Genomic DNA, 144,179 nt, shown 5'->3' with positions numbered 1-144,179 from the left:
ATTGTTTAGGTTGGGAAAGATCTTTAAGATGCTAGTTAAGACACAGAGACACTGATTCTGAGATGCAGTGTTTTCTTTTTAAATGTATGTTTCTGGTTATTAACAATGGGTAAATTATATGGCACCTTAAACAGTGCCTCCAGTACCATTCTATTGAAAGCAATTGCTATAGTACATCCAGCACATCAGCTCCCAAGCCACCACAGCGAGACTTGAGGACAATGTCACAAAGGTTTATTACATTATTGCTCTCTCTCCTTGCCAGGTGCTAATGAAGAGTGATGGGCTTTGCTGGTTTTATTGTGCGTGAGAGATTATATGTCAAGGATGATCTGAGATGTGACAAGTCCCTGACTGTCAGAAGGGAAAGAGTCTTCAAGCCAGTACTTTCTACTAGTGTCAGAAAGGAGCCCGGGAGCGCTGCAGCCCCTTGAACTGAAGAGCCCAGCAGAGCTGGAATGCTCCAAAGAAACTAGAGTGTGGCAGTTCAATTTTAAAGGACTAAAAATATGGATAGTGGACTTCTTAATACAGTGCTCCTTGCATTTGAGATCTCCAGTTCAATAATATCTCCATGTAGACAGAGGAAAAAAATCTGAAAAACAAGTCTCCCTGCTGATTTAAGAAAAAAACTGGAAGCAGGGTTAGGATTTCAGGAGATGCATTTCAGTGTATCTGCACTTTTATGAACCAGCAAAATAAACATATGCAGAGACTGCATTAAGAAGTGCTTCAACACCATCTACAGGAACCAGAAATTAAAAAGAAAATAATTTATCTGCAGCTAATTCTGATTAATTGAACAGACTGACTAAAACAATTTTGGATTACTCAGGTAGTCCTGACAACTCTTATTTTTCTGACCTGGTCAATAAGTGTGTTATATCCTAGTAGCTATTACATGTTTGATTTTTGTCTCAGAAAAGATACTGACTTGAAGAATACAAACCTTCCACACCTTTCCAATTGTCACTGCATATTTCTTCTTTCTCAGTTTTAAGAGTGAATTGTTACCATCACACAGTTTCTGAGGAAACTTCTAATGTCAGTGTTTGAACGTAAATTTGGTTCAAGCTGTCCGTGCTATCTCTAAAAGTGAAGTTTGCCTCTTTGTCCAGCACCTACTAACACCATCGACAAAAAGTAGGTACAGATGCCGAGTAGAATTCTAATCCCTAACTTATTTTGGAAGTGCTGGGAAGGGCTTACTCCATTCCCATTAACTCATATCATGCCTCAGCACATGAGATCATTGTTTTCACTGATGATCCTGTCTTCCTCCTGTCACAGAAGAAGATGGAAAATGAGCCGCTGGCCATGAGATAATGCAGACCTCACCGCCAAATGACCAGCACACTGAGGACTTCTTCTGGATGGAGAAAAGGCCTGAATGCCTCCTGCCTTCTTCCACAGAAGACGCTTACAAGCCTCAGACAACAGCAGCACATCTTGAGAGCACCCACAGACACCAGAGACCACTCACCTAGGCTACGGGAGAGGGGGAATGACTGTCCTCTGGGTAGATCCCATTTTGGGTGTGAGGAAGGAACAGCACAGGATTTAGGAGCTCTAATGCAATGAGTGAGGATGCAAGGCACACAGAGTCAAGCAAAACACATTTTATTTCCGCTTCTGGTGCCAGGCTTAACACCTCTGCACTTGGTATTCAGAGACACTGTGGGCAAAGCCAGGGCTCTCACAGGCATCCTCAGACACCAAGCGCACGAGGGAAGCCTGCCCAGGGCAATTCAGCAGGAGACAGATAATATCAAGAGAAGCTTTGATGGCCCCACAGACCTCACTGTGCCCTTAGCCCGTGGCACAATGAGGCTCCTGAAAGAGAGACAGACACTTCCCTGCATGCCCAGGTGGGACATGCAGAAGTCAGACACCCGTACAACCAACCCACACTCCAGTGGAAATCACTAGGGCAAAATCAGGGTTTCCTAAGACTGCTTGTTTGGGTTTTCTACCTCCATGTGTCCTCTAAATCTGACTGTGTGCTGCAACACACGGTGCCCCAAAGGCCCATCTATCTGGGCTGCTCATGCTAAGACTTAGGGAGGGTGATGACAAACTTTCAAGCCAGGACAGGCTGTGGCTGGGAACAGCAGCTACTCAAGCATAAAATCTCTGCAGGCACATACCTGTTGTGAGGTAAATTTGAGTCCCTTGGCACTAAACTTAAACAGGGGAAGTTTAGATTAGATATAAGGAGGAAGTTCTTTACAGTGAGGGTGGTGAAGCACTGGAATGGGTTGCCCAGGGAGGTTGTGGATGCTCCATCCCTGGCGGTGTTCAAGGCCAGGTTGGACAGAGCCTTGGGCCACATGGTTTAGTGCGAGGTGTCCCTGCCCATGGCAGGGGGGTTGGAACTAGATCATCTTAAGGTCCTTTCCAACCCTTACTATTCTATGATTCTATGATAAAGCAGCACTGAGGCAGAAGATGCTCTGGCAGGGTAGTGCAAGGTCTGAGCAAGGCCAGATGTGCCAGCTGTGTCCTGCCCAGGAAAGCCTGTCCTTGCCAGCAGCAGCACGGACCTCAGCCATCCTGGTGTGCAGCAGCACTGGGACAGCAGGGATGGCACAGGGTTTGGTCTGGGGTACTGCCAGCAGCACGGTACCAGTGTAAATACAGCCAGAGTGCCTGCACATGCAGCCACAATGCCCACAGGCTTAAATGCCCCACATAAAATTGGATAATTCATTAGCTACAAACCTGCTCCCCCTTCTTGTAGCTGGCTTCAATAGCTTTTCTTAACAGATTTCGTGTAATGCAAGCCACAGGTTGGCAAAGCCTCTATTAGACAGACCTGTTTGTAGTGAAGCTTCAGTTCGTCTTTGAAAAGGTCAGACTTCTCCCTTGTATGTTTGGAAGAAGGAGTGATCATGTTATAAAAATACCAAAAATACCTAAAAACTGACTTGGAACTACTTCTCCAAGAGGTGTCAATCTGCTCGCAAAGTGAATTTGTCTCGCGTGAATAGGGAGAGCATAATTTCAGGCATGCTCCTTCTTGCACTCTCTCTTAATGAGTACTTTGGATGCCCATCTGTCATATAATTTTGCCATTTGCTATTTGATTAAGGGGTTTTTAACCTTTCCAGTAATCTACTGAATTCTGTGTGAGCATTCTTTGATCTCCATTTATATGTACAGAGTTTGCCAAAGTCCCTGCCGGTTCCTGTTAAAGGCAGAAAGCAAGTTGTTACCTGAGAGTGGTTCATGTGACACTTTGCAGTCATCTGGATTAAAACAGTACCTATTGTTTACTGAAGTGGCTTCAGGAATAAAGTCTCTTAATGAAGGTGTTTTCAGTCTGAACTCAAAACTTCCTTTTATATACACAGGTATTCTCTACATGTATAATACATGTCAAAAGAGAGACCAGGGACTCTCATTATGTTATGCGATTTAAGCATGTGGGCTATTTTTAGGGACACCTCAATGTCACTGCAGGGTGGTAGAAGACTATATTTGTTTTCCCTGTGGCACAAAGGATGTTCAGAGAGGTGCACATGCAGTTTTACTTGCAGGGTCTGCAGCTGATGGCTTATACCTACTCTAATGCTGACAGTTACTTTTGGAAGAAAATAAAAATAAAAATCCCAGAGAAGAGAAAAGGGGGAAAGTGAAAACTCTCCAATGACCAGCCAGGAAAAGCAGTGATTTGGACCCAGGTGAGCATCCCTCTCAGGGTCTTCTATCCAGTGGCTGGCACCAATGGTGACTGTATTATTTCCCTACAGGTACACAGACTTCGTTGTACTTGAACACCCTACTACTTGTTCCTGTTCATGAGGCTCTTAGTGCTGATGGGAATATGCCCATTAGGTGAAAGCATTGCATGTACATTATTGGACAATATTTATGGAGTATTAAAATGATTTCTATTTATTTACTTTATTACAAACTATATTTTAGTTTTCTCTAACACAAACTAAAAATCTAGAAAATGAGAGGTAAGAAAGAGGGGAAATGCGGTGTCAGTCCCATGATAGTGGTAGCTGTTTTCTGTGAAAACCCATCATAACAGTATCTGGGTTTGCAGTTGCAAAGCCATGAAAAGAGCATGAAAAATGACAGGAGCATGAGGCCAACAAGGAAAACCACTGCTTTAGAAGCTCTGAAATGTGCTGCCACAGTAGCTTTAGTGAGAGGTTGCAGAGCTGTGAATGAAAAGCAGGCTGCAGGGCTGCAAATAGCAGAGCCTTGACATTACCAAGACTGTGGTATTGAGGCATTGCAGGTGCAAAGCAACACCCATCTTAGAATTTGGGCAAAAAGCATCAGGGCCAGAGCACTACAGCAATACCACTTCCTCCCTGCACCACCCAAGCAACTGCTTGCTGCTAAAACAAATCTCAGCATCAGAACAGCAAGTCACAGACAGATGTTTTCAGTTCAAGGTTGCCGATGGGGAATTAGATTCTGAAGGAAATCAAAATGATAAAAACTGTGATTAACCTTCAAGTATGCTGCAAAATCCTCCTTTTTTCAGCATTCCTACTTGAAAGGCCAGAAAATCCCATTTCTACCGAGGGCACTTGTTTTTTTGGATGACACATGCTGTAGAAAACATTGTGACAGATATGGATTTTAAATAGCAGAGCAATATAATAAAATATGTTAGCCAGGGTGGGTAGACCAATCGAAAAGTTAGTCTAGACTTCGCAAAGCAATATCAGCCTAGGAACAAAAAAGTTAGTTAAAAAAATAGCTCTTTTCAACTAACAGCTCCTTTTCTTGGGTTTTTGCATGATGTATCTGAAAGTAAAAGCCATCAGCTCTTCTTGAAACAGCTGGAGTGTGGGAAAACTCATTTCTTTGTAACCAAAGACATCCGTCCTGCAGGAAGAACTGACATTAGGCGGTAAAGAGTTTTAAAACTACAGTGGTATATAGAAGACAAACTGAACTGCACCAGCTACAAGTGAAAGGGCACCACAAAACCTTTTTTGTAGGAAGCTGACCAAGCAACATCCCTGATTTCTTCCTTACTCATGAACTGGGATGTCTCAGTACACACAGGCTCCATTCTGTTCTCCTGAGGGCCCAGGAGTGCAGAAAAATTAGAGTAATATTATTGATCTTCTTTCAGATTTCATGTAAAGTGGCATTTTCCATATAACAATAATAAAGTATAAAACAGGTGTAAAAGAAATACTAAAATTTAACATCTGTAGAAAGCATACATTCCATAAAGACAAGACTGTATGAAAAATAATAGCAGCTGGCAAGAGTTAGCAGAAAGGAATGCAAACCTGGGTCTTGACAAATACCTATTTCAGTGGTTTACACAAGCAGTCATTACATAAAATTGTGAAAATAAGATCCATAAAGAGAAAGGAGTCGTCTCAGTAATGAGACACTGGCGCCATCTAGAAGAGGAATAAAATACACACCATAGAAGTTAAGTCGAGCATAAAACGCAGCTCAGCCTCGTTTGCAAACTGTAAAAGGGCATTTCTCATGCACAGGATTTTTATGAATTACAAGGACACCTTTCAGTGAAGAGTGTTCTCCACTTTTCCAAGCCTCGGTGATACTACAGATAATTTAAAGTGGTTTTGTCCTCTTCTTATTCACATTTTTTATATGATTTACTCCCTGAATGAGATCTCTTCATGAAGCAGGAATTCTCAGAGCTGACTTAGGCAGATGCTGCTCACCTTTTCCTTGTCTCTGGGAGACCCACAGTGAGGCACTGTGTGTGGTTGACAGAACTGCCCCACATTATAATGGGGTGTGTGACTGTGGCTTGCTGCTGGGTAGGCTTTGGGGTGGGGAGGTGGGAATCATGGGGTTTTTTTTCCTTTGCCACCTGCTGTAGACCATTTAGGGCAGATGAGGAACCATTTCCAGATGAGAGAGAAAAAGTGGGAGAACTGTATTGATTTTCCTGGCATGTTGAGAAGTAACTTTTCGTGATGCCTTTACTGCAGTCTGGGATTCATCAATATTTTGGACACTGTGAAACCTTGTATTTTAACTCAACAGTCACCACTCAGGTGTGTACTGGACACGTGGAGTCTCTCCCCATTACTTAGGAGGGAGATGTTGCATGACATTCATGCAACAAGGAGGTAACAGCGGCTGCAGCTTGTCCTGTCTGCTAATAGAGCGATATAGGAGAAAGACCAGACCCAGACAAGCCATAGCACAGCTCAGAACAACCTGATCATCAGGACCATAAGATCAGCTATCCATGATATCCCATTAGCTGGGAATTGCCATTTGCAACTGCCACATCTTGAAAGTAGCTACCTGAGCTGTGTTTCTACACACACCCCTTATTTTGCAGTCCTCTCTTCTCCTTCCAGTGTTGTTCTCATAAAGACAGAAGAACTGGCTGCTCTTCTTAGCTCTCCCTCAGTAAAAAAACTATCCTGTCCCTCCACTATAAAGGACTACTCAAGGGCATGAGACTTCAGCAGATGGATCAGGAAAGGATCTTCACTAAGGTTTAAACTCCATCCGACATCTGCTTGGGTTCAAATGACTCTTGGTTTGATTCTGTTTGGTTTTGTGCTTGAGACAACAATTTTCATGCCTTTGGTAGAAAGTCTTTAGCATGTTTCCATAGGAGTAGACAGGCCATGATTTCTGAGCTCAAAACCTACCTGCACATCCATGTTGTTCTGAAAGTATTTGTTCCACCAAAATTTACTCAAAAATGGAAAAGAAAGCATAAGACATTAAAGTTTTATAATCTATAGACACAGGGGTTCCAGTACAGAACATCCAAACAAGATAGTCCTAAACAGAGAGAGTTTTCAATACCTATTTAAAAGAGGGCTTATGTGTGATTTGGGTGCCTGATTCATTCATGGGGGGAGCCAGCTAAACCCAAGGCAGAAGCCTTGAACAAGGTCATTACAGGTTCATAAAGTTAACTAGAAAAACATCAGAGCCAGTTTTACCAGCAATATGGGAGAAACACTGAAAGTATGAGATGCTTTGGCCTCTGTGGTTGCCAGATTTCTCACTTAATGAGGCTGTGGTTTTGAGCTGCATGCTGCTGACCATGTCAGCTGGTCGTTGCTGTGGTGCAAACAGTGCAGCTTGAGAGGCCAAGGTGGCTGAGCTTACTTCAGTTGTTGTAAAGGAAGTACTAGCGATCTATCTTAGAAACAGAGGAAGGCATCTGTCGGATAAAAGTCAAGAAAGTTTTGTAATGTATTGATTTCTCAGTGTGGATGGATTTAGAGAGAGATCACAATATCTGACACTGAGTGAAACAGAGGCTGTGATAAGGCATTTGAGAGTTGGGGTGGCTGCTGCGTGCAGCTCTGATGAGAAAGTGAAGGTCACTGGGACCTTTCAAGAGCTTGGTTTAGCAATGCTCTAGTAACCTAGATATAAATGAACTGATGCTTGACCAGTGGGACAGAAAAACAAAATGTACTGTGAATTAGATGACTGAAGAATGCTTTTGGAAATGCCCCCATGCTCATTGCCTCTACATCTGTTCTTTCTTCTAGCCAGAAAAACAAGTCGTGGACACAAAAAACCATAATAAGCTAATACAAAGTTGCTCCTTGTGATTTTTTTTTAATATATATATGTATATATATATTTTAGCAATTATAAACATTAACTCTACCTTCTGATTTTTGTTTAACTAAGCTTATGACTTCAGTGTTACACTCTTAGGGAGAGCGATCCAAATCATTCTCAGCTAAAAGAAAATAACCAGTGTTTATTGGGACCATGTCCAAACTCAGCCTAATCAGAGGAAACCTGTGTCTTTGATCCCAAGAGCAATGGATTAAACTAAAATCCAAAAGTGGACTCCAGACTTTCTGGCCTCTGCATTTTAAAAACATTCAGACTTAAGCCACAATGTTGATATGGAAAACCTGAAATATAGGAAAGTTGGCAGTCATGTCTGATTCTACCTCTGAACTGAAAGCTGGCATGCTTTTTTCCCTGGGGTAAGCGTAAGTAATAGCGCTCATGGCATGACACAAAGCCCATAGGGCCAATATTTTAATGAGGTCAGACTTTTCTTTGGATGAGAAACCTACAAACAAAGCCAAAATAGTGCAAGAAAAACTACTGCAATTGAAAGCTAATTTATCTGAACCAGAGTCCCACTATAGTGCTGGAGCTGACCTGTGTGCTGCTGGACGGCCTTTCAACTGTAGCTTCAAACAGGAGCCAAGATGGCTACTTCCAAAACATCTTCCTTAAGGATATTCTTGTAAAGAGCTATTCCTGGGAGACCCTTTCACTGCACTGAGGTAGCTGAGCAAGCGAAGGTCCCTGATGTGGCTCAGGGGAATGAAAGCTCAGACTGAGGTAGCTGGGGAAGTGAAGGGGGGCAAGAGAAAGGGACCTGGAGCAGGAGCACCTGGACTAACAGAACTTCTAGGCTGGGCTGATGAATGAGGCAAGGGAAGGAGAAGATAGCTCTGCAGTTCAGCTCACTGAATGCCGCTGTGGAGAAGTAAACTCTGCCCTTTACAGGAGAGAGCATTGGTGAGGTCCTGGGGTGGTCACCTACACCAAACCCCTCACAGAGGTTCACAAACTTCATTTTTCTGGCCTTGTCCTGAACACTTTGAGCTGATCTGGAGATCATGTATCTGCACAGAGCTACAGCCAAAGGGAGTGAGAGCTCCCTCTTCATCCATATATAATGCAAAGTGCACCAAAATCTAAATTAGCAGATTTTTTTTTAATGCTACTGAGGGTTTCAGCTTTCAACAGAAAAAATGGAGTTGTGTTATCTCCTCATTTTAGAGGATCTCGGAAAAAGTTATAATTTGTGAAGCAGTCAGACAGTGAAGTAACGTATCATGGCAAATCACATAGGAAAATTAAGCATTGTTTTGAGAAGAGGAGCAGAACAAGGTACCATAAACAAGCCTTATGGACCAGCTTTATTTCACCTTAACAAATACTCACATAAAGTGCATGATACAAGCACTTATTCACCTGCTGCAGAAAGGAGAGAAAGAAACACTTCCAGAAAGTAACTCATGGTTTACACTGAACTGAAAATCTCTGAGGAAGCACTAATGTCTCTCCACTGACTCCAGAGGGAACTTTGGACAGCTGTCCCCTAATTTCAGTGTCAGTAAACCAGGCCAAAGGCTGAAGACTAAAGCAAGCTAAAACAAACAGCTGAGGAGCAGCTCTTGAACAATCAGCACTCTTCCTCTTTGTGCAGATTAAGGCAGAAATGATTTGGAGCAAAAATAGCCAGGGAACCGACAGCTAAAGACTATTATAACATGTCTGTACAAAGGGGAAAAATTAAGGTTGTCTGTGTAATTTTTTCCTGGCATTTCCTAACTTTTGAGAGCTTGGGTCCAAAGCCTTCATGTTCTTTTAGCACAGCTTGGTGTGCAAAATGTGCGGATAGCTCTCATTTATTCAGGGCATCTCTGTTGTTAGATCTAAATACATCAGTCTCAGCTTCTTGGCCAAAATGGTAATCAAAGACTGTAACAGTGCTTTGCTATTTTAATTTTTGTTACCTTTCCATTTTCAGTGGGTAAAAGATTTCTTCAAACTTCAGAACTGCTCAATGAACCTGTGAGTTAGGTTTCGGATTATGCCCCACCTTCTTGCTCAAAGTCCTCCACGATCATGCAATCACTTATTTAAAACAGAATAAGTGATATTCCATAAGCCACCTTCCCCCCTTTTCTGCACCTGTGTCAAAGGCAACCAGGCATTCCTTGTGTACGGCTGAAAAAGGGGCTACAGACAAGCCCCCTAACTCAAATATGGACTGTTTCTGGAGAGGATGTAGAGTGCATCTCTAAAAACTGATATTGAGCAGCTTCAAAGGGAGCTTTCCCAGGAGCCACAGAAAAGTCCAGCCTGAAGCAGTACCCCACAGCAAAATGCCTTTGGCCAGAGCTGCCGATGAGGTACCACTTCTCATCTTTCCCTTTTCCTGCAGCTCTGGGTGGAAAAGCCACATTACAGCATATCTGGAACATACAAAATTATATATGGAAACGTTATTTATAGAATATAATTATGTAAGTATCACTGTCTTGGCATGAATTGCATACAGCTTCATTCTTCCTATATTTCTCTCTACTAAGAGAATTAGCTGCTGCAATAATTTGCACACTTGAGTATGAATATTTGAGTCAAACCTTTGAATTATTAATGTTATTTTAGGAAAACAGCCATGTTATACTAAGCTATTCTGGTGAAGCTTCACTAGAATAAAACATGCTTTAGGAAAGATGATTTTGCTCCCATTGCCAACATCTCCCATCATATGTAAGTGAACAGAGTTGCAAGTTACAGCTATTGACACCTGACAGCACCCAGAGATTGGTATAGCATAGAGTGCCTTGTTTCACAAAACAAGTAGTACATGCACAGTGCCATGCAACAAACCTGTCTTGTGCTCTCTCTTGTGTCCTTTGGGGAACACAATGGGAATTATCAAATTACATTCTTCACCACCACTACTGTGCCTCTTTTACAAACTACAGGTAATTAATTGCAGGCAATCTAGAATATGATCTAGAATCAATTATACACTTGAAGCTCTAGTAAAATTAAGGCTGCCTTCTTCCTTCACTGATTTTCTAAATCTACATCCTTCCATGATCTGTCAAAATTTGTCTTCACAGACTAATTACTGGCCAGTTTGTGGCCAGAAGTCAAAATTTGAAACTATTTTGCGCCAAGTCAGTAATTTCTTCCTCTGCAGTAGCTCTAATTCTGGGCACTGCTCTCTTGTTTTCAGTCATTTCAGAATGAATATCTTACTACATCCATAATCTGATTCTATTTATATAGCATTGGCTAAGGTCACAGGAAATGTTCAATGTGCCTTTTGATTCCAAGTGGTAGTTCCTATCTAAACAGTATCTTGCTGTGAATTCCAAGAAAATGGCAAGACACTATTACAGTAATATTAAATATTATAGTTTGGTAGTAAGATAGCACTATTACTAAAACAGAATTTCTGCTAGTGCCAAATTGTACATAACTTACAGTCTGTGTAGTTTTACTTACTCACATGCTTTTTATAGTAAAAGGAGGCAAGCAGGCATGTCTAAGCCAGTGTATCTGACCTACTTCAGACGTTTAAAAAAGAATCATGTCACAACACCACCGTCCCTCTCTATTGGCTCTGTATCACAAGTAGCTCAGACATAGACATTGATATGACACTGTCCAATTTGATCAGAAGGATCTTACCCAAAAGGTAAACTTAAAAAGTCAGTATATCAAAAGCTTATACCTAAATATCTATAACAGCTTGATTCTACGCAGCCTGCTGAGAGCAAAGGTAGAGCATGGCTGCAGAAGCCAAGGGACTGGCTGCTGTCAACAGAACTGATCCTGATCGCAAGGACACAATGAGCTCCATCTTTTCTCCTAGGTGCCACAGCTGCTTAGATGTGTGATCCCATGGCATGTGCCTTTCTATCCGTCCCTGCCTGTTTGTTCTGCAGCATAAACAGCTTTATCACTCACAGATCATGGCCTAAAATCCAGAAAAGCCAGAAAGGCTACTACAGCCATGGTCTTGTATCTTCTTTATATCGGTTCATGATCTTGCAGGAAGAAACCCTTACCTTTCTTGGGTTATCTGGAGGAGTTCAACAGTGAAAAATTAACTCCATATTCTTACACCGTATATTGCTAAATTCAAACCAGGTGTTGGTTTCAGAGCTCTCGAGAACCATCACCACTTCGAAACAAAGCAAATGTATCTAGTCTGAACTGAGGAAAAATTTAAAATTTAAAGAGGAAAGCTGTCAGCAGCAGCCAAAATAAATCTTTCCTGCCCTAGTCAGGATTTGTTCCTAATCATATTTTCACACATTGCAGTATCTCTTCCTCTGGAGAAACATACGGAAACAGTGTCTAGTAACACTTTCCAACAACCCATATTTTTCCTGCATGATGGCACATACAGTTTAATGCAAGAATCTCTGGCAGGCAAAGGGCCTGTCAGTGAAATTGCTCACAGTAGTAGTATGCCCTGCAAGTGTGGTTATAGCTGCTGCTGTTTGACTTGCAGGTAGGCGTTTAGAGCTGATATGTGTTGACAAAGGAAAACAGAGGCAGAAGGTGGACAGCCACAGGGCAGATTCCCAACACACCCCACCTGCTTTTCTACTTTCAGTCATCCAACACAATCAGAAACCAATCCTTATTGCACTGATAAACTGGCTTAATAACTAATTTTTTTCACTGGGATGAAAAAGAGCATGAAGTGTCCTGGGTATTGACAGCATATATCAATTACATTTGAAGTGACTAGGCTTAGCATCTTGGGCATAAATGACATCAAAAACAATCTCTCTAATTATTTTTCACTGTTAGGGGGGCCTGTGAGACCACAGATGATGAAATACAATGTATCTGATATACTTCACTATAAACAAATCAATTAATAAGTACTGTGTGATTCTCTTTCCTTCCAAGCCTGATGTCCCTAAGAGAGAACAGGTTCACAACAAAATTGAAAGCAACAACTTCCTAATTCTTTGGTTCACTCTCAACACATCTAAAATTAGTCTGCAGACTGCTTTAATTTGCAGTAATACGCCGATGTCGGCTATACGCTTCAGGAGTGGGACACAATTCTTCCACTCCCTGAAATAAAACTGCCAGCACAACAAGGTGTTGAATTAGGAAGTTTGCCCCAAAATCTTTCCACTATTTTAAACAGAATAATCCACACTGGCTCTTTCTTCTAATTTTGCTTTAGGCTCTCTTTTCTAACCCAAAACCCGTAAGTTTTCAGATGTGAAACCCATTCAGCAAGAGGGAGCCAGCACACTGTCTCCTTCAGTTCACTGCAATTTTGGGCGTTCATCAGTCCAAACACAACTATCTGCCTTACAATTTCTGGTTCAAAACATAAAAGACTGTGATGACTGAAGTAATTACAATATATGAAACTGTCTGAAAAAAACAGCTTACTTCCATTTATGGGAAAAAAAAAGCCCAAGCTTTTGTGTTTAAAAATATTGTAAGTGCTCACAGAAAAGATCAACAGGAAAAAAGGTAGTTAACCTTCAAAGTTCAGCAGGACTTCATTGAAAGATTGTGTTGATGCTACTCAGCAAGTAACAGTCCACCCTAATACCAGATTATGAATTTTTAAGAAACAAATTTCATTGCTGTATATAAGTCAAGGATTAACAAATACTCTTTTAGAATATTATTTGTCTCTTCCAATCGCCTCAAGGTGTTACAAAGTGGGAATTTCAAAATACCTCATTTTCACAGCCAAGATGGAGTAAAGAATGTTCTATAGCGGTGCTTTAATAACTTAAGTTGTACCTAAGCTCAGGGTTTACCCAGTGGTTAGTATAAAATCATAAGAGTGCCAGATGCATCATGATTTTCTCCTTACAAAGCAGAAAATCTCCCTCACAGTAAGATCCCAGTTTGAGTTAGAGCCCGAGCCCCAGGGCAGAAGTGCCAGTGTGCCTGTTGGAGAAGCTGTGGGTAGCTCAGCCCATGCTTTGCCAAGCAGCAGCTCCCATGGCCAGGCTCACATGGATCATTCCACAAGCAGGACACCTGGGCAGGGGGTTGTGATAAGACTTTCAGGATTGACCATAAGAGCTTCAGCGCTGTATTTGAATTTCCATAGAAGTTTTTACCCTGCATACATATGTGTGTCTGTGCCTGGTGCTTCTCCAGACAGCAACAGGTTTCTGCACAGGGCAGACCAAGCCTGGGACTTCTTCCTATCATCTCACACAAAAAATGTAGCTGAAATGAATGCATTTGTGCAAAAGGAGTTTTCATTTCAAATAACTGGCATTTTGTGATAAGAATCGCTTTGGTGAAAAGTTCTTGGCCATCTCTAGTCTTCATAGAAAACTTTATTGAATGTTTTTTCTTTTTGTTTGTGTTTCATTCTCTCTCTTGTGCTTATGCACTTGTAAACATCAAGCTCAAAGATGCCACAATCCCACTTGAGGCTTCTACATGTGAATAAATGTAGCACTAATTGTGGTGCATACAAAGTGTGTGTCACTATCTGGCTCAGAAATAGCAGCCCTGCTTCAAAGTTCAAGGAGTTCAGATTAAAACTCTGTGACTGCAGATCACTTTTCCTGGAATTTTACATACTTTTCTTAAAAATGCCCCAAAATGTTTATTCTGAGGCAGTGAATCAAGGTCAAATGAACTCTGTTTTGAGTCTGTTTGCATATTTGGACAAGTTTAGAAAGCTCTTATCAGTTCATTCCAAGAGGGTAAAGTGAAGGCAAATGAACCAGGGAAGAAGGGGGGAAAGGCAGACAGACACAACTAAAAGGTAAATCAGACTTCTTGCTTTGGGTCCCCTCCGTTCATCTGCATCCATGTACTCATCCTACAATAACACAAATCCCCCCCTGCCAAGCCCCTTTGGGCTCCTCCAAGGACCAAAAAAAAGTGCACACTGGGGTAGAATCAATGTGTCATGTCCTAGGTCTGCTTGTCTGTCCATCAGCAAAGGCTTTTATTCAGCCACCTCCTCTATCTAGGTATCAGTCTCCACAAATCTGGTAGGAGTGCAATTATTTTGGAAACCTCTATCCCTTTTTTGTTTGGTTAAAACAGTACAAGCAGTCTAAAAGTCATTTGCTGAGGGGATGGGAGGGGGAGAGGTCTGTGAATGCAGTGACCATATGGACCTCTTTATTATTATTATTATTATTATTATTATTATTTAGAAAGGCTGGTTTAAAACCCCAGGAAAATATAGCCAGTAAGGAACTCCCACAAAATAGGAACAGAGTGAAATAGCACCAGGATTATTATTAGCATAACCAGGAAAGAGAAAGCTAGTCAGTAACAAGAATAGATACCAATAATTAGACCTTCAGGATTAAGGTTTCAGAAAGCAATTTGCATTTTAAGTAACCCAGTACATATTGAAACTAATAATATCCAATGTCTTTTTTTATTTTTTATGTCACTGTTCTAAAGAGAGACCAAGATTTTTTTTACCTATGTTGATTAATACTGTAATTGTAATTTAAATGTCCAGAAAAGTTAATGATTTCAATTTAAACCTAAGTGTTCAAAGACTGTGTTCAGCTTTTCCTGATGGAGCCAGAGAACAGTCATTTCTAATTCTTTCTACAAGTCAGAGTAAAAAAAAAGCATTGTCAATGAAAGCAATTTGCTCTGATGAAAACCACCTGAAACCATCAGGTATCATATAGAGTTCACTACAGTATAATGGTATTTCTACACACACCTCCAAATAAACAACTTCAAGTTATAATTATCAAAAAATGATCCAAGAGCATGCTACATTTCAGTAGGTGATCATGCTGTTGCTTTGTAAGGCTTTGGGCAGCCATGTGCCCATGAAGCCCACTAGCCAATGATGATTCACTCCATTCAACAATGTCTGTGCCAATCACCATCCTAAATTCCTACTATAATCAGCAGAAAGAAAGAGACATTGCCAGGATTTAATTCATCTTGTCCTACAGCAGACATCTGAAATAAAGTAAACCACCCCTCAAAATGATGGTTATCCTTCACTGTTTATAAAGGATACATGGGTGATTGTAGAGATCTACCCTGTAGATACCTAAAGGTAGGAAAGATGCTCCCACCTGTGATGCCTGCTTGTGTGGGGACTGGATCTGGCCTCACTAAGGAACACAGACATTTCTCTCAGCTCACATCACTATAAACTCCAGTTCCTGCTTAAGAGGTCATGGCTTTTCATAACATGAAAGAAGGAATATTTTAGATTCATTAAAAAAGGAAAATACCTGTACCTCTGTGAAGCCCCTTGCTTCTGGGGAATCAAACCACATTCCTCTTGATATCCCACATTATGAAAAGATTCACTTTTAGCCTGGTGTTCTTCATATAGGTTTACTTTTATTCATATTTATTTGATTGTGTGATTTTTGTCTGTCTCTGAAATGTTTTCCCATAGAGTAGACGGCAAAGCATGCATGTGCAGGGAAGATTAAGGTACAATTTGAACAGTACTTTTTGGTTCATAATTTAATTCTTAATTATCTTGCTTTATAGAACTCCATTCTATCAAGGTTCCTGTTGCTTAACAAGAGCAATGAGCAAATTGAAGCTTCACATATAATTTAAAACTCCCTTAATTTAGGCTGTGATACTGAAGTTCAGCTGCATCCCTAATTCATTCTCTCCGAGGGAAAACCAATATTAGTTTGGGATTTTGCTTCACTGTAACTGGTATTTTTTTTTTCAGTTAACTTACAGGTTTGATTAGCCCTTTGGATTAAAAGAACCAGGAGGAAGAAGTAAAAAAAGCTTGAAGTTTTCTTTTTGTAGGCTGAGTAGAAGATAGAAGAGAGCTGGGTTAGGTAGGATTGTAACCATAGCTCTTCATAAAGAAATAAATTCCACTCAGAAGGAATAAAAGCCACAGAAAGAGCTTCTGAAGAACAACGCTCTATACATGAAGCTCTTGCAGGGGACAAAAACACACAAAGGAAATACTTTTGGTAAACTGGAGCTGGGAGAAACTCCTCTTGAAATTTCGAATGGTTCCATCCCAGCATTGGCAGAAGGAATCTTGCACCCAGAAGCCCAGATGGCTTCCAGATAAATAAATATCTATTTTGGCCACACCCATTTAGCTCTATTTTGTTTATTTTTCTGTTCACTGAACTGTGCTAGTCTGTACCCTTATCCCCACTGCGTGTTCTGTCACTTGTCAGGCAATGCACTTAGAAGTCGCAAGGCTTGCTTCAGTCCCCTGGCAGCAAGTCAGCCAGTCAGCAGGCAAAGCTGGATAATTACTGCTTAGCCCTAAAGAGCTTAATATTTGTTTGCACAGATTTGTGTCCTGGCAACACCAAGGCACTGAACCTGAGAGCAAACTTTCTTTTCCTGAACATTTTCCGTAAGGGAAAGGACACAATGGACTTTAAGACAGACACAAAATGGTGGTTACCAAGAAGGATTACCAGGGACTGAGATATGTTGACTATTCTCTATGGTTGACTTGCTGTCATTACAATGTAGAAGAAACAGCTGGGCTTCATTCTTCCTTCTTTTATGCTTTTATAGAAAACTGTACATGACTCCAGTGGCCTAAAGGTTTTTTGGGGGGAACTGCGTTTGCTGAGATGCTTAGAGGAAGAGCTGAAAAGTAGGCTGTGATAGAGACAAAAGAAAATGCCAGCAAGGAGACATCAAGTTACACCTTCTAAATGAAGCTGAAGTTTTCTTCGTTTATTCAGTAAAATTTGCTTATGACTACTTCTGGGTTTTGACTTTCTCTTGATCGCTACTGTTGTTTTTCATGGCCAAGCATCCTAACTGTCACCTTCAAGAAATAACACTGGTCAGGATGCTAAAGAAGGTGCTTAAATAAGACTGAGCTACATTCAGTGCTATTCCTCTACTGAGCTGGCTGCAGCCTTTCCATGACTTTGGTGTTCAGTGTGTAGGATGCTACATAGGAGCAATGACAGCAGCTGCAGAATGGCCATCCTACATGTCACAGTCACGCGTGAAGTATGGTGATTCTACAACCATAGAATGGAAGTCTTGAAGGACTTCCTCAGTCAGCTTGAAAATACTGGCAATCAGGTTACACAATCCTGTTCATAGTCTGAAAGCCAAAGTATCAAAAAAAGCCTCAGTACTCAACCTAAGTATCTTCATTCTTCGGTTTTGTTGCTTGTACTCCCATTTAGCTCCAGTAGCACTTATGCAATTACATTCGCATTGCAACCTGATAAGCACTGAGGTGATTTAACGCTCTGTTAAACATGATGGATGCAGAGAGACAGAAGTGGTAGGACACTTTAGAGTCCATTGCAAGCAGAGTCAAAATAGTGAGGGAAGCTCCATCCTACTCCATTGGTCAGCACTGCTCTGCAACAGCAAACTTTAACCCAACTTGGGGCTGGATTTACTGCCTGTTCATAATAACCTGTGGAAGTCTTCAGAGGCAGCCTGGATTGTATCTCCAGGGAAAACCATACCTACTTTCTCAGGGTGTTCTCAAGGTGTTTAACAGCCCTATGAACCAGCCACACTGTGCCTGACCTCTCCAAACTGTCTCAGTTAGAACACATGGACAAGACACAAAACAGTCCTAAATCCTTCCTGGAGGAATGCTGACCCTGCTATCAACCAGGGCAGATAGATAGGAAGCATAAGCAGCCTTAAATTGGGATAGGAGAAATGTGGATGTTCAGGAAGAGATTTCAGAAGTGCTTTAAGCTTCAGCATTGCAGCAGAAATCTAAAGAGATCTTTAATGGTTTTTTTAAGGCTTTGAGAGACTGGTTGGTGTGCTCCCTGAACCTTGAGACTTAGGTACCATAAATACATTGTGCCTAACCCTTTTAAAGCAAATTTATTCTTCAAGAATATTCTATCTGTGTCCCCTAAAGTGCCAGAGGGGCCACAACTGTGAGGTGATCAGAACTTGATACCTGGCAACTGGTGATACTCAGCATCTCATAGATTGGATTCATGACTTAAACACACTTTTTACTTCACATTTTTATGTGGCTGTAACGTGCACAATACTTGCATGATATTCTAGTGCAAGCTTCTATTACAGCAACAATACCAATCACAGCCTGCAGTGTTACTGAATTTCTTCATTAACAATATGTCCCTTATTTCTATTTCAGACGAAGGCTTTTTTTTGAAAGGTATGTGAGGGGCAGTTGTTGCATTTTTATAGATAAGCAGTACACAAATCAGTCTTCCAAAGCATAAAAAACCATCTTTTGAAAATGTGCTAAGGGTGGTTCTATTCTCTAATTACTGATGTAATCTGTATTCTAAATCTGTCTGGAAGAATAGATGGCATCTTGATATTTTTTTCTTCACAAAGCAAATCCTGCAGTGCTGATATAATCTTGTTTTATTCTCTTGGCTAGTTAAAGTATCGCAGGAAGAAACATAAAACCATAATGCTTCCATTAATGACGCATGGGAAAGAGTAACAAGCATGTAACTTTGAGAACCTCAGAGGACTTAGGTACTGAAACTGGGACCTGGGTAGAATGTAGGTTCCTGATTCCACGTTGTTATGAAAACTGGCACAAAGCCACTGCCCAGCCTCAGACATGAGTGTCCTGGTGAATGAGCTCAGCTACATACATGCCCAGTTGGAAGTCCTGGTCTTATTTGTTTTTTCATTCTGACCAGCTCTCACAGGGACAAGGACAGGCTGGTGTGTTGTGCACACTTCCAGATGGTCATTTTAGGGGTTCTTTGGGTTTCGTTAGTCCATCTCATCCCAAAAAGAGAAGTAGCAACTGACATGAAAGATGGACAAAGTCTGGCTCCCTGACTTCAGGAAAGAGGTCTCCAGACTGTACTGCCCTATGCTGCTCACAAGCAGACCCCCTTCTGTCAGTTGCAAGCACAAAGCTTAGGTCTGGGATCTGCTTTGGCCCAGGTGTTAGTGTACTGAGAGCCATTAGACCCACAGGCATACAGATCTGGAAATGGCATTTGGTACAGGTCTGGAAATACAGTCAAGCCCTTGAGAAACTAGGCCTTTGTGTACTTTGAGAAGTTATTGAGATGCAAAAAGCATTCTTCCCTTTGCCTGGGGAGAGAGGAGGCTCTTTAGGGAGGAACTGATGAGAGAGTTTTTCTAGCTGAATTTGCAAAGAAGCCCCAGCATTTCTTGGGTAGTGGCCATTGTCCAAGTGAGCCTTTCTCCTCACACCCTTTCCATTCTCTACAAGGATGGAGCTGAGAAGAGCCTGATGGCAATGGCTAGAGAACAACAGCTGGAGTGAGGCACAGCTCTGTTGCTTATCACCTTTCCTCCAAATGAGAATTTTGGATTTCTTTTCCACTTGATCCTGTGGCATGTCATCCACCCCACCCTGAGACTACACAGGAAGCAGCAAATCAAGATGTGCTCCAGCTGTGTCCTGATGTTCCTGGAGGGAGCTGTTCCTACCTGATGTGGTTAAGTAATTTCAGGGCTAACACAAAGCTGTGATGTTGCACTCAGTTGCCTAGCAGCTGGAGTCTTACCAGCTGGTTGCACATGGTAGCTTTTATACACATATTTTTTTAGTTTGGTTTGGGGTTTTTTTTGGTCTTTTGGGTTTTTTTAATCTGTCCCCCTTAAAATTATTTAATGAGCTATGGGCTAAATAGTTGTTCTGTTTTTAAGCCCTCCTTCACATAAACAAAATACCTTCAGTGATAGTACACCTGATTTACAGATAAGAAGGTCTGGGGCAAGTGACCAAGTTTGCCCTTTGAACATGGAGTCAGTGGAATGCATATCTATGAGGTGAACACCTGAACCTCATACAGGCAGGAGATCTTAAGGATTTCTGTGCTAAGCTGATTGGACCCATTACCTAAAACTGTACTATTTTCCTAGCCTTCTTTTCAAATTAATATGTAGATCCAACATTCACATATCCAAGCAATGTGCCAGACATTAGTAATTCTTTTCTGAAGTTAGATAACAAAGGAAAGACTGAAGAGTCTGTATTTCAGGCACTGAACTCTTCCTCAGGAGGCCTTTTTACATTCTTGGCTGTATCTGAAATCCTTTGTGATTTTTTCTAATGTATTTCACACTTGAGTCTCTGTATCAGTTTTAAAAAGGAAAGGAAAAGAAATATTTCACAGTAAGGATGTGTACATTGTACGATCTAAATGTTTTAGATAACAAGAACTACTAATCCACTGACGGAAAATCAGTTATTTAACTTAGGGTGATTAGACTTCTTCCAGAGGATCCCAATTTGGATACATTACTTGAACAGTCAGGACCAGTTGGGACCCTTCTGCCTTTATCTCAAAACCATTAAAGAGAGACAACTGATAACCACCAGAAAAGCTGTAAGGTGCACAAAACTGTGTGACCTCTGATACTGAAAGAAGTGGAATTTACCATCATTTGGAAGTTATCTGTATTCCCTGAACATTGACTTAGGAGAGTTGTGTGCCACCAACTTCAGGTTTTTACCATGCGGCATGCTTATGCATGATGCTCAGACCAAAAGGAAGTAGCAAAGAGGAATAACACCTGAGATGGTAACTCTGTCTTGGTGCTTAATTACAGGACTGGGCTAGGGACTCTACTGAAGAATGTGATTTACATACCAAAAGTGCTTCCTGGACTTCTGCATCTATTGTTTTTATGAAGTGGTTTTTGTATTACAGTAGAGCAGTCAGAGCCCTGCTTTGAGCAATTAATGTCTAGACTGCAGGCAAGATAGGATGGAAGCAATTTCACCCCATTTGTGGGATTTTCACACATAGGCATACAACATTTAAGAGGAAAGAGGAAAAGAGAAGGAAAGGAATACTGTAGAACATGTGTGTATAAAATGTGCAGCAGCAATGAAAGAGAAAAAACATAGCACTGCAAGACAAACAAGTTAAAAGTGGAGTAAAAAAAAAAAGATGGAATTCACACTTTTCATGCAAATCAGGAACTTCCAGATGAACTATTCTGCTCCACTGCTAATCTTTAAAGCACAATTAGTATCTACAATGCCAATAAAATAGTTTTTCTTAAATTAAAGGCTTTTGACATTAGGACAAAATAAGCATTTTGGCAGGGCTTCTTTATTCTTCCAACTTCTCTCCTGATAGCAATTGCTCCCCTGAATGTCAGAACTTCCATCACACTTTTAGAGTCATCTTCATTTTTCCATTCAAAGAGAAGCTGACAGTGTGACTGATGAACTGCCACAAACCATGACTTGCAATTACAGAATCATATGAAAAAGCTGTGAAGTGCAATGTGAACTATTCCCCAGTCTACTAAAAAGAACATTGAAAACCTTGTGGTGGTCCAGAGATCCTTGTCACTGGAAAAGATTGAGGGTTTCAGGAATATTTCAAATGATGCTGAGAACTCAAATTGTATGTGGCTGGTCTGAGCAACTCCAGTTTATAGTTCCAGCTTTTTCCCCTGAGCAACTTGCTTATTTTCCTTTCCCCATGTATTGTGAGAACTAATGGTCACACACCACTTTGAGGAAAACAGGAGTTTAAAAGCAAATAATAAATTCTATTTCTATATCACATTTCTTCCAAAGAGTGCCAGGTACTGTCCAGAGACACTGACTTAACTGCTATCTGCTGACACTGGACTAATTTAATTAACTAAATATTTTAAAGTCATTGATGGACAGGATGAAAAGATTTTAACATAAGTACACACTAGATGTATTAAGATCCTGAAGCATAAGCAGAAGGTGCGTAACAAGGCACATGGTTAAGTTATACAAAAGCAGAGCAGTTATAGAGCAGGTAAGTCGTCTTTGCGTGTTCACTTGTTCTCAAAATGCAGGTTAATAAGGCTATGAAGAAACTGAAAAAAAAATCCTACAACATTAAGGTTGAAAATAAAGAGAGATACTTAGGAATGTTCGATTCCTCAAGTAGACCCAGACTTGTTGCTTAATTGATTCACCTTCATTTCAAGTTCTTGCTTTATTTTTGACATTGCTTTTTAATAAAAATGATCATCTCATGTACGGCACTCTGTAAGTCAACTTTAGAGCTGATATATCAGGGATTAGTGTAGCATTTTAAGCGTATCAATACCTATGTATGTTGTACATATACATGTACGTAATACTATGTTTCTAATGGCAATATAATAATTTATATTTAGACAGAATATATTATATGCTTCCTTTTTTAAGGTACTAATTTCTGTATGGTTTAGAATAGTATATATTCAATGTTAGATTCAGTGTGGGTTTGGACATGTCCAGCTTCCCAGCTAGTCTTGCATCACATTTCCTAGACTAGTCCAAAATCTCCAATCTCTCTGACCCTAATAGAGAAGAGTCCTCATATCAACAAACAGCAGCAACGCTTCCGTTAAAAACAAAATACAAAAAAAACCCCAATCCCAGAAAGCATTGAGCATTTCCTCACAGGAAGTAAAAAGTGCATATCAGTGTTATCTCAAAAGCTAGACACATAATTAAACATCCTCTGCATAAGGACACAGAATGGAAAAAGGGTCATAAGAGGTCAGGCCAAAGTTTTACCAAAGCGAGTGCTTTCTCCCCAGTACTAACAAAATCTGTTCCCTGGCAGAGAGTGTTAGAAAAGGACAGGGTAAGTAAATATGAAACTTCCTTTAAATATTATCCTAGCCTTCGAGCATTCACAGCTCAGAGGCTTCCTCAGCTGGAGACTCTGTTGAGCAATCTCAGTTGATCGCTCTCCCTTCACTTGTTCATGCAAACTTTTAGCATTACCAGAATCTTGTAACAGGAAGTTCTGTGGTTGAATTGTTTGAGCTCTTTTTGTTTGAGCTCTCAGGACTAATGCTGTGAATTTAAAAAAAAAAAAAAAAAAAAAGTTTTCTCTTCTCCTGACAATTTTTTTTTCAAGTTCTTATTTTGATAGGAATTATAAATAACATAATATTGCTCTTGGCTTCTGATAAAATGGCATGCTTCTATCATCTATATTGTTCTTTTTAACATGTATTCAAAAAGTAATTGCTTGATTTTATTTAGTTTTTCAACAGCCCATAGAGTGACTTCCAAATTACCGCCAGTGAAAAGAACGCATACTGTTTTTAAGACATTTGTGTTAAGCAATATCAATCCCACAAAACCCAAGATATCTATTACAAGGTTACTGTATATATTCCTTGCCAGAAAGCTAAGACCAATGCTAAAGCATTTGCTTTGTCCTTTAATAACACAGTTACAGAACTACAGGCAATTTAGTGAAAATTTTACACCTCATCACATATATGCTACCATAATTTTTACGTTTTTAGTCTAGAGTGTTAAAACTGGTTTATTCATTACGGTCAAAGGAAATGTCTCTAAGATGTCTGCTCTGTAGAAAGCAGATGATAATGGATACACTATCCATACATAGGTTTCACACTGCCTTACTTATTTATTGCTAGAGTCCAATAACGGAAAATCGATCTACTTCATCCATTAGTGGATTCAGTGTAGCCAATTCTGCTTTGGAATTATAAATCAAGGATGCGAGTTCATTTTCCTGTTCCACAAACACTTCAATTTTTTACACACATCCTCAGCAAGTGACACAGATGATTACATCAATGTCACCTTTCAGATGCCTGAATAGGTTATGCAGTCAGCACTGGGTTGCATGATTTGGATCAACTCTTTGCAGGAATATATTCACCCTGTTCCAACCTAATTAAAAACAAACAAGCAAACAAACAAACAAACAAACATACAAACTTACTTTCATCTGTTTCAGATGCTGTTTCCTTGGATATTTTTCTGAGGATACCTTCAGGATGTGTATGAAAAATATACCTACCCACAACACACCAATAATCAAAATTTTTTCCAAATTCAGTCCTCTGCATGCAGGCCTTTACCTAAAGTCTTGACTTACAGTTTTTTTTCCTCAGGCCCTTCCGACAGAAACAAAACTTAAGGCAAAGCCTTAGTTAGACTCCATAAAGTCATCATACCTGGACACACTGCCTGAACACTTGACCTCTGAACATCCAGACTGTTTTTTAGCTGATTTCCTGCTAGACGTGGCCTGTGCCAACTAGCACAGTTCAGGTATAGTGCACACCAAGCACCATTTCAAGTGGGCTCTATAGACAACACTGCTCTGCTCCAAGCCTACTCCCTACAAACTTCCTCAATGCTATCTCAGCAGGCTTTGCACCCTCAAATATTACATGCTTTCTTTCAGTAATGTGCCTTAAATTTTACTTTTCTTGAAAATTGTGGTAAAGAAAACAGAGGAGTTGAAACTTTTAAACAAAAGGTAATAAACAGTCACTTTCAAACACAATGAACTGGAAAAAACAAATAAACAAACAAAACCCCACAGACATAAATAAGTATTATGTCTGAAGGCCACAGGATGTTAAACAGCACAGAGGAGCTCCAGGGCCAAGAGCTATGTAGTGTTGATTGTCTAGTCTGATCTTAACGGAAACACAGCCCTAAATAACATGGAGGTGAGCTAGGCTATGCCTCTAGGCTTCAAGGCCAGAGGCTGTGTCATGGTCATCTGCTGCTTCAGTAAAGGCATAGTCAAATATGCCTCTGATCTTTGTGTGAATAAGAACCAGAACCAGCTGTGAGTGATACTGCCTGCCTCTTACCACTAAAGCAGGCAGGTAACTCCAAAGATGGTAAAAGTGCCATTATTGACTGAAAACATGACATTTTGACAGAGTAAAATTCTTGAGTATAGTCCCATTTCAATGAGTAATTTGCAAGTACAATGCTTTAGAAAGCCCCAGATTTCTTCTAATACCCCTCCAGGACAATTCAAGTCAATGTTTGCATTGAACAATTAGATCCTACATGAACTCTGACCTTCCCATCTAAAACTATTTTAGAAGATTACTGAAATCACTGACAGCACAGCAGACAATGCTCTATCTGAAATACTGAGGAACCTCCACCCTTCTGGGAATTCCCAGTTCCAAGAATGCTGCACGTGTATTGCTACTTCATTTATTGCTCCAGGCAAAGTTTAAATGAAGGGAAATGGACAATACAAAATCTTGCATCACATTATAACTAAGTGTCTGACTTGCCGAAACCTTTGTTTGTCAGGATAAGCACACTTAGCCCCACCACATATGTGTTAATTATAGCAAGAAAAACAACAAAATGACAATAGTTAAAACAAATTCTAGCAACAGGAAATGGTTATCAAGCTGTGATAAAATGTTTATCAGGAAATGTTGTTACACTATCCAAAACATTTCCTGTCTGTAACATTTTTTGTTGAAAAAATAATGTCTGCAGTGCTAGAAATAGCATCTTTGCAGCAAACTAAGTAACATTACTTACAGAAAATAGTAATAGTCGCAGTTCTGGTTTCTGTCTTTGTTTTTCTTCTTTGTACACAGTATGAAGCAACTTTAAAAGAAAACTGCTTTCAGAAGTTATATCAGCATTCATTAAAATTTGAACTTCAAATATTGAAAAATAATTTAAAGCAAATTTTTCATATGTAGCTTCTAAGTGATGTAATCATGCAGGTAGTGAAGCCCTGCTCCTTCTCTCACTGAGACTGATAATGAAACATTATTTCTTTTAGTATATCTTGAACAGATCAAAAAGGATTAATTAGAGTGAAAACCAGTACTATTGAAGATGTCAAAAAAAGCTATACTCAAGCTGAAGAGGAGCAAGGGACTATCTAGTAAAATGTTTACTCTAAACAAAAATCACAAAGAATTTTATTTCCATAACCATGACTTTTCAAAACTAGGAAAATCCTGACTTGTTGTAAACATAATGGGTAGTGTCACAAAATCACAGCAAAACTGACATTTTGATATAAACAAAGATTTGACAGGCCCAACCTATGAGACATTACTGAATATGGAAGCAAAATACATGATTATTTCTAGACTTGTTGCTCTTTCAGCTGTGTGAAGATTAACTTGTAATCTACTACTCCATTCTTAAAACATTCCTTCCCCCAAAAAACCATGAACTTCCATGGATTTTTAAAGGGAATTCAGTTATTAACCAACATTTACATGAAAGACATTTTACTTTGATTAAAATCTGCCACTTGTTCCCATTTTAGCTACAGGTTGTACCACTCTTATTGCAAATATTTTGTAATTTCCTGTACAGTAAATGGAACTAATGATAGAATCCCAAAAATGGAAAGGACCTCAGCTTGACTTCCATGACCTGAATTAGGATCAACAAAAGTTATTTTATTTCTGATATACAATCTCAAATGATGGAAACTACAACCTCACTGGGCAATCTATTCCCAACTTCCTTATTATTTCTGTGAGAGCAGCTTTCCTTATGGCCAAAGCTGAATCTCCTTTACCTCAGTTTTTCTCCTGATTCATGCAGGGAAAACAAAATCACTTTCCTCTTTGCAGTAGCATTTTAAGTTCTTCAGAATGTTCTTTTCCTTCAGTCCTTTCTTCTTCTGTCTAAAAATCCCTATTCCTCCAGTTCTTCCCCAGCTCTGTTTTAATTGTTTCTTAAGTTTAGCTTTCCTTGAACTGCTTACTTGCTTTACAGCTTTCTTGAAACACAACTTTTTGCAAGTGTTTCACAACTTTCTAGAGCTCCCATAGCAGCAAATAATATTCCTTTGAAACTTTGTCAGAACCAAGAAAAGGACAAGTTTCTTTTCTACCTTCAGATACTCTTTTTAAACATCCTAGTATGATGTTTACCTCTTTCACAATGACATGATCCTACTGTACTAGCTAAAATTAGACTTATGGTAGCAGGCTATTAATAAATAGATTAATGAGGCAAGTAGCCAGGAATGAAGCAGGGCAGTACTAAGATAATGTAATTAGAATTTTAAGGATGGCTTGGATCTTGGCCAACCTGAGATGGAAAAAAAATATTAAACGGCAAAATGGTCAAGATAAAGCTACTTAACCACAGTGAACCATTTTGTTACAGCAAAATTACTTGATGCACTGATCCACAGTGACTATAAGGTACTTCATGCCCAAGTCTTCCCTTGAAATGAAGTAGGGATGTAGTCAGAACACAAAACCAGACTTCATGAGTCTGAAAATTCATGGACCCACCAGCATAACTGAAGCTTCTTAGCCTCTATCTGCCAAGACGCTTTTTACTTTCAGGAATGCAACCAACCCGAACATAAAAATGTTTAATTGCTTTTTTGGACCTTTGTTCAACACAACAACTCTTTTTAAGTATTTGCTCCTTAACAACTTCCTCCTTTAACTTGCTCTGTCTGCGTTAGTTCTAACAACTTCATATAAACCCAGCCCTAAATCTCTTACACTTCCTCCCATCTCACACCCTTTGGCAGAACCTACCAGCCTACAGTTGCCTTCCACTTCCATTATTTTGCTTCCACAAGGGTCAAAATGGTCCTCTTGTGCTGTCTACTACCTCTGCAGACAACAGCATTTTCCCCTGATGTTCATAACTGAAATGTCATTACCCAAAACCACAACATAGGTAATGGGAACCCTGCTAAGGTCAGAAGCTTTCTCACTGCCTTCCTGCTGACGGATTCTCGAAGAAACAACACAACAAAAGGTTTACTTATCAACTTTATTTTGCAACTGAGTTTAGCAAATAAGTCTGTACCTCTGCCGACTCTGCTTAGTGGTACAGTAGTAGGGCTCAAGTACAAATTGTACAAGTAGCAGGGCTCAAGTACAAGTTGTAACTACAGAATCAGAACTACAAAAGTCCATGTTTTTGTAGCAAGCCCCAAAATAATACGTCTGTCAAAAACATTCTTGTCATCTAGGAAGCACAGAAACCCTTCCCAGTGCTTCAAATACTTCAGGGAGATCTGCTCACGAATGCGAGCGAGTTCAGTCTGTTGATGGTGCTGGATGGATGGCTGGGGCAGTATTCAAGACAATATGTTTTGACGTGCTCCAGCCAGAATTCTGTTGCTGATTTTGAGTTTAAGATGACAGAGGCAGGTCATGGCTCTGGATGCTACTGTGGGAGGACAGTTTGCATGTGAGAAGAGATGATGCTTCAAAAAAATACATATAATAATTATATATATATAAAATAATAATTTCATGAAATTATTTGGGGGAAGATAAATATTACTACCTCCAAGTATCTCCACTTTTACCAAGTGGCTCTCTAAAAAGATCTGTTCCACTCTCTGTTTCCTTTCTTTCGCTTCCTCTTTTCCTTAGTGGTAATCCTTGCATACTTCCCCTTGTAGTATCATGATTATATCAAGGTGTAGCAGATTGACAACTATAAACCAAGTGTTTGGATGCAAAATCTCTCCCTGACTGAACCACACAGGCTAAGCCCTTCCTTTCCTCTGTAGTCCTGGAGAAGAACATGGCCATGCTCTATGCTGCTTCCAGTTTTGTAGACACAGAAGAGCATGATCTCCAAAAGCACCTGGCTCCCACGTGGGAGGCTCCAGACCATTGCACTGTTGTGCTCCGGATGGCCTACAGATCTGCCCAGCAACTGCTGGAAGGCTTGCAGAATGGACCTTCTGTGAAGGCAAGCAGGCCTTTCGTGGAGAACTTGCAGCCTGAAACAGCACTGGTGCGCTGAACTGATGCTTAGATATTGAAAAAATAAACAGCTTCATACTGAAGATACAGTACTGAAGAGAAACAACTGAAATCCTGTGCAGAGTATTTTGGTGCTTGGATTGGTAAGTCAGTTTGCTGATTTGCAACTGCTTATGATTCCTGCTGCATTCTCATTTAATGTCTAATTATATTTTTCTATTTTTATTTTTTTATATTTTTACAGTGTACAAAATAATCCTGATGAATTCAAGCAAAATTAACATCAGTTAACCAGAAAAGAAAATTAGATCAACTTCAGTCAAGGTATTCTAAAGATCAAGGACAAAATCAGAAATTCATATGAAAAATAAATCAAGAAAGAGAGACAATGCTCAAACTCCACAGGCCAGCAATACATTGCAAGTGGGAAAAGAGGAAAATACAATCCTGGTATATATGCACGAGAGTGTTTGTGACATGAGAGAGGCACATATTCCCTTCCATTCAGTGCTGGTGAGTTCTAAATCCAGCCTTACACTTAGGAAAGAAGAAAAACAAACTGGAGACAGCTCAAACGAAAGAAAATGAGACAGGCGTAGAACAACCAGCTTGAAAGGAAGAGCAGAAGTAACTGGATCAGGATTTTATTTGAAGGCATAAAAATGGAGACCACTCTCCACTTTTACTCTCAGAAATTCATGCTCCATTTAGGATTTGAATTCCTGTGGCTTTAATTTCTCTCCACTGCTTCTTGCTATGACTTTTTTCATTAAAAATGCCACTCAGTACCTAATGTTTTCTCACTGTAAGGGACCTATAAACTGCAATCACCTTTAAATGTTTTTAATAGACTAGTCTCTTTAACTATCTCTTATTTTCAAACCATTGATTATCTTCATGCCTCCTATCCTATTTTCAACTTGTCTAAGTGCATAGTAGCATTATATGCAGAGTCACACTGGTTGGCTTAAAATACTAATTACTGGAGGCAAATTACCTTTAACTACTGTTGACTCCTCTTTTTGTACATTTGGGTATGACATCAGCCTTCTTCACTTTTATATCCTCTGGCATTATACTTCTTCTTGTTTTTCACTGACCTCAATCCTTTACCTAAATGTTCCAGAATGCTGTTTCTCTGCTTGTAGATTTACATCTTTCACTGTATTAAACTGCATTTTGTTTCAGTGGGTCAAATATACCCTCTGTTCCACCGATTCTAAGTGTGACCTTCAGCTTAACACAGTAAACAGCACTTCTTTGAGTTAAATAGAGCCTAACTTTAAGGAAAATACCCAATACTGTTTTAAAATGTGCACTGTAGAATCAATAAACAGCTCACAGCCCAAGACGGAACTTGTTTTAGGGGACACTCTTTACTGACAGTCTGAAAATTAATAGTGGCAACTTCCAGGGGTCTTGTTACCACTGTGTGCTTGACTTGGATAACAATATCAGGGATATTATTATATTTATATATGCATCTGAGACCCAGCAATTTTTTCCCCCCCAAGAACTGCGTTCACAAAAACAGAAAACTGAGAAGAGAACATGGTAACACTCAAGAAGTTGCTTTGTGTTACAGAGTGATCATTTTATTCTATATAAAGAGAAAATAAACCTGTTGGGCACCACATATAGCCTGTACTGAGCCCAGTGTCCAAAAAATTTGCTGCCTTCCATCCCACAGTCTACACAAATCATTATGGGTATCTCTTTTGAATGAAGAAACCACTCCTAGCAAAAAGTACTCTTGATTTTTATCTTCGAAGTACCAAAGTGACTGAACCAACAGAACAGAAAATATACGTGCTTTGCAGGTTAGGATGCCTGCATAGGAAGTTGTAGAAAAGTGTAAGAAATAGTTGACAAACTAAAAGGAGATAGTGACAGCAGGGAATGCCACAGTCAGTGGCAGAGAACATGCATGCATTAAGGGAGTGCATTGGAAAAGAGCATTGGTAGTTAATACAGCAATGCAGGCTGTTCATGCATGATATATGCGAACAACAGGATGCAAGCTACATGTATCATTATCACATGAGATTGTCATACAATACAGCAAGTATGGAGAACATATTGTCTCTACTCCCTTGGTAACTATAAGGACAAGTTCTTGCCACTTGAGGTACAAACCCCATTTTTGGACATCCAAAGTCTTGTATCCAAGTACATCAGTCTTTAAAATATAAAAACATTCTTATGAGGCTCTGATTTCCACAAGAAAACCCAAGACCTTCCCTAGGTGATGACGGAATTTAATTTTTTATAGAAAGTTAGTTCCCTAGCCCCAGAGCAAACCTTCTCCTTTTGAATAAGGTTTCCACAGCAATAACCTAACCATTGGATACCACAGCAAAGGTCTCAAGCTCAACATGACCTGGCAGCATGAGCTTGCAGCCCAGGCGGCCAATTGTACCTTGGGTTACATCCAAAGGAGTGCAACCGGCAGGTTGAGGGAGGGGATTCTACTCCTCTACTCTGGTGAAACCTCACCTGCAGTACTGCATCCACATCTGGGGACTCCACACAAGAAGGATGTGGATCTTCTCAAGTGAGTCCAGAGGAGGCCACGAAGATGATCAGAGGGCTGGTACACCTCTCCTATGCAGACACACTGAGAGAGTTGGGGTTGTTCAGCCTGGAGAAGGGTCAAGGGAGACTTTATAACTGCCTTCTGGTACCTAAAGTGAACCTATAAAAAAGCTGGAGACGGACTTTTTACAAGGGCAACCAGTCTATGATTCTGTGATTCTATGAACATATACCACAGTAAGACATCAGGGCATTATCACACCCAAGGTAAGAGACATAAGCAAGCAAAACAGCCAGGTTGCTGCTTTTAGGGAAATTTTTCTAGTCTATCCTCTTTGGAAGCGCTTAATTTTAAACACAATTTTAAACATAAATCTAAGGAGAAACAGAGAAATACCTATACCCTCTCACCTCTCTTGGGAAAAAAAAATGATCGCACAATGGAACAGCACATCAATGCTTGACATTCCCCTAACAGTTGCCTTTGACCATGTGTCTCTCTGTATGTGTTGTCATCATGCATATTTAGGCTCAGGCAACAGCCTGAGACTTGGCAGAATGTGGTTATCTCCCTCAATGCCGTGCACGCCCTGAGCCTCTAAGTCTCCCAAGGCAGCCACACCATCAAAAGAGACAGGCCTTGGCAGAGCAGTTACAGAAGGGCTTCTCTCTTCGCCTCGGCTCACTAGGAGAGCAGCACTCTGGTAGAAAGACAGCCACTGCAGCTCCGGCCAGGCCCCGTGGGGCCGCCTTATCCACAGCCGTAACCCCGCTGTGCCCGGCGGACAGCGCCCGCCGCTTTCCAGGCTCCCGCTGCAGTAGGTGGATCCCTGGGAGGCGCTAACCCCCTTCCCTCCTCCTTCCCTCCCTTCGCGGTTGAGGAGGCGCCTGAGCGCGGCGGCATCCTCCCTTGTCTCATTGGAGGGAGGAGCCGCCGCCACTTGCGAGGAAGGTAAGCTACGGAGGGGGGGGCCCTGCCGCTGTCACTGCACCCCCAGCCCCTCCGTTCCGCGGCAGGGCCCTGCGCGCCCCGCGGCCGGGAGCAGCGGAGGCACGGCTGCCGCGGGTCAGACCGTTACGCCACGCTCCGGCGGACGTGCCCGCCCCGCCCCGCCCAGCGCCGCCACGTCGGCTGTGGGTGTGGCGGGCCCGGGGCCTGCGGCGGCCGCGTTTGAAGCCGGGCTGTGGGTGGTGGTCGCTCCGCGTCCCCGAGCTGCCCTGCAGCCACCCCGCCGTGGCCGGGCGTGCGGAGGGAGCGGTGCTGAGGCCTGTTCTGTGTGCGGTGTGTTCCCCTGGGTTATGTTTACCAGGCACCCGGTTTATAAATGGCTGGTAGCAGAGAAAGACTGCTTGGGAAAACAAGGGCTGTTAACATCAGGGAGATGGGAGGGTTGCATTGTGTTTCCTTGTGGAGATGAGATTTCTAACAGTGGTGAGCACAGTTGGCTGTAGAACCGTGTTTGTGCACCATCAGAAACCATTTAGGTTGAACTAATGTTGAAGGATGTGGGAGCAGATGTGGGGAAAGGGAAACACGGAGAAATAATGATCCTGCTGAATGTGGGGCGGGAGAGCTGATCCTGTCCAATATAAGAAATGAATGTGATAGAATGACAGGGAATGTGAATGAGGTGATGGACTGTAAAGTAACAGGAAGATTGGGTAAAAAAGGAGTCAAGTGTATTGTTCCTTTGAGAAAAGAAAATTATAAGAGCTTTTGATGGTGTCTGCCATAGAATACAAGAGTTGGATTTGGATGAGGATATTGATTACTGAGAGGAGTTACATCACAAGTGGATTTCTTTCTTAGATACAGATAACGGCATCATTTGGGAAGGGCATGGAGCAATCCAGTTGTTCTTACACAAGTTGCTGTTTACCAAATAAGCATTGAATTGGTTTAGACTTGCCCTCAGTAAGTAGTGTGAAAAATTCTGAGATGACCTGGTATATTAGTCAGCTTGTGATCTTGAATCACATTTTTAATGAGATTAAATAAATAGAAATAAAATAGAGACTAAATGGAGACAGGATTGAGATTCTCAATTTTACAAGGGCAGACTTTAAAAAATCAAGAGGATTAATTAGTGATACATGTTTGTACGGGAGTCCTGAGGGCCTTAGAAGGAAAGAAGGAATGGAGTTGTTTTATGGCAAAGCTAGAATCTATTTTGAATTTATATTGAAAAAATGAGAAAACATCTATTGAAAAGAACTTTTACCCATCTGAAAAAGGATTTTAGGAATAAAGGCTAGAAAAGGGATGGAAAAGCAAAGAAAAATATAAAAAATAAAGCAAAGTTCTAAAGTGGGAATTGACAAAAGTAATTCTGTGTTAGTTATAGGCAGTTGGTTTTTAAAGCTTCTTTGATCATGTAAGTGAAGAGTAGAAGTAAGACCGCTGAGTGATAAGGTTGCGGTAAAATAACCTTGGCAGCATTATGCATATGCTCTGTTGCAGTTTGGAGGAGAATGTTGCGGTGGGTAGATTTAATATTGGATGCTTAAACTTATACCGCAAAGAATAACATTTTGTCTCTTAATTGTTTTTTAAGAGTTGGGAAACCTCTATGTGTTACATCTAATCCAGTGCTCTTGCTGCTTATCGTTAGGCAGTTCCAGTATCAGAAGACTGTTAAAGAAATCCCTGAACAGAGTTACACACATTTGCTCATAGAGGAAGTGGGCTAACTTCTCTTTCGCATCCTATTTACTATTGTATCTCTTGCTTCTATAACATAAAGTATCTTTTTATACCGACACCTGTAACTATAAAAGTTTAAACTGCCATATTTCTCAGTCCAGGTATAGAATACATGCATTGTGTGTGTGATTGTTTGGTTTATAGATCCGTATTGATGTATATGTTTGATGTATATACCTAGGCAAATTCTGGCTTGTGTCAGGGAAAGATTGGACCATCCTCCCACCTGCGCAAACATTGCATGCTGGCTTCGTGGGAAGTGCTCTGGCAGGCGCCTGATGTTACGGGGAAGCGTAGCTACAGCCAAATTCATGCTGGAACCATGCTAGACATCATCTTGAAAAACCTCTTCTCTTAGTGACCCAGCATGTAGTGCTCTCAGCTATAGGCAGGAGCCCTTATCATGGACCAAGTCTCCTACGTGCTGGAAAGCTGGGCTAAACTGAAGTAAGCAAGGAATGTAGAAAAGAAAATTGGGTGTACTTTAGTAATGCTTACGTTTAATTCTTTTACTTAGGCGTAGAATGTTTTAGAAGATACATTTTATAAACTAAGGATTTAGTCCAGATGAGGCTATAATGACCTTCCTTGGACATCTAAGGAAGTGATTAAAGGTTAGAACTTGTAGAAGCTGTGAATATTTCTTTCCAGCTAGAGCAGACTGAGGTCAAAGATCCAACAAATAGACCTGATACATGGCTCAGTGTTTGCTTGGATCAAGTAACTGCAGACTGCTAGCAATTTGGGCTAGGTCACATCGACTTAGAGGAGGCATAACAAAATGAGTGCATTTGCAAGCTGGTTATCTGCAGTATAGTATTTAGGATTACACAGTAACAGAAGGGTTCTTCGCAGACATGCTGTTCCTATGGCATTGAACTGATGTCCAGACAGGCTCCCACATGCAGGTGGGATTCTTTAAATTTAGAAAAATATAATAGCGCTTTCTTTCACATATTTATTGCATTATTTGAACTTTTTTTTCTCTATTACATGGTTAATATTTTTAATAAAGTTCTTTTAAGGCCAGATCTTTACAATACTTTTGTCTCCCTAAAGCTGGTTCCTTGAATTCTCATGTCAGGAGGTCAAATTAAGAATGAGTATAGGTTTCAATTCTACCAAATAAATTTTATGGTAAATTAAATTTTATGTAGCATTTAAAATCATCAAGAGCTAACAATTACATCAGTTGTATTTTATTATGTTTGTGTGTATGCAGGGATTACAGGAACTGGAGTGTGTTCAGAGTTTGGCTAACAATTCAGCAAAGAGAAAGAGCTTTTCAAGTTAATTTTCTGAAGATCTGGGATCAGCCACATTAAAAAATGCAAAAAATGTTTTTCTTCAGCAGCTCAGGTTAGATTTGGGTTACATTAGATTACATTAGCTTAGATTTAGATACAGGAATGACATCCTGTTCCCAAGAGATTGTCTAAGAAAGTGTTTGATTATTTTAATACCCTTCAAGGTCTGGAGATAATGCTCATTATATTTTTTTTCTTTTACTGCAGAAGTAAACCACTAATTATGTGCAAATGACTCCAGCTTCCTCCTATAATGCTTTGCAGCACTAAAGGTAGTTGTTGCTTTGTTTCTGTGATCTGAAACACTTGATTGCCTTCCCAAGGTATTTTTGTATTTGTGTGTAAGAAGTGTAAATATTTTTAAGTAAAAATATTTTTTTAGCAACATCTTATCAGGCTTTTGTAGCTGCTGACCTTGACATTTCAGTAAGTCTATTAGAGGTATAATTTTAGTATAAACTTGATTACTATTTTCTAGTCTTTGTATTTCTGGCTTTCATTAGTTTGTTATATAGTTTCTCTTGATAGTTGTAAGTAGTTTTATTCAAATCTACTGGTTTGGATCAGTCAGGTAAATGGACAGCCAAAGCTTTGAAATTATTTTTTCAGGGTGACTGTAGGGTTTGCAGAATGAGAAAAGACTTTGAGATTTATTTTTTTTTCTTCTGCTATAAACATTTTCCCTGTGATGATGCATTTTTTCAGTCATTTCCACTTATTGCTTGCTGGTAAACCATACACTGTTCTACATCAGTGATGATGATAGACAGCAGTTCGAAAGGGAAAAAAAGAAGTAATAGGAATAGGAGAAATAAAGAAAGTTAGTATGAGCAGTGTGTCTTACCATTACTTTTAAAAACCAAATCAGTCAAATTGTCTTGCTAGCCCAAAACCCCACAGTGGGTTTTTTGGAGGTGAGGGGAAGGTGTTCCGGGAATCTATATATGATTTTTCAAAGCAGTTTTGTCACTTAGGGCAGAAATTTCACACCAGACCTTAACACTTATTTTAAACCATTGAAGAATTGAAAAATCATGCCCTCTGTTTTCTTTCCTGCCTTCTCACCTCTTTCAGAAAGTTTTTGCCTGATGTATTTGCTCTTTATCACAGTGGTATTGAAGCATGGTGCTAAGCATGGGTAAGAGAACAATATTCCCACTATCTTCCTTGCTTTTCATGTGCCTATGTTTTCTTCTGTGTGTTGCTTGCATCTTAGCTTTCACTGCTTTCATTCTTGACAACGCATTTCTTTTTGGGGGGGGATGATTTCTTTTTGCTGAAATGAAGGCCTTTGCAAATAGGTTTCAAGCATCTAGCTCCAATACATCAAACTGTATGTAGATGAGCCTCTGAAAACTTCAGTGGGGTTATGCTGGAGGTCCATCCATAGAGCCAACAGGTGGAGTTGGCTGTCATGCCAAGAGAGAGGTGGTGTCTGACAAAATGTTTTTGGCTGAAGTTTTGTCTCTGTGGAGATTGAGACAATAAAGCCATCTTATCTCAGATAATTTCAATTAGAAATTTCTGTAGCAGTTTCCTACCTTGCAAGGTCAAGGATGTCAGTCTTTCAGACTGTAAATACTCAGTCTTTCAGAATTTCTTTGATCTAACCTTTAAATTGCATGCGGATTTGCTCTTGCAATTAGTAGGCAGCCAGTAGAGCTTGTATCAGGAGCTGAGAAGTCACAGTGTAATGTCAAGAAGCAAGAAGGGGAAAGGGCTATACTTGAGTTGGAGTTGGCAGTTTTTCAAACAACCACTTACTGTTTCTCAAGGTCTGAAGTTTGTTGATAATGGGAAATGCTGCATCAATGGAATAATGAATAATGAGCTGAGTTCTGTCAATTAATCGTCAGCACTGGATGGAGTATTGACATTTCACTGTACATGAAGAAGGAAGATAATTTTGAAACCAGTCTTCCTAGTAAGGGAATGTGACCTGTTCAATAGGAGTAACTGTTGACAATATTACTGGTCTGTCCTCCTGTGCAAGATCACTTTGAGAAGTTAGCATCATTTAATGACTACTCTTGTGGGAAACTGCTGGCAAATCATGAATATCAGAGAAGGCTAGATTCCTTTCCTAAAGGTGTCAGCAAGTCCCTCTTTTCTGTGACTTTTTCCTCTTAATCTTTGCTAACCCTGTGGTTAGAGTCCTTGGGGAAGAAGCTCCAGACAGACCTTTGATTCAGCAGATGAAATTCATAAATGCTGAAATTAAGTGGGAGGAAGTACTAAGTGGAGTTCTGAAAATTTTTGTTTGCCTGCCAAGTTCCTAGAGAGAGATTCTACAAGAATGTTTATATTCAAATGAATCAGCAAACCTGTTTAAATATTTAGGATTAAATGGTTTTAGACTGCTAATAGAACTTGGTTATTACAACTAGTATTTGTGCTCTTTAGCTCAGTCTTATCTGACCATAGAAATATATGTGCCTTACACAAAGACCGGCCATAGTTAGACCAAAACCAGGATCAGAACTTTCAGATTCCAAGACCTAAACTCAGACTGCTAGAATATGCTGTCCAGATTCTTAGTAGTACATCTGATCTCAAATATCTGTTTCTGTTGATAATGCACATCATAGAAATTATTCAAGTAATTTACAAGGTTGGCAGTATTTTCTGAAGCAGAGTGACTATTTTAACAATTCTCAGAAAACCTGAAAAGACCCAAGTATTTTTCTAGCATTAGTTTTCAGTATGAAACTGCAAGATGAGCATTTGAAGGTTTAAGGCAGAAATAGAAAGCTTCAACCAATGTGCCTTTTCTTTTTCCTGAAAGAAATGTCTTTAAAAATTACATCAGCAAGGTTCTAAATTTATTTTTACTGCAACAAAAAGACATCGGAATATTGTGTTTAATGAAACTTCTTTCCTTCCAATCACAGTCTGGTTAATTTTACTTGTTTAAAAAAAAAGTTTTGCCCAAGCATTATTGTTTTAGGTAAGAATACAGAAGAGCAGAGTCTAACTGATCACTGTACAGTTGAATACAAAACCAAAATTGAGTGAGCTTTGTGTTTATTGTTTTCTCACCCCACAGAAGCAGCTAGTTCTGACTTAGTATTAAGTGTGTATAGGTCCATAAAGTATTGTTGCATCAGTATGATACGGTGATTTTAACCACAGTGTTCTCTCTGCAGGGGGACACGAGCACAAATCCATATGGAGGATGAGTCTCCTCCTTCTCGAGGAATCAGTGCCAAGGTCAGAGTGTGATTTTTGTATGGAGAATTCTGTAGTGCTCTATTCAAAAGAAAGAAGCCTGGTTCCATTTGGCGGTAGCTTAGTACGTGCTAGTAGCTTTCAAAATAAACAGAAAACCAAAGCCATAGGTAGAAAAATTATACTAGCAAAAGTAATGTTGCTTATGCGATCCACATAATACTAGAAGAACAATATATTCATTTTAATTGGATTGAATTACTCCTTTGGTTTATAAGGCTGATTTAATTTAGTATTAAGTTGTAAATTTAGGTGTTGCAGCCTAATATTCAACAACATAAACTTGTTAGAATTAACTTTTGTAGCATAATTTGAGGCAAGAACTTCCTCTCATTTTTCTCTTTTCTTTGAACACTTTGCATGTAAAACTTAATGAAACATCATTCAGATTTTAAGCTTAATAATGATGATGCCTTTTAAGGGTGATCTGTATGACAAATAAAACTGAATGACCAGCTTTCAAACTGATTGCTGAGGTCAAATGAAGTAAAGAAGTTTCATGATGTATACCTTGTTGGGTAGCTGGACCAGATGAAATCTCAAATTCTGGTCTAACTCTGTCTTTAATGACTTTGTGCAATATAATGAGGGAACTGATCACTTACGGGACATAAATATTGGCAGGCTGAGAGTCCAACCTCTTTTTTTTTAATGTTTTTGGGACAAAATATAATGGAGAAATGTAAGAGGATAAAATCTTGAAAGGTAAGAGAGTACCTCTGACTGAGTTGAATGTAACTAATAATGCCAGAGACTGGATGTAAGTTACAGATATTTTTTAGTCTGCTAAAGTTTGTGGTTATTTCTTTCGTTTAAAAAAAAAAAAAAAAACAAACACAAATTTCCTAGGTTGCTTTTTATGATGTTAGTTCATTTTTTTCTTTCAATGTATTATTTTAGTATTGAAAAATGCTATAGTTTGGGGTTTTTTTTAACCTGTTAATTACGAGAGTAGAACATGAATGCTTTGTAGAAGGAGGTTACAGAAAAAACCTTTTCTGTTCAAGATGAATGGGTTCTGACCCACTGTGCACTTGGAATTTAAAGCCCACATTTTAGAACCAGTATGTTATTCCACTAAGGGAATCTGTACAACTGAAGGGCACCCTGACTGTCCTTTTGAACCTCGGGCTTCATGAGACTTGAGCAAAAGTGGGATATAGTTTAGTTGATGCAATTGGAAGAGTAGTCTGTGATGCTTTCAGTATGCATTATCATGATTTAGAAGTACCTAAGATCCTCCATAAAATTCATGCTAACCTATTGACATAAAACAAATTGTTCTGCAAACACCAGATGAATGAAGCCTGATTCCATATGGATTCATATCCTTTGTCTCTTATAACCCTGCTATGTGTCATGGAAGACGGCATGTGCTACGACTAGCTTTGACCTACTTGCTTCCTGACATATTTCATAACATACATGTCTGATTGTCCAGCTGCCTACTGCCAAATGGATTGTGTCAGCAGAATCTTACTTCCCTTTCACTTGCAAATTTGGCTGAAATTGGTCAGTTACTTGGTGCGTGGATGATGGGGAAAGAACTGGTGTGATCAAAACCACAACTCTTTTTTTAGTGATGGCCAACCCTCCTTTCTCTTCCTCAGAAGTATATATAAAGAAATGTGTAATACATTAACTGCTATTTGTGAAAAGATTTTAATGCAGGATTACTTTAGGGTTTATTTCTGTAGTTTCAAATGTTTTCTATTATTTTTTCATAGTAAGTGGTACTAATCAAAAAAGCGGTATCCTTATTACTGACATAACATGCTTCAGACTCCAAGCTAGAATTTATTCACATCTTTGTTTCAAAGGTAGAAAAAATTACATTCTGTAGCAGATCATTTTGTAAGTCTGGTACTTGCTAGAAATAAACTAATGATGCAATCCTCACTGTTACACGGTGAACTGTGTAATGCCTGTGATAGGCAGCATCTATTCTTACTGTCCTGCCCTTACGTTCTGATCTGGCAAGTAATGCTGCTATTTCCTTTTCTCACTTTCAGAGCCTGTTTTAATTTCAGTAAAGAAAATTGGATGCATGCTCCATGCAAATTTTGCTATTAAATTTTGATACTGCAACATTTTTCTGATTTATGCTATACTAAAGGAGTAGAAATGTTGCATGAGATTCAGACACTAGCTTGACTAATTTTAATAACTGAAGAGACCCGTTATTCTTTTCCTTTAATTATAAACTTGTCATTGGTCCTTGGATGAGCTGGGAAATGTATAATTATCTTTTTTCTCTTATTATATGTCTACTTACATAAAATGCAGATATTCTTAGGAAGTTTCCAAAGATGCAGTAATTGTTGAAATGCAGTTTCAAAAGTAAAGGAGAAAGGAAAAATTGTCTCAAGTTTCCATTTTCAATGTGTGAAAAAAAGTGTATATTTTTCAAAAATAAGTATATTCTTTTTTTATGGTTTCTTCTTTTAACAGTAAATTTTAGCACTTGGGGAAGAAGACACACATTAATTTCAAGTTTTCAATGTGTACTTTACACTCTATATTAGAATCGTGTACATTGAATTCTATAAGCTATCAGTCATGTTGTATGAATATAGTGAAAATATGACTTCATCATTTAACTTCTTATGTGGTACTTTTCTCCATGCATATAGATCCTTTCTTTCTGGATCACAATATATTTCATTTGTTTATTTTAATGGCTTCCCTCCAAGTATAGTTCTAGAATTAAAACACTGGTTTGTGGTTGAAAAAGGGGATGGTGTTTCTCTTTTGTTTCTTTTTTTTTCCTTTTTTTTTTTTTTTTTATTTTTACTGTGCAAACATACACATTTATCTCTGTCTAGGTATTTGATGTAATTTTGTATAATATCAGGTCTTGGAAGCAACATTATTGTCAGCCCTGAAGATGCTGGATGTTGGGAAATGGCCGATTTTTTCTCTCTGTTCTCAAGAAGAGCTCAAGTTAATTCGTCAAGCCTGTGTATTTGGCAGTGCTGGTAACGAAGTGTTGTATGCAACTGAAAATGATGAGGTAATCATCCAAGAGTATATATGAACATGACATACTTAGTCAGTTATGCATAAAGTTACTCTGAAAGCCAGTGCTATGATAGTATAACTGGAAAAAGTTGCATGCAGAAATGTCTGATTGCTAGTAAAACATTTTCAAGTCAAATTAATGGCTTCCTACCACAATCAGAGGGTAAAGAGAAGATGGAGTCAGATGTTTCTTGAAGGTGCATAGTGACAGGATGAGAGGCAGTGGAAAAAAGAATTCACCATGTGAGCAGTTAAATCCTGGTGGGATTGTGAGATCTTTTCCTTGGAGACTTGGTTGACTGGACATGGTCTTGAGTCATCTGATCTATTTAAACCTTTGTTGAGCAAGGAGTTGGACTAGATGTCCTTTGGAGGACATCCTCCATTCCAACCTAAATTATGATTCTGTGATTCTTTTATAACAGGTTTTTGTGCTTGGCATGAACTGCAGTGGGTGTTTGGGAACAGGTGACATGCAGAGCACTATTGAACCAAGGAGGTTAGATTCTCTGTGTGGCAAAAAGATAGCCTGTCTGAGTTACGGAAGTGGCCCTCATGTAGTTCTTGCTACAGAAGGTAAAGTATGATCCAAATATATGTTTCTGTATTTCAGATAGTCCACTTTTATTAGTCCAGCAGATGGGGAAGGACTGTGCTGGTAACATAAGAGAGAGAATTGGAATAGACATTCCAGGCTGCCAAGTCCAACATATTTGCATTGGTGAATATGACATGTCAGATAGCTCTGTTCGTAGCTAGTTCTTTTCAAAAGTTTTTCAAGCTCTGCTTTGTTGTTGTTGCTAATTTTGGAAATTTTCTTTACTTTGCAGTTAAGTTTGAAACTTCTGATTGCTTTTGAAATGCATTAGTGGCTACATTATACCCTTACGTGCCAACAGCGTCCTTTAGCTAGAATGCATTTTTTCCCTCCTGTGCCTACTTTTGGATGTGAGACCAGTTATATTGCCTCTCAACCTTTAGTTTTGTGTTGTCTCATTGACACTCTATTATCCACATCATGCTAGTGGCCCTTCTGTTCGTAATTAAGTACATTATTCTGGAAGACAAAGAACTAATATTGTGTTCCCAGTGAGGTTCTATTAGAGCCTGACTGATGATGATAACATTCGTCTCTCTTTCTCTGTTAATGAGAAGAAATCTTTTTTGAGTAATCCAGATTAGATGACCAAAGCTAGGTGAGGGGAATTGTGTTGTACATGTGTGACTGTTCTTTATATTCAATTACATTCCACTATTTTTTGCAGTCTTAAGACCATTCTGCATGCTTTTTATAGATGTATCTGTATTCTTCTGAGCTTTGTTGCTGGCAGATCTACTGACACACTCATAGTCCTTACCCAGATGATGAAGTATTGCAAAAGAACACATCCAGAACTGATCCTTGATGATTTGTACTCGTAAATCCATCCCATGAATAACTTCGATTCAGCCTCTTTTAACCTACCTTTTAGACAGCCATTACCTATTTCACAATCGTTATGTTAATTACTTGTGTTAATAAATCTCCAGTTTATGTTGTATGTTTCTATGTGGCTGTTTCACCTGTTTACTGGAATTTGTATTCTCATGTTGGAGAAGGTTGTTTGCTTTTGACAGGACAAAGTAATTAGATTTAACCTATTATTGCAAAGAAATATTGGTTTAGTGTAGCACATTTTGCCTTTGTAGTAGGGAACTCTAGTAGGTGATACTGTCCTATTAGATTTGTGGTCAACACTATGTGAAGGTAGTATTGGTATGTCTGTGGGATTAAGAGCTCCAGAGGGCATATATATACATACATATATATATATACACACACTGTTAAATGTGCATATTGTTATTGAATTCAACTTTTCAGTTTGTAATTTTATGTTGTGTATGCGTTGGAAAAACAGATTTTAAAACATCTTTTTACATTTTTTATTACAGATGGAGAAGTGTATACATGGGGTCATAATGCTTATAGTCAGTTGGGCAATGGTACAACAAATCATGGTTTCATTCCCTGTCAAGTCTCTACTAACTTGGTGAACAAGAAAGTCATCGAAGTTGCCTGTGGCTCTCATCATTCTATGGTGTTAACATCTGATGGAGAGGTGAGAATAGCTGGAATAAATCTCTCTTAATGAAATTCACGTATGTGAGAAACAGGAAAATATTCTGCACTTAGAGCATTACACCTTGCTTCTTGCTGCCCTCACAATGCTAATGCATTGCTAATGCAACAGGAAGGTTTGGTAAAAATAATAGAAAACCTGTTAGGGTCTAGCTGCTTTAAGTGCATGTAGAACATCATTGATTTTTATGCCACATCCGCTTGTAATAACAAATTATAATGTGTTTGTAGAGGGCAGCCAGTTCCTTCCTATGCTATACTCAACTGTAAATGCTTAGTGGAGTTAAAGCTGACAGTAATATAAATCACATTCATGTAAGGAGTTCTACCCACCGAAGTAAAAAGTTTTCTGCCATTTACTTCAAGATGCCATTTGTGTCCAGTTAGCCATTTTACTTTGGGTTCTGGAAAGCTAGCAGTGAATTCTTCCAGTATTAACTCAGTTGTCGTGTTGCCTCCTACCTTTGGTTGGAGGAGCGTAATAGAATATATGAATATTATGAGTGGCATATTTTTTATAGAAACAAGTAAATTGTAAGCCTGTGTATCTTCCTAGATCTTTAAAAGAATACATCCCCTTGAACTCAAAATGTATTTTTTTTTTTATGCATATAACTTTTCTCTCTTGAATAGTGCTTTGAACTGTATGTTATATAGTCATCTTTTATGACAATTCTCTTACAACAGGTATATACATGGGGTTACAATAACTCAGGCCAAGTTGGATCGGGTTCAACAGCTAATCAACCAATTCCTCGGAGAGTTACCAGCTGCCTACAAAACAAAATAGTAGTTAATATAGCTTGTGGACAGATGTGCTCTATGGCTGTGGTGGAAAATGGAGAGGTAAGAAATTTTAAGTGAACTTTCTGACTGAATTTTGTATGATGTAATATCATGGGATTAGATCATTTCATTAATGAGCTACTACTCAGAAAAGAAGTGTACCTTTCCAGACTCCCTCAAATCTGCCTCCTTAAACTGATTGTAAAAACCTTTGTCATAAATTGTCCTGCACATTCTGATATACTTCAGCACACTTTCCTATCCATGCTGATTATGGTTTTTCCTTTAGAAAGGAGGTAGAGTAAATAAGGAAAATGGTTCACTAACGTTTAATTTATGGCTTTTTGGTGTATGAGATTACTCATAAAATTTAGCAGCTGTTACTTTGTATCAGCATTCAAAGTTGGCTTGGAGTTGAAGGAATTCAAGTATCAAATTTCAAATTTAAAAATAGCATTGTGGAGGTGAGGAGACTTTTACAAATTATGGGATTAAAACATACTGAATCTATATATTTGTATACTTAGCATTTCATGATAATTTCATTTTCTCATATGAAAAATAACTAAGTTTGTATCAGTGATTTACTGATTTTTAGAGCTGGTATTTTCTAGCAGAAAATGAAAGTGATGATTAATATGTTATCCCACTGGTGTCTGCTGCATTCATAGAAAAATAAATTATTTTCAATACTAGAATCTTGAGTACCAAGAGTGTGAGAATAATCAGTGAATGCTATTTTAATTTTCAGTGCTCATATATGCACAGGTTGTCTCCAAGAAAACAGAGAGAATAAAAGTTCATTTCATACATTTGTTCTACTGCAGCGCCCCTTGAATCCCTCTTATGCATTTTACCCTCATTGCAAAGATACTAAGAGGGTTGTAGTGTTCTTGTTTTACTTTATATGAGCTGAAGATTTTGGGCCGCCTACATCCTCTCTAGCTCCTTCGCTCAAAGCATTTCAGTTTATACCAAAGTAGCTATTGACTGTTTGCAGTAGAACATATGTCACTGAAATTATCAGAGCTCAGTATTTTCCTTGTTTGTTATGTTCAGCATAAAGCTAATAACAGCCCACTCAAACTGTTGTATATAGCTCCCAGTTTATATTTGGTTTAGTGTGTTTTATTTTCTTTTAGAGGATTTCTGAATGAGAATTTAGCTCTTTGAAAAAGGGAAGTATTCGTGCTGAATTTGCTCTCTGCTGGGAAACACCCATATGAATCACTTATTTTCTGCTCTTCATATTAAAATATTGTAGTCTTACATAATCCAACTCTTAAAAAGCAACATGAATATGGAAGCTTAGAATTTTAGATGAGCATGCAGATGGTATTTTAAACAGAAACAGCGTCCAAAATTTGTGGTGCCGAATAACGTAGACGTGTGTGTATATATGTACATTTATTTAGGTATTTATATGTGTGTGTGTGTTTGTGTGTATCTACATATAAAGTACAGATCCTAAGGTGTGGGGACAGGAAATATTGAAGAAAATTATTACTGTAACTCTGAAGCAGTTATATTGCTTTCAAGAGAAGTAGATGATAGTAGCAAGCAGTTGAAGTCCATGTCTCTGTTTTTAAGGTCTATGTCTGGGGTTACAATGGTAATGGCCAGCTTGGACTGGGCAGCAGTGGCAATCAGCCAACACCATGCCGAATAGCAGCTTTGCAAGACATTCGTGTACAGCGGGTATGTGTGTGACACTCCATGTCAAACCCTTTGGGAACAATTGAAAATATGCTAAGACCTGCTATGTTTAAAGGAGATAGTCCTTTGTCTCTTTGTTTGAAGCACTGTTTATAAGAATAAGAACATGTATCTTAAAATGAAACTCTGTCAGTAAGGGAGAAAGTGGGATCTTGTGGAGTTCAGTGGGAATTTTGCCATTACTCTGAGTGAGGCCAGGATTTTACTTAAAGAGGCCATTAGAAATGGTGTGCTTTTCCTTTTTTTTTTTTAATGTAAAACTTAATTAAAAAACCCCCAAACAACCTGTTATTTTAGTAAATGAGAAAGTCGTCTTAGGCTACCCCGTTCTTCATTAAACCCTTCTTTTTTGGGATGATGCTGCAGTTTAGCGTTTTGTCTTTCTGGCAGACTGAATATCACTTTCAGACTTGCACTCCAGCCACAGTGAGTAACTGGTGTTTGGAGTCTAAACAAATTGTCTCCAACTGCTTTTGGTCAACAGTTGATACGATTCCATGGTTAGTCTCAATCTTGGATGGCTATTACACTTATTGTTATTTACCAAATATCTGGACTGCCATCAGAATACCTAGCAATTTCTTTTGACTGATAAGAAATACTTAAAGTAACAGCAGAACTGTTACTGAAAGTTTGCAATTGATTTATCCAAAATGGAGAATACTGTCAGCAAAATGACACATTCTGCAAGAAAACCTAGCAGAAATTTACAAGTGTTTGGAACTCTGGATCCTATGTATTACATTTACTCAGGGAAGTTATGGATTTATAAAATTCATTTATAAAATAAACTCATTTAATTACATAGTTTTACATTCAGTTCCTAGGATGTAGACAGTAGCTTTGCTGGTAACAATTGCTGTTGGAGGATAAAGTGAGTATTATTTTCCCCTGTATTTATTCTCCTGTTTAGAGAATGTGAGTGCTCCAGTAAGTTTGACTTAGATCCTATACCAAGCTGTAGACCTCCAATCAGTAAATAACTTCAGGATTCATTTAATTTAAAGCACATCATATGTTTCATGGATATCATTGGACTACGTGTACTTACAGCATTTCTGCTTGCAGATTATATAAAGATACGTGAGCTAGTTTTGAACAGTGTAAATTGGTAATTGCTAGCCATCTAGCTATAACAGGTTACGTTAACTCACACAGAGCATGGCTGTTGCTGGTAGTTTTACCACTGTGTATCTGTTTGTGTGGTGTGTGCTGCATATACACGTTGTAAAGTGGATATTCAAGCAACCTTATGTGGGGTGCTTGAGGAGGCAGCTCAGCAGGACCAAGTGGGCTTCCACAGCAGATTATGAGCTGACACAGTTGTGTGCTGCCACCAAGATGGAGAGTTTCATCTCTTTCCTTTCTTCCCTTTCTGGCTGCTCATGTTGCTTATCTTGTGTGGGCAGTGTTTGTCCCCAGGCTCAGCTGTGGAGAGTTGCCCTCCCGTGATGTAAGTTATATCAGCAGAGGGTCTGGTGAGCACTAGAGCTGGCAAAGGGAGGGGCAGTTTTGTGTGGTTGGCTGGCAGAGAGGAGAGGAGCAGACAGGGAGGCCTTGCCTATTTTTACAGTGGTAAGCTATCTACATTGGAGCAGTTGCCCATAGAGCAAGGTCAGTGCAAGACAATCTGCCTTTTTCTGCGTTTTTTCTCCATACTATTCATATTTGTCATATAGCTTTCCTTCTATCTCAATTTCTAGCTATTCTTTTGCAGTACTCTTGAGATCATCTGGCAGAGTTCCTCATGATACATTTTTTCCTTAAAGTCACCTCATCTACTTTGCTTCCCTTTTTAATAAACTTATCTGTATTTGTAGCTTTTGTAATTTTTACACTGGTAGAGAGTCAATTAATGTGTATCATAACATGTATCTATCTGTATTAACTTACTGTTACATAAAAATGAGATTTTTCTTTTTATTATTCTTTACAGGTTGCCTGTGGCTATGCACATACATTAGTACTAACAGATGAAGGTCAGATTTATGCCTGGGGAGCCAATTCATATGGCCAGTTAGGTACTGGGAATAAAAGTAACCAGTCTTACCCTACGACAGTTGCTGTGGATAAAGACAGGTAATACAGTCTTGCAGTTAGATATCAGTTGGTATGCTCTCAGAAGAGCTACAGAAAATTATGTCATTTTTAATGTATTTTTTTTTTTAAATAACCTGTAATGTTTTACAATGCTGGTTCTGCTAAATGTGAGCAGAATTTTCACGGACAGTGCTTGAATCTGCCCCATAACCATCCTTGTGAAAGAGAAACTTAATGTTCTGAGACTGAATATGCTATTTTCTGCTTTGGCTCATTCTGTACTTCATAGGCCTTAATTGCAGTTTCTCTTCAGTGGTGTAGTTTCATTGTTTGAAGTCAGCAATAAAGGCTTTATTGTCTCTGAATAAAAATTGTATTTTAATATGCTACTTTTGACAAGAAGTGCACACAGAAAAACTGAAGAGTGGACATCCGCAGTTAGTGTTATTTCTGCTATTAAATCTGGCTCAATAACCCAAGACGGAGAGAAAGGGAGGAGCTCTTTCTTTGTAGTGTTGCTTGAAAATCATGCTTAGATTTTTACAAGTTGAATATTTTCCTGTAGGTCCTTGATGGGTAGTGGGGCAGTTATTTCTATTGCTGATGTAAAGCCATGTATATATGTGGCGAGAAATTTGAATCTATTCCTTACTACTGAGGTCTTGATTTTGGCCTCACGTTGTGAATAACAAGAAAAGTGAGATGTCCCTCTTAAACTTGTGTCAGTTATTGTAAGGAAGAAGCAACTCCTCTCTGGTGATGAGACATGGCCTGGTTTTGAACTTTTCTTTATATGTGTTTTGAACATATTTCTTCATGTGTTTGCGCTTTTGCTTAGACTGTAACTGATTTTTTTCTAGACGCTTCAGCTGCAGTTAAATTATTACCACATTTCAATACATGTATGTATTGAAAGGTATTTTATGCTGCCTTTCCCTTTTGCTGGCCAGAATATGCATTCCTGGTGTCAGTGAGGATATTACCTCACTAAAGCCTGCAAGATTTGTACATACAGCTTTAAACAAGTTGTTTCCCAGCCCCAGGCAGCTGGGAAAACAAGTAAACAAGCAGTAGTTCAGACTGCAAAACAGTGGATTGTGTAATCCACTGCGGGAGTTTTGAAATCCTAAATCAGTGTTAGGATTAGTGAGATAGCCTAACATAGCTAAAATACACTTAGAAACAGCTTTTAGTGCTGTTTGGTTCTAATTTTTAATTTTCAAAATGAAAGTCCGTTAAGTAAGGATAATTGTGTGAGTACGACACTTTAGTATTTTAATTAGAAGTATGTTTAAATTGTTGTTTTGTAACTGTTACCAATAAGCAAGCAGGAAAAAGTTTTTCATTAATTTTCAATTATAGCCAAAATGCAAATACCTGGGGTTTTTTTAAATGTCTCCTTATTTCCTTCATCTTCTCCAAGTACCCCTTCTCTGCAGCTTAATGCAGCCACTCACCTCACTGCCCAGCACCGCTGGTGACATTTAGAGACTTGAAACTCATCATAGCTTTGTCTGAGGGAGCTGAGGGGGTCAGTAGAGCATGTGCTGCAGCAGATAATGCTGCTCTGCTGCAACAGTGTCTCCTCACTCCCAAGATGCTGTCTCACTTTCTCAGTGCACACTATTTGAAAAAACATTGATAGCCCTTTTAATTTTGCTATGTACAGCTGGAAAACATTCTTGCAATTGGAAGTGCATGCATGCTTGCAAATACATTTTGCACCAGAGAAAGACAGGAGGTAGTGAGCTTCTTCACTGCATTTTGTTCTTAAGAGAATGACTTGCTTTTTTTCTTTGTTTGCTTGTAAATTCAGAGTTATAGAGATTGCAGCCTGCCACTCTGCTCACACATCAGCTGCCAAAACCCAGAGTGGCCAAGTGTACATGTGGGGCCAGTGCCGTGGGCAGTCCGTGATCCTTCCCCACCTCACGCACTTTGCCTGCACTGACGATGTGTTTGCTTGCTTTGCTACCCCGGCCGTTATGTGGCGTCTTCTGTCAGTAGGTGAGCTTAAATATTTCTTGTTTCAACACCTTCTAAATACAATCATTAGTGCATAAAGCAGTTGCATGTATTTGAAGCTTGAACTTAGTTTCTTGCAAAAATGTATACTGGAAGCACAAGCATAATCATATATTACATATGTGTAAGTGGTAATACAGAACTGTAAAAACTATAAAAGCCTGGTGGCAGTGCTAAGTGATTGTCTGTTTCACTGTTGTGTTTTATTTCTGTGGGGGAATGCTTTGGGTTTGGGGAGAGGTGTTTTTGTGTGTAACCACTGAATGTTACTGTAAAATGGCCACAAGTGGAGAATCCGAGTTTGAATTTGGAGACTTGAGGGAGCCATGCAGAATGTTTATGAATCCTTAAGCTTTCTTTGATGCCCTTAAGTATATTACTGCGAATTGAGGGAGCCAAATACTAATGTTCAGAATTGGCCACAGGCACTTAAGAATCTTATCACAAGTGATCATGACCTGGGCTTCTAAAGAGACAAGTTGCTGGATCTCAGATATTTGACCAACATTAAGGTCTGTCTTGCTGGCCTTGACTAGGAAGAGTTAAGTTTATAGCATTGGCTAACAGAGACCTCATTCTTCAGCTACAAATGCAATTCCATATTGGTTGCTAATAAAGTAACTGGCTTAGGTGACCTAATCAAAGATGAGACTCTTGGGTTGTCTGTAGGTGTCATCTGGGAGCTTAAGCTAAAAGCTAGAATGCAACAACTTGTTAATTTGTAATTTGTAATGATGAGCGCATCATGCTTCCTTTCCACTTCTGTACTGCCTATGTAATTGCTGTTGTGTTGCTGTATGCTTTTGTCTGACAATTATAGGACACTCTTTGCTCCCTTGGTGCTTTCTGGATGCCAAAGTAAGGAGATTCTGTTAATAGTACTCATATTTCAGCTCTGAGAGACTCAAGGATTAAATGGAGAATACTGTTCTCAGGAAAGTGCTTTGCCAAAATTTGCAGTTTAGGGCACAGTCCAAAGGCCCCCATTTTCTCTAGGTGAGGCTGTTGTGCTTTCTAGGGTGGCTTGTTTGGAATTAAGAGACATGCTTAATTACTGGGGAAATTTTTAATATTCCTAGTATTTGCCTACTACTAAGTAGATGTAAATTGTGTTACTGCACTAAAATCCCAGGCAGTGGGGGTGGTTCATTCCATGTAAATTTGTGTTTGTCAGTTTAGTTCTACATAAAAGTATCTATAGTATATTCAGAGTTTTCTTCCATAGCAGTTGGTTATTTTATGAATGGGACATTATTAATATATGTATCTTCTTACGTACAGTAGCAGGGTTCTGGTGCTCTTCATAGAATCATCTTCCATTTATTCTTGCCCAGTTAAATACTAGTTCATGCTATTGGAATTTCCCTTCCACTTTTTCCTCTTGCCTTTTCAGTTTAGTGCAGAGAATATTGAGGAATTTTTCACAGGAGAGTGGAACGAAGTAAGAAGCATAAACTTTTTCATTCCTCACAGGGAAGACAACTGTTTGAGACTGAAAGTGTCTGTGAGGTTTTTCAGTGCTCATTTCTGCAAATTCATCTTTTCTTATCTTCTTTTACAAATGATGGTTTAAGTCAGAAATGCTGGTTTAGGTCAGCTAAAAGTCCTGATTGGGATTATATATGATCATTCCTGTAATTATCACCTTTGTGCCGAAGACTTCCAAGTAACCCATTTAGTAATAAACATGTTGCTCATTAATACTCAGAGATATTCATTCTCTCTAATGCAGTGTGGTTAAGACTATATCCATAGCTATTTCCCAACACATCTTTTACTGTGAACAATACAGCCAGCCTCCTTGCACTCTCTCACACCCTGGGAGTCATTTTTTATTGTAGCAGCTCCTTATATTTTGGGGGTTTTGACCTTGAATTCTTGGTCCCTCGAAATATGTAGCGACATTGTGGCAACATTGTAGCAAAGCACAGAGTAAAATCTTAGAGGAGGAAAAGATTGTTTTATTTTTAAACAAACCTAATTTCAGATGCCCTTTCAAATCCGCATTCTCATACGTGCCAAATGGTCTGACTAGCATTCCCGCACTAAAACGTGTATTCAGGTGATCTGAGCAGGGTTCCTTGCGATGACACAGGGTAAAGGATGCTGGCTATCAGGCCCTCATCATGTGTCCTTGATTCTTTTTTGTTAGATAACTCTGTGCTGGTTTTGGATATGCCTTTTTACATGCTTTAGGAGCTCAGGGTGACTAGGCTCTTCATCCTCTCCCACCTTGGCAAGTTGTCAGGACTGACTCACTGTTGTTTGTCTCTGGATCTACATGTGGTGAGAATCATCAGGCAGCTGCATCCTAGGATCTTAACATCTGCTGAACTAGGTGCTATGGACATCTACCATGCTTCCGGCCCTTCTCCATATGTTGTATTCTGATGCTTCCACACCCATTCATTCCTTGTTTATGGCAGTTCCAATGTTTCTAATACAATTCTTAGCACCGACTACTAAGGAGCTTTCTTGGCTTTGTGCCTTGTCAGTGTGAATTGTCTCTTCATTTCCTTCCTTTGGTTCCCCCTTTGCTGCTGTAACAAATAAAAGCACCTGTTTTGCCTCTGAGAATTTCCTAACTGAACTGCACTACGTTCAGTTTACCTCTGCTGGCCTTAGAAGTCATCACCTGGAGATGTGTATCGGTGGACATCTGAATTGTCAGTTAGCTTTGAAGAAGAGCTTCAGCTTTGCATTGGTTGTTATAATTGTTACTTATTCAGGGACCAGAGGTCTGAAGAAAAAAACCACACTGTACAAAATAAGAACTAACAAAGTATTTTAGAGTATTACTATATCAGAAGGATTTTTTATTATCATTACATTGCATTCCCCCCCTAATCCTTTTACCTGTAACCCCGTGCACTTTGATAATTATTGCCTGAATTGGGTATACCTGGCCATAAGTGACATCCTTTAAATAAAATGAAAAATAATTGTGCTTAACAAAGGTTAACGGTATCCAAGTGTTAACTTTTTTCTAGAGGTTATGGTGAAGGTGTTTCCATTTCCAGCAGAATACTGTTTTTACTTCTAGCTTGTTAGGTTACAGGACCTAGCATTTGTTTGTATTTTCTGTAGGGAACAACTTATTACTGACCCACAAATAAATCAATAATGTGTATTTGTATGGTAAGAAGGCAAAATGTTTTCTGGGTTAAGAATGAGGCTTGGGGGAGCTGTTCATTTTTTAATACTGTAAAAGAAAATAGTTCTGTGAGGCTAGCAAATATGGTGGAAACAGTCAGGAAATCAAAATTTGCATGCAGACAACAGATGGCTCTTCAAAGCTGACTGGTAACTTTATAATGCAGGTTTCGTGCACAGTGGGAAATACTTACCTTTGACACAAACAGGAATATGCAGACATTCAAATGGAGTGCTTCTAACACCCTAAGTCTAGGGAAAACACTTTTTGAGTAGACTTGTAACTTGGTATTTACCATTGGGGATATTGTACTGGGCAGGTGACTTTTTAGGGATCTTAGAATAACTATCCTTTTTCATTTAGAATAATTTACCCAGTGATGACTGACAGCATTTACTATCAGATGCAGCATTAAACTTCCGAGACTGTATTAATTTTCTTCTTCTGGTCCTATATAGATGACTTACAGGAATTGGACTTCTTTTTTTTTTAATAGAGATATAGTAAGGCTTGAGGAAAGCTACACTTTATTTGCTTTTCTGAGGGTTCACACTGAATGCATAGTCTGCTGGGTTTTATTACTAGCCTTACAGAGACGTTGTATTTATCAAGATTGTTAATTGCTGACAGATACTCAGGATGTTATCGTGAGAGATACTTGTTTACTTACTACTTACTATTAATCCCCCTTTTTACTCTAGAGCCTGATGACCATCTAACAGTAGCCCAGTCACTAAAGAAGGAATTTGACAACCCTGAAACTGCAGACCTGAAGTTTCTAGTAGATGGAAAATACATTCATGTTCATAAAGTTCTTCTCAAAATTAGGTAAGGCACAAACTCTGTAGTTAAATATAAACTAAACTGGATAGTATAGTCCACTGTGCTGAGTAACTACTGCTCAAAATTCTTGCCTTATTCTTACAAACTCCCTTTTCCCTCAGTTGTGGGATTCACCTGCTATTCTTTCACTGTTGCTCTCTATTCCTCATTTCCTTGCTGCTTGGAATTTCTAAACATGCTGCTTACTACCAGCCTTTTCATTACTTCCCTCTGTCTGACATGTGTCCTCATTCGTGCTACCTAAATGGCCTTGACCCTGATTTCTAATAACCTTTTTCTGCTGAGGGAAAGGCTCGCTTCTTTCTGCTGCCTTCCCGGTAGTTTGAATCAGTTTTTTCTCCTTCATATGCTTAGCTTCCTCCACTGGGATGATTTGAGGGTTTTGTGTTTATTCTTGCCATTCTTTTCTTCCACAGGACCCTTCAGTTGTTTCAGCAACTTCTGTAGATGCTCTTCAGATTATCCTTTTATCAGATATCTTATCCTGCTATCAAATCAGAATATCAGATTATCAGATCTCTTATCCTGCTTGTTTTATCAGTGAATTTGAATTTTAGGCTGGCTTATTTTTTTGTTTTTACAGCCTTTTTTTTTTCTCCTTTTTCTGCTCTCCTCTTACTACTGCAATTACGCATATTACTGTTTTCTTCCCTTTACTGGTTTCATTGCTTGTACATTACACTCATGCCTATAGTCCACTGTTTTTGATTGCAATGCCATGTGTCAGATACCACTTAAAATCTTGTGTATCCCCAAAATGTTTCTGAGGTTCTTTTTCCTGATAATCAGACTACATGTAACTTTTCCTTGTTTCTTTTTGCCTGCTCTACTTTTCTCACATTATATGGCATTGTGGGAAGAAAATGGGAGTCTAATTGTGAAATGGATTCAAATGTATGGCATTGTCAAAATAATATGCAGGCACAGTCTGCAGAATTAATATTTTCTTTAAGCCTTACAGTCTCATGATGCAACTGGATCAGAGGATAATGTATTTAAAATGCTATTTTGCAGCATTCAGCCTGTTCCAGAGCATTGTAATGAATGCAGTGCTGGTAAAAGTTCCTTTTCATTATCCAGCCATTTCTTTGCTACTCATAAGAACTTTTTTCCATCTTGTTCTCTGCCTGCTGTTGAACTAGATCATGTTGGTGGTGGTTATTACCTTGCTGTGGTGGTGAAATGGCTGGGCAACACCCAGCTCAGTAAGGGGCTGGGCAAGCAACACATGCCTGCAGAAACAGATACATTTGAGTATTTGGGTGGGATTTGTCTACTCTGCATTTAACCAGCCAAAATGAGGTGTCTGGTCTGTCTCTGCTGAGAGATAGAGCGAGAGAGACACTCCAAAGGATGAGTCGCTCCAAGGTGTGTTGCAGGCTGAAGGATAAGTACCAACTGATTTTTATTTATTTACTCATTTATTTTTGAAGGAGCAATGGCACCACCTTCTCTCTGATTTTCTACTTTTGTGTGGTACCACTGGGACAACAGACCATTCCCAAGGTCTGTTCCACAGCTGGACGGATAGTGTGGTCACCACTACTTAACATGAGGCTCTGGGAGACAAAGCAGTGGGGTTTGGTCTGCCTCTTCCAATGCCACAATGTGGTAAAAGATGTGGCAGAAGCTAGATAATGAGTTTTTAATTTTTTATGAATTTGACTTGAGTTTTATCTATTTTGTTAAAAAATGTAATACTGAGAAAAAAAGTTCTTTAAAAAAAAGTAAAATCAAATGTGAAGAAGTGATAGTTAAAGAATTTCTTTTCATTTGTATTTAAGTAATGCTGTCTTTCCAATGTAGACTTGTCCCAGAGATGTAAAAAGGAAACTAACCTACCTTTTACATTAAATTTTTAGTTAAAGAAAAGCACATTCTGATGCAGGAGAGTTCAAAAGTAAATAGTGTAGTACAAAAGAGTCCAATTAAGTTGTGGCTCTTATAGGAAAAGTTAACTAAGGTGGTGATGTTCATTTACATTGGCAAAATGTTGAAAACAATGCAAATGTTACAGGAGTTTTCTTGGGGAGTGGTAAGTTCTGTGAACTGTAAGTTGCAGAGTACAGCTGTCAAAGGCAAGGCTTTTTCCTTGTTTCTGTCTTGTCTGTCACAAAAGTCTTCAGACTTAAAAGAAAAAGTTGATGAAAGATCTGGGTGAGAGTGTCTTCATTTTAATTGTTTTAATCCTTGAATATAATGATTAATACTAAATTGTGTATGGACTGACACCAGAATAATTGTTATCTAGAATATTAAAAATTTGCTTCCTCATTAGGTGATGTTAAAATGTGAGAATTGTCTAAATTAGGTTAAAATGTGAGAATTGTCTAAATTAATTGCGAACTCTATCTGTTACGAGTCAGGTAATGAAATTCATAGTTAATGTATAAAGTATTTAAGAAAATGACATGAAAACCACATGGACCATCCTTAAAGATATTGGAAGTAGAAATGGAGCCTACCATAAAATATTAATAACAGAAATAAAGGAATATTCTGAATTATATATGTATAAAGCTTATAAGCCTTATAAGGCTTAAAGAAATTAACATGCTCAAACTAAGAAATCATTTAGCTAGAGTTTATAGTTGTGTATTTAGTCTGTTATGACTGATTTACCTTTTTTTACTAACTTCTTGCTGCAGCTCATGTTTCAAGCTTAACTCTCTACAGTATACAATCTTTGTTCATGTTTGTAGGTGTGAACATTTCCGTTCCATACTGAATAATGATGATGAAATTATAGAAATGAGTGAATTTTCTTATCCTGTTTACCGAGCCTTCCTGGAATACCTGTATACAGACAACATCAGGCTCCCTCCTGAAGATGCAATAGGTATTTACCATAAATGGAAATAACCCTAGGTTACTAGTTCTGAAAAGTTCAAGTTGTGTGTCATAACAGGATGAGGAAAGCAAGGCTTGTTAATTTAAGTTTTATTAGTAATTAAATCTTGAGTTTGTCAGGTGTCCGGAAGAAGGGATACAGTAGCAGGAAACATGTCCAAGGAGAATGCGTAGTGGGCATGCAATGAGATCAAAAATGCAAAATGTTCAAAAGGAACTCGTTGTTTCTCATATTAAGAACTTTTTTTACTTAAAAAAGCACTAACGCCACCCTAAAACTTTTCTGTTTGAGTAACTGCGGTGATTTGATCATGAATGAAAAGGGAGCTGTTCCCTGTAAGTCACTAATTGATACCTACAATGAGATACCATACAGTGAACAAGATGACAGAACACTTACAGAGTAATAAAAAGGCCCCTTTTTGATATGTCTGTTGAGGACCTTTAAAAATGAACACTTCATCTAGGGGAAAAAAATAGAATAAGTCTTTGATTAATTCAGCCTATAACAACAGGGTAATTAACTACTTTGAAAAGAAATTAATATGTTTTGCACCAGGATAGTTAAAGCTGCATGAATTTTCACAGGACTGCTAGATTTGGCAACACTGTATAGAGAAAACAGATTGAAAAAGCTTTGCCAGCAGACAATCAAACAAGGCATTTGTGAAGAGAATGCCATTGCTCTTCTTTCTGCCGCTGTCAAATATGAAGCTCAGGTAAGGAGAACTTCTCTTCAGCCAAACAGTTGTTTTCTGAGAAATGAAACCATTAGCATTTCACTGATGAGGCATGATTACTGCAATTGCCCTTTCTGGCTTCCCAGATGTTTGTTTCCCCCTTTTTAAGCTATTAAAAAAAAAAAAATGGAGCTCCTAGTGTTTTCTTCCTGGCCTTTTGGCTTGCACTTGTGAGTCAGGATTCTTAATGTGCTTCCTGCCTTGTCATCTGACATGGCATGGCATGCAAATTTCTCACTGCTGTTTGCTGCTGCTTTGGATTTTGCATTGCCTGTTCACTTCCTGAGTTCTCCACCGAATCATTTTGTCTGCCGGTGTCTGGTACAGTCATTCTGGTACCACCTTTTACAGGCAGTGGGAGAATTTACTTGTAAAGCCCTCCCCTATTTACGCTTGTGCTTATATAAAAAAAACAAAATCCACTTTTGCTGTGTTGTTTACAATGAATCATGCTGACATTCAACAAATTACCTATTGTTATTCCTCTCCCTGTATCCTGTCATCTGGTCTGTCCTTGGCTCTGGAATGTTTCACTAACACTCAACCTGTTATCAGCATTACTGCAAGCACTGTTTTTGTAAACAGACAAATACTTTCAAAGTTGTTTTCCATTTCTCGACTTCTTAGTGTTGTGCTGATTGTGGCTATAATGGTATGGTGGATTTTATTATTCAAGAAGTCTGCATATGTATTTTAGACTTAGTAACTGTTTTATTATAACTGACACTGCAGTTGAGAAGTCCTCATCTTTCTGTTCGGGATTTCTCCTGCTTTACAAAAGAAGATTACCTATTAGAAGAGCCAAAAATTGTAGCTGGTAACAATGTTTTTTAAACACACTTGGTTTTTCAGCTTTTGCCTGGCTTTACTAGGGTAAAGTTTTAAAGGAGGAAAGGCTAGAAGTATAATACAATGGCTTAATAAACAATTCCAGGTACAGGAAGCAAGTAGAAAGAAGGGACTGAAGCAAAAACTGAGTTTAAACATTGCAGTAGTCGGCGTGGAGGCAGCATACTAGGTGAGATAAATTTGTGTAGGAGTTGCAAACAGGAGTCTGGAAGTCAGCGAGTTTCATAAAGATTAGTAGATAATAAGATTATCAGCTGCTGGTTACAAGGCAGTTGTAACCAAGGTATCAGGAAGGCAAGACCCAGTGATTGGAACCTCCTAGTACCAGTTTTCATTCAAAGTTTACTCTGGAGTTTCTCCTCTTACAAGCTTTCCAATAGTTTTCAAGATCTTCAAAGCAGAGGTACCTTTAGTTGACCTGTGTCATGTGAAGTAGTTAAAAAGTAGTTAAAGGTACATTTAGTTGTATTGTGAAGTAATAAAACTAGCCTGGACAAAGTACTGGAGTTTATAATGGCTGAAACACAATAAAAGGGATTGGCTAGATGACTAAATATATGTCACCCTCCTCTTCCTTCTATGATTCAGTGTTTTATTCTGTACACCTAGTATTATTTCCAAACATGTAACATTTTAACACAATCATCAAATGATGAATTGGTTCACCTGCCCTGGGTGCAATATGTGCCAAACTCAGGAGCGCCTTGTTGCCCTCCTCCCTACAGCCACAGCTCAGAGAGACCTGCAGTAGAATTGCTTCAGAAAAGTGCAGCAAAGACTTCTTTCTCAAAGACACGGGATAGTCTGTCTAAGGCATCGTCAAGTAAGCTGGGATCTTACAGAGGTACTACATTAATATAGCAAAAACTGGTTTGAGAACTATGTGTAGTGTATCAGCACTTCAGTAAAAAACTGCCCAAAGAAGGGTTATGAAAGTAAGTGGCCTAATATTTTTGAAGTTTGAAAAGATAGAGTTAATTAGTCATTAAATGTGAACACTACACGTTATTTTATAGCATATTTCTAATATAGCACTGTAGAAACTTTTAAGCATCTTCTATATAACAGAATTAAACCCCAGTATTTCTTGAAACTGCAAAATTAGTGACCAGGATTCTATGATATCTATAGTCGTCTTTGTTGGTCAGCACTAGAAAAGGCAGCTGGTGTTATTTTCATTTAGTGTAGAAGTTCGCACATTGACTGTAAAGCCTCAGGTCTGGCAGCAGCATTTCAGAGACCTGCTGAAACTTAAGCAATGTCTTTGATCTTCTACACCTTTTTTTGTTGTTGTTTCTTCTATGGTTTTGATTTCTTCTTCTACTTGCCTTCCCTTTCCTGATTTTCCAGTTCTTTTTGAGGAGAGATACAATTTACTTCTGTGCATTGTTGCTACCGTATTTCTTTTTGAAGGATATTTTGTGCTGCTTGGTCTCTGTTAAAGGTTTAGTTACACCTTGACACGAGCAATAGACTTGAAACAATCTAAGGAAAAGGTTTTAAAGAGAAATACACAGGTTTTCTGCTAAATGTCTTTCTACCATTAATCCCTGGCTGCAATGTCTGTGTAGTTAACATAGAATAAAACTGGCATGGATTAAGAGACCTCTTTTTCCTGTAACCCTTGAAGAGTTTATAGGTCATGGATCATACTTCCAACTTAGACTTGCCTTGCTGCTGGCTCCAGCTCTGCTTGCTGCAGAAGGCAATTAATTTTCCTTCAACAGCAAGTTGTTGCATAGGAACCAGCTAAAGGGGATTGACCTAGTGCACGGAAAGGACTGCCACTGTTGTGAGGAGTCTGAGTGGGCAAAATTTACTGTGTGAAATCATGGTTGTGTGGCCTAATGGCTTGTACCTGTTCTGTGCTGCATATCCGAACATCCTGTAGCAGCAAGACCAGGACAAGACAGAACCATTTTTGCCATCTAGGAATCCCAGTTCCTAGATAGGGGGACTCAGCTCCTGGGTTCACCAAGAAAGATGCTTGTATCCTAACATCCTGCTTGTGTTCACTAAGCATCATCAAATGTTACATATTATTTTCCTTTTATTTTCAGCAAGACTAGGATATCTGCTGTTTTCCACAGGATAGCTACTGAATTCAGTGCAAGGAGGAAAAGAAAGGAGCCACTGATGCTCTGGCAGTCGTATGTGGAGAAAGTTGATGGTTTCACTAATAACTTTTCTCATGAACTCAGTCAATGCGATGGAATTCTAGGGTCAATTTAGGTGGCTACTCCTGTTTTTTTGGAGGGGGGCTATTGAATAGTTTGTATGAACAAATTTCATACTATCATTTATGATCCAGTCAAACTGATCAGAAGAGGCATTGGTAATGTGAACAATCTGGGATATTCTCTGCTAATTAAATGACAGATTTAAAACAAAAAATAAAATAATAATTTTGCTCTCAGTCATTCATATTACAAATTACCACAATTTTTTTCCTAGGACTTGGAAGAATTTTGCTTCAGATTTTGCATAAACCATTTAACTGTTGTTACACAAACTCAAGGCTTTGCTGAAATGGACCACGACCTCCTGAAAAACTTCATTAGCAAAGCAAGCAGAGTGGGAGCATTCCGAAACTGAGGTCTGACTGCCACCAAGCTGAGGAGCATGTCCTCTTCCCTCTGGAAATACGTCTCCTTTGGATCCATGGTCACCAGGTGCAAAGATTTGGAAAGAAAGACTCAGTGTCCATCAGCTTAGGAAATGTGTAAAAGTCCACTAACATACAAGTTTTGTAAAGGTGGCTGCAGTATAGGTGTGTGGTGAGAGTTCATTGCCAACAGTCAGAATTTAACAACAAAAATGTAATGCAGTAACTACCCTTTCCCACTTATAGCCAAGCAAACTAAGCTGTCATTATCTTGTCTGAGTTTCTTTTTTTTTCTTTAAACAACTTGCATTTGGACACTGACCTGTTTGCTGCTAAAACTGTCATAGTATATTTTTATCACCAAACTATGTTAATATGCCATAGTGGGCTGCTGCTTGCCTGGCTTGTCTTACGGTGAAGATAGAAACTTGTTTTTCTGAACATATGATGAAGTAATATAAATTGTTTAGGATAAGAGGCTTTCTGATTGGTAAGAGGATGTGTCTCACTTGGTATATATTTGGAGTGTAAATACATAAGCCATGAAGAGCTTCAGCTGGACGTTACGAGTTTTGAGTTCCTGGCACTTACGTCCATTGTTATAGACAAAATGAGAAACATCTTCCTTTCCATTACACCAAGCATGTTCCCTGGCACCCCAGTGGGCCAGGAAGCATCCACAGTATTTGGCTGGACATGAATTATTGTCCTGTATGTTTTGGTACTGAGAAGACCATCTGTTTGCTTGTTACCAAAAGAAACCCAAACAAAATGTCAAGGAAAGGGAAGTTCCACTTGAGGTTTATTTATTCCTGTCTTACTATCTATCTCCAGGTAGCCCACCTTAAGAAAAATGGGGAAAAAGAGAGTTTCGAAGTGATAAAATGGGTCTTACAATTAAATCATAAGAGTGAAACTCACATTATTTTCCACATGGCAATAAGAACACATTGTCCAAATACATTGGTTCAGGTTCTCCTTTGGTCAGTGCTGGGAGGTACGATACCACTTACCTTACAAGTCTGTTCTAGGCAAGAGGAGCTGCTCTCTGGACTTGCCTCTCTCAGCACTGCTCATTGAGGGGACTGGATGGCTAAGGCAGAGTAGATGCTTAATTTCTAACTAACTGACTAAAGCGAGTTAAGATGAAACCCCCACCCAGTGTTGCGCAGAGGGAGGTTTGCCCTGTTACAGAAGATGCTGAGCTCATGAAGCATTTACTTGAGTTTTTCTACTAGGTAACTGTGAATTTACCCTAAGAAATTATTTCTCTTATATTTTGACTGGATGAAGTGGCTTTAAGAGCCTTTTGAGGCATTTTACAAATGGAGAAGGTAAGAAGCTGGATGACCAGGCTCAGTACACTAATATACTTAGTCTTGTGACCTTCCATCAGATCCTTGCTGTGCCACAGAATCATTCGATGATTTTTTCTAATCCCTAAATGTGGTTTCTAAGAACCTAATTCCCTTGAATGATTGCAGCCTCATTTCCTCATTTCTAAAGTAGCAATAACTGTTCTTTGTTATATGGGAGGATCTTTTCTCAAACAATCCTGGTCCTTGAGGAGGAAAAGGAGAAGCACATCCTCAGACAAGAAGAAGTATTGAGTAGTGCCTTTCTTCACATCACTCCCTGTGGGTGTGAGTGGAAGGGTGAGGCATCCAGACAGCAGAATTTACTTAAGAAAGGGGCCATAAGCAAATTATTTTGGAAAATGCTGTGGTAAAAAATTACTCGTGTTTTAGACTTTTACCTCAGACTTTCACTAGGAATATATTAGATCATCTCCTGCTAACAAGCATGTTTGCCACCCCCTCAGTACAACTTCCTCCAGCAGCACCAGTCCATACTTCAGCAGCTGTGTCAGTATTTTGTATTCAAACAGAACTGGTCAAAAACTTTCCAGTACATAATGCAGTTTCATCAAAACCACAACTTCCCCGGAGATCAGCTTTGATAAGGTAGTGCTGAAAAGCACTTGACTCAGGCCCACAGACAGCAGAACAGTACCATGGCAGGGCACAACTTTGCTGCAAACCTTATATGCTATAGCCCAGCACTAATCCTACCAAAGCATAGGCACAAGGCAATTCTACCTAAGCCAAGACTGGGCAATTCCAGGTGTTTTGGTTAGGCCAGGGATGGCTGAAGTGAAGTCTGCCCCTTTCAGTCCTGGGCTCAAGAACTGCCAGATTCACCTGCCAGCATTCTCTCAGCTGTAGGAGCACACAGAAGGAGGGTGGATGGCCACAGCCCAAGCTGCAGATACCAGCTTGTACTGGCATTGCACTGACATTCAGTCAGCCTCACCAGGAAATGGAACAAACTGGGCACCCATGCCCCTTGCAAAGGCCTTGCCATCGCTCTGGCCTTCCCAATATATGTACTCCAAAAAGGTGTCTCCACAGGTTTCTGCTGTTTTTCTTCAAGAGCCAAACCTGCTCTTGAAGTTGATTTTAACTTGAGGTCTGATTGAAAACATTCTCTGCTCAGTAGCTCCATAGAGACACCACTCCATGGAGTGATAGCAGAGGGGAGCAAGGCCGCTCTCTCAAGCTGGCTCAAGTTCAAAACCAGTAGTTCAACAACTACCGTACTCCAAATTGCACGCTTTCTTAGCGAGTTGTTTTTGGCTTAATATAACCAATAGTGACACTGTTTTTTTCAATATACTTCCTTCCTACTCATAATTTCCAACCTACTTGTACACATTAAAACCTCACTGCAATTTCAGAGTAATTGTCAAAGCCTATAATTTTGAGTAAAAGCATCTCTGGACTGAATGAGGGTGATCCTAAAGATGCAGTGGGTCAGTGTTGGCTTTTATTCATGCAGTGTGTATCATCTGGCCTGGGCGGGACAGCATTACACTGAAAGGGACATTTACTTATTAGTATTTTCAATCTTTCATCGCATGCACTTTTCTTGGCACTTAAAGGTCAATGTTTAAAAAAACATCCTGGCTTAGGTGGTTAAACGTGGATGTGTGTATATAAATGTGCTTGAAACCAAATCATGGGTCCTTGTAGGAGAAATTAGGGATGCATTTTACAATTGTGAGATGGTCTGCAACTAACCCACATTTCTTGCGGGTTAAATACGTAATGAAGTATTTAAATATGTAAATATTGTTCTGGTTTAGGACACCACAGACAAAAATTGTATCTGAGATTTAAAGAGAGGGGGGTGTTCCACTTTGCAGAAAGGGAATGAGGTGGATAACTTCCGGAATCAAATGGAATTTGAAATAAAAAGAAATTACAGGCATCGATAGGGTCATTTAATGGTTCTTTTGAGTTACTGAAGCCAAGAGTCAGCATTGCAGCGTCAGCCAGTGCCCTCCTCTAGAGTTTTGTTACAGTGCCCAACAGCTGTGTGAACAGCTGGTTTTACATGATCCAAAAAATTGCCATGGGCTTTCCAAAGCATTTCTTTACCCCATAGACGCAGGACTCATTGGCTACCACTTAACGATGCAGAAATAAGTTTTGGTTTCTTGTTTCTTTATAAACTTGCCTGGTTTTAATAGGCCATTAATAAAAATGCCATAATATTTAAAAAAGTATGAGTGGGATTCTTTCCTTTTCAGTAAGTGATGAAAGACTGATGCTTGTAAAATGAGCTGACCACGTAGTAGTGGGGAGAAAAAGAAACAAAACAGAGATAATATTTATGTTCCTCAGGAAATAACTGCCACCGGATAAAGCATTTGAAGCAGAATGAAAACTGAGTCTGCAAAAAAAAGCTGGAGTATTTGCATAAGTGTATTTCCACCTTTCAAAGACATTAATGGCCTGGTGACTTAGTAATAAAACTCTTCAAAACACCAATAATTGTTTCTGAAGCAAATGTACATTATGACTAGCTTATCTGTTACACTTTGAAGTATTTCAGCTTGTACTTTGCACCCGTATCCCACCAGATGCTGGTGCCAGATACCAGAGCCGTTTCACATCAGACACTGGTATCTTCCTGCAGCCGCTCCTGTACTCGAAAACACACACTTTACACATTCCCTATGTCTGCTCCAGTACCTGTGAGGAGCTTGCTATTTACTACTCTGGACTAGCACTCTTCACTTGCAAGTCAAATGCAGGGAAGTAAGGTCCTGTGACGTGTAAGAACAAACAGCATTTGGAAACGGGGGACGGCAGGAGGAGATTAAGGTGTATAATGGCAACTGAAGAGGCTCAGAGTCAGCTCATCCTGCTGAAGGTGGCTACACCAGCCAAGCCGATTCACCTCACACATTTTACACACAGGGCTCGGGCAGAGACCAATCTTCTCCACAAATACACATTTCTCCCCAGCAAAGGAAGAGTTGGACCAGCAGTGCAATCCTTACCATTGCTTTACTGTTACTTAAAATGCCTGTCACATTTTCTATCCAATTCCTCTGCTCTGAATCCTCATTTTCTTTTTTTCCTGGAATACCATTTCAATATTCTAGGCCATTTTGAATACAACAAGGTCTTGCTATAAGAAAGGCATTCTTCTAAGATTTCTAGATCTTACATTGTAAGATTTCCAAATCTGATCGTTTCAATACACATTTATTTGCAGATGTATCTGCTTAAAAATAAGACTCTGAAAATGTGTTTGTAGAAGGGGCAGGGACTGGCACATCAGCCAGTGCACTTTGTACTCCACACAGTATCCTGAGCACCGATTCTATAAACAGCACTGCCAGCTCAGCAGAGCCGTGAGTCACAGGCACCGATGGACTCCAGTAGGGCAACACAGGCAGCCTCTGCAGGACTGATGTGCCTGCGGCCAGACATCCAGCCCAGAAGGGCAGGGTGGCTTATGTTGGAGTTTTGACATCCTGGCCCATTTCCAGCAGTTTGAGAGTGAAAGAATGGATGAGGAAAAGCAGGGTGGTGAAATGATGGGACACCAGCTTCTCTGAAGGACCGCCTCAGGCACCTCAGCAAGTGCCATGACAGTGACCCAGAACACAATGCCAGCCTGTGTCTGTCCAAAGCATTACCAACAGTAACCCTAGAACAAGAGGTCTGCTGAGAACAAGATGTCCAGAATATCTTACAGAAACTTCTGAAGATAACTAGAAGCCCAGCAGTGTAAGTATTTGGACCTCTGCATCAAGAGGAAATCAGTCACTGGAGATGGACTGACCTCTGCTTGTACCAGCTGCAGAATCATGGTCAAGGAGGATGCAGGAGGACATCACAGTATCATGCAATCACAGAAAGGTTTGGATTGGAAGGGACATTAAAAATCATCCAGTTCCAACCCCCCTGCCATGGGCAGGGACACCTTCCACTAGACCAGGTTGCTCAAAGCCGCGTCCAACCTGGCCTATCTCTACACACCCTTGTGAAAAGCCCCCCTCCAGCTTTCTTGTATGCCTACACCATTATCATACTTCATTACCATACGAAGTCACCTTCTCACCTAAGAAAATTGCAAACTATAAATCCTTTAAAAGCTATTTTATTTATCTTGAAAGGAGAGAAACTGATTAGTTGTATAAAATATTCTCTTACATTTGATGTAAAGCCTCCTGTCTGAAAAAAAAAAAAACCAAAACATTGTCACAGTAAAGAAATAATACAGTCAAAGGATCATGGGAGAACTTCAGCTGCTGTAACAGAACAGTGTAGCACAATGTTAACACATATTCTGTAAAACTGCAAAAAGTGAGAAAATAAACATAAGGTACTCTTAACACTGTTACATTTTTCAGGAAGGAAGTTGAAGCTGTACTGAAACTAAAAAAATAACCCAGCTTTATTTTAAAATTCATTGACGAATCAGTGTGCTGCTCGTAGAATTGTTAGTAGCCCTAAGATTAGCTTCCGTTCAATGCAAGATCTGATCTTTCAAATGTAGTGCCGTAACTATTCTAGGATCAGCTAAACAATCTCTAAATAAGCTAGCCGGAGAAGATGCTGGTTTAAAATGTTTGTGTAATGAATAGCATACTCTTCTACTATAACTTTTGTAATTTAAGTAGCTGCAAAAGCTAAATTTCATAAAAATGGGTAATTCTGAAGCAAAACATTTATTTACTCATATTTTAATGCACTGGAAGTCAAATATGTGCTTCCCTTACCTATTTTGCAAACACTTTGTCATTGCAAGAAAAATTCCAGTATCTGAATCAGTAACTTATAAATACTTAAGATGAAAAAAGTTTTGGGGTTGTTTTGGGGATTTTTTGCTAGTTACAACAAGAAGTTGCCTGTTCAACTCTGCCTTTGCAGTAAAAGAAGGCAGACTGGTTTTCCCAGCGTGGGCTCATCAAGTTTGGCTTTTGTGCGGATGCTGCAGCAAGGCCGATGAGAGATGATGCCCTGTGCTTTTAGAGACCAGGCTATGCTTACCTGGAACCCCACTGGAGACACTCAGCTTTCAGCTACAGGAAGGAGGTTTGGTGCCTGCTTCTCAAGCTCGTTCAGCTTGGCTATGGTTAGGTGAAAATCTGAAGAAATCAAGAAAATTCTACATCATTAGAATTTTGAAGTCTCATGTACCAGGTGGGAATCTCAATACTTCGAGATTTTCCAAGAGAAGAAAGTGCACATCAAGTACTTTGCATATGGGAAGAAGCTTCAGCTTCTTGGAAGATTCTCTGTGGGATTCATATTCCATGAAATTCAAACTGATGGACAGCATAACTGCCCTCGGAAACTACATGAACACTAAGTACTGGTTTCAGTAGTACAGCTACATAATGAGTTCACTCTGCATTCAGGTTTATGTCTGATGTGAGGCCCTGACTCTGCAAGGTCTCTTGACTGCTGTGCAGTTTAAGTTAATGGGAATTTGATGTGCTAATTATATACAGAGACAGAAATCTTTGCAGTATCTGGCCCCTCATGTTCAAAATTTGCAAGTAATGAGGATATAAAAATGAAATCTAAGAAAAAAAATAGTGCATTTCAAATCATTCTAGCTAATATCTTGTCTTTAGACAGAGAAATTCAGTCCAAGTGGACTGAATCGGCTTAAATCAGTAATGTTGCAATAGGAAAACTAAGACACCTTCCAAGTTTGTTTTTAAAATCCTCACAAAAATATATAAATTAAATTCAGTGGCTTACATTGGATATATGCTACATCATAAGGCAAAAAGTATCATGAAAAACATATAAAAATTTAAAAAGTCCAAATGCTTCCAACTAGCACTTCAGAATAAAAAGCAACTAAAAAAGCAACTCAATTAATGAAGGCTGTAAAACAGAAACAATTTAAGAGGGCCTGCAGTGCAGCCCCTGGTCCTGAGAAGAATCTCACTTTTCTTCACTTGCTGAGGTATCATTTCCATCATTCAGTTTCTGCTTTTGCATTCTTGTTCGAGTAGATGCTAAAAAAAGCCAAACCAAACAAAGAATAAGATTAAATACTTTCTTCCGAAATACTTTGGAGGTGATTATTTATTGCAAAAATGTGTAATGACACAAGGAACAGAAGTTCACTGTTCTAAATAAAACAAGTCCCTCATTTGAAAATAAACACGTGCCTCTGAGTTGCTTCAGTAGCTCTTGCTCAATCTCGCACATCCTAAATTCATTCCACCTCTTCACTCAAGTTCTCATTGCTTCTGTACCCTCCCTTTGTCTGTTTCCCTCCTCCAGGCAGGAGATGGACTATATCACATAGGGACCTTGTTCTGTTGCCAGGCAGATGCTCTGGGGTGAGCAGTGCCCATGTCACAAAGCCAGCCAGCCCAGGAAATGCCGTTTTTCCCCCCTCAGTAATGCATGCTAACACAACTGGACACAAGATAGAACATCCCTTCTTAACCTCTGCCACAAGGAAACACTGAAACATTTCCCCTAGCCTAAAATAAACAGGAGGTGCCTGGATCCATGCACATACCCAGCTTGGTGAGCAGACACTTGCTAGGTAAGAATATTTAATGGGTGAATCCACTCAGCTACAGAGCTCAGATTCCACCAGAGAGTAAGAATGCCAGGTCAGACCAAGAGTGTTCCTTCTTGGGAGTGGAAAATACAGCTCAGATGCAGGGATGGGGCTGTTTTGCTTTTCATGAGCTAGATTTGAGTTTAATTTTAAAAACAGAGGAGTGACCCCATAAAATCAGAGAGAAATGCTGATCCACAGTAACAGAAAAAGCAGCCTTGAGTATTTTAGCATAAAGGACAGCAAAGCAACATACAAAATTACAATTTCCCTGTGTATATAATTTTCCTTTACTATAATTGCCTTTTTGGTGGTCTGGTCAGCTAAACACTGCTGCAGTTAGTACTGATTTCTTTCTACCTGCGAGCTCTCAGCTAAGGGTGTGTCATTACAACAAATGGGAAAGCCTTGGCTAGTATGTAATCCCATTTCAAGAATTCTAGTGCTCAGGAAGAATGTGTCTTATTCCCATGTAATACAGCATCTTCTATGCTGCTGTGCCATTTAACACCCTCAAAAAGGCTTTTGAGGATTTCCATTTTATAATCTGCATTTTCAAGATTAAATGGAGCAAGTACAAAACACTAAGCAAGTTGCCAAAATGACATCAGTGTTGAGCAGTGTTTTTATCTGAGTGGGCACGAACTGGATTATCCGAGGGACTTACTGCTGAGCAGTTAATGAAAAAAAAAAAAAAATCATACTCACTCATTTCTGCAAGCTTTTGTTGGAACTTGGACTCCTGGGGTAGGTGTTTGCTGCAGGCAGAAAGCATATATTAAGTGGAAGTTGGGAAAAAAAAAAAAAGATAACTTTTTATCCTCACAAGATAACTTTAAATCAAGGTTAGTTCATTTCAGTGCTAGTGCCTTCTCTCACAAAAATGCAAACTCTTTTTTTTTGGCCACACTAAACTCAAGAGTTGCCTGATATCTCATGTGTCTAAAAAATCTGGGGTTTGTTTTTTAAAAGACCGACTAAACATCATGGTTTAGCACTCAGCAGTAACACTGGGATGCTGGATGTACAGGCACTGAATAAATCCTTACTTCTGACATGAAATTGAGAAGTATAAAGCTACCGTCTCTCATTTATTATACTTCCTGAAGTTCACAAATTAACAGAAGTCAGGATGTCAGGAAGGAGTTAGGATGGAGGCCCCAAGAACCAAATATACATAAGATACTGAAAAGCCAAGAACAATCCCTCACCTTCCATCTGCTTCATCTTGCCCTTCTGTATCAAAGCGCAGCCTCTTCAGTGGCTTAGGAGCAGCGCTTACTTCTGCGCTGCGCTTCAGCTGGTAGTCACTGTTGCACACCATCTGGTTGATTTTTTGAAACTTTTCAGAAGTCTGAAATGACAAAAGAAAAATAGGAAAAAATTGCCAATAAATCATGAAACTACTCAAACTTTCCAGATTATCCACTAAGAAAAATTAGAAGTTCTACAACTCTGCAGTTTAAGAACTCTATCTTCTGTCAGAGCAACTAAAGTAAAATGCGAAACATTAAAAGTACTGGAAACTGGATATTTGAAAGGAGTTAACAGAACACCCCAATAATCTGTGGGCTTACAGATTCCACAGGACACTACATTAACTTATAGACACTCTCTGGCCAGTTCCACAGGTGTCAGCAGGCCAGCCCATTCCTCCGAGTTACATGCATTCAAGATCAAATATTAAAAATGTTAAAACTCACCCCAAATGATTCCCCAATTGACACCAAAATTCTGCCAAATGAAGAAGAGAAGTGTTTAAGAGTAAGATACATTTAACAACGATAGAACTGATTTGCACAGCTTAGCATAGGACATTAACAAAGTCTCTTCCTCTCTCTCTGCACTAACAGTGCAAACCCATAGTGTGCTTTACTGTGTTGAGACTGTTCGATATTTCTGTTCAGGTGAGAGAACACTGAATTACCAAATCAACTGTAAAGACAGAAAAGAAACTGTGGCTTGAAAGAATCAGAGACCCCCACAGTCCATCCCTTATCAGCAGGAAGACACTTCAGTGCTGGGTATCCAGATAATCATCCTTTCATCTTTACCTTTAGGTGTTTGCTAATCAAAACCATGCAGGACTTCAACACAAAATACACAGTAATATTTTAACTTTTCTACACAGTGGGCCAGGTGCAATGGGGCTCACTTGATCCTAGCTTGAAAAGTCCACATTTGCTGTCATCCTCCCTTCTAAGAACTAATGATCAACAGTTTGAAATGTTCTGCTCAGTCAACTAAATACTCTGAACCATTTTGTCCCATAAAAGTATTAAACAAGCATACAAAGCTCAGCTCTGTATTTCAGGAGTGTGATCCAGAGTCAAAGCCAACATTTAAACAACTAGGTCAGAAAACCCTGCTTGCATATGACTGTCCTAAATAAAAGAGAAAAAAAACCCCTAACAAAAAATCTCCTTGAGCACACTGACTAAACCGAAACAGAAAAGTGCTCGAAGATGAATAAAGATGCCAAATATAGGATGCGAACTTTTAAACAGAAAAGATGTAACAACCACAGACTACTGACAAACAAGGCTCTCTGGTTTTCTACTTTTCTTCCACTAAAATGCCCCAAATACCTTTAATGTAGTCAAAGAAATGCCTGTCAATAACCTACCTAGACCTTGGAGTCATCTTTGTGGGTGACTGAAACCCATCAGAGAATTTGTATGGGCTCTTCAAGGGTGAGATGTAGATGTTATTGCCAGCAGAGACACGCCGAGGAGAGTTGGAAAACTGGTAAGGGCTGCGAGGAATGTGTGGGATAGGTGATAGAGTGGGAGGCTATAAAAATAATAAAATAATTGTAAGGCTTTATTGTCTATATATTCCTATTCTGTTAAATAATGAACTCTGAACACAACAGCTTACCCTGTTGGAGGCATACTGCAAAATGTTCGTTTTCAGCTTCTGCATAAACACTAAGTTGTAGAAAACTATAATGGAGTCATACTGTTCTTCCCTGATGAGAACACGTTTGAAAGTCTACATAGGGTGAGAAAATCATCATGCACAGATTAAAAAAGAGGGATGAAAAACTCATAAAACCATAGATAAAGTCTGTGTCAAATAAGAGCTAAGATGGCATGTGCAGTGTATGCAAGCCACTGTAACTATTGCTTAGAACTGTTCTATAAATTGTTGTTTTTCTGAAATTGTATAAACACCAGTATAAGCATCTACTTAATTAACTGGCACAGCACCTTAGTGCAAATGTGTTGATAACAACATTTTCCACATTTAAGCTCCATTTATTTTTAAACACACAACTGTCACTACTGCACACACCTTGGAAGGCTAAAAAAATCATTACTGTCCTGATGATAAAACAGTTCTTTAGGCTTGGAAATGAAAGTCTGGAGTTTAGCCAAGATGCACAAATACTCTATGAGAAATTCTGCTACTAAAGGATGCTACAGTTCAATTAACTGTTCAGTGAGGTTTTTTCTATTAATTTAGTTACTGTTTCATGGAAAAATGTAAGGCCCTTACAAAAAAAGGAACTTAATGTTAGAATTAAACCTGCAACTTTAATACATACACACCTGTTTGATATACAACCATACATCTCTATTTGATATCTAACCATATTTCTATTGAAAGCCGCTTTGGAAGTTTGATGGAAGTTAACTCTTAAAGGAACTTGGGTTGCGTTTGAAAGTCCTATTAGCTCTAGACCTGAATCTTTCATCTAGTCTCAAAATAGTATCATAAACCATTACTTAGTATCTTTAAGTAAAAATCTGGAATAAAGTTTGCTTTCTGAGGAGAGTTACCAAACTATTTGTGTGAGATGTTTAAAGAGACATTTAGAGCCAGTTTTCTCCTCCACTAAATGGAGATGCAGTGAAGCAGAAGTTTTCTTTTGTATGTTCAAGCGTAGTTTTATCTTGTTTTAGACAGAGATAAATAATTAGTTTATAACATTTTTATGGAGGGATAACATGAAAAAATTTCCATACCTCTTGATTTGTGTTGGGAAGCTCCTTGTATGCCGAAACAATTATTTTAAATCTAAGATCTACATTCTTTACTTTGCATATGCCATACATGCAACACATCATGATCTATAAAAGAAAAAAAGACAAGACAATTGGAAATGCAGAAAATTAATTCAACTTCTTCATTTCAAGTAATCAGTTGATGAACTTTCAATTACTGATTGTGCTCTATAAACCAGCATGGAACTCAGCTTTATAAGAACTTCCAGGATATAAGTCAACGATTGTTTCCTCTAGTTCTGTACAACAATCAATTGCAGCTGATAATAACTTCTCAAACTCATTTCATATGCTGCAATTTTAGGGTTGAATAACAAAACTTTTATCAGCCACAAGTTGTCTTCCCAAATAAAATCAGTATTTTCTTATGCAAATTATTAGAAAACTTGTTGTGTTTTCATTATTTTGAAAATAGCTGTAAATGGTATTTGAAGATACCAGTACTTAAAAAACATGATGTTAGACTTCACTCTAAATTAATTTCTCCTTTGAGTGATCAGGAGAAATAAAAACTCAGGTTACTATTTCTAATGGCTAAAGAACATTTTGTTCAGTTTCAAAACTTTTTTGTTAATGTTACCTGGTCCAAGTGCCTGTCTCTCATAAGCTCATACTCATTTTGCAGTGTGTGCTGGAAGAGGGTCCAGATCAAGGGTTCCAGGTCAGGATGGTCAGAGAGAAGCCGAAAGAACAGGGTACGCAGTCGGAGATAGGCCAGCAGATACACTTCAAAAACAGAGAAATAAAATAAACTGAAATTGTAATAAGAGTGGTAAACAAAACAAAAGGAACATGATGGAGGATGGACAGCGATTGAATGTTCATCATTTCCCACTACAAAAACTATAAGCCATCAAATGAAGGTAGGAGATGCCAGGCTCAATCAAAATACATGGAAAAGATTATACAACAGGCAGTGGACACACAGGAGTCCACACCAAACAATGCTGTGCATGTGTGTCTAGGTCACTTAGAAAACAGTCTGAACAAGCATTTGGAACACAATCTACTGGGAGTCACTAAAAAGACACATTACAAAAGACTGAGGAAAACCCCTAAGCTGGCGAAAGTTAAATCTTGGGAAGGCATTCAGGGGAAGCACCATACACGATTCCTCAGTTCTTAAGCTTCCCATAACACCTATTTATTGTCACTGCTGGTAACAGGATGCTCTGATAGAAGCAGCCTCCACCTGAGCCCATATGCCATTCTTAGAATCAGCAGATAGGTTTTCAGTTGGAACTCACAGTGTGTAGAGTGCATGCATTAACCTGCTGGCACTGTCCTACTGTTTCTTCCAGAGGCAGCTAAGGAAGTTTTTGCACAGTGTTTATTACAGATTCTACTATAATCGTTTAAGAGGTGTTGAGCTCCGAAACCCCAAAAGGAAAAATAACAAGAGTTAACTTTGCAGTTTCAGCACCTACAGAAGCAACAAACCTTTTTTGTAGAACAGAGAGAGGGAGGTAGATTTCTGTGGCTTCTGTGTTTGAGGGGTAACACCTGGCTGAGCATCTGAAGTGGAAGTACCACTTAGAGGAGGTCCTTTCTTCTTAGGAGATCTCACAGGAGAAAGATAGCTGGAGATTCAACATGTATTAAGCACTTAGCATCACAGGATAAAGGAATAATTTCACATGAATAATACCTGCAGGAACTCTTGCCCCATTAGAAGAAATTAATTGCCCCTGTAACCTGCTATTCCCATATCAGGAATTAAAACTTCAAGTTATTGATTAAATACCTGATAAAAGGACTTATTCCTAGGCAAGTAAGATAACAGTTTGCAATTACAAGTTTGATAGGGCTTGGAAAAAGTATTTCAGGATCAGATTTAGTTAAATTTACATGTATAATAAGCAGCGGCAATTACAACACTCCAACATAACCTAAGTACCAAGCCTAACAAGTAGGAAAACAGAATACAAGTGGAGTTAAATATTAAAGGTGATATTAACATGTCACTTACAGGTCTGCTGCAGTGTGATTATGCTGGAGAGGCAGATTGAGAGTGGAAGTGGGCTCAGGCTGTTCAGTTTGGCCTTCTCGCTCTTTTGACTGCTTGATAAGATCGAACAGAGGTGACCCCTAGAAAAATGACAGTAACAGTTCATTATTCCGAAAATAGAAAACCACAGCGGATGGATTTTGTTCCTTCTTCTCTAAAAACAACCCCATAATTATGATCCTAAACAGAATATTAATGCTTTGAAATACTTCAGAACACTCACATTTTGCCAGGTAAATGTTAACTATTTAACTGACAAATTTTAAGTATTAAATATGCCAAACACGTTTTCTGTTTCAACGGCAGACCATTAGATATAGGCTAACCGCAGAGGTGAGACACAGTTGTACTCTAGAGGCTCTTATTACTTCCTATTAAATAGCCATTCCTGAAGAGCAGACAATACAAGAAAATACCTAACAGGTCACATTTCAAAAAATGAAACAAAACAAACAAAACCCAAACAAAATAAAGAAAGCATAAACCCACCAACCTCCTCTCAGTGACTCAAAGTTACTGCTCTACTTAGTGTCACCATTTCTGGTACGAAACCTACCCGATATTTTACATACAATAATATAGGTCATAACTCATCTCACTGCACTGGGGACTATATCGATCTCTGCAGTATCATATTCCAGAGCTACCTCTGGCAAGAGAGCTTAGAGGCACTTTGGATACCTTAAGTCTCTCTCTGCCCTCATGCCCAGAACCAAAACCCATTTGGATTTTAGGTCAATTATCAGTATGTTAAGCATACTGATACTGATATGTAAGGCAGCTGGAGTAAATCTGAACCTACTAAAAGCCTGAGGTAGGAGGTGATGCAGGGAGGATGTAAGTGGAACGGAGAAGGTTCTGGCTGAAACAACATTAGTACTATGCTGATGTTAGTAACAAATGGCAGTCTTGCAGAAACAAAATCTCAGATTTTGCTGCTTGTGTGTCATGCACAGAGTAGAATTCTGCTGAGACAGCAAGACCTCATGGGAAAACATCTCAGCATCATCATATATGTAATTAATTTTGAAAACACAGTGTTGCTGGCTTGTTTTTTTATTGTCTTTAAATGGGAGACTCATCCTTGAGCACAATATTGCCTTCCAACAGTGCACCATCAGAACTCCAGAAGCAAAAGAACATATGATTAGCAAATATTCACCTTCTTGGTGGGAAAGCAGTGTCCATAAGACTGGGAATGAAGTGGGCAAAACCATTTTTCTCCAAATGGTCTCAACACTTTGCACACAATGTATCGTCTGATTGCCTGAGGTGTATTTGATCCTACAAATTCATGTTACTAATAGTAAAATATGATGGCACAGATGACAAACCTGTAGCTACAATAAGAAACAGGAGCACAGCATACACGTAAAGCAAGTTGCATCACCTGTCTAAGGCAGTAAGAAAAGGCCTAGTGAAACTAGGCTGGATTTACTAGAATTAAAACTAGTGTTAAAACTTGCTCCATTTAGCCTTCTTACAAAAAAAAAAAAAAAAAAAAAAAAACACACCACCACCCCCCCAAAAAAAAAAAAACCAAAAAAACCCAACCAAACAAACAAACAAACAAAAAAAACAACCCCACCAAAAAACCCGAACACTTCTCTTCTGCAGTGCATCAACTAAAAATTCAGAGCAACAACATGAGAGTGACTCGAGATTTACGATTTCTCACATTGTGTAATTTTTAAACTATGATTTTGGCAATACTGTTGGAGCTGTTCCATCCACAGCAGAAAAACATCAGTGATTCATAACCACACAGTTATTTCTCTAGCATTTCTCGGCCAGATCAGCTCTTGAGCTAGTTTGCAACACCTTTCGCTATACTTCGGAGTGCGTGTTCTTCTCACTTGTTTCTTTCAGTGCTGCCCTTGCTGGAAACAGAGAAACATGACCTTCTCCATTTCTAATCCTTCCAGCCACTTGGCCTCTTCCTTTCTCTTAGTCCCACCAGCATTTCACTATGCTCTGAAGAATCCAAGTTTCTTTCCCAGAGCAATCACTACTTCATTGCTGAAACATCTCGATTCCTTGACTAAGAGTGAATCATTTCACATTTTAGCCCTTAAGGAGTAGGAAAGTATTGTTTTTAAGAAAGCACCAGTAGGAGGAAAAGGGGTTGGTCAAGGGGAATGAAAGGTCAAGAAACAGAAGCAAAAGTTACTATGTTTGAAATCGGCACTTGAGACCAGCAGTTCCAGGTCCTCTCTCAACCCTCCTCCAATTTTCACTACACAAGGTGTGATTTCATTACATGAGGCGAGGGGAACACAGCAGTTTGCTACCTATGGAAGGGACATGCCTACTTTTGCACCATTTCCACTCCTCCTCTTCTGCTTGCCAGCCTTGACAATCAGTCAACCTCCATGTAAGTCAATTTGATGCACTAAATCAGCAGAATGTAAACAGAAAAAGCAAAATCAGATTTAAGCCAGCCCTGCAAAGAATCATAAGCAGAGCCAGAACAAGCACTAAGAAAAGACAGGGCAGCAATACCATGAAGGTTAGGAGCAAAGCAGGAAAAGGCAGAAAATGGGGAGTATGACATCTCCTATATTTACTGATGACAATAATCTGTTCACAAATGACAATAAATGTTTCACAATTGATTGGCATGTGAAACTTTACCCTACAGGAACTGATGACACCTACTGCTGCTTTCCAGCAGTTAGATGAACTCGTTAGCAATATATTCTTTGTGTAGAAATGTTTACTTACAGAAACCATGTAGTGAGATACAGCAAGTCCAATACATCTTTTTTGGCTCCCACAAATACTGATTGACACTGTGGTTAAAATTGTGGCAAGATAAACATGGCGCCTCAAAAAAAACAAGTATACCATAATGTAGAAATAGAGGCGAGTTTTCTCACATGCATCTACCACCCAAACTGCAAAAGTGATGGGATTAACTACAACCTTGCCTCCTTTCTTTGTATTTAAACATGAAAAAGACTTCTATTTAGTGAATCTGAAACATGTTCTGCAGCTTGCAGTTTTCAAGCTTATCAGGGCAAAGTCTATTCAAATTCAGTCCCACTATTTGGTATTCAACAATCTACCTCTTGCTGAAATGAGCAAAATATAATATCATTAACCAGACAATTACCAGTCCACTAAGTAATAGTCACAAAAGAACTTTAACCCTGGGCCCAGCTTTATTGAACAGGAATGCTTATCAGTAGCTTGTTTCTAAAGCGACATTATTCAAATTATCTTTTACAAATTTTATATTGCTTTTTAAAGCTTTTAAGCAGCACTTCAGGTGAACAGGTCACCTTCAATGAATTCCTTTCACATGAAAGGAGTTTTGCAGTTTTTCTTTAATGCTCAGTATTTGATTAATGTTATTAGATGCAGCCACAGAATAAATCTTACTAAGTGAAATGTTGCTTTTCATTTAAGACTTCCCTGCAGTGCCTAGAGAAGCCCTATTTTATTAATGCAAAAAAGGAGAAAGCCAATTAAGGCCTAAACTTTTGCAGGATCAAACAGCCACTGGCATCAGAATGAAGAATAAGACTGAAATTTGACTCAGTCCCCTCTCCTACTACCCAGGGCTAACTATAACTCTGCAATGCTAAACTTGGTGAATTAAGTGGGGGCTTTGTTAAGTGAGACTTTGCAGGATGCTTCCCTGCACCACGAGCATCTGCAATGGTTTTATCCCAGTCTGAAAACTCCTTTTATGGACAAAACAAGCAGAATTTCTTGTTGGCTAAGCTTTATTTGGCTACAGAGAAACTACAGGACACACAGGTGTTTCCCAGCTTCCTGGTCTCTACAGCAGCTCTGTCCCAACATGTTTAACTGGACTTTGGCTTCCATAAAATGATTAAACAAAAGACCTAAATCCTTAAACCTGGGGAACAGCTACTCTGGGGTTTGGGTGTACTCACTGGCCACAGGGGAAGGCCCTGAGCAGCCTCACTCAGCACTGATGATTAGCAGTCTGCAGTATTTTTGTCTGTTTTCTATTGTTTTATGGTTTTATTCTTTATAATAATTTTCTAATCAATTGTCAGGCTTTAGTTACTTGTTCACAGTAAATTTCAATGCCATGTTTATCACTAAACTATGTATCTATTTCAATGCCAAGCTCCCTTGGGACTGTTTATTTCATTTTAAAATCATCAACACCAGCTCAAATTATTGTATCAGTCAACACAATACATATCATTAAGAAACGTTCTTCATAATATGCTAAAAGATGGCTGTGATTTTGCAAGGCAAAACAAAACGTATTTAGAATTGAGAGCTCTGGAATGGAAGTGCAAGGACTGGATTGGTGTGAGCTACTTCCACGCTTCTTTCCCATGACAGAACTGCATGCCCAGAAAGCTGACTTTTGCTTGCAACTGTATTTTCAGAAGCTTCATGTGACAATTGGTATTCAGAATTCTGAAATAATTTAGGCCTGCCAAAGCAAAACATACTTCATAGTCTAAATTTAAATAGTATTTACCATAAAAAAACAGTAAGACTAAGGACCATGTTTTAAATTCACACAAGTTGTGTTATATAAATTATGTTCCTATTAGGGCTTGTTCTTACAAAAATCTATAAGGAAAAACATTAACAAATGCTGTGTTAATCATTTAATTCATATAAGAATACTGACAGATCTGCTTTTAACTCCGTAGAGCAAATGTATGTTAAATACAAGTCCTGTTCCTACCTTACTCATCTCCAGCATTTAAGATTAACTAATACTGTCATCAGGCCTTGTGAGGATCTACTTTTATCTAAATGCTTCGTATACAGAGGTGAAAAAAAGACAGAAAAGAAACAGTGACTGTTAATTAGTTCTGGTCATTGAGAGCGATATTTTGACAGGCTTTTCCTCCTCAAACAAGAGGCTTAGAAAGTCATAAACTATGGAGGAAATAACAAGCACATATTAATACACCTACAAATAATGAAAACCTTGATTATTTGAAATCCTTGATGCAAAATATGTGAGCAGCTGACCTAGCTTCAAGCCTGTTTGGAATTTTCAAGTTCAGTTCTCTCAATATTCCAGTTTTGCATATTTTAATTCTTTTTATTTTTTTTAATAGAGTTATTGTACCAGAAAAAGAGTAACTGTTCTGGTCCGGCACATAGGACCCATTGTGGAAATGAGGAACTGATTTAGGCAGTCTCTACTGAATACAGATACTTATTAATATGAAATCAAGCATCTCTAATGGGAGAAACTGAGATTTCTTAGCAAAAGCTATTTGAAGGCCTAGTGAACAAGAAGTTCAAATCTCTCCAGTCACAGAAGGAAAGCCAGGTCACTGAGTAACTTAGGAGTTCAGCACATTAAAGCCTTAACTTCACAAACACTCTTATGTCAGTACAAGCCAGAAGTCTACCAAAAGACACAGTCCCAAACTTCTCCATCACCTGCATCCTCCCTCTCTCCTCCCCACCATCCTCAATTCTTCTTGTGTCAACAGAGTTGGAGATCTGGTCCAGGGAACTGAGGTTTTGTTGGTTTTATTTAGTTGGAAGTGTTTTGTTGCTTTACATAAACACATTTGGCAGGGTAGCCTTTGTTTTGCATTCAGAGCAGCTCCCCTATCCAGTTTACATTATGGTAATGCGTTTGCATGAATGAAGAGACAGAAATGAGCAGCTGGAGGATGACATGAGACACCGTCTTTCAGCGGTAGTACCATGGCAGAGAAAGGGAAGTCATGCCTCACAAATCACCAGATTTCTTCTCTAAAGCAGCCAACACATCTTTGAATCATAGAATCATATAATAGTTAGAGTTGGAAAGGACCTTAAGATCATCTAGTTCCAACCCCCCTGCCATGGGCAGGGATACCTTGCACTAAACCATGTCACCCAAGACTCCATCCAAGCTGGCCTTGAACACTGCCAGGGATGGATAGGTGATCCTGCAGAAGATCTCCATATCTTCCAATCAGAAGCTCTGACAGGGTCCTTCAGGTAAAGGTCTTTCAAGAAAGTGATGCTATAGGACAGATAAGAATGCAGTTACTAGCTAAATGACAGATGTTGAAAGTAGGAATAAATGGTCAATTTTCACAGTGAAGAGAGGTTATCAGTGAAGTCTTCATGCTTTCTGCTGAGACTGCTCTGTTTAACATTCACAAGTGACAAGGAAATGTGGAAGGGACAGGGAAGATAAGGCTGCCAGAAGCACAAAATTATTCAGTCTTAGGAAAAATAAAATCACTGCAAAAAAGATCTCATGACTTTCAGTGACTGGATGATAAAATAGTTATAATAGTCAATGATGATAAAAGCAAAAATAATAAACAGATGAAAATTATCTTAATTTATATTTTTAACAAGGGCTTTAATGTTACCATTATTTTAAATATATATATATATAGTTAATGTGACTAATTCTGCAAACCCCAAATCAACACTCAGAAGTCAAAGCTTAAAGAATTATTAGCAAAAAAATAAAACAGAGTTATTATGCCAGTACAGTAGCCTGTGGATCAGAGTCACCAAACTAATAATCAACTAGTAGGACTGAAAGCCAAAACCAACTCTTTTATCACACAGCACAAGTATTCAGCTATGGAAGTAACTGCTACAAAAGGCGAGTGTGGAAAATTGACTTTGCTTCAAAAGACAACTGCATACATAGATCCACAAAGCACTACAGAATACAATAATGCTTACTATGTATTTTTTGCTTAACATTATCCAAGCAAATAGCATTGTAGGCTCGTATGCCACATAGGGTTTGGTTTTTTCCCCCCAAAGCAATTGCTACAAGCCTCTTCTAGATGGATGTGGGTTCTGCACTGGCAGTGGTGCTACAAAACCAGTCTATATCTGAAGTAGCTCTGCCATGTAACTAGGCTGCAACATAATTCTTGGGCAAATCTTACTACAAGATTTTTAGGCGAAATGCAAAGGCCTCAGAGACAAACTGAACCGATACCAGTTTTCCCTCCCCTCTGCACAAGAAAACATGTACAAGACAAACTAAAAATCCGCCCAATGTGAACCATTTGACTGTCAGAAATGCTATCAGTCAGCAACAAAATGTCCTGCCAAAAACCCTGAGGTTGAGAATTATATCAACAACCTTACACTGTGAAAACACTACAGAGTGTGAAGACTTTTTCAGAAAAGGAAGTAGAGATGGTTTAAAGGACCATGACATTAACTGACATCACACAGTATTAAGAACAACACTTCTATACTTATATCCATATATGAAAAATTATTACAGTGAGGAACAAAACAGCTCCCAAGAACTTACTTTCTTTAGAATAACTTTAGGGTCACAAAATGTCTCTCTCAGTAACGTGGATTTACTTATGCCATTTTTATCATAACAATCAGATTGCCATATTACCACATCACACTTTCTAGCAGTTTCATTTTTAACTGATTTACACAGTCCCAGTTCCCAGAACAACCATTTAGTGCAGTTCCAGGAATTACTTTTCCAAATACAAGTGGAGACATGACAATGAAGCGCCTCTTAAGATTTTCAGTTAAAGCTGGCAATTCAGTTTCCAGTCTCATCTTCTTTCTAGTTTCTCATTAGCTGGACAAATTTAGGTACAACATACCACCACCAATTCTCTTAATCTAGCTAAAAGTGGTAAGTGTGCCTGGAAACTTTACAGAGAGCAGTTTTTGAAAGAGCAGGACAGTATCTTTTACCAACATAACCAAGGAATCAACACATTATGTACTGAATGAGAAAAGATACAACAGATAATCTGCAGAGGATGTGGATAAGCTGCACGTACCAAAAGACCAAGTTTCTAGAAAAAGTAATACTAGCTAGGGGATGGTACACATCCTGAAATCATTAAATGCAGATGCTCTATGATATTTAAAAGCAAAAAGGACTATAAATATCACAGAATGGTTTATGTTGGAAGGGACCTTAAAGCTCATCTAGTTCCAACCCCCCTGCCATGGGCAGGGACACCTTCCAGTAGACCAGGTTGCTCAAAGCCCCGTCCAACCTGGCATACCTTGTTATGTGCTTCATATAATCTGAAAGAAAAAATATGGAAAACAAATTGGAGTTCCAAAAACAATTTGCCATGTTTCATAACAAAGGAAGGCAGCATGAGCAGGAAAACTGTTTTATGTGATGGATTTATCAACCACTTCTAGAAAATATTTCAATCTGAAGAAAATTATACCTGACAAAGCGAAGAAAGAAAAAGCTGAAGTAACAAAACTATCAGTTACATTTTGGGCCATAAACCCAACCCTTAAGATGAGTTTTGATCTTCATTTGCACCAATACTTCTGTGGTATCATTACTGAGTATCTCAAGCCAACTTTGGTCTATACCTACTATTTGCTCAAGGCAAACAAAACGTGGCATTGTGTTTTGCTTAGTTTTTAAAGAAGAAGTATATGCAGAGCTTCTGAGCACTCCTGTGACAGAATTTAACAAGATATCTCTAATTAAACATTTCTGCTTTACAAGCTGTTATTTCATGAGCAGAACAAAATATGGTATATAAGAGGTAAGGAGTAGTGCACTGGAAATCAGATTAACAAGAGAAGGTCAAGAAAAGTCTTCGGCTATTATTTAGTCCTCATTAAAAATACATTCCTCCCAAACTGAAAATAAATAATTGAGCGTTGACTGTGTGATACAGAAAAGCATAAGAATCACTCAAAACACCCCAAACTTTTAATTAACTTGTCCAAACAGATCTGAAACAAAAATAGATCTGAAACAGATCCAAAAGACACCAGCATCTATTTTTCTTCATGTTCCACCCCTTTTATACTTACTTTATAATAATTTCACAAACCTAGTATTTTAACATTTAATAAGTGTTTTTCCTACCATTCTCTCTCAAATTTTTGCAGCTAGTTCTGAGGCAGATATTACAGTACTTTCTACTAAGAAAAGTGCTGATCTCCTTACTGCCCTGGCTTTTTTCTGGTTATCACTTCACTCTAACCCATTCCTCTTGAGGGCAACTTCACTGATCTATAGCATTAGTTGATTTCCTTAGCTACGAACTGTTGATTTGTATAACCATATCAGAAACAAGTCTAAAATTAGTATGTCATGATAGCATCAGGTTTTCATCAATCTGAGATGGAAAACATGTAACTAATTGTCAAACATGAGTATCCCTTTGTAAATGATGGGGAGTCAGAAGTATCTTACACTAAAACATGGGGTATCCATGGAGTTACTCAAGGATCCTTAAAAAAGGCTAAAGAAACCTTAATACAATGCAACATATCTGCTTTAATTTTTTTCTAACACCAAAGTAGCAGCTGAGCTAGCAAAGAAGGGCAAAAACGCTAAAAAGGGGCAAAAAATTCTAAACAATTTATTTCAGATCCAAGTGTATGTGTCTATGTGGTAAACTACAGCTACAGCTACGGTCACTTGGACCTCAGGAACAAGCTCAAGAAGCTCAAACTAACATCTCTCCAAATTAGGCCAGTATTATTTTACAGAAAACAATGCCAGACATGAGATATTCAGTGCCTTTTTTCCTGGCCACACCAAAAATCTTTCTTTGAAGACTGATCAGTGAAGGTTAGCTCAGGCTCTGCAAACCATGCTGGAAGGCAGAACATTTCCTCCACTTAGAGCAAAATAATGCAAGAAATTACTGATTTATAGTGCTTTAAAACACTCGGTTTCCAGTCTACACCATAAGGTCAAGCCTAAATGCTTGTCTGTGTAAATACAATGGTATAATATACTATGATAACTGGGTGTCGTAGAGGACAATTGCTAGTTACTACTTCATATAAAATGAGCTACTTCCTTTCACCTTGCCAGTTTGGGGGACAGTAGAAAGAATGGTTGGAAGTAATGACACACAGTCATTCAGGATTATCTGACTAACAATAGATGCACAGAGTTACAGTACAGTCAGCTACTGTAAGATTTTTGTTGCCAATTTATCCTTCTCATTTTTAACTTCCTTCAAGCTTGTTAAAAATCAGACCAAGCTATTTTTTATTCCCCTTAGGTGTCTGAATTACATAAACTATAGGAGTACACCATAAAGATAACTGACTTTAGAGAAAATGTGTTTGTGAACAAAAGTGCCTGAGTGCTGGAGTACAACAGCAAGTTAGATCCTGCTGATGCCCAGGGAAACAACACAAACTTGCGCTTAAAACTCAGCACGCTTCTATTTGGACAACTTCACAAGGATCTAGGAAAGCAACATTAATTTTCTGCAAGTTTTAAAATCAACAGTTACAGAAAGACAAGGATCATGGTTGGTTTTTTTTTTTCCTGAAATACCACATATCAGATCCCCTGCTTCACATTTGAATAGCACTGATGCAAAAAACTTCCCTCCCTGTCGGGAGGCCTTGTACTACAGTGATGGACCCATACTCAGCATCCAGTCTTCCCACCTGCAGCCCTTCACCCAGTCATTCTGGAACCTGAAGCCAGCACTGGGTTTAGAGGCTCCTTGCAAGACCCAGAAGGGCAACCAGAAGCCTAAAATGTCAAAATTGAGAACACTTTTGATGCTTTGGTGGGGGCTGTTCTGGTGCTCAGATACTCCTAAGAGTAGGGAGTGGATGTGTTCATGAAAATCAAGAAATTTGCACAGCCTTTGCTCTCTCCTTCCCCTGTGCAACACTTGCTCCTTGAACACTTATCTTTTGGTTTTATTTCTATTGGCATATAACTGAAAACTGCAACACGTACAAAAGAGAATGTATGTGACTGAAGTAATTTATCAGTAGCATTAGGCAATACATGAAGAGCACATATCAGAAAAGCAGTAAAACTGACTTGGCTGACAAGGTACATTACATTACCAAAAAACTGAAACCTATGTTTCTCTTGATCTCGTGAAAAAGCAATATATTTGTAATTCACGCAAGAAAAATGTGAAATCCTTCAGTAACAAAGTGCTTTTCTATTTGACCAAGAAACTCTTGGTAATTTTTAAAAGGAGCAAACCCAAAGTTTCAATGTTTCTGATGAAACCACTATGTTTTGCATCCTATTTTGAGGAAACTGAAGTCTTGCTCCTAGTTTTACTTCCTGAAATCTGAGAAACACTAAATTAGCTTCTAAAGTTTTTACTGTTTTTTAAATTCAGTCAGCCTTTTTGGAAGAAATTTCACCAAAACATTCCCACAGAAACCTTACATTTGTCAATATCTTTTCCAACAAAAAGCATTTCAAGCTCTTTCTGCTAATACTACAATCAGGATGTGGTATCTTATTTGCGAATTTAGAACAGAAGCTCTCTGATCAGTGTTTCAAAAGGCATCATACTAATTTTGAAACTTGATCATGCTATGAACTACCATTGAGCAGGATTTGATTGAAATCTGTGAACTCCATTTTACTGAAGTTACATATAACCATGTTGAACTTGGTACTGTTTAATTTCTACAGCTTAAGCAAATGCCGGAAGGTTGGCATGACTTGGAAGCTTTCCTCTCCCTCCAAGGAATTTTAAACTGCAAGGCTTATAGAAGCCCCCTAAAATGCTTCCCTTTCAAACTTCAGAGAGTGTAAAGGTCATACATTACATGGAGAATGATGCAATTTGAAGTCTGTTGAATTTTACAGCTTCTCTTCTTATTTGCACTAGAAAAACAAACCTGAATTGCAGCATAGCCATTTCTCCTAAACCCACCTTTCACATACTTTCTACTTTGAGTATTTCCTGCCATCAGCACGGAGTGTAATACTGAAACTTAGCATGCTCGAACTATATAGATGTGGAGTAAAACCTACCTTTCACTGGCATGAAGACTTCAGCTACACCTACAGCCTTCAGCACAGCTAGCACAGATATAGCAAAAGCAACTAAAAGAACATTTTGATTGACAGGACTGTGCAGGAGGAACAGTGCATATGCAGAGCATGCTCAGATGGGTTTAAATAGTTTCCAATCCCAGTTATACGGCTCCCCACTAAACACCTTCCTCCCTCCTACCAGAAATGGAAAATCATTTTTAAGAAAGACTGGGGAACAGAAAAAAAGGTTCACTTAAAAAAAATAAAAATAAAAAATCAATTCTTCTATAGAGGTGAGTTCTGAAAGGATTATCTTAAAAGTAGTAACATGCCAATGAAATTAAAAAGTCATAGCTACCATAGATTTCTGTTATATTTCAATAAGGAAAACCTGCCTCAGGAAATGTAGAGAATAAAAGGACTTAAAAAAACAAGCTGACCTTAAATTTCAACACATTGCTTCTGGTAAGGAAACAGACTGTTTTCACACTGACTTAGGGCTTTAAGCAACCTGGTCTAGTGGAAGGTGTCCCTGCCCATGGCAGGGAGGTTGAAACTAAGTGGTCTTTAAGGTCCCTTCCAACCCAAACCATTCTATGACTCTATACACATTTATATTGTTCTGTGCATCTATATATTCCAATGTTTTGATATCTCAGAGGAAGATAGACAAAGAGCACATGGAACTATCTTTCAAATTTAAAGTAGTTAATTTGCTTTGGATACAATCTGACTCTGCTGTCTTCACTTTCACTGTAGAGAAAATGCCTATTTCTGCTTTCAGTTTGTGTGGTATGTGTTACAGGCAGCTCCACTGACTTCACTACAAATACACTGCTATAAAGCTCTCACAGAGACCAAAGCAAATATGTAAAGTATTACAGTCCAACGTGCACCCACAAGTGCAGCAACACAGCAGACAGAAGCCTTACAGGTAAATGTCCCTTTTTAAGAAAAGGTCATACAAGGCACCTCATCTCAGATGCAACAATCAGGTAGTTCTGCTATGCAGACTTCCCTATTTTTTTGTTTAACTTAAGTATCTAACAAGTTCCTGATTTGTCATTCAGTGGGCATTTTCTATAGGTATTCTAAAGCATACAAACCAATGACTAAGTCATAGCAAAAACAAGACAGGTTTTACCATTCCCTTCCAATGAAATAAGAAGCTGAAAATTAACGCATTTCTAAAGTTAGACCCACAAATTACAATCTCAAAGAATGTGGATTTATCTGCTATCTGATTCTATTCTGTGTTTTAACAGCAGGTGACACAAAATACCGGTAGCATCTTTGTCTGCTATTTTCTAACTCTCTAGATTGGTTGACATGTGTCTTTAGACTGTAACTTGGAAAACGGAAACCAATATCAGTAATAGAGACAGTTGGCCCAAAGCATCCACCACGCTGAAGTCAATAACAAAACTTACAGAGTCTTCAGTGTAATCCGCATGAGATATTTGCCTTACAAAGCTGTCATCCTTTATCACCCCTCTTCATCTCAGAGACCAGCATCTCCTAAACAAACACACTGCCCTTTCTAGGAAGATTATTAACACAGATCCAAGTGAAAATGGTTTATTTGTGACAGATGTCCTTTCAGCCAGCCTTCAGACTTCTGTAGAAGCTTAGTTAATGGAAAAATGGCTTTTTCTTTTCTAATGTACACGATGTCTTTTGCATTTGAGAGCCTCACTCCATTCTTTCCAAGATTTCAGCAAAAAATTTAAAATATAGAAAACCATGTCCTTTGTCCCTCCTCCAAAGATTTGACATTTTCTTTCTTACCTCCTAGGTATTGGCTGATTGCCACACTGAAAATACAACTGCTAAACATAGTCAACAATGTAATAAAGTCCATAAAGTACTGTTTCCTAAAATCTCAGGATATGGGCTGGAAGGAAAGAGCAGTTGCAGGGGGAAGTACCTGTATCTGCTGTTTACCAGTACTGATACACTAAACAATCATTTAAATGATCTTCTGATGGAGAATCTAAAGAGGTTATTTGCTCACTTACACATTTACAAAGTAATAGTTCTTCACATTAATCAAGTCCAAGTTCTGCTTTTTGGCAACATTTCTCCCCTGAGAAGCATTTTCATATCAGTATTTATCTATACTAATTAGCTTACCAGCTTGAACAACTCTTATGAAAATTTTTTTTCCTCACTTCTTACATTCCATTTTTTTTAAGGAGACCAAATTAATACCATAGTTTGTATTTTGCTGTTTTTTATTTCTTACCTACATGAAATCACATAAATCTTACTGAATGACTATGGTAAATTGTTTCAATGGCTTCATAATGTTATCCTTTATAAAAAAAGAGAATATGACTGCAGGCTTTCTGCTGTCTCTGACAAGTAGAGGTTAAAATTGTCTTGTGCTAAGTCAGAGGCCTCCATTTGGCCAAAACTGCAAGAGGCTGCAAGCACTTGATGCTGTGGTTGCAAGTAATTTGGCATGAAAGTGAAATACATCCTCAGGAACTACGTGGATAAACACCAGAAATCCTGACATGGAACCAGCCTACCTCAAACCTAGCCAGAGAATAAATGCTAGGCAAAAGCTTTAAAGATCTATGAAAAAAAAAGTAATTACCTTAGAACTAAACAAATTACAAATACCCTTCTAAAAATTCTGTTTCCCTGACCCATTTCATCTTGTATGTTTGGAATAGCTTCTAAATAATTCATGAAGCTTCTTCCATTTCTTTCCTATCATTCCTAGTATTTGCTTACTATGGCAGCTGATTTTTTTTTTTCCCCTTCATAAACAGTCATGGTTTGCACTTGCACAGTATTTTGAACAATGTTTAGTCATGCAATATTTAGCAAATTTCTGCCAACTCCAATTAAACTTTGAATTTCTAATCCTACGATTTAGAAAGTGTAAGTTTGAGTAGAGCCAGAATTTGCCACAGTGTTAGGGAAAGCCATTTAAATTATTTCCTGCTTATAAGGTGGAGAGAAATTTCAAATACTGATGTTATTTCAATCACATTTGCAGAGTGACTGAGTAAACACTTTTTTTTTTTTTTAAAGTTCAAAAAACGCAAGTAAGAGTTTAGGAACTCAGGTATTTTGTTCTAATTAAGGCATCTCCCGATATTTTCAAAATTCCTTTCATCCTATTCCTATCCATTGAAAACCATATTGCTAAGATTGTTTACTAATCCTCTTTCCATTTTCCTTCCTGCAGTATACATAAAGAAGTTTATCCAGAAAGTGCAACTCTGAACATCACCTCAAGATGTATCTGAATACCTGTTATAAACCGTCAACTCTCAATGTCACTGTCCCTAACAAACATCTGTACAATGTCTACTACATACACTATGGGGTCTCTGAGAAATACTGTACTACACAGTAGCAGAACCATTTGATTGTCTTTCAAGTTTCCTATCTTGCCAAGTGAACTCATTAAATTACTCCAAAGATGCAATGGAAATGGTGATTTTCTTCTTCGCGCAAAGTAAGTTCTCCCTTAAAGTAAGACTTTATAAAGGCCCAGGGGCTTAAATCAGCAACCCCTATCAGACATACACACTGTTTGTAACTACAGAAAATGAAGATTCCAAAGTCGAGGCTGCAGGGAGGGGTAAGTGTATGGCATTTCTTAACTGCTTTTGCTGCATATGTTAGAGGGAAGCGGAGACCAACATTTTAAATGTATCAGATAACAAATGGACATGTTGATAATATCTTATCCAGTTACTGCTTGCTCCCATTAGATATCTTTATAAGCATTTTCTCAGAAAAATTTACTTTGCACATCAAAACATTTGAGAATATAAGTGAAAACTGCTGCTGGGACTTTCCATGAGTTACAAGAAAAGTACAACTCAAGAACCTTCACGAAAATATTTATCAGACATCTGTTAGTGGCCTAAAACACTGCTGTAACTTCCAATGTGCATTTACAATGCAAACAACCAATCCGCATATTCTACAATACTATTTACATATTCCAGGTAAGCCTAACGTGTTCATTGGCACTAACTGGACCTTTGAGATCACAAAGCTTCTTTGTACTGTTAGACACTGTCCATTTCTATCAGTGTTATCAAAAAAATTATGGTCAAACTTGCAGTATTGTGCTCTAAAAAAAAAAAAAAAATCAATCCCTTATTTTCAATCTCTGTCTCAATTATTGTGGACAACAAACCAAATAATGCCAAGAACAAGCTCCAAAATGAAAGCAGAGGGCACATGTAATATTTTCTGAAATTAAATATTCTAAAAGTATCTTCAGAACTTTTATGACAAATGCCAGGACACAGTTCTAGAACTTTTCTCCATCACTGGGCATGGAAAGCTTCTCCAAAAGCCTGCTCCAGAAAAACTTCTACACAAAATCAAAATGAAACAAGAAAAAGAATGTTAAATCATTAGTATTTTAAAGATTCTCTCATTTTCTCATTCTCTTAAGAAAGTTCCCCCATAAGTTAGAGTATTTAGAAAGCCTCAAGTAGTCTTGCAAGTATTCTAAAGGATTATACCACGCTAAGGGATAGTGCAACAACTGAACACAGTCCCAAGAGCAGCACTTTAGACCCGAAATTCCACTTCAAATGAGAGGTTCCAGCTAGGAAAGCAACAGAATATTCTTATTTGCCTCTTAGTTGCTTAAAAATTATTAATCAACACATACTGATTTTCCATTCTGCCTATATCAGCTTTTACGCAGTATTCCTTAAGTAAAACATGTTTTCTGTAGTCCATTCTCTTTATAAAAACAGCTATATAAAGGACAGTATAGGAAACGACAAGGAAGGGACTTCATATAACCAATTGAAGTGGTTCAAAGAAACTCCTTACACACACAGAGACACAAAACAAATACTGTGAAGAACTGTTTCAGAACTAGAATTCGACTAAAAGTGGCGTTTCCTAAAGCATGATAGTCATATTCATTGCACCTATTTGTAAGAGCAAAGACTCAAAGCAATCTACTGTTCTCAAGTTATTCAGAGAGACTGCAACAACAAAATACCTTTGCTATGCATATATTTAGGATTAAAAAGCCCTCTTCTCCAACAATCCAAGGGCGGGGGGGGGAAGACTCTAGTAGCCTGGATTTATCCAAAAGGAGAGAAATAGTTTCCTCTTTCTGCAAGCAGGAGCAGTTGCGTTTCCTATAAAGGAAATGGAAACAACTCCAAAGAAGAGAGAAAAGGATTCCAAATGCACAGGAATGAAGATTTCTTGTTTTATTCTGAGCTTCCTTTTCTCTTTTTAAGCAGCTACACACATAGAGAAATTATTTTAACTTAGAGAACCTAACAGACTCATAGCCGAAATACTTCAGCTTCTCCTGCCCCTTTTTTTAACATTTGAAAGATTTTTGGCAGTTCTGTATTAGAATATGGCTAGTAAAACAAAAACTAATCAGGAAAACTGGTTCTAGAAGGCCAGTCAAGCTTTCAGCAGAAAGTATTTACAGTTTTCTTTTACTTGTAATTTGTATGTGTAGTTCCATTTGCACTAAGCTAACCATATGGATATGGAGGAGTCTTTGACTACACAGGATTAGCCTGGCTAGGTAAAAATAAGTCTTTTAATGCTCATTTAAAGACTTCCCTACTATACTGGAAAATTTTAAACGGGGGAAAAAAGGAATTTTCAGTGCGCTAACTACTTCACACTGTCTCTGTAGGTGGACACCATCATTGCATTTTAAGAAGGCAGTAAACCATTTACCAGAAGCAGTCTTACAGTGACTTATGAGTGTCTGAGCAGGCAGCTCCTGAAAGGTAACTGAGAAGGTCAAAGTTCCCAACCCTCCTTTCTCTGCACCTACTTCCCCATAGACTTGAATCATAGAGTTGAATCAAGTCTCTCAAGAGATCCTTTTGCTTGGCAGGAATTTAACGTAAAAATACAAAATTTTAACCTTCCTACATTTTATTGCTATTCACTAGCTACTGTAATTATTTCAGGATCATATTTAATAGAGTTTTCTCTATCCAGAGGTCCCTGCCAACCCAAACTCTTCTATGAGTCTATGATCCATGGACTCCAAAACATATTTAACAATTAAGATGGCCTCTCATCCGAGTGAAGAAGTGAACTCTCACACAAGAAGTGAGCTCTTACACAGAGGGAAGCTAAAAAGCACAAAATCATAGAAAACTTTGCCAGGGCTGGAGCAGCAAATCTGTGGCACAGGCAGAACAGACTTCCTGGCTTCCAGCCCTATGTCTCAAGCATAATTAATTCCTTCCTGTACATACACATGCTCAAAGAGAAACTCCAGTGAACAGATGAAAAATGCTATACCCCATGAAGATAGCTGGACAAATAACACTTAGGGCAAAGAAAATACTGTCCTGCCAGGGTTGTCTTCACTACAACAATAAGCACAAGTTCTTTTACATAAGCTTGCTTAACTGAAATGAGAACAAATCTCTGTACCATGATACAGTGATGTTTCTAAAAGCAGTAACATTAGTTACAGAATAATGGAGTTACATACAGCATTTTGTGCATCTGACAACCTTCATGTGACAGTGCATTTGCTGGCTTTGGAAGCCCTGTAGGACTTTATTACGTTACTAATGCTTAAGATGTTTTTTTCCTCTAAAGAAAGAGCAAGCACCTTGTGTCTGTGCACCCACACCTTCACCCAAACGGAAAATCAAGTTTAGCGAATGAGAGACATACTCATTTCCATTAGTTTCTCTCTCTTAGAGTGAATTACGGCTTGAGATTTTGACATTTAATGTCAGATTTCCGTACTTCAGGGATTTTCATTCCAGTAACTGATCCTGCCCCACAGTTTCCCTGCGCAAACAAAGCCAGAGCAGGAAAACTGAGCTCAGAGGTCCCATGGCCCATTGCAGAACTCTTAGACTCTTGCACGAAAACTGCCCTTTCACCATGCGAGGCTGCTGGGAATAGAAGCAAAATTTAGCAACATGTGACAACTGCTTTTGTGAGGAAAGCCAGGTAAGGCAACTTTATGCTAAGGTGCAAGCTGAGTTGGACACACAAGAGACTCCACCAAGTTCACATTTTTGTTTCTTGCTGACTTAGAAGTGGAAAATGCACTACACTTTACAGTTAAGTATAAATTTCAAAAATACGTCAAAAGATTTCTTGTGGTTATAGCCTATTGAAGTGAAACTACTTGATTTCACCTCAGAATCAAGAGTTTGACAGAGTTTGACAGAAGAAACTTATCAAGAAAACCTGAACTAAAATAAGCAAGAGCCATTTTTACATGTTTCTGAGTTTTGCCTGACATACTTTATATTAAAAAAAAAAAAAAACAACTATGCCAAACCCCTGTGAAGTGCTATTATTTACTCTCCTCTACAGCAGACTAGAAAGGTTTTGCCCAGAGCCTTGCTTAGGTACAACTGATTAAAATCTAGTTCAAAAGAACCATGCCACCCAGCCAGATATGAAGAAATTTGTTATTCTAAGCATTAGAAATAGACTGGTTTTGATGCCAGAAGTGAGTCTATCCGAGCTGTTGTTAAATAGATGAGTCTGTCTAAACTGAGATTTATCTTCTATCTGCCCCTACAGGCAATAAGAGCTGCTTTCTTTATATTTACTTAATTTAATTAGTTACAACATGTTTTCGTCTCATTAATCACTAATGGGAGTATTTTGTGGATGTGCAATAACTGGCCTCCTTAATATTATCAGAAACAATTACATAGTGCAGTATTTCTTTTGGTATATTAATTCTATGCTTCCATATTGAAGAAAATGCTTTCTGTACCACAAAATTTATACAAAAATTGAAGCATATTCTCTGTAAAAAGAACCATCTTTCTGATTAGCAATAAAGATTGGGATAAGCTTTCTAATACATAACAAGTTAAAAATTTCTCCTCCCACTCTCACACACCTCAGTCCTGGGAATATCCACGAGCAACCCACAGGTTAATAATCTGTACGCCTCTCTCTTTCACCAATTATTTGGTGAAATTATTTAATTACCTATCAATGTTACTTTGTCCCTCCTGAGGTTTGTACTGGTGTTTTGAGGGAATTGGGCTGATTTCTGTTGCTTTAACATGTTATCCATCACGAGCAAAGATATCTATCCAAAAATGTAACACTAGTTCAATCCCATATCAAATATAAAAGCCCATGATAACCACTATCTCCAAACATAAACAGGAATTTTAAGGCATGAGAGTTATTCAGACACTAAAAAGTCTCCTTATAACTGCAGAAAAAGATCTTGCGATGAAGCTTTCGCACTCCAGCAACACTGACAAAGGACCTTTCACAGCGAGTATGGAAAGAGCTAACCGGAGGCTGCAGCTGCAGCACTCTGCTGGTGACCATTTGCACGCCTGCAAGGTACAGTCCCAGCACACACATTATCAGATTAGAGTAAGGCAAACAAACTGAACTGAAACCACTCTTCAGCCTGCCAGTTCAACTTCTTCCTGTGATGTCATGCTACAAATTGCCTGAGCTCCCTGCTCTCCTCCTCAGAAGGAGCCGGGCTGGTGAGAGGCTGCCGGGAAGCAAAAGCCCTGCTCTGCAGGAACAAACACGCTCTGGAATTTCATTTCTGCCCTCGCAAACAGCTTGCTTCCCGCCCCACGGGGCGAGCGAGCAGGCAAGCGCTCCCAGGAGCAGGAAAGCTTGTTTAACAGAAAGAAGGCTGAGGGAGAAATGCAAGTGCCGACACTTTGCCGGCATACAGGAAATCATTTTCTAAAGCGTACGTGCCCAGTAAACTTGAATGGAGAAGACTTCACCACCATGATCTGCAGCCGAGAGTAAGGCAGAAAGTTTTACAGCAGCTTCATTGAATCAAGGGGGAAAATGGAACTAAGCAAGCCTTGCGATGAACTCGGCAGCCACAAATGATATATTTTTGACTTCTGAAGACTGGCTATGTGATTACAAATAGCACTTGGAAAAGAAGACTGACCTCCTGGTGACCACTGCTGGAGATGTACTCCCCTGCTACAGAGCTTGTGTTTCTTCCCTGAAGCTTTACAGTGCAACAAACTTGCCAATTACACAGCTCAAATATATCTTCAAGTTCTTCTGGAATTTTACAAAAGTTTCAATAAAAATACCAGAGAAACCTCCAAATCACAGGAATCTGAAATATACCATTATAATGGTAAGCTCTAATTGTTCCACTGAGGACTCCTTTAAATATACTTTATATGGCTGTATCTTTAGTATGGTGTTTGTTCTCGGCCTCATAGCAAACTGTGTTGCTATCTACATTTTTACTTGTACATTAAAAGTGCGAAATGAAACTACAACGTACATGCTTAATTTAGCAATATCGGATCTGCTTTTTGTGTTTACATTACCCTTCAGGATTTATTACTTCGTAACGAGAAACTGGCCATTTGGAGACATTCTCTGCAAGATTTCTGTCACTCTCTTTTATACAAATATGTATGGGAGCATTTTATTTCTGACTTGCATAAGCGTAGATCGCTTTTTAGCTATAGTACACCCCTTTCGATCCAAGACTCTCCGAACCAAAAGGAATGCAAAAATTGTCTGTGCTGCAGTATGGATAACAGTGTTAGCAGGCAGCACACCAGCAAGCTTTTTCCAGTCTACAAATCGCCGGAATAATACCGAACAAAGGACTTGTTTTGAAAACTTTTCAGAGGACACATGGAAAACCTACCTATCCCGGATTGTTATCTTCATTGAAATCGTTGGGTTTTTCATTCCACTCATCTTGAACGTGACCTGCTCTACTATGGTCTTACGGACTTTGAATAAACCCCTTACATTAAGTCGGAATAAATTAAGCAAGAAAAAGGTACTCAAAATGATTTTTGTCCATTTGGTGATATTCTGCTTCTGCTTTGTGCCTTATAACATTACCTTAATACTTTACTCCCTTATGAGAACACAGACCTGGATTAATTGTTCTGTGGTAACTGCAGTCAGGACTATGTACCCCATCACTCTGTGCATCGCTGTTTCAAACTGCTGTTTTGACCCTATAGTCTATTACTTCACATCAGATACAATCCAGAATTCGATAAAAAAGAACCGGTCCACTAGACCCCGGGACATCAGATTCTCTGAAAGGCCAGTTTCAGAAAACTTCATTCAACACAGCCTTCAGACCATAAAAATGAAAATATTTGACAGTGACTCCACAATATAAACTGTATTAAAAGACTGCTGGGACTAAACTGGAATTACAAGCCTGCACATTTCTTCAGCTGTGGAAATATATCCTGATATGTAAATGTTACGCTTCCTTCACATCAGAAAAAATTTATTATAAGACTGTAAAAGTGTTAAGCATAATAGTACAGAGAAAAAGTATTTTAAGAATTTATGTCAGATGTCTGTTCTGACAGGTTGTATGTTAGAAACAAACTCGGGTTTAGATTAGGTTAACCAAAGTCCAAGGACTGTCTGTCAAGTCAAACACAAATGAAAAAGTAGGGTGGGGGTGGTTCTGAAGTTAAAACAATTGCTTATTTTTAATAATGATACTGGTTTCCAAGTTACTGAGGATAGGGGTGAAAGTATCTGGTTTGCACTGCAGGATCCAGCTGCTGAGGAAAACAGCAGTATATTAATTATATCACTTCAGCTCCTGCGCCTGCTCTGGAGTTTACTCTTCTCCCTGTATCTTATACCTCACTCCTGCCTTTCTCCCTGCACCTTCCTTCTTAGGGACCATTGTATTCATAGGAAGCTTCAATCAATGGGCTGTAAGAACTTTGTTTCTCCCGGGTTTATCTCACAAAATATAAGCTCTTTCCACAAGCCTGGCCCCCATAAAGCAATTAAGTCTTCTGGTAGTTTAGGGCATCTGGAAACAACTCAGACAAACTGGTTTTTCTTCTCATCTCTGTCTCAGATGTCTGTGTAATTATAACAATACCACAGTTCTTGGTACAGTTACCACTTTATTAAACTCTTTCGTGAAAAGTTCTTAAACTCGACATGTCTTTTGAGCAAAACAACATCCTTCAAACAAGGTAATTCAATCTCAAAGTACTAGTTTCTTAGAAAAACATGACCTTTGCTAACTAGAAATGAGCATGTGCATCAACTGAAGTATTTCACAATTGGTGAAACAATTTGGTTTCCCAGACAGAAATTCAAGATACAGTGATTTTTAGAGTGAAACTTCCTCTCAATCTTTGTGTCCTAGAAATATTTTTAACATGAGCATTTAAAATTTCAAATGCCATTTTCCTGTAAACTTTATAAAGTATACAAATTAATTACTCGGGGTTATGTGCTGGCAAAGTCAACCAAGACACTTGGAAAAGTCAAAGCCATGTAAAAGCAGAAATCTACTTATATTACTGTTACAAACAGGAATATATAGACAAAAGTGCTTTAAAATCTCGTCTGTAAGTTTCCCAGCTATTAGCACATTGTGTACATATTCCTCAGAACTAATTTTACATCACTGTAAAATTAAATAAATATTTAAAAGCTGAAACTAAGTAGTAAGTGTTGTTTTTTCCTCCCCAAAAACAATGAATCAAGAATGCAAAGTGAGTTAAAATTGATCTGCACTTTAGATTTAGGGTAGTCAGCTGCAACACAGATATACCCCTGAGGCATTTTGACTTCAGATCAGTATATAGAAGCACAAATTAATGTTGGAGAAAATGCACATTGAGCTGTCAGGGTGCATATATTATCTGATTGAGTTTACTTCCCTTTGTGAAGCTTTTGCTTAATTGTTATAAAACAACTGTACATTGCCTATTACTACTGGAACACTGAGTTACTCAAAGACTGCTAGAAACTAATGACTGAATTTCAAATTTAACAGAATTTTAAATCTTAACCCACACAACTTTTGAAAGGAAAATTCAAATAGTATGAACTTAAGCTTCAAAGATAGCATAGATATAAATGTCTGAATAATATACAAAAACAGGCAGTTATCGCAGTTAGGAATCCTAAACTCTTCTGACTCATATCTGACTTCAGAAAAATGCACAAAACGCCCAGCATGAGTAGAAATTCTGTGACTTTCCATATGCCACTGACAAATACAAAGTCACTGGCAAATTCAAAGTTCAAAAGCCAGATGTGCATCTCTAACGCATCTCTCTAAAGATACATCTCTCTAAAGAGTCCGTTTAATATTAGACTCTCTCCAAAAACTTTGAGACTAAAGCCCTTAATGTCACTGCTAGGCTATTTTTCTTAGGCTACTACTCTCCCTGAGCTTGTCAACTGGTTGAGTGATAACTTGTTCAGCAACACCTCTGCATTACAGCAGCGAGCACCCCCAAGCCTCACCCTGGTAAACAGAAGCTACTCCTCAGATTATGAAACTTCAGGAAGAAAAAAATAATCACAGACTTACAACCTGAAGCAGCAGATAAAGTCATATGCATGTGTACTCCCACTTAAACCAGACTTTCCTTGGTGTATTAGCAAAAAAAGTTTGGGGAAGCATGAAGAGTAGCTCTTTCTGCTTTGCACTCACTCTCCAGGGCAGTAGCTTCTGCTTTTTGCGATGGCATAGTGCAACACAGTATAATAGCTTTCCAACCAGTTAACATCTCAAGATCTCAAAACTGTCTGAGGAAACATGTATTTGTTGTTATTAAATATACTTCACTCTTTCCACAGGGAAAAACAAACAAACAAACCACCCAAACAAACAAACAACAAAAAAAAGAACACAGTCAAAAAAGAAACATCTGTAATTTAGAGAATCTAACCATCACTTGAGAAATTCCTGATCTGACTGATTCAGAAGAGGGGGAGTGAACCTGTACCTCCCACAAGCAGCTGATATCAAGCCAAGCTACCAGCTGTTCGGGACTGGATGAAGTTTTCTCCACCCTTTCTGGTTCTGCAACAAGATTATCCTGGAGAGCTGTGGATGGAGCAATGTTTTCATTGAATGGCTGCACTCCTTCCACCTGTTCCTGCCTTTGATACCAACTCTGCCACCACTCTGGTAATAGCTTATGCCAAAATTTAAATCTAGATGAGGAGTTATGCTCCCAAATCATATCTAAGCATCTCAGAAAAGGCTTATGCTGTCAGAGCTCCTGAGCATCTGAATGTGTTGCATCCAGTACTTCCTGAAAGTACATTATTTTTATTCATACGTTTATGCAAGAGGGGTTAGAATTTCAGTTTTAGGATCAAAACCTACAAATTTGTTCTTTGTACTCTGGTTTCTTCATCGACAGAGCACAGATACTGCATACTTACCATAAAAATAAAAGCTGTGAAAATTTAGTTGATTGCAAGCATCTTTTTGATCTAAACCAAGGTGGGCAGCCATTGATAACTAGATACTTAACCAGCACTTTCAAAAGACAAGGAAAACAAACAATCTTTCTACCAGCACCTCTGATATACCTCAACATACCATCACTTCAAAAGCAAAATACTTCTCATTTATATATTTTATATTCAGCTTGAAATTTTGATTTCTGTCTTTCTCAGGAATAGAATGCAAGTCAATCTGTTTCACTCAGTGTATGTCTTTGACATTTACAGAAATACCAAGTCAAACACATCTTTGTATTTTTCATCCAGAAGTGCTGGGGAGACAAAAAAAATCCAAACCATAAATCTTCAGGTAGGAAAATTATCCTTAACTGAAATCAACCTACAAACTTCTGTTTCTGATGAAAGTAACCTCAGTTACAGAAATGCAAAGATTGAAACACAGCTCACGAGATCAGGCAGAAGATAGGAATGGCTGTACTGGATCAGACCCCACACATTCAGCTAATCTGAGATCCTGCCGCCAACAGCGGCCAAAGCTGGATGCCTGGGGAAGAAGATAACAGTAGGCGAGGCACGCAAGGCCTTCTCTCGTTCAAGTGCTGTCCCACTTCACTAGCTGTTTCTCAGGACATTTGGGGTCAGATGTGTTCGTGTGTTCAGCAACAATCAAATTTTTCTTCCGTGATCTTGTCTTGTCTCCCTTTGAATGCGAGTAAACTTTTTAACACGCACAGCATTTTGCAGAAAAAAGTCCACATGGTGTTTCTGTGCGGAGGGGGAATAAAACTAAAGAAAACTCAAACCTCCTTTTTTGTTTCAAATCCACTAGTTTCATTACTGCCTCCTCATTTCTTTTGGAAGAGGCAAGGAGCACTTGGAGCACCATTCAGCCTTTCCATATCACTCCTGATTACAGAGTCTTCCATCATCTCTTACAAATGAGAAAGTGATTTTCATTTGTAATTTCAACAAGACAAAATTTTTCAGAATTACATAAACAGCTAAAATTACAGTGAACCCAGTGAAGTTCACTTTGAGACTGATAGTTCTGAAAACCCCACTTAAGCACAGTATCCTCTAGCAGTACTTATTCTTCCGAGTTATTTTCTAGAGGTTCTACCAATGAAGAGCAATTTGTTCATACTTTTCCAGCAGTAAATGTAGTATTAGAAGGTTCTTGCACCTGGGCAGACCTGTAAGTCCTGGTAAGTTCCCTTTTTTACTAGACTATTACCTCAGGGTTACTGGCATTTGAGCATCACTGACAAAACGAAAGAGAGAGGATACATTTCAAAAGTTAAGGCAAAATGTAAATCAGAGTGATTCTAAATATAGAAGTTGTAAATACCCTAACTACATGTTATCTACTTATCAAAGTGCTGAAAAAATTGTATAAATACAACTGACAATCACTGAATTACCACGTTTTCAGAACGTACTCAACAGAGCTCGTTTAAGGTGAATGCAAATTCAGAAAGCCATGCTTGCAGAGTCTAATACTTCTGCAGGAAGTTGGATGGAGAAGTTTGTTCTAATCCTCTAATACTACTTTGATACTGAAGACTTTCACATTTATCACCTCCCCCCAACTCCAGTTCCTCTTAAACAGCTGCTTATAAAGCAAGCCCAGTTCTTCCCCATACGAAAACTGAACTTAACACAAAATTACAACAAAGAACCCTGCACACGTCATCTGGTCTTCTATAAGCCTACCATTATGTTGGAAAACTAAAAATTCTAGTACTGAGAATTTGGATTATTTCTTTTCTATTTAACAAGCAATCTATCTGCTCCAGCTGTAACAACTGAAAGCTGTCCTGCACTGAGAAGGGCTGTTTTATACAGCTTAAACATGAGAATCAAACCACAAGCAACAACAAAGGCAGGCCTCTAACAAGAAGTCCCTATCTTTTTATGGAGAGATAAAAGAATACTTTTCCATACACATAGCTTTAAAATTTTTCCTAACTAACTCCACCTTTTTATAGAGTGAGTTGCAGCCTTAAAGAAAAAAAAAAATCTCTTAAATAACAATGCTAGTAACAGGAGGCATCCAAAGTTACTCCCTAGAAAATGGCCTTAAGTCTATCTCACATAAAAACAACCATGGCTATGATAACTCTTCTGTTTTTTGGATGAATTCTGCAAAAACTGCTGCTTTATGAAAGCAAGTCAATTGCAGACATTAGTTGTAAGTCTTCACCCTTCTGTGCAATTACGCAACATCAGAACTACACTTGACTAAAGTGGGAAGCATCTATAATGAAGTAATGAAAACTGTAACCACAGCATTTCAGATATTTCTTAATGGAGAAATTTGTTAAGTATATAGCAAAACACGTCAAAAAAATGAAAATACAGATGGCAAAGCAAGTATCACAATATCTGCCTTTTCAGCACTAACAAAAATATCTTTCATTAATGAAATCAAATTCAAAAACTCTATCTGCTTGTTTACTTAAGCTATTTAACACCTTTTATGTGTGAAAGAAACTTTACCATATATACTGCATGCTCACATGCTCCTATGGGTAGACAAGTGCAGAAAAAAAAAACCCCAAAACAAACCACCAGCAGCTATTTCTGTGCAGATAAGTCCAGAGAGTTCCTCTGAGCTGCTGAAAGGTGCAGCAGGCAGAGGCAGAGCATGCCAGGCACAGGCTCTGCTCTGGGCAGGCTAGCTCCCAAACAGGAAGGACATGGTGATCATAGTTTAGGTACCTACCCAGGCCAGGTTCAGACTAGGTGCAATCTAAGTGAGTAAGCCTGAAGCCTCTGCTCAGGGGTTCAGGAGAACATCATGCGCACAGGTCCAGACGTTAGTGGCACAGCACTCAACGGTACCACAGGCACTCACCAGCCTGTGCCTAACCCATTCTGACAAGCAAACCCAACCCAAGTGAAGAGCTTTAACAAAACCTAGAGGGATGACCTTTCTGGAGCACGGGGAGCACTATGCCTACGCAACAATTGTAAACCATTGTTTCTTAGTCCCTGACAAAGAATTTTTATTACTGGAAAGTTACTGTAAGACATAGACTCAGTGATACAAACATATAACAGCACATCTATACAGTATAAAAGCAGGCACAAAAGCACTTCTTTGGCCCAAAAAAAACCAACCAAAAAAAAAAAAATAACAAAAACCACCCCCATGCATTTATGCATGCAACATCTTCAAGAAAATGCAGCAAGCAGAGAGACAAAAACCCATTTTCAATGACATAATTTGGCAATTTGAGCTTGACAAGATACTGTTATCCCTTACAAGCTTGAAAATTCAGCGTATAGCTGGAAAAAAAAACCCAACAACCTCCAACATTAGAACATTTGTTTGGCACCTACTTTGCTTCCTAACAGAAGCTACTTTATCTTCCATAGTAAAGTTAACTATGGAATGGCTCAAATAACATAGCAATATGGATAGAAAGAATAATAAAAAAAACTTATGACAGTTATTCAGGACTGTGGCTTGGATAAAATAAGCAAGATCAAAAAAAAAAAAAAAAAAACAAAAAAAAACAAAAAAAAACCAAACCAAACCAAAACTTCATTCCCCCCATTTCACCAATTTTGTTTCACTACAAAGATTGGCAAGACTACAAAGTTAGAGAACATAATCCCATCCAAGGAAGAAGCAGCTGGGATACAGCCACAGAATTTAACCCAAGCATTATTTACTTTTGTATTTAAGGAGACAGCCACATCAAATTTGCTCAATTTAGCAAGATTTTACAAAATCAAAGAACTGCAAGTATATCTCCCTGAATTCTAATTTTTTTTTCCTCATGGGCAACCTTTAAACATTCCTACAAAGTATTTGCAATGCAGATATTGCAATGTTGCAGGATGAAAATGAAGTTCAAACTATCTAGAAACAGAGTAGGACTAAAGTGAAAGATCTCCAGCTGTGGTATGACCACCAAAACTTTGGACAATATAAAAAAAAAACAAAACCCAAAAAAAACAAAACCAAAAATTTGAAAAACAAGGAATCCCAGAAAACTATTTCACTATTTGTTTTTTAAATTGTACTAATGATCAGGGGAACCTTAAGGAAAAAAAGAGACGGGGGGGGGGGTATATCATGTTAACCAAGACTTATTTCTGTGGCTAATTCTGTACTTGGGACCAGTGCAGACACAGGTAAGACATTTTTATGCTGCATCAACAGAGCTGCAAGCTCCACTGGGCACAGGCTATAAACACCAGCTCCCTATCACAGCTGTGAATCTACAGCCAGAGGGATCATGACACATCCTCTGCTTCCACAGCCACAATGGTAACAGTACATGACCTCCACATGAACAGAAACCACAACAGTGACTATAGATGAGATATACAGCACAAGTAGCCACCTAAAGCAAAACTAGGCATAATTCAATAACTGCCTCTTGCTAATGCCCCCTTAATCTGGAAGGAAGGAGGAAATAGTTACGAAAACTAGTATTAAACATACGATTCACTTTTACTAACCTTAACAAACATTATACACCTAGTTTAGGTTTGTCATTGAGACATATGCTGTCTAAAGTCAGTGGAGAGAGGTACCTTCAGAAAGTGAATAACTTTCTGGAAAAAAGTAAATGCTTAAGATATGCAGAATTAATTGCTTTCTGGAAGTGCAGCTCTGTCTCAAGTATAGAGGAAGCCTCAATACCCAAGTTGTAGAAGCCTAACAATGTTGGAGTCATATCCCCCTAACAAGAGAAACTCCATACTTTAAAGCAGTGGATGAAGCAGGGAAAAACTTAAATCCTTTATCAAGAATGGCATCCAAATTTTACAGAATGAAAACTCTGCATAGTCACTGAGTCTTAGGTAAGCCCTTTAGTCGTGTTTGTACTTGAATCAAAATAGCATCTAAAGGGTTGGGCTGACTTGGTAGACCTGCAACAGATAAATCCATTAACACTGTGCTAACATAACCAATATCTTACAACCCCAGTGAGTGTTTTGTACACTTGGTGAATGCCTACCAAGAAGTGAACACATTGCCAACACAGACAAAAGCAGGAAACACAGGACCTTGGCTTTAAGTGTTCTGGTTTCTCTTCCAGTAGCCTAGAGGATTTGCTCGGTGGTAACACCCAAGCATGAATAACAGCTTGAGTCATCTTCATGATAAATAGGAGTGGCAAGGGAAATTTTCAGAGTGATGGTGCAGACAGTGAAGACTATCATTAGGTATTCTTCCTGGTTTTTCAAGTTGCCTTCAGCTGTTAAGGCAGATAAAAGTTTCAAGCCTCAAAAAGCACAGCATGATTTCTATAAAAGGAAACTCTTTAGAAAGAGTACCAGAATGGCATGGAAGAAACACAATATTTTATTCATGCATTTATTAAAAAGTGTCTGTGTATATGCTCAAACCAAAAAGCATATAAACATATATATATGATACTATATGGTATATTTACAAATACCGAAAAAGCAGCCATCTTACAGACTTGTAAGAATGTGCCTTGTATGATAAAGGCAAAACCATAGAAGGCTTTCCAGCCACAGCTGTGACAACTGGAGTGTCAGAGCTAATTCATAACCTTCATATATACATACATTAAAAAAACCCAAACAAAACCCAATCAAAAGCACATGCAGCAGAACCAATATGATCCTTTAGCACTATCACACCAAGCAGCAGTGGTGGCAGCGACCTCTCTCATCACACACACGCTTCTGAACACACTCATGATGCAAGCAGAAGTATATTTAGTATGTACAGACAGAAAACCTCAAATCAATTCTCAGTTCCTTCTTTAAGGTTAAAGCTGCACCCTTCCAACATAACTTTTTCAAAGGGAGGATGGTGAGCATATGAAATGGTGTAGTTTGGTGACTCTTAGCACAGTTTTTCCCCTGTAAGAAAAACCCTAGAAGATTACACATTAGAAATCATTGTCCATAGTAAACTCCAGCTGAGACAGGATACTAAGTGCCTAAAATCCAGACAATCACAGGAGATGGGCGATGTCTGCAAGAGCACTCTGATGCCTGCAGTTCCTGAGGTGCCTGTCTTTGTAACAGTGAAGTTCCCCAGGTGGCTTATATCCTGCCAGTGAGCATGCTTGCAAATGTTGTCAGTCTGGATATGCCGGGCATTTTTTTGTGCCTAAGGCTGTCCCTCATTCACAAATGAGGTTTTCCTATATCTAAGGAAAGACAAAATTTAGTAGGCATGAAAGGAGTATGTCTGATATACTCTTAGCTTTTCTAAGAGAATCTGGCTGCTGTGCAGAAACATGTACAACTCTTGGAGCCTAGAGGAGAGACAGCAATGAAACACATGACTCATTTGCCAGCACTGAAGTCACTCACATGGTTGAGCCCATGACTATGTCTGTAGTCGGTAATACAACGAGCTGTGGCCTGTCCTAAAGCCTTGAGGGTAAGTGGCAAAGCACAGCTTGCACCCACGCAGCCAAACATTCTCCGCTTCTAACCCATTCCAGCAGTTGAAAATAGCCCCTGACCTGCACCATGCCCCAAATCTTGCCTAAACATTGTCCAAAGGAGTGCTGACAAATGCCAGAAAGTGCCAGGAGGGAACACACCACCAACAAAACACCACTGATGACTGTGGGGCAATACTCAAGCCAGGACTATTGTCCCTTTAAGGCCAGTAGTATACAGATGCAGCCCCAATACCTGGACCTTGCTGCCCAGCTTTACTTGGCTGCCTATCAACAAGGTTTTAGAGTCATTCTTCTGATAACAGTAAACGATTTATCCAATAACCTATTGTTTAAAATGTTGACAGTACGACCATTCTTACTTATTGCAGTTTTAAAAGGAATGACTTAAGATGTCATAATCAAAAAGAGGACTTCAAACTGCATGTAGATATCCACGTCCAGAACAGGTGTAGGACTTCAGACGTAAATCTAATAAAAAACATTACTGAGAAAGATACATACCACAAGAAAATATACTAACTCCCATTCCTAGATGCTTAATTTCTCCTTACAAAGAGCACAGAAACCTAATTTGAAATTGCACACCGCATCCAAGGCAACAGGCACTAAGCACTCAAGTATGGTGAGCTCGATACTAACTGTGTCCTTGTACAATCAAAGACTAGGAGGCTGCATAATTAAGCTTGTATTATACCAAAGTACTAAGGAGTACTTGCTTACCTGTAACTTCTTACAGCTTTACGCTGACCTGGATTTGTCTAACAGTTTCTAAGCAAATCTTAAACATACCTATTTAATATTTTTCTCCTTACTGCATGATCAAAGTAGGTCTGCTGTTATTCCAGCTCAGCGAGTTTGTCGTATTAATGCAATAATGTCTTCTTTGGGAATACATGGTTTTCCTCAGGAAGGCATTTCTGCCACAATGAGCTGTATAATTTAAAACCAACAGAAGTCTTTGGTGTGGGATGAGGTATCTGTGGGATGAGCATACATCCAATACTCATGTGGGATGAGTATAAACATTAACTACACAGTTGACGAATACTTAATGCAAACACTAAGTTATGTTAAATCAATGATACATGACAGAACAGTACTGCAGATTTCATTGCAAATGTTTAATTAACAATAAAAACCACAGAGAAGGAGCTGCTAATGGAGAAGCATTATGGAGCACAGTTTAGGCAATGCTACAAGAAGCAAGTTATAAATAAAGCGAAGCACACTTGCCTACTTCTGATCATATTTTAACTATTAAGCCAAGTAACCTTGTAGAGCCATCCTGATCTTGCATCAGTCATTGAAACTCCAGACCACACCACAACTCTAAATTGCAACACATAATACTGGTGTTTCTTCTTCCATTGAAAAAATACAAACTAGGATAGCATAAAATACAAATTTAAAGAGTAATACAGCCAAAGACAACTATGGTGTGAACAGCTATAGTGCAATATACTTTTTTGGTTCAACATCTGTTTGTCTCTCACACATAAACACCAGAAAACCAGCTGAAGCCAGCAGACCAAATCAGGCTGCAAATGAACTCCCTCTAGCCTGCCATAGTGCACCTTCACATCTGTTCTGGGGTTGTAGAAGGTGACCCAGCTGCCTCTCATCCCTGTTAACAGCAAAAGCTACCACATAACCTTTTAAAACTGCACTCCTACCAGGAATACCACTTGAACTCCTAGGGATGAGTTAACAGGTTAACAACAGAACATTTTACCCTCTGTAGAGCTAACCAGGAAAGCGTGGCCATGCTTCTTTCTCTAACCTGCCTTACCAGGCTGACATGAATTACCTTACCTTTGGACAAGGTTGTGGTTGGTCTGCAACTCCAGTGAAGAAGACGACGACTCTTCCACTGCCCCACTACTGGGCAGCTTAACCTTGACAGAGCAAAAGGACTTCACACATTTCACCTCTAGCCCACCAAAGGCTGGCTTGAAGCAAGTATTTTGTAGTATGGCCCAAACTATTTCAAGTATGCCAAATGTGATGATTTAGAACATGTGTGTGCTCCACACTCTTTACCTGCTGTGTGCAAAGGCGTGTGCAGGAAGCACATTCTCTAAGCAGCAGCATGAAAGAAATCTAGTACCTTGCCTGTTCCTCCCTGTTCACATCTTGCAAGCAGAATGCAAGCTGAGAGGCAGGGAAATATGACTGGATTGTTTGCAGATGCAGATAACAAAGATGGATACTCCATAGCTGTTTACTTTCCTGAATGACACAGAAAAAAAAAAACCCCAAAACCCAAACCTAAGTCCTGTTGTTCCCAGAAACAAAATAATTTTATATATTATAGATATTTCACTTTTAAAATGGCCTGTGAACATTTATAGACTTTGATTTGCTTGCACTGAAGACCTGCTCTTCCTTGTTTCTTCCTAATGAACTGCAGCAAGCAGCAACACTAGACAAATATGTGACATGGCAGTTGACAGGGCTTTCTCTAAGGAAAATTCAGAGACTCTGGAATTTGTTTGCACAACCTTCACTGAGATATTCACAACAATTACTTTTTTGGCTGGCCTGAAGAGAGATCAGTTTGAGAGAATTATGGAAAAGGCTGAGCATGAACTCCCAGGCTGGCAGGCAACAAGCTATCCCTTTCATAGGAAACAAATTTTAACTATGCCAGGGTTTAAATCATATTTATATAATAAAATGAAAGATTACAGGCACCTTTAAGTATAAATTAATTTTGGTCCCCTTTAAAGTTATGAAATTAAAATAGTGCCCAAAAATACTGTAGTGAGATGAAGCACAAATATTCTACAGTAAAGAATGTTGTATGGTATATTTCTATTTCACCAATAAAAAAATTATGCAGCATTATTAACATATTCTAAACTGATCGCCACATAATCTGCATCATGACCTTATTGGTAAATAATATTTGAGTGGATAAATAGAGCTTTTCCCTTTACAGTTCAATAAAGATTTAAGTAAAAACAATTTGATTTAATCATCTTCCCCTTTTTCAAAATTAAGAATTATTGAGAAGAACCTTCAACTTTTTTCCAGCTTTTGTCTCACTATGCTTTTTTTTTGTTAAAAGGATGACCTAGAAAAGTTTCAACTCTTTCCTAAAGCACAGATGACTAAATCAGCTAGCTATGCAAAAGCAATAAACATATTCACAATGACTAGCAAAGGAGTGATATATTATCTTCAGATCCCAGTAAGAAACAGAATCCTTCACATTCATTTGATACAGATTCCAAAGTCAGATAAAGGTCAGATGCACTTCAGATTTTTTCTTCAGGGAAGTTATGCAAGTTGGTTTTTCCGCCCAAAAAAAGCTCTGTGACGAGTAAAGCTACAACAAATTCAAGCTATTCTGTATTCAATTGCTCAGTCCCTTTAAATTTCATATTGAAGTCCTGCTTCCTAAAGCAGTCAGCAGAATGAATAAAGACTGGATAAATACAGACCTGGCTTTCCAATGAGCAGATAAGCCTTGTAATGCAATGTACATTTCATTGTACATTTGGAAGGTAAGAACTAAACAAAAACACACGGAAAATAATTGGGGGAATCAGAGTTGCATTATGCAAGTATTTACAATATTTTTCAAATGTTTCTATCCTTATTTACCAAGCTAGATTTTTTTTTTTTGCGTAAGTTTTATTCATTCCATGCTTTTCCTCATTTTTCTTCATTTTAACACTTCTTGGGAAAAAAACCACAACATTCTCTAACTGTATTAAGAAAACTTGAATCTTCTTGACATTCCATCTTTTTTGGATTATCAGGTAATTTGTTTAAAATTAAGCCAAAGCAATCACTTAAGGTGAGATATTCTTTATCACTAAGCAGGAATCATCCAGCTTTTCTCTCCTCCTTTACCGAGTGTTTGGAGGTAAAAGATATTTACTGGTATGAACTACACTACACTACCCTAACTGCCTCCCCCTTCTTGAGGGAATTACTAATTAATCAGACACTTTGCAGACCTCATACACCATTTCAGGAGACAATATCCAGGTAATGAACTGCAGAAGAATATGGTAAACGACTGCTTCATTCACTAGCTGAACCTTTCTGGGACACCCGACCAACAGCCTTGCAAGTCAGCCACAGAAGCATTTTCTCCTGTTGCTGATAAATTACGCTTCTCAGACTAACTCAGCTAATATATTTAGGTATGAGCTACAGGTGCATTTTCTGCACTCATGGCTTTAGGTTTCTATGTGCAGCCTTACAATGTATGGGTCTCAGGTCCTTCACTGCAGTGACCCAGAGACTCAGCAAGATATTTTAGCACAGATAATGTTTCACTACTTCTTGTCTCCTGAGCCAGCACTGTGCAGTCTGCTGCTTACAACTCACAGCCTTTCCCTTACGGGAAGCTGGAAGACGCAATGGAGGCCACCACGCAGAATCACAGGGTGCCTGTACACAGGCTCCAGCTGCTTGAGGGAATCTTGCTGTGCCCTCTAGTGACAAACCTGTGGCAACAGGAGACTGTACACTGTTCTGTGCTTGTGGAAATCCAAGTGAGACATGGCACGCAGCTCAATGAAGCAGAAGGGCCTTTGGATACATGGACTGCACATTTCTTTTTATTCCCTCTGCTGTGCTCCACTCCACATATCTTACTGGCACTAGATGAGCGTTGTAGGTCTCTTCCAACTCAAATAGTCTATTAACACTCAAATCAGCTATATAATCCACCCCAAACAGTACCAAACATGCACCTCTGAAAACTCAAGAAGATAGATTCAATACATTAAAATACATTTAAACGGACCACTCAGAAAACCTGAAATAATCCTGTGCTTGTTGACATTATAATTTGTTTCACACAAGTCTGCAACTACACCTGTAATGTTTGAAAACACAATGCTTGGGATTTTCCAGTCTGAAAGCCCAAGTCCAAGGTGCAAGGTGTCCCTGCCCATGGCAGGGGCGCTGGAACTAGATGATCTGAAGGTCCTTTCCAACCCTTACTATTCTATGATTCTATGATAAATTATCTGCATGTGGTGCTTGAATTACTGGGTAGAAACTGGTAGATGTGGCTTACTGCTGATCAGTAAGCTGACTGTAAACTGGTATGCAGAATGTAGCAGGAGCCACTTCTTGCTTGTAGAGTCAAACTTAGGTAGGTGCACCTCTGCCTTTTGTCCTCTGAATGTTACAATTCTCAAACAAGCACTTTTTATGTGTCTGCAAGCTTCTTAAAATAATGCCTGCCTCTTGAAGTACTGCCTCATTTCCCTGTTTCTGTAGGCTTTGGTAGAAAGACTCTCAGCCCCAAGTGCTTTCTTATTCAAAGAATGCCAAAATCACAAAGAAATTCATACAGCAATAGAGAGGCCATGTGCGTTTCCCAAGACACCAAACATGTAAAAGTTTTAGAGAGGGAAAAATCTACACTCTGGTACAGCAGCTATAGCACTGCACCAGAAATCCTGGGAAACATACAGTGTCATGGTGATGAGCATGGAGCTGGATACACAAGTCTTGGCTCCCGCAGTGGAAAGTTCACCTTCGTAACAGGGCATATTCAGAGAGGCACATGTGCCCATTGACTCTGTCGGCAAGGAAGATCTAGTGGCAAGGGCTCATTGGTACAAGGTGGTCCACCAGATTCAGCTTGAAGCATGGCATTGCTTCCATATAACTGAGGCGAGCATGCTTCTCCTGAGCTAGAAACCTGGAGATGGATGGGGCTCTTGCCACTGAGGCACAACAATGCTCCTTGAATCCAGGGGTTTAATGCCACTGCCTGGTGAAGTATCACCCATACTGAAAAACTGTTAACTTTTCACTCTGAAGTCACACACAAACCATACGCAGATTAATCTGAAAAAAGAAACTTGCTCCACAACTAAACTATCCCATTAGTTATGGCATACTGTTTTTAAACTTCCCAGAACTGTAGGATATGCGATGGGTTTTTAAACAGTCGCTTTATGTGTGTCTGGTCAAAATGACAAGTGTTTGTAGTCTCCTGTTCTGTGGCATAAATAGCATATTTTTGGTTTATAGATAACACACAATATAAAGAAACAATGTTTGATTTTCTGAGATCTAGCCTAAAAAAACGACGCAACCTCCCAGCATTTTATTTTAATGGCATCCAAAAAATACCAAAGTGACTGACGTGCAAAGGACAATGCAAATCAGTATTTCAAGTACTATTAACAAACATATCAGATGCACAGAACTAAAGCCCTCCTGCCAAGTGGGATATGGATAAAACTTAACTTAATAAAAACATAGAATTTATTGCCTTTGGTACCAAAATAGTGTTCAAGGGTATTACCCTCATGATTCATGCCAGACTAGTAAAATGATGTTAGCTTACAATCACATAAATCAGCAGAGCTATGTTGACTTCTTTTTCTCTGACATACTCCTCTTTTTTTTTTTCCCAAAACCTGAAGACATGCCAAAACTAATCTTGTTTTGCTCTTGTAATTTATTTTGCCACAAATAAATCTCAGCGAGACCACAAATTATTTTATAGAGTTGTGTGGGATTTCCTTTTTCTAGATACGCACATATAAGGACAAATACTACTTTAAAGTACTACTTACGGACTGCCAAGCAAGAGACTCCATAATTCGATGTTCACAACGTTCTAGGTGCTTTATCATTTCCCTTGTTAGGCTTGGCTCCGCTTTAATAAAGCTTTCAATCACCTTGTAGAAGTCAAAAGCTTTTAGATCAAATACATTGAGAATCCATGGGAAAGACAAGTCTGTTTCAGCACTGGCACCATCACTTTGTGAAGCATTTCCTGCAGGGAAAATGGACTAAAATTATCAAGAGCACAACATTTTTTCACTTCTGATGTTTCTTCCTTTTTGTATTTAATGACTAGTTCAGATATTTCGGTAAGCACTTTTTTTTTTTTTTGTTATTTGCTGTGTTTTATGTATTAGAACAAATGGCAATAATTACCAATAAATAACAATGCTATCTAGGATTTAAACTTCAACTTACTGCCATATGTAGCCATGACAACCTCAACAGCACATGCCAGAAGAGATGTGTGGAAGATGTTATCATTCAGAAGTTTGCTAAGGAGAAAGAAAATTATTAATACTTGTCCTAACGTTAAACTAGCAGACTTTGGTAACAACTTAGGGGCACATACCTGAAATTCTGCACTGAGAGGCGCTCTTCCTCCTGAAATACATAAATAAAATCAAACTTGTGAATATTCTTAGTATTTGTAAATGCAATGCCAGTACTAAGCTACTGGGATTTAACTTACCGACTTTAGCATTGACTCCATTACTCTGTAATACAGGCGTACTCCAAGCTTGTATCTCTGTTAAAAAAGAAGAAATTCAGGAATAAATCAAGTTTAAACAGACTACAGCAGGCAGACCCTCATCTTCTAACAACTAAGAACATGTTAATTTTTTTGAAGAGCCACTATAAAGTCATTGTCCGTCCCCAGTTCCATTTGCCAATAGCACTGGAGAGGCCTCAAAGGCTACTAAGGTTTGTGACTACCTAATCATACGAAGACTTAATCAAGTGTTTATGCTGATTCACAGATAACAGGATAAAAAGTAGAGCTGACAGACAGCAGGCTGTCAAGTATAAACTTGGTTGGATTTGTTTTCCAAAACCCTTGTTGAAAGCACAGCTAGCCTACTGACTTTATAAGGAAGTGAGTCACCTTTTGCAGTTTCAGGCTAAGCTACCTTAATCATAGAATACCAGGCTGGAAGGGACCTCAGCCTTTCTTGGCAAAGCATGATCTCAACTAGATGGCCCAGAACCATGCTGAATCTTTAAAGTGACCAACGCTGGGGAATCCGCCACTTCCCTGGGGAGATTATTCCAATGGCTGATTGTTCTGTGAAAAATTTTCTCCTGATGTCCAACCAGAATCTCCCCAGGAGTAATTTGTACCCATTTCCCCTTGTCTTTTCCATGTGACTCCTTGTAAGAAGAGAGTCTCCATCTTCTTTGTGGCCACACTTTAAATACTGAAACATGCTGATAAGGTCTCCCCTGAGCCTTCTTTTCTCAAAGCTGAACAAAGCCATGAAAGAATATAAATAGATGTTTCACTAAATGTATTTTACCCTGCAATTTTCTCATTCTTCATTAAAATATTTCCAACATATTTCCACCCACTTCTTGTTGCTCCTTATATCTTACAAATAAGTTGCGGAATACTATCTTTGCAGCTGTTTTGGAAAAAATACCTGTTCGTTTCTCAGTTGAAAAGAATATTGTTACTTTTTACCATTATTGATATGCACTGAAGGAGGACAGTCAGTAAGTCAGGTCTCACATTAGCTAGTACCAACAGAGTTCAAATGAGTAATACTCAACCAAAATGCTAGTTACCTGCGAGCCAATTTCAGCACATCCCTGTCCAACTGCTTCAGCAAATTTCTTTTTGAAGATGTGGTCAAGATTTTCCACTCGTTTCAGGATGCTGTCCTTAGGGTTCACTGTGCAATTCTAATAAAATACAAGAAGGAGGGCAGGGGAAGGAAATGCAAAGAAAGGACATCTTACTGCAAAAACATCTTAAATGATTTAATCACATTAGTCCTGCTTCACTTTGTAGTATCTCTCAATATAGCTCATCCGCATAAATAAAAGTGGAGCATTTAAGAAGATAGAATCGTTGTATATGTTCATCAATTTCCAGTAACAACCACTTCATGTCTCATATGCAACTAGCTGCAACTAACTCAATTAAATGCAACTAGTATCATCGACACTGATGCCTTTTAAGTTAGAAACTTAAGTTGCTGAATGTGGACATGAGACCCTCCAAGCAGAAACTCCTTTTCTTCAGCTCCCTTTTATATCCCTTTCTTTTTCCATCATACATACATAAACATACAAAAATAAACCTTAGTATTTAGTGCAATAGCAAAAAGATTTAAGAACTTAAAGCGTTCCACAACACATCAATTAGACAGAAGTGCTTTCCAAAACGAGTAATTACATTTAAACCATCCCAATTAAAATATACTTCTTCAAAAAATGACTGTTAAAAAGGAAGTCTCCCAACACATACAATCTACAGGCGAGTATTTTACTTGAGCAATAATCCCAAGAATCTTTCACCAATCTTCCTTCTAGTCACTTACATTGAAATACTTGATGAGAGTATCTGATGGTTTATCAGCTGCCGAGTTTAAAATCATAATCAATTGCTGAATGTTATTCATTGCAGCTCTGGAAAAATACAATAAAATGCATAATACACATTAAGGTTGGCTTGACAGTTTCCAGAAACTGAACAGCAATTCTACAAACAACCCACCCCAAAAAACTCTGATTTTAGTTCTCACCCCAGTTATCAAACAACCTGTTGGGAAATGCTGTTGTACTGTGTTACCCACTAAATTCTAATAATCTAATTTTATCTAATCATTTAATTATTAGAATTATTATAATCTATAAGTAAATAACCAAAAAGGGCATAAATTGAGTAATAAACACTAACAAGCACTTTTAAAAGCAATAAAAATGGAATTATAATTCTTGTATGTAAAAAAAAAAAAAAAACCCAAAACAAAACAAACCCTCTTTGGCTTTTGTAAAAAAATAATACAAAGTCTGGTGAATGAAAACAGCTTTAATGTTTCAGGTCACCTGTTCCCAAGTGTAATAAGTAAAGTGTATTAAAATATGGCAGTCACAAGAAAATACTGACCTGTCAGCCTCAACCTCTGTGCCTGGAAAGATCATGGAACAGATCCTCCTACGAGCTATGCTAAGGCACATTGAGGACAGGGAGGTGATTTGAGACAGCCAACATGACTTCAGCAAGGGCAAGTCCTGCCTGACCAACCTAGTGGCCTTCTATAATGGAGTTGACTACATCAGTGGACAAGGGAAGCCCTATGGATGTTTCCTATCTGGACATCCGTAAGGCCTTTGACAAGGTCCCACACAACATCTTTGCCTCTAAATTGGTAAGATAGGGATTTGATGGGTAAACTATTTGGTGGATGAGGAATTGGTTGCATGGTCACATCCAGATGGTAGTGGTCAATGGCTCAGTGTCCAGATGGAGATCAGTAATGAGCAGTGTCCCTCAGAGGTCTGTACGGGGACCAGTACTGCTTAAGATCTTCATCAATAACAAACAATTTGAGTGCATCCTCAGCAAGTTTGCAGACAACACCAAGCTGAGTGGAGCAGTTGACACACCATTAGGATGCTATCCAGAGGGACCCAAACAACCTCAAGAAGTGGGCCCATGTGAACGTCATGAGGTTCAACAAGGCCAAGTGCAAGGTCCTGCATCTGGGCCAGGGCATCCACTGGTATCAATACAGGCTGAGGGATGAAGGGATTGAGAGCAGACCTGCCAAGAAGGACTCACTGCAGTGGGGTTGGACTAGGTGATCTTTAAAGGTCCCTTCCAACTCAAATGATTCTGTGACTCTATGAAAATGCAGCCTTTTTTAACACAGATGCTTTGAAATACATTTTTCAGAGGCAGAGTTGTCAACATTCCTGTTGGCAACAGCATGAGAACACAGAGCCTTCTCCCTTCCTGGATCTGAACTCAAATCACATTAAAACTTAAATTCTTACTTTACCTTCAATTCCTTCCATTTCCAATAGAAAGGCTACAATTTCTGTAATCCTTTTTCTATCTGCTCTATCTGTAGCTAGATTAGAAGGATCTTAAATATAAAATCTTCTTAAGTTTTAAAATATTAGGGGAGGGGAAAAGGATGTGGACTTCTGCCAAAACACTGCAAGTGATAAGAAAAAGCATAAGGACAGTATAATAAAAAAAATAAAATAAAACCAGACAACCCATTCTCATTATGCTCTGAAACAGTACTTACACCCATTTTTATCTACTGCTTTCTATATAAATGACCAGACACAAATCCACTGATGAAAATTATTAGATTCTCACCAATTCCAGGACGCTTTAGACCAGATCCAAAGTGATTACATCCAGAAAGAAGACATTATAAGAAGATTCAAAATAATAAGTATGGCGCTTTCAACATATCCTGTGAGGCGGTCTAGTTAATACAGGGAGTTAACGATACACTTTCCACTCTGCGCTGCTGATCAAAGGTTTACTGCCATCTAGTGACAATTCTGTGGCTTTATGAGAAACAATACAGCCCAAATCACTGCTGGTGAATAAGCCTGTGCTTGAACTGTCTTAAATGCCATCAGTTTTGGAAAGCTCACAGAAAAGCCCAAGTGTGGATGGAGAGAATGTAAATATCTTGCTCAGCCTCCTCTGAAGATCAAAGCTGGTTCAGCACATTTCAAAGTTTTAGCAGTGCAGAAACTTGGTCCTCCTGGACCTTCTTAATACAGCGTCCATGTAAAAAACTTTTATGAAGCACCTTTCACAATGTTAGACGGTTTTACTTCCAGTATAACTGAAAAGCATCAATAGCTACCTATATCTGCCAAAAATGGCAGTTGTCAAGGAACTTGTTGTTAAATATACTGCATGCCACAGATGGTCTAGTTCCCAAAATCGCACATTCAGTCTGGGAACTGAAAGGCAAACTGATGCCTTTATGCCTAAAAAAGCATCACTGGCACCTAAAGATCTGAAGCATAAGACTAGAAAAGACCACTAAGGCAATCAAATAAAGCCTTTTGTAGACACAGGTGATTAAAAGTTCTTTAATTTCACAACTTGATCAATATCTATCTCAGCTGCATGTCTATGACTTAATGTCATGACCCTAATGTCTATGACTTAAGAACGACTCTCTGGGGGGACTTTTCTGTTTGTCCACATAGCATATGACATTGCAATGACACAGCTGGTTGGTTCTTGCGTGTCCAGGAATTTCTAAGCACCATTAGGCAAAAAACATACCAATTTTGTCAAAAAACTGTGTGGCACAAGGGAAAAATGGTTAATCTTCCCTTACAGAAAAATCAATACTAAGAAGAAAAAGATCACGGGAGAAGAAATGTGTGTGCATATACAATCTGGTATCGGGAAAGGAAGCCAGAAGATACAGAGCTAAAGTAAAGATGGGAAAGGAAGATGGAAATAGAGCATACATAAGTACTACCATGGAAGTATAAAGTTGCAGTCTCACAAGAACAAATACAACAATCTGTTTTACAGACAATATATATTTCTTAGACAACTCAGTAAAAAGCTTTCTGTTTTCCAACAACTGCACCAGGAACTGAGGGCAGTCAGCACCCCTCAGTACCTGCTCACTGCTTACTACTGACCAGAACTTCACTCTGGTTTATATAAAAGAAAAAAGACACCATAACCCAAAACCCCAGTTGCTTTAAAATTAAAACAACTACTCTAAAGATGAATATTTCTAGTTAGGATGTTAAACAAAAGAACATAGCTTAAAAGAAAAACTCATACCGAACAGGAGTTTGTGGAAGTATGAGAATATGTTCCTCATCTGAATTGGGTTTTAGTGGCATCCTGTCCGCCTGTGAGCTACAGAATTGGAAAACAAACTCATGAATAAATAATGTAATCCAAAAAAATAACGTTTTTTATCAAAGCTTATTAATCTGAAAACTGTGAAATAGATTTTTAGAAGATCTAGATATCCAACCACTCCAATTCTTAGAACAATTCCCAAGTAGATCTGCTTTGAGCAGGATGTTGGACTAGAAGACCTCCAAAGTTTCCTTTCAACTTCTTTTTTCTTTTTTAGAATTCCGTTTACAAACAGCTTAATTTATAAGTATAGCTGGTATTACCTCCATTTTAATCCAATCTTAAATGAATGTATTTTTCTAGCACAAAGTCACAGACTCACACTGTGACCTCAGATCAAGTTATGGAAACACTGAATTGTTAGGAAACACTGGAATTTAAGTGCACAACCGAAAAAATGAAACTGAATCACAGAATAGTTTGGGAAGGAACCTTTAAAGGTCATCTAGTCTGACTCCCCCTGCAATGAGCAGGGACATCTTCAGCTAGATCAAGTTGCTCAAAGCCTCATCCAACTTGACCTTGAATCCACAACTTCTCTAGGTAACCTGTTCCAGTGTCTCACCACCCCAACATAAAAAAATTTCTTCCTTACATCTAGTCTAAATCCACCCTCTCTTGTTTTAAAGCCATCTCCCCTTATCCTGTCGCTACAGGCCCTAGTAAAAAGTCTGTCCTCTTCTTTTAAGCCCCCTTTAAGTACTAAAAGGCTATTATAAGGTCTCCCTAGAGCCTTCTCTTCTCCAGGCTGAACAACCTGAACTCTCTCAGCCTTTCTTCATAGGATAGGTGCCTCAGCCCTCTGAGCATCTTTGGGACCCACTCCAGCAGATCCATAACATCTGTATTACTGAACAGCACTAGGGAATGTGCCTGGGTACTGGTACTTCATTGTTCTTAGTCTTCTAAACCACCCACACCACGCTTTTGTCCCATGCAAACTATCATGCCCCGAACAATGTCTGGGTACAGGTTGGAAGTCGAAATGGGCTGAAGACCACTTCCGGCAGGCAGCTTCCAAATGCCACCATCTGGTTTTAGGAAGGAGAGTCTGGACAGTTAAGCCCCAAGCCATTCCATGCCAGCTGGCCCCAGAGCTATAACACTGCCTCGGGCATATCTAATCAACTAGCATGACATGGCCTCAGCCTTCTCCTTATGAGTCCTCAGCTTCCCCTGGATGACAGGGGCTTGCACAGAGTGAGTGAGAATTACAGTAGAGCTTCCAAACAATTTTACGTAGAGTCCCACCCATATGTTTTCTCATTATTTAAGTGATAATGTAGAGCAAGTCTGGTGATGCCAGAAATACCTTAGCTGAACAACAAACTTAAAGAGGTCAACAGGATACAGAGATTTACATTTATAACACAAGGAGGCAGAAAACAATGCAAGTTCACATTTTCTATTATAAAACAAAAGCAACAAATAGAAATATTACCGTGCCATGACATCTGGCTGTAGAGTTTCATCATGATCCAGAAATAATCTTGCATCTATATCTTTGTTTTTGAGATAGAGCTCGTCATATTGTTTCGAGATAACTTCAACCTCAAAAAATATTGGAGAGAAAAAAAAACCCAACAACTTAACTTTACAGGAATGAGTTTGACTGAATTTACTGAATAATATAAGCTAGTCCCACCTCATGAATACAATGCTGAAATGCTAAGAGAATGACCTTGGAGCTCACAAAGTCACTTCTTACACAACAGCTAAAATACATCCAGAGGAAAATTATCATTCCCACACGCAAAGAAAGATAATTTTTTTATAAGATAAAACAATCCAAGATCATGACACTTTTCTGAAGAAATGTAAGTCTTGGCACTGTAAAGAAGCTAAAAATAGATAGAGTGGGAGACATAGCCTTGCAAATCAAACTAACATTTCCAGGCTTTTAAATCTTCCCCTCCAGAAAAAAGGAGGTGTATATAGGAGCAGGAAATGTAAAATGACTGTCCTTAAAACAATTAGCTCAGTCCCTGCCTCTGCTGGTTTGGAGATGAAGGCCAAGGCCCAAACTCAAAGCTTCCTGTTCTGAGTATAAGAAGTTTCCCCATTTCATATTAATATTTGTACTGCTGTAGCTCTTGAGACATGCCTATTTCTACAAAAAACATAGACCATTATTTCATATCCACATTGTTGTTTTTTAAGCTACTGTTAAACGTTTCTTAGTTGATTAGATCCCATATTGATATGACTTCATTTCATGGGAATATTTGTTAGTTTTCGGTTTGGTTTTTGTTTTGGTTTGATTTCTTTATTTTGAGTGCCCAATGTTAATTAGAAGGAATTTTTTATTAGGGCCAGATACTAATCTCCACTTCAAATCTGCTGCTGTGCTTTTGCAGAAGGCGGCAGTCACCTCTATTATCTGTTCCTTGAGCCCTCAAAACATGCTAAATGATGCTGTGCTCTGGCAAATTCCTGCTAGAAAAACAGGAAACAAATGCACACAAACCCAAATTAGTCCCCTCCCAGTCCCAAGAAAAAGCAAGCTGCAAATACCTCCTACACAGCTTCAAAATTTCAGGTTACCACATGTATAGGTGACACACAGACAAACTCACTCTTTTAAGAATGATGGATATAAACACATTGCAAGAAGTTACATTCTAAGGCACACTCTTGCATGCAATTGCATGTAGTTGTAGTCTGCTGCATCCAGGCTACAACTCAGCAAGATGAAAGTAATTCTACATGAACACAAGAGTCCAAACTCTGCCAGTTTTGAAATGAGCCTCATCTTTTGGATCTCTCTCCACCATGACTACAGTAACATGTCTCAATTATATTTAAATTAAGGGGTGTAATTTAAGACTGTATGCATTTATAGACTGACTTCAGAGACCTGATATTTTAATAGTTGTATTTTTGATTAATGGCCTCACCAAGATCATGGATATGCAACTCCAATGTCATGTTTTGCTTTGAGCAAAAGCACTGGTTCAGCCTCAGGAAATTCATTTATAAAATTCAAATGTAAAAGCTAAATATACTCCATGAAGACTGTAATCCCTGCTAAGCCACATTCCTGAAAAACAATGCATTCTGCTAGATGATTTTAGAAGAACCTATTAGAACTTCATCAATGTGTAAAGGCAATCTTAAGTAATTCGGCATGAAGTAAAGCACTGTTATTGAACTGTCTTAAATTCCTCCAATTACCTCTGGTAGCCCACTTGAAGCTACAATACCAACAGAATTCAAGAAGGGAATAAAGCTTGTGGAATACACATTTTTGACCTAAAAAAAAAAAAAAAAAAAAAAAAAAAAAAAAAAAAAGAAAAACCATAACATTAGTAATAGACAGAGGCAGCCACGCACACACTGCTTTTGCATCTTTAAATCAAGAAACTGAGACACTTCTATAACAGTTTTGTTTTCTATAAAGCAAAAATGAAATTGCTTACATATCCATGTGATACATAAGCTTACATAATGTTCCAGCAATGGATTATGCACTGCATTAAACTATTAAACCAGGAAAGAACTGCACTCTTCCCAGTCCTCTAACATTTCCACTTCCACCATCTGCTTGGATATTCAGGAGTTAGTCCTTTTTACACAGGAATGGATATATCAGAGAAGGGAAAGGAGAATGGGGTCTTTAAAATCCCCCACAGAAGCAGTGTACTTGCTGTGTACATTTTCTCATATCATGCAGCTGTGAAACCCCAGAGCAACCCTGCGTCCACATGTTACACACTTTGATCAGCCTCTAACTTCATACTCCATTCTTCACCGTTCAGTTTCCCTCGCAAAATTGTCACCCATACCAAAGAGCTTGGGTTTTCCTCTGTTGGGTTTTTACATCTGGTTGGTTGTTGGGTTTTTTGGGTTTTTTTACCTATGTTCTGGAGAAGCTACAGAATGGTAGAATACCTTCACTACTGAACTTGAGAGAATAGTTAAGCAAGCACAAGTACTGAGATTCTAAAAAAAACATTTTAATAAATTAATATTCCAGATGGGGCTTAGCAGCAAGGTCTAACAGGCTTTAAAACACAGGCATTACCTCATCTAAATTACAATCATGCTCTTTACAAAGGATTTCAATAACTTTTGTATCGGTATCAATTTGCTTTGAAGTACGTGTGCTCCTGTTTTGACCTCTTCTTGGAGTTCGAGCTGAACCATTAACAGCCACTGCAGTCACAGCAGACTCTGGAAAGATATTCAGAACAATCACCAGGTTAGAGGCATTTAAAGAAGAGAATTAAAATTTTAAACCTATCTAAATTTTTATATGATTTTTCAAGTCCTCTTCTTAAGTGTTTCCCTTTTCATCTGTTCTGCTGGGTAAGAAACCTTCACTGCAGAATACCTATACAAAAATAAAACTATTTTTTAAATGTATCGGTATTTGGACATTTTGTTTTTAAAAAGCTATCCAACACAATGTAATAGCACTTTCTGTAAGTAGTGCTATGTATAAGCACTACTTACATAAGCATGTGTTCTGCAAAGCTAAGAAAGTCTTACCTTTTCACAGAGGAGTAACTATTTTTTGTATTCTTACAGAAGCGTAAAACAAGAAGCTGAAAGAGTAACTTCATGCTATGTGTCTGAAGGTTAATAAAGTCCGTGAAGCTTCCCAGGGAAGTGGTGGAATCTGTGGTGGTGGAAGTGTTCAAAAACCGTGTAGATGAGGCCCTTAGTGACATGGTTTAGTGGTGGACTTGGCAGAACTGGGGTAATGTTTGGACTTGATGATCTTAAAGGTCTTTGCCAACCTAGTTGATTCTATACAGACTTAAGTGCTGGTGGGAACCTGCAATATGGTTCTGTGGGAATTCCTCCCTTCCCCAAATACAAGTAGGAACAAACAAGTTCACCTTGAAGATGATCTCCAAAAAAAAACCAAAAAACCAAAAAACAAAAACCACCTTAATTCAGTGAGGTGAAAATACTTCACTCTGTTAAGCTCAAAGTAGATGGCTTCAATACTGTCAGCTTGAAGTATGTGAATTACACTCATAACATAGGTTAATATAATTAAATATTGTTGATTTAATACTATAATCAGTATGCTGTTCTCATCTATAATTTCTATCTGTAATTCGATAACTGTTTTGAGAAAAATCTGACAAGCTACACTGCTCAGGTGGTTGCACCTTAATCCCCTCAGCCTTAGTCAGATTGTAAAGCTTGACATCATTTGGCACAACACAAAGCCTCTCAGTTACGAGAATTTGAACAATACATTTTCTTATTTCCTGAAAGAATGAAGCACTGTTTGAGAGTTTACACAGCACCTGCACATATCACACAGCTTCAAGTTAGAATCTAATGCTTTACACTTATGACAGTGATACCCATATTTGCAATTAAGTCTTAAGTGGCAAGTTTCTTCTGAAGATACAACGCACAGAACCAAACTGTTTCTATTAATGAGCTCCTAGTCTTCATAATTTCACTAAAAAACTATAAATCAGTGTGAACACAGAATTCAAAACCAGGTAGTTTCAGTTCAGTGTTCTTTGAAAAAGATCTGCTTTATAACATCCGAAATAAGTAGTAGCAATAATAATGCCTGAACTACTAAGGAGAACAAATTTAAATTCAAAATAGTACTGGAGGTAGGTAGAGACTTGCTTGCCACAAGCCCATCCTATCCCACCCTTTATTTGTACTGGCACTGGAGTAAAAGTGAGGTTATTTGTCTTTACCTGCAACAAATAATTACTAGGTCAGATAAATAGCCCCCAAAAAAGGGAACTTAAAGAATATAGCAGTGAATACATCATCTATTCTATTAAATTATAACCCAAGTGGATATTTAGTTGTGAAACAAAGAAATAAAGCAAGCAGATTTAGTGTTCTATAAATACAGTGTTTATAAGCATTAGTGTTGCATCCAAACCCAGCAGAGAATAAACTAATTAGTATTAAAAAAAATTGCTTTCTACACACTGTGACTCCAAATACTTCAATATATCAATTCCATAGCTTGCAGAAGAATATATCGAACAAAAATAGAATTCTATCTTTGAAAGTCACCATAAATGCTTAGCTTCCCTTTTTAGCAAGGTTTTCCAGGTTTTAGGTATAAAAACTGACTGTACAAAAAATTATTGCTGAATAAAAGTTTCTGTAGTGAAGAGCCATTATATTTTTCTTAAAATAGAGACACTACCTACTAACAAAAGGGATTTTACCTCTACTGTTTTATTTTGAGCTACCATTGCAATTAGGTTTTCTACCCATCATATAACTCTTCTAAATGTCTGTATCACCCAGTATCTTGTACATTTCTGTTGTCATCATGTAGCTATACGTCAATGAAATAAGAGTCATAGCACCATCTTTGCCTTTTGTAACTCAAAACAAACCTAAATTATAGTTCTCTGTCATCATCTGACTAGAACATGAATTCTTTTGCCAGAGTAAAACTGTTGTTCTAACAAGTCCCTAAACAACTTCTACCGGCAGAGAATATAGCAAATGGATGGTAGGAATAGGCAAAAAAAAAAAAAAGGGAAAGAAAAAGAATAATTATATTAAAAACACTGTGGTGTTCAGATAATTTAATTCAAGTTCGCTATCATCTAAATTGAACTAAAACATCAAAAAATCCATTTTAATAAGCTTAAGAAGTTTTATTATGTTAATTATGAATGTTAGCATGACTCTAATAGAAATATAACTAACTTATTTCCTACTTAAGTGAACAAAATTAAAAAACCTTACTGTATGGTTCCTTGAGCATAGCAGGAGGTGACAGTTTGATAAAATAATCTAAGACACACAGCAACAACTGGAAAGAAATCACCAGATCATCTTCCACTTGTAACACTTTACCTGCAAACATTTAAAAAGGTGAAGAAAATCTTTGTGAAATATTTGACTTAATTTTAAAAGTAATTTTGAAAAATATAAATATTCAGAAGTTCATTTAATAAAACACTATAATTAGAATTCAGAAAGCATGACACAGAATGACAGTGTTCTTTAAAAGCTTTTGATTTTCAAATTTGTGCTTCTTAAGAGGTTTGTTGCTTTAAAGATAGCATACATATATATTCACTATGCATACCTTTCAGTGCTCATTCCTGGTTTTTCATTTTACTACAGTGGAGTAACTGTGTAGACTATTTTACCTACATGTACCTCTTATTTCTGAGCAATTCTTCCTTTTTTGTGGTGTTACACAAGCTTGGTGGAAGCTGCTAAGGAGCTGACAGCATATAGTGAGGAGAAAGTCAAAACATGGTATCACACTGTATGCTGAGCCTGTCAAATTTATGAAATGACTTAAAAGTCACACATATTAGCAGGAAAAGAACTTTTAGAACTATGTAATTCCAACAGTTCCCAAATTACGATTCAGATGCCAGAGAAGATGTGCAGGGCCATTCCAAGATGGCGTTCACCACAGAAATCTGGAATGCCGACAGTGATTCAATACAGCTACAGACCACTGCTTATGCTTTATTTCCTCATGCAATTTTCCTAACTATTTTCTATCAGAATTGCCAAGCATCACCCAGGATCCCCTTGACTTCAACTATTTGCTTGTAAATTTTAGCTTTCCTTATTTTCAGTAAAAAAACAGGCTAAAAAAAGCTTTGTGAGTTTTGCTTTATGTTTATGCTTGGAGAATTCTAGTGAAAAAGCTCCATGAAGCTTTGTTGATCCACGACTGATTTCCATTGCAGAGATGCATACACTTTGCTGATTTACACAGGCCTGGAGTAAGCAGCAATTAAGATACATGATTCTTTCCTTTTTGTAGGAGTAGTACAATGAGCCAGGACTCCATGAACTACTGTAATTGTTTCATCACTCGGCTTTAACTGGGACTTCTGTCTTTTCAAGGAAGAATGGTTCAAATGACATAATTTCAGGGATTTACTATCTTGTAATCTGCCAATTTTTTCAGGTAATCATCCATTATGAAAATACTGACAGACTATAAAGCACCTCAGAATAGACTCAAATAAAGAATACCAACCTTTAAAGTAAAAAAAAAAAAAAAAAAAAAAAATCAAAAGCAATCATCTTAGAAAGCTTAAGTACATATATATTCATATACAGGAATTATATACCAGTGAAAAGAATAGTAATACTTCTTTGCGTGCAATTTGGCTGTTACAAAAGCCACGCAATCAAAACATTCTGGGCCTGTACTATGCATATTTGTAATAAGGATGCTAGTCTCCTGCCGGACATGTAAAACAAATCCATAAACTCACTTCAACAATATTCATTAAAGTAACTGTCTTTTAATTAAAACTCACCTTTTGCCAGCAAAAAAGTAATCCAGTAATTTTTTAGGACTAATACAGAACTGAGTTCAGCAGAAATCCTGTAGAGACACATTAACTGTCTATGGAACAATTCAAGGCAACATGCAACATTTCCCATACAGTTAAGTTTACTAATAATCTCATGCCATTCCCTACGTAAATATGACTACACATTTGAAAAAATTAAGTCTCCGTAAATTCATTCAAGAACTAGGAAATGTCCATATCATCCATGGAAAAGAAAGTGAATGTAGATAACTAACTGTTACAAGCTGTTTTCTCTCTGGTGCCTTTGACTAATGCCCTACCTCCAGTCACAGCATGAACTCAAGCTCATTTGGGAGTCGCTAAGGCATCTTTTCATCCACTCATTTGTTGCTATGATTAGGAAACTCACTCTCCAAATGTTCCGTTTCCACCATGGCGAGACACCCATCATAGGGTGGCGATCCTTCATGGAGGAAGTAATCAAATATATATCACTTCTGTGGCTCTCATCACCTCACTGAAACTTAAAGTCCCCACTAAATCTAAATTAAACACTTGACATACTGTGACGTAGGTCAACCTTGATGCATTAAAGGATAAAATGCTGACATGTTTTACATCTTATCTTAACAAACACAATTTAGGGAAGTCAAACTTACTCACTACTAGGTTGTTCCAGATAAATAAGGCCACAAGTCCTAGAAAATAAAAATAAATTCTTATTTTTAAACACTTTTCTGAAAGCAAACTATGCAATATCTTTGACTTCAATGCAGTAAAAACATGCCAGTTCACAAAACATTATTCTAACTTTAAAAAAAGAAATGCTGACTCTTGGACAACACATTAACAAGAAAACTACAGCCCTGCCAGAGCTGAAATAATGCTGTTGTGTATGTCAAAGCTTAAACAGCAAAACAATTTTTATTTAGGTTTTTTCTTCCAGAAAGACAAGATTTATATGTACATTGTTATTCAGTGGCTTGTAAAACACAGTAAGGTATGTACTACGGCTGTGCAGAACACTATAAAAGGGCATTTAAAAATCTTCACTATTTCTGCAGTGTCACTGCAAGCCCTGTGGTTTAATGTTGCTTCCTAATTATTCTAGGTACATGTCATTTCAAGAAATAGACTCAGTTTATTTAAAAACAAAACCCCTTTTTGTTTTTCCCTTGAAAGGGAAAAAAACCCTTTCAAATCCTGTTTGAAAAAAACTGTTACTGCAATTCAAGTTTCAAAAAAGCAAGCAAGTGAAGAGGAGTTAGAGGAGAGCAAAACCAAAAACATGCCAGTGGAAATCTGCAATGACACTTTTATAGCCCAGAAAGACTTGCAATTAGTAAAAAAAAAAATAAATTTACAACTTTCATAGAACTTCATAGCTTCAAGACAACAACAAACTTTACAAAAACATTCTGATATAAACATTACACCCAGGATAACAGTAAATGTGACTGACTGAACTTTGAAAAGACAAAAAACTTCTATCATATTTCTGCCTTGATTCTATAAACTACCAAGGGGTGACCTGCTACCCCTTTCAAAGGTCATTTAAGAGATATTTGAGAGCCTTTTGTGGTTTGAAAGGCAACACATTACAGTGACTCTGATTTCTGCAGGTGAGAAATACCACAGCATTCTGAAGCAATGGTATCAAACAATACAAGCACCAAGGAATGATGCTTCAATGTTTACTAATATGAAACAGTTTTTTACTGGTATATGCTATGGAGAATTTCACAGACCAATTAAAAACTGTCTCAGAGGCTATCAGATCTTGCCAATACAGATGTTAGCACGTCTGTGCTAACACTTATTTGCCTGCAAAAGCATCTAATGCCTTTATCATCTCTGCCTTCAAGTTAAAACAGAGTGCAGCAACCTACCACCTCAGAGTAACAGCATTTCAAAAAAAGCATCCATTTGAGAATTTCCCGATTTTTAAGTTCCACACAGAAAGCTCTTAGCACTTTGCCATATGCACATTCAATTTATTCTGCACAAAGAGAATGCACCTCTATTTTTATTGTATAGTCAGCTAAAACACTTGGGAAGATTTACCTTGATTACAAGTGAGAACTGCTAATAGACCAGGCTCTGCAACACCCCTAGATACTGGAACAAACAGCCTTCAGTTCCAGATATGAGAGAGAAAAACTATCTTATTTGTGCCTTTTTTCTTTCCAGAGCTCCTTAGAAAGAAACTCTTGGATCAGGATTTGGGGATTGGTGCGCAGGTAAAAACAGAAAGTCCATTAAATGAAAGAAATATTAGATAGTATAACAATCCTCTTTGTATCTGGAGAAAGCTTAATGTCATGCTACTCTTACTATTGTTTGTACTGCAACAAGAGGATTGTTTAACAAACCATTGTAATAGAGTAAAAATGTAAGATGTGTTTATTCAATGCATGTAAACAGTTCCACTTCGCTGTTCTGTAAATATTAGTGCACAGAGTTTAAAAGGTCTCTTCTAATGCACAGTTTGAAAAATGTAGGTACTTAAATGTTGACAGCCATAAAGAATTCATAATTTCAAAACAAAACACACGTACTACCTTTCAAACTTGTGGTATAGTGCAAGTAATACATCATATTTCTTTTTCAGCCTTGATACAGTGCTATCAACTTTAGTGCTTACAGTATCCATGTTAACATCCACCTCTTTCAGAAACTGGAAAAACGAGCATACACTGAAAAAAAGGAAAAAATATAACAGATTATCATAACTCTGAGAATAAGTGGTCTGAAGTAACTCTTACCAAGGAAAACCAAAAAAAACCAAAAAAACCAAACCAAAAAAAACAATCCACCTCACCAAAACCCATTGCCTTACTTCACTAAACTGCAGTATATTCTTACTACAACTAGCAGTGACTGAGAAGCTTGCCTTGGGAAACACTATTTATCTACCTCAAGCCCAACCTTGACATTATCCAGGTGCAAGAATACTGTTCAACTAGGTAGCGGAGGCATCTTGTGATATGGGCTCTAATACAGAAAGTTAGTTTTCTTGGCTAGCACAGGTATTATCTCTGGAAGTCAGAATTTGATAAGTAGACACAACTTTCTTCCTCACTCTGCCAGTACAAGCACAGAGATCCAACGCAGACATCTCCACTCTTCTGTTCTACCTAAAGTTCTACTTCAGAAATGTTCTTACTACTCTAACAACACGAACCTTGGCTCCATCCATGCTGAAGAGACACCCAGGAATGAAAACAGAGATGAATGCATTGAATTATATGGAATTTCGAGTCTTGCAACAGGTATTGGGGGCAAGGACATCCTCACACTTTCTAAATACTATTATACCGGGGAACAAGTTTTCCCTACTCGTTCATGTAATATTACAGCCAACAAGAAAACATCATCTTGTAATATTCATAACCAAAATGAGCACATTGCTGAAAATTAATGAGGAAGCTATCAAATACACTCAACTATTTCAACTGTATCAAATGTATTTTGATCCTTTATCAGAATACAGTATTCCGAGAGATTTTTTTTACCTTCGTCAGATTAAAAAACAGAGTATAAACCCAGTCAGAAGTTCATTTAGGAATTCTTTTACCGTGGCATGAAAAAGCTTTCAAATATATATCTGTGTAGCTCTAGAGAGTAAGATGACTGGTAAAAATCTCTGCCAGTTTGACCTTATCGCTGATAAAAACCCCAGGGCTAACAAGCAATTGAGTATTGCTAAAATCAAAACCAGCAGAGTAATAGCTTACTCTTTGAAACCCTACGGGAAAAAGTCTCTTTCAGTTTGCAGCACAAGTTGGTCTGTACTCGGGTGGAACATGATGAAAGTCGCTGCACAAATGCAATTAGATTTCATCCACATGGTTCCAAGTCAGCCAAGACTGAAGAGATTAAATAGAAATATAGAACCTGACCACTGCTCTGGGAGATGATGCAAGATAGAAGAGGCATGCAGAAGTCCAATCATAACAGATGACTTCCAGTAAACAGATATTCTGGCCCAAGCCTGGGGCTACTGCCACAACACGCCCAGCATTCTGCCTTAGCCTCCTGCCCTAAAGTATTGACGGGCTCTGCTCCTGCACATGCTTTCAATACAGTTATTAGGCAGATGGCACTACATTTCTGTCCTTAGATGAATCTAACACAAGGTATGCTTATTGCTGTTGCCACTTAAGTTTACCTTAAAAGCAGGTATTGTCCTATAATCTTAATTTCTGTATTATGAACTTAGTGAATATACAATGTAACAGTAAAAAAAAATTCCCTAGGAAAAAGCATGTACAAAAGCACAGAATTTAGGCTGGCCTTAAAATGTTTGAAAAAGAGTAGCATGCTGGCAAACTATTTGAAGAGTAATTTTTTTTTTCCACTTCTTGTGGATTTAGCCTTGGCCTAGTGTTGGAAAAAAGGTTTTATAGAAAACCTTAACACGGGAAAAGAAAGGAAAATATTTTAAATGTAATTTCCACCAAGTTTAATTGAAGACTTTAGGTTGAGTAAGAACAATAATCAGCTGTGTGACACAATCACAGCCAATCTCAGCTGAACCAAACAAGTATCATTGCTTCCTCAACTAAAATGTGATAGCAAGCCTCCTAGTTACAAAAATATTCAGAATTCCCATAAGTAACTTTCATTTTAAAATCAACTAGCCTGCTATGCATAAAGGCTCACAATGCTTTAAAAACATTCTCTTCATAAAAATATTGACTAGTTAATTGTTGAAAGTAAATTCACACACTTAAATTCACTTACTTCATGCCTATACTTTTCAGAAGCTCTGTGAAAGTGAATGTTAATTCATCCAGATCAATGGCTACAATAAAGATACAGACTCCCCATGTTTCCTTTTTCTTCTTGTTGGAAACCTTTTAGAAAGAGAAAAGAGCTTTTATATTTATTATGCAATAAAAGTGGCTAATATATGGAAAGCATTAATTTGTCCAAACAGGATTAGAAATAGTAAAACAAAATATCTTCCAGCAAACATTTAACTATAACAACCAGTTATTTGATAACTGCAAACCATTACAAGTTTTACATTACAGATTAAAGACCAAGCACTCCAACTCTTACTCCTAGAGTGCAAGATCAGTTTTACCCATACAGTTCAGCAAAGCTTTGAAATAGGAGCTGTTCCACATAATGTTCCACAGAACATTTATGCAAAGCAAAAGCCATGATTTACTTTTTTATAAGTTACTGTATTTGACTGTAACAAGACACTGAAGATTAAGGAATCAGGAGAAAACCCCTAAGAAATAAATAGAAAATCATTACAAGGACAGGCAATAAATACTTATGAACTTTATTCTCCAGCTATGTCTCAACCACTTATCACAGCTAAACCACAAACTCATCTGTTTAGTAAAGCGTGACAGTAACAAGCACCTTCAGGCATTCTCCTACCATACATGTACAATCAAGGTCTGTCTTCTGCTGGTTAGAAGTAAGGTAAGGTACAAGCTGTAACTCATCATCCTTCACCAAAGAAAAGCCACCCTACAATGACAGATATGCCATCCAGAGTTCAACCTTGATGGTTCATAACCTAGTCACTTGGAGCCAGGCAACCATCAGTTATGATTCCAGTACCCTTCCACCAAAACAGCATCTCAGCATAAAATCTCTAAAAACCAACGTTTTGTAGAAGCAGGGGAGAAAAAAAACAAACCAGATATACCATGGGTTTCAGAAACAAAGCTATTCTGAAGACAGAACTAAGTGTGGGTGCAGCCCTGTAAGACTCCTAAAACAGCAAATTCAAAACACTCTTCAGACATTTGGCATCCTTGTAAACACATCCCCAACAACAACCAGGCCTACATCTGCTTCAACAAAGGAGCAGCACTTGAGTGCATCTCTCAGCAGCTCTAGGTCCAATTTGACATCCATTAGAGAACAGGCTGAAACAAATTTTTTCAAGTTCTTTCCTACACAAATGAATTAAAGCTGACTGTAAAGCAAAAACGCAGCAGCATCATTCCCTTCAACTGTTTTGCCAGAGCCGTAACTCCAGGGGAGCCAATCTTATAACACAGATTAACAGTTTGTTTACAGCCAAAGACAGATGATTCATCCCAGATGGACTGAGGGCATGGGAATGGACACTAGACAAATTCACAGCCAGAAATTCATTTTGAGGGTTTTCTTCTTGACCACAGCCTAACTCAAGATCTTTGTTGCTACACCACCACTACAGAAAATTGGCAGGACAGGGGCTCAGTGTTTGCCCTCGGCTGTCGGTCAGTTTCAGTAAGATGACTTCCAGCGACCTTATTTCAACTCGTCATGAATCAAAGCCTACCAATCACTAACTCAAAGATTATTTAGCATCTAATAGTCTATACAGCTTTCTTTCTTTTTTTGTTTAGGATTCTGTGGAACCAATGCTGTAACTCTGGGTAACATAGGTCAGCTCTGTTGAATCAATATAGTTTTCTTTAGGAAAAGATCTAAAACTCTTACAAACTCTTTCAAAATATTTATTTTTTATTCTGGACTTACTATTACCACAATTTGATCCATTTTAGCAGGTCATCAGTTTGCAAAAATCTAGTGAGAACAACATGAAGGAGTTATAGGCTTAAAATGCTCAAACTGAACTATTGTGAAATGGGGTTCTTGCCTCTCTTTTTTGCAGATGTTGTTGCAAGATGCTAAAGGCACTAACAGAAATAACTTCTATTCTCTACCTCAAGAGGTTCTCCAGTGCTAAACCAGTCACAGGAGGAGATGGTGACAGGAAGTCTCAGTTCTAGTTTGCAGTTAGAGATGTTTATTATTCTGCCAACACTGATAAAAGTTTTGATGACAGCCTACAAAAGTGACCCAGGAATAGAAACTTCAAATGCTGTTGTATAAAAGAAGGTCAAGAGAAATGTACATGACAAATATGCAAATGTAGATGTGGTTTTGATTCAAATGGGATACAGGATGTCACACTGTGAATACCAATACCTTAAGTTTTGAAGGGGATTATGTGGAACTTGTTGGCTTACTAAAAACTCAGCTACACACCCTAATCAATATAGAGAATGAGCTACATGGTACAGGAAACATTCATAGATATGTTTATGGCTACAAGGGAGTAAGATGGCAGGGAAAAAGAATCAAGAAGCATTCACAATAGAAAACTGATCAGAATCAAAATTCATAGGAAAAATTTCCTAGAAAAGAAAAATCTGAAAGCGAATACTGTACCCACTGTCTACATATAAGAAGTTCTGAAGAAAGACAGTTAGATCCTCCATTTTTCAGCAATAAGAGGCTTAAATTTTCTATTGAACATTGTCTGGAATGGAAGATTACTATTAGTTCTCAAGAGATTAAATATAATACTAGCTAAAAGTAATACAAGTCAATGAAAAGTATTGAACTGATGAAAATAGTTCTTCTGATAGGAAAACTTCCCATTACACTTTTCTTGCACGAAGCAAGACTGAGAGCAACACCAATCTTCCCTCAGGATGGGCAGAAGAAGAGTAAACAAAGAAACTGTGTGCCAGTTAGCGATGCTTTTAAAGTGCATACACATACATGCAGCGCATCTGCTACTAAAATACTGAGTATCACCAGCAAGATGCCATGGTGATGATTTAAGTTTGCTAAGGGACTTTCGGTAGCTCCTTGTTTTTTGTTTAATAACAGAAGATTCTAAAATACCTATAATTCTGATCATCCACCCAAAGCTTCAGTGGATTCAGGTTCAGTTTGGCTGCAGTTCTATAAATAAGAGACAAAGCTCTACACATAAAAGACTTTATTAGCTCACGTGTGTTTCATGCTTTTGGCAAAAACAAGAAACCTCTGCGTGTCTTTTAACATGAGGTTGAGGTGGTTTACCAAGTACAATGTTTTCTTTTTCATAAGAAACTGCAACCAAAATGGACTTAATTTAAATGTGAAATTTTACGGATCTGGAACATTTGACCTGCTCATCACTAACTTCTTGGTCTATATAGAGCAACCTTGCTATACTTAAGAACTCATTCACTTCTCCACTTCAGCTATATAGCTCACCTTCTAAGTTCTCTCCACTCAGAACACAGCTCAGCTGTCATGCGAATCAAGTGCTCTGCAGCATCTGCATACCAGTGTAAGTGATCAGTTGGAGAAAATTTCAGAAAGTAAGATGAGCAATTAAAAATAAGGAAAGACGACAGAAACATCTTTAGGTGCAAGAGACTTTCTGGGAAAAAAAATAATACGGCAGCAATAATGCATTCTCACACCCACGGGGCACAGACTAATCACCACTGGCTTGAATTGCAACACAGAAACAGATCAGTGTAGTACTTCGGTAAGAGTTAAACTAGGAAGGACTAACTATGCAGACTGCAGATCTTCCACCACCAGAATTTTTTTTAATAGCAGGTTAGACAGGCACTTAATAAAAACGACTCAGGAATTCATGAGCCTGAACAGCTGAGCAGCAGCAGAACAGTGGGCCACATTTCCCAAAGAGTGCTATGAACAGCAAACAAAAAATGAAGCTCCTACCTATGCTCCACATACTACAGCAAGTGGGACTGATGAGGTTGAAGCACACCAGACCCTATGCCTCAAGGTCCTTGGCAGATTCTTATTTATATCAATTTCCTAAACCACTTCAATTTTCTTTGAAGAAGTTTGGTTCCATGTCATCTGTTCCTTACACCATTTCTTTCAAACATAGTAAGCAGCAATTCACTCAAGTTTCTTTTTTCTGCTTACATCACCCAATATTATATTTCAGATTCTCATTTTGTTGTTCCTTACCAAAACGAACAGTAGCAGAACATAACAAATGCCCTGAACTTGTTCCTAGCAGTATTAGTATGGCTTCCTGTACCTTTCCTAGTCTTTCTCACACCAACAATCACATGCTGCTCACCAAAGCACATTAGTAAATCCACTAAACCTATTTAGTCCATCTAGAGTTTACAGGCATTGATTCATAATACAGATTTCAGGACAGTTATAAAAATTAAAGAGCATGAGAGAAGCAAGCATCAGAAACAACTGCTAAGCCAGCAACTGTCAGTGTGTAAGAGATTTAAATTAAAACAGTAAAAACAGCACAGCAACTCTAAAACAATTTGTATTCCTGGGTAGGTTGGTTTGGTACAAAAGAGAAATGACAGAAAGAACAAAAGTCCTTGTGTGACACTAATGCAAAAGCTCTTATTTACATATACACTGCAATGTTTACAATAAACTTGTGTGGGAGTTCACTGGATATAAAAAGAATTTAAAAAATAAAACATGTTTCTGGTCATGCATCAGATGCCTTCCATCACACCATACACCAACGGTGCTGATTCAGTCCACCATTTCTGGAACCAGTGTTTGGGGTTTTATCTGAGATTTTGAGTTATGTTTTCATTATAGAAGAATGTAATTAAACTCTGGCTGTCACAGAGGAAAGCCTTAATGTTCTCCAGCTACAAAGGAAAACACCACCATATATAACAGACAGTTGTAGCACTTTGAACAATTTGAACAAACAAAAACTAGACCTCCACGCAGGTCTAGTTTTTCCAACTACAAGTCAGCCTCATTTTCCAGAAAGACTGTGTAACATTCTCCTCCACACTTCTCACAGGGGTTCAGCTGTTTCAAGAACTCCAGGCCCAGCTGTGATAGGGTGCAGCTGCACAGCCTTGACTTAAACTGCTGCCAAAACAAGATAACTTGAGAGCAATGTAAGAAAAGCTACAGTACAGAGCTGCACAAGATAAGAAAGGTAAAATTTCAAAGAGAAGTAGGATCATTAGCAGCACAAAGATTCAAAAGAAAAAAATACCTGTGTGGAAAGATGTGACATCCTGAAGGAAAAAAGCAGTAAGCCAGCCAGTTTTGGTGGTGCCAGTGGCTTCAGTAGATGTTGGCACAGAAGATTCATTCCAGGGAGCAGAGGATACTAACATAACTGGAACAAGTCACCCAAAGAAGTCGTGGTTGCCCCATCTCTGGAGGTGTTCAAGGCCAGGTTAGATGGGGCTTTGAGCAACCTGATGTAGTGGAAGGTGTCCCTGCGGCTGGCAGGGGCTTGGAACTAGATGATCTTTAAGGTCCCTTCCAACCCAAACCATTCTATGATTCTTTCTCCTCCTGACTGATGCCTGCCTGGCCAGCAAAGACTCTAGGTCTCTCACTGAAGGGCAGGCTGATAAGTCTACCACCATCCTAGCAGTCGTGTGTGTGTGTGTGTGTGTGCGCCAAAAATAATTGCTTTATACTTTTAAGCTGCATATACCTTGCTTGCAGAGTCTCTTTGCGCTTGATTACATGTACCCTAAGTGAGCCAAAAAGGACAGTACTAATAGATGTTTTCACTTTAAGCCACTAAATATTCATTGAGCAAGGATACAGCAGGTGTTCAGACTAGGCCCAAGCCCACATCTGCACCCTGAATCTCTGCAAGTTACCACAATATCTAATGTCTGGACCACACCACTTCCTAGTTAGTGCTACAAGTCCCCTCTGCATCCTGAGAGGCTTGGCAGGCACAGTTCTGAGATCGACCACAAAGAACAAAGCCAGGGAAAGTAAGGTTTCAGGTCTTTATGCTCTGTAAATGGCTTGAGAGTGGGATCATTAGATGCTACCTCTATTTCCATCAGTGGTCTGATGATTTAAGCTTCCTCAAGTTCAAACCAACAACAGGGCTAAACAGAAATGTTCTGGTAGGTATTTTGTCTCAACTGGTGTCCTGCTATTTCCCTTTTTGCTTGAGAACAGAAAGCTGCTACGTAAGCAGCTTCTGCTGCAGTTCAGAACTGAACAGGTTAGCACTGAACCACGTTGATTAAAACATACACAGCTGGTGCTTGTAGGACAAACCCTGGGACAGCCTTTCCAGCACATTACCTTCACCACAGGGGAGAAAGAAATGGGCATTTAAATACAGCCTCCTCATGAGTGCCTGCAACCTGAACCAGAGTCACCCTGAGAAGCCAGACTCCCTGTGATAACAGTTTCACTTGCAAAGAGAAGCAGCAATTAGCCAGGCTGTTAACTGACTTTACTTCAAACTTGAGTGAAGCCTGCACTGGTCTCAACTAGAAGAAGCAACTCCAGTGCCTGCGAGCTCCCTGTGGAGGCACATGCTTGTCATCTTCCTCATTTCAACACCTTGCTGATACACTAGAAATATTGAGGAAATGGCTTTGGATTTATCATCATCACCACAGAATGGTTTGGATTGGAAGATCCCTTAAAGACCATATAAGCTCCAACACCCCTGCCATGGGCAGTGACACCTTCCGAGAAGGTTGCTTAAAGCCTCATGCAACCACAACATAATGGAGACTTTTTCCCTACACAATGAAAGGCTCTTAGCATAAGCCTTAACTGCAAGACAATAAATATTAGCTATATACCATAACAAAAATCTAGTTGTTGCCTTGTTCTGAATAGGTAAAGGAGGTCATCTTCAGATGCTGAAAGGAAAGGTTTCAAACACCCTGCATCTTATCTGACACTGAAAAACAAAATTTCACCTGTAAGTGAAATTTGCAGAATTATACTGAAACCTGACTTGCTTTTTTCACTTTTTTTTTTTTTTTTTCACTTTTTTCACTGCTTCTGGTTCAGCTCATATAGAGGAGCTCGACTATGCTTTTAAATAAATATTCCCTTGGATCCATGACCAGAAATTGCATCTGTTGCTTAAGAAGTTGTACACAGTCTCTCTCCCATGCTATAAACTGTATTGTGTTGTGAAACTCAGATGCATCAAAAGCTGGTATACCCATAGTGTGGTTTGAAAACCACAGACAACACAGATGCTGTCACAGATAGTGACAGCACAGATGTGGCAGGTCAGCTCAAGATGCAGAAGAATAAGCAGAAGTTGCAACAAATACATGGATGCTAGCCCAAGAGCAGGCATAGTACCCCAGGTATCTTAAATTCTAATTTGGTCTGTATAAGAAAGCCTCAGTCATGATTTAATTGTATTGTAGCTGTTCTCTAAGCAAGCTTGTTGAGACAGCAGCAATATACTAAGAAGGAATTAAAAAAATCAGAAAAGAACTTAACATTTTAATCTGTTTACACATGCCCAATGACTAACTTTGAACGGAAATACCTGAACGATAAGTACATAAAGTTTAGCATGCAGGTAGAAAAAGTGTTTAACATGCAAACACCCCTTTCTCTGCAACACCCTTTTTCAGACCCCTTCTGCAGCCTCATAAAGAAAGATGCAGTGGGAAGGAAACATAGAAAAACAGGATGACTAGTATAACGCTGACTCGGACATATTTGAAATAACTTGCGGTTTGAAGAATTAGCTGATCACATGGTATTGTTTTCTATTGTTATTACCAATCCAAAAGAATTCTTGAGTCCATACCTTTATTGGAAAACTTTAACAAGAAAAGGAGATATACAGAAACCGATTTACATAGGCACACACATGGCAACATCCAACTTCGGTCTAACTGCACTTAGTAAAAACAGTCATGCTGCACAAGCCTTGGTTGAGAGACACCTGCCCCCCAGCCCACCGAAGTTAGTTCAATACTAACGGGCACAGGACAGATACCACACCAGAGGTATGAGTTACAAGCAGCAGGTACTCACTAGAGCTCCATCCGCAGCCGATAAGCTCTCATACGTCTTCCAGGCTTTCTCCCTCACGCCCTCGGACACTTTCAGAGCATCACAGAGCACAACGAAGTCAGCTTCGCCGATGTCGAGCCTAGGAAAAGCAACAGACATCGCCAGCGGAGACTCCGTGCAGCACGCCAACTACACACCGGGCCGGGAACTATGGAAGGGCACCGGTGACAGGGCCCCACCCAGCAGAGGAGCCGAGGCAGAGGCACAGTCCGCCCCACGGGGCACCAGGAGCCCGGCAGCACCCCGGGCCCGCCACCTCCGGCGGCGGGGCAACCCGCCCGCTTCCCCAACCCGCCCCGCCGCGGCAGCCCGCAGCCCGCGCAGGACGGTCCCGGCCCGGGCGCCGCTTACCGGGGTGCGGCGAGCGGCGCGGAGCCGCTGTCGGGGCTGGCGCGCTGGCTCCTGGCGGCGGCCGCCCTGCGGGGGGGCTTGGGCGGCATGGCGGCCACTGGGCCCCGCCGTGCAAGCGCCCGCCGCAGGCGGCAGTAACGACGGGCTCCCGACCGCCGCGGCTGCCCCTGCCGCCCGCCCGCTCGCCCAACCTGCGGGCAAACTGCGTCCCCGCCAGCCGCCCTGCCGTCACTTCCGGGCCGGCTGCCGCTCCCCCACCCCACCCGTCCCGCCGACGAGGAGGAGCGACGGCCGCGCCCCCGACACACAGACCGGCTCCGCGCGCCGCGGAACCCGGAAGGAGAAGCTGACCGCACCAGCCGCTCAGCCAATGAACAGTTTCTTTCTCCGCGATAGCCAATGGGAGACAGAGCTGCTGCGTACCGGCAGCGTGGGCGAGGGCGCGTCCCGCGGCTCGCGGGCGGGGCGGGGCGGGGCTCGGCTCGGCTCGGCTCCCTGAGGTAGCGGCGGGAGGGCGGCCTCGCCTGTGCGTGCCCGCGGCGCCTCACGGCCTGCCAGGCGCGGGCTTACAGCTGACGTGAGTCAGCGCTGAGGGTGCCACAAGAGGAGGAGCGGCGGCGGGTGACCGAGGGAGGCAGGGCGTCTCGGTGAGGTGGCCAGCGCCGCTTCCTCACGAAATGAGCGCTTGCACCCTCGGCGTTAGAGGTCCTCCAGCGTCCTTCAGCCACTCCAGAGACGATAGCATAGCTGTTTGTGGTATTTCAGGCACTCCACAAGCTGGAGGCAGTCCATACATGTTTTCTATGACATGGGAAGAACCGTAGACCTGTACATAAACGTAAATAAATGTATCGATATGGAGCAGGACAGAAATACAAATCCTTTATGGCCATCTCACTCTGACGTTCATCCGAGCCCTGATACGGTGGCCGTGTGGAGACCTCATAACAGCCCTCCAGTATCCGAAGGGAGCTTATAAGGATGCTGGGGAGGGACTCTTCATCAGGGACTGTAGTGGTAGGACAAGGGGTAGTGGGTTCAAACTTAAACAGGGGAAGTTCAGGTTAGATATGAGGAAGAAGTTCTTTACAGTGAGGGTGGTGAAGCACTGGAAGGGGTTGCCCAGGGAAGTTGTGGATGCTCCATCCCTGGCGGTGTTCAAGGCCAGGTTGGATGGAGGCTTGGGCCACGTGGTTTAGTGCAAGGTGTCCCTGCCTATGGCAGGGGGGTTGGAACTAGATGATCTTAAGGTCCTTTCCAATCTAAACCATTCTGTGATTCTAAAGCATTACTGTGCATTACAATTACATAATATTACAATTTAATAAATTCTCCAGGCTTTGAGGCATCTTCTAGATTTTAAGCCAACAAGATTCAAATCCCCAGTGCCCTGATGCACAGATTTTAACAGTCTACTCTGAAGTCTGCAACCACATATCTGCATTTAGAAGGCAGATCACTGCTGCAAGCGATGAGCACATTTACTTTCAGATTTTTGTTACGAGAACTTCTTAGAAAAAGCAAAAACATTTGTATGTAAGGACTCTCTACTACATGCACACATTTATTAATCTGTAACTCAACTAGGTTTAGTGAGATGGCTCTCAAAGCTCTGGATTTAAAAATAAAATTAGTACAATTATGGTATACAATAAAAATTCCCAAGTATTTTTAAGATTCACACACTATTTGTTCAATCTTTTTCTTTATATTCATTAACTTATTTACAAACAGGAGAACAGTCTTCTTCTGGTTCATAATTAGAATTAAACAAATTACAGTAAAGTGAATACAGGACAAATGGGATTTCTGAGGCAAATCAAAGTACACAAGCTCAAAATAAAGTGGTTGAATTGCAGATTATAGTGGGATTTAGACATTCCTTATTATGATTTTAGTAAAACTGTGACAGTAACTTTGCCCTGGTTCTAAGCACATTTGTATACTTTTTGTAGTCAGATGGTACCAGATGCCATGGAAGGTTCGGAGCCTGGGGCTGTGTGTTGTCTGCAGTGGAACTGCAAGGCAGATCTACCAGCTTGGAAAAGTAAGCTAAACCCCTGAACAACAGACGAGGCCATTGCCCTCTCTTCACACTGGCTTTAAGAACTTAAAATGAGAGCAAAACATCCCAGAAAACTTGGTCGCAGCCAGTGGAGACCCTCCCAGCTGTCAGTGAGAAGGAAACACACCCTCCTGGGTTGCTTCCCTCACAGCTGCTTTAACATGCTTCTGGAGCCAGACCCTAGATCATCCAAATGATAGGCAAAGAATCTGTGTTTCATAACCCTCTGTGCGCTAATGCTCAGGGAATATCATATCCTTTTAAAGAGCTGACAACCAGCCTCAGTGTAAATACTAATTTTCTAAAAATGTTGGTGTGCCAAGCTCCTTCTCAAATAAAATTTTATGCGCTTTTTCATCAAGCAAGGCATTAAGGGCTCCTAAACAACCAAAGTATAATCTCAGAATGCTTCAAGTTACAACTGGAGGGAGAAAAAGGGAGGCAGCAGATGAATTGAGTTACAGTAACCTGTAATCCTCCATTCTGGAGCGTCAGATGTAGTAGCTACATCTGAACTGCAGTAAGATGACTTAATGTGTATGTTTGTACTTCCAAAGAAAGGCACATGCATGTGTAAAACCATATGTAAATCACTGCGCTCTCCCCGCCCCCCTTGTTAGATATGGTGGTTTGAACATTTTAATCCTATTTTGAAACGTTTTCTTTTAAATGGAGCCTTTGGGCTTTTGCAATAAAATTACAAAGGAAAGAAGAAAAGCAGCTCTTACAAGAAATGAAGGAAACACTGCAAGGTCAAACAGAGTATTAATAATAATGTCTTATGTGACCTGACAATATCTTTATTCTAAACATCTTGCTGCAACAGCTTTTAAAGTGGAGGTCATAGACAGATGGCAGTCTGTGAAACATTGCCCAGTCAGGCTGTCCTGGCTCATTGTTTCCAGATGCTACACAATCTTAAGTAATTTTATTATCTTGATTTTTTTCACTGAAAACTGTTGCTATAGTTTCATGGCAGTCGCCTGTAGGAATTGGAGTCATGCTTTCATTGCAAATGAAACCAAGCCTTTGTATTTTGACTCTCACTGCTCAGGTGTGATAGAAGCTTGCTACTTTTTAGTTTTCATTAAAATATTTGTGATGGGGAAGCTCGATTGAAGTGCACCTCATATTCTACCAAGACTAGCTGCTTATTTCTATGTTACGACAGACCTCTGCCTCTTAAGTTACAGTTATGATAAAACGAGTTCTTCTGGAGCTTGTTGTACCCCTTGTTGGTGAGCCTGGCTCCTAGTATCCTATCCCTAAGTATCCTACACAAAGACTCGGTTCAAAATATGAAGAATAAAAATAATTTCTAAAAGTTAATATTTCTACAGTGATGTAAAATCCTGGGACCATGACAAAACTCAACCCATTTCTCTCTGAACAGAGAGGTATTTGTTAGATGTTGCCTCCTCTAAGAGTCCAAAGCCTCTCTCCATATATACACGTTATTAATAAGAAGAGTATTTTAACTCCACATTCACACACATCTGTGACTTGCTCTTCTCCGAGCATTACGTAGTGCACTGCTGAAGTCTCAGGTACCGTGGTGGTCAGTTTAAGGCAGGAATCTCTACCAGTAAAGTGTCTGACCAAATTGCTGCTGGGATCTGAAAGGACACTGTGGCTCATGTTGCTGGATGGAGAAACATCTGCATGTATATGATGCCTATATGCAAAACCTCAACCCAGGCCGCTGCACGGATGCTTCTGGTGCTCTCCCTTTGTGATTAGTTTAGAGTGGTTTTGTGCTGATCGAAGTTTTTAGACTTGAGCATCACTTTTTTCTCTTTTTACTC

General features: G+C 38.9%; 3 protein-coding genes and 1 long non-coding RNA gene across 11 annotated transcripts; 2 read left to right on the top strand and 2 right to left on the bottom strand.

Moving 5' to 3' along the window:
• Nucleotides 1–27,962: 27,962 nt before the first annotated feature.
• On the bottom strand, nt 27,963–32,191 carry LOC115603989. The gene is made up of 2 exons (XR_003990092.2): nt 31,423–32,191; nt 27,963–28,378 (listed from the first exon to the last, which is right to left on the bottom strand). It is a non-coding gene; the product is annotated as an uncharacterized LOC115603989 (long non-coding RNA).
• Nucleotides 32,192–32,313: 122 nt separating this feature from the next.
• RCBTB2 (RCC1 and BTB domain containing protein 2) lies at nt 32,314–65,013 on the top strand. Of its 7 annotated transcripts, none has more exons than XM_030476569.1 (15): nt 32,358–32,413; nt 35,680–35,744; nt 36,547–36,610; nt 38,619–38,682; nt 41,555–41,713; nt 42,147–42,297; nt 43,654–43,820; nt 44,528–44,686; nt 46,217–46,324; nt 48,279–48,421; nt 50,199–50,389; nt 54,263–54,389; nt 57,107–57,243; nt 57,843–57,973; nt 61,298–65,013. In XM_030476569.1, exons 2-15 carry the CDS (start codon nt 35,726–35,728, stop codon nt 61,436–61,438), a joined length of 1,761 nt encoding a protein of 586 aa, XP_030332429.1. In that variant the 5' UTR covers nt 32,358–32,413; nt 35,680–35,725; the 3' UTR covers nt 61,439–65,013. The 7 variants fall into 7 exon arrangements, with proteins under 7 accessions (XP_030332435.1, XP_030332429.1, XP_030332428.1 ...); XM_030476568.1 differs by lacking the exon at nt 32,358–32,413 and adding an exon at nt 32,649–34,612; XM_030476572.1 differs by lacking the exons at nt 32,358–32,413; nt 36,547–36,610 and adding an exon at nt 32,649–34,612.
• A 1,876-nt stretch (nt 65,014–66,889) lies between these two features.
• Nucleotides 66,890–140,629, bottom strand: RB1 (RB transcriptional corepressor 1). 2 transcript variants are annotated; one of them, XM_030476565.1, is made up of 27 exons: nt 140,310–140,629; nt 139,920–140,037; nt 132,102–132,214; nt 129,917–130,051; nt 128,015–128,053; nt 127,359–127,426; nt 125,809–125,919; nt 123,134–123,282; nt 122,284–122,361; nt 120,551–120,660; nt 119,026–119,103; nt 115,778–115,865; nt 115,020–115,136; nt 113,926–113,982; nt 113,806–113,837; nt 113,652–113,728; nt 113,243–113,445; nt 75,321–75,439; nt 74,792–74,931; nt 73,932–74,077; nt 73,313–73,417; nt 72,222–72,335; nt 71,968–72,134; nt 71,045–71,075; nt 70,553–70,695; nt 70,050–70,099; nt 66,890–68,781 (listed from the first exon to the last, which is right to left on the bottom strand). In XM_030476565.1, the coding sequence occupies exons 1-27, from the start codon at nt 140,396–140,398 to the stop codon at nt 68,708–68,710; spliced, it is 2,751 nt and encodes a 916-aa protein (XP_030332425.1). In that variant the 5' UTR covers nt 140,399–140,629; the 3' UTR covers nt 66,890–68,707. The 2 variants fall into 2 exon arrangements, with proteins under 2 accessions (XP_030332425.1, XP_030332426.1); XM_030476566.2 differs by lacking the exons at nt 139,920–140,037; nt 140,310–140,629 and adding an exon at nt 131,093–131,224 and having other exon boundaries at nt 67,185–68,781; nt 132,102–132,190.
• On the top strand, nt 95,970–100,272 carry LPAR6 (lysophosphatidic acid receptor 6). The gene has a single exon (XM_030476567.1). The coding sequence runs from the start codon at nt 96,176–96,178 to the stop codon at nt 97,196–97,198; it is 1,023 nt and encodes a 340-aa protein (XP_030332427.1). The 5' UTR covers nt 95,970–96,175; the 3' UTR covers nt 97,199–100,272.
• Nucleotides 140,630–144,179: the final 3,550 nt, after the last annotated feature.

Source organism: Strigops habroptila, chromosome 2, assembly GCF_004027225.2.
Source record: "Strigops habroptila isolate Jane chromosome 2, bStrHab1.2.pri, whole genome shotgun sequence".
NCBI lineage: Eukaryota > Metazoa > Chordata > Aves > Psittaciformes > Psittacidae > Strigops > Strigops habroptila.
Note: the sequence above shows the minus strand (reverse complement) of the source record. Positions and strands in the feature narration are given on the sequence as shown.

What these genes read in the sequence shown, in the direction of transcription:
- RCBTB2 (XM_030476569.1), top strand. An exon ending in TGTTAACATCTGATGGAGAG is followed by an intron (nt 43,821 to 44,527) that starts GTGAGAATAGCT and finishes CTCTTACAACAG; the next exon opens with GTATATACATGGGGTTACAA. An exon ending in GTGGCGTCTTCTGTCAGTAG is followed by an intron (nt 50,390 to 54,262) that starts GTGAGCTTAAAT and finishes TTTTTACTCTAG; the next exon opens with AGCCTGATGACCATCTAACA.
- LPAR6 (XM_030476567.1), top strand. Translation starts at nt 96,176, where the DNA reads ATGGTAAGCTCTAATTGTTCCACTGAGGACTCCTTTAAATATACTTTA.
- RB1 (XM_030476565.1), bottom strand. Translation starts at nt 140,398, where the DNA reads ATGCCGCCCAAGCCCCCCCGCAGGGCGGCCGCCGCCAGGAGCCAGCGC. An exon ending in ATGATTGTAATTTAGATGAG is followed by an intron (nt 122,362 to 123,133) that starts GTAATGCCTGTG and finishes TTTTTTTTTTAG; the next exon opens with GTCAAAAATGTGTATTCCAC. An exon ending in TGCAGTATGCCTCCAACAGG is followed by an intron (nt 72,135 to 72,221) that starts GTAAGCTGTTGT and finishes TTATTTTTATAG; the next exon opens with CCTCCCACTCTATCACCTAT.